This window comes from Lagopus muta, chromosome 3 (genome assembly GCF_023343835.1).
Source record: "Lagopus muta isolate bLagMut1 chromosome 3, bLagMut1 primary, whole genome shotgun sequence".
NCBI lineage: Eukaryota > Metazoa > Chordata > Aves > Galliformes > Phasianidae > Lagopus > Lagopus muta.
In genome coordinates this window covers 66,021,569-66,165,747 of record NC_064435.1, presented here as the reverse complement: position 1 = coordinate 66,165,747, position 144,179 = coordinate 66,021,569, and positions in this window count along the sequence as shown.

Genomic DNA, 144,179 nt, shown 5'->3' with positions numbered 1-144,179 from the left:
CTTCTTCTCTATATCCCAAAGACAGAGGAGGGGGGTGGAGGGAAATTAAGTTAGTGCTGTGAAATTTCTGACACCAGCACTGGCTACCTTGTGTAAAGGCTATTTTATTTATGGGTTTAATAGCTCATAACTTCCTCTAGATTGGAGGTTTAACAGTATGACAGAGAACAGTCACCATTTATAGGAGGTTTAGGACATTTTGTACTATATCATTTTTGTTTTTTCTAATTGCAGTTCATTTATTCACAGATTACATAAAATTTAAAATCTTGAAATGGCAACAAGAACTCACAGGAACATTCTTTGTCTATGAACTTCACTATTACTTCTACCACTATCAGATAAAGATCTTTGTGGAGAGGATTTCTGTCAGTATTCCCTTTCCCTTTCCATTTATCTTTCTCCCCCTTTCTTTATTATTAAGCTATTTTTATCTCAATCAACAAGTTCTTATGCTTTTATTTCTCTTCCACATTCCACTGTGGCAAGGGAGTCAGTAAACATCTGTATGGTGTTCAGCTGCTTCCCAGGTTAAACCACAATGCACCTCCCCCAAGTTGCCCACATAGGTCATAGAGTTTCCCCTTAAGAGATCTTCAAGAGCTGCCTAAAGCCTGGGCAGTCTGTTCTGGGTGGCTCTGCTGAAGCAGTGCTGGACCAGCTGACTTCAGGAGGTCCCCTTCAGCAGTAACTGTATTGTGATTCTGTGAAGGCAGTGATACTGAGAATGATCATGCATTTCAGACAGACCGAAGGACTCAATCATATTACATAACTGTGGAAACTGGGATTTTCTTCTAACTTGTATATCCTTTTATGACATCTTTATTTAAACACATATTTCATTTATTCTTACCTTGGATGTTTTGATTTGTGACTAATATTTGCTTTGAAAACATGATGAAAGTGGCTTCACTTAGAACCCAGAAAAATGGAGTAGGCTTGAAATATGAACTACTTGCTCTTTTTTTCTAAAATTCTATGTTTTAGTATTTCAACAACCACTCTGTCAGGAGACTTGTTTATAATTTGTACTTAGATATCAAGGAAAAAAAAAACAAGAATGGGAAAACCTCGTAGTGCTATTCAAAGTAAGTTTCCACTGACATACAAACAATGGATCAGATGTTTTTCATCTGGAAGGAAAAACAGTAATAACAAGATTATTTAAGAATGAGTAAAGAAAGCTATATACTTAAAATAAGTGCAAAATGATTTAGCATTAAGAAAATTTGCATATTGAGAAAAATATTTCTATCTCTTTCTGAAAATGTTTTTCTTGAAACTGGATGACTTTTCAAAAGATCTTTTTTTTACTCAGTTTGACCCCAGGCAGTTTCTTGTACGCTAACATCAGAGTTTGAAACATTGCAATCTGCACTTTGTATAAAGGCAGAGAAGAGCATAATGATATCTTCTGACCATAAAATGTGTGATTCTGCTATAAGAATTGTGCTATTACATTTAGCAGAAATTTTAGATCTCTAATGATACAATGTTACGCAGTATTCATAGAATCATAGAATGACTTACTCTAAAAGGTTCTTAAAGATCACGAAGATACAACACCCCTGCTGTGGTCAGGGTTGCCACACAACAGATCAGACTGCCCAGGGCCCCATACAGTCTGGCTTTAAACACCTCCAGGGATGGGGAATCCATAGCTTTTCTTGGCAACCTGTGCTAGTGCCTCACTGCCCTGTTCATGAAAATTTTCTAAATCTCCCCTCTTTTCATTTGAAATTTTCACTCCTTGTCCTACCAGTACCAGATCATGTAAAAAGTCTATATACCTCCTATTTATAAGCCACAATGAGGTCTCCCCAGAGCTTTCTCCTCTCCAAGTAGAACAAGCCCAACTTTCTCAACCTTTCTTCATGGGAGAGGTTCTGCAGTCCTCTGATTTCATATTAAAATTTGGGCACATTCAGCAAACTGTGTATGTTTTGGGGTCCTAAGTAAAACCAGAATGTAATCTTTGTCTTCATACTGAGTGCTTGTAAGTGGCAAGCTCTCAGAAACTAATTTGTTTTACATTTTATCCTCTTGAAATGCAGGGAACATTGGTGCTTCACAGGTTCTTGGATTTGGCCCTGAATTCAAGGTAACTTCTGTTTTGTTGTAGTCTGACTTGCAGATTGTAAGTTTTCTGATTTCCTCTCTTTAGAAAAAAGATAAAACAAAACCAGAGATAAATGCTGGGAAAAAGGTGGAAGAGATTGTCTTTCTTGGAATGATCTTCATCTCTTTAGCATATTACTGATACTCTTTCACTACACACAGATTTCATATGGGTACCAAGTCCAATGTGAATACAGTGCTAATCACAATATTATTACATTAATAGCCACAGTGTAATTAAATCCTATCCTACTTGAAATGAGTTAGTAAGGACATTGTCTTTGTTATTCTTTGTCTTGTCTTGGCTATTTACCATAAAATCTGTTGGTATTCCATAGTGAATATTTTCATCATTGCTATTTTTTTTTTTCCAGTTCCATCATCTTCTAGATGATGAAGTTTGTATTTTAATAGCAATGCTGGCAATAGATTTAAGTTACTTTTTTAGCATGAAGCATCAAACAAATTACTAACCATGTTTGGTAATACTGATACAGCTTAGACTTTGGTAGCCAAAATGATATCTGGGAGTCACCATTATTATGACTGTCAGTAAGGCTGAGAGTGTATGATATCTCTGCAGTTTTTCTTTATTTTCATAATAACAGATTTATTATTTTCTGGATATAGGCATATAGGGAAAAAATAAACCCCAAAGCCCTGTAAGTAAAAAGCTAATTTTCCTTGTAATACAATTGTGTGACACTCTTTACTATTATTGTTTTTAATAATAACCATTCACTCTGATGTTGGATAGCAAGTAAGAAAGGGCATGTTATGACGGCTGTATACTTAGCCTCTTTATTTTAAACTGCACTGGTGATAGGAAAAAAAATGAAGCCCCCCCTTGTTGCACTTTATTAACCTCAAATACAATGTGAATAATAATTTGGTGGTGCAGAATTTTATGTACCTAAGATAGCTGTGAATATTTACACTGTAAAACCACCTAGCATCTCATTAACCTCCTAAACTTCTGCTATCTTATGACAGTGAGTTCTACATGTTAATCAATATACATATATAATTATTGTAGCTGAATAAATGGTCTTCCTGTTTGTTGAAGTATACCAGATTTATTTTTGTCTTCAATAGGACAACAGAAGAAATTTCAAAGTAAGTAAGTTAAGACCTTAAGTACCCCTTTCCTCCTACTTCCTCACCCTCTGGAATCAATGTCAATTTGACTATAGAACAGTCAGAAAGTTGGTGTTACCACATCATTTGCCTTGTCTGCATATCCTTGTTTATTACTGTGTTTTATGATTTTCTCTGCTTGATCCAAACAAATGAGCTCGTCAAATGATGACTGCTGACCTTGCCTGCAACTTAAGGCTGTTAAGCAGCAAACTCTGCATCATTTCTCCACATTATGAAATACAGAACAGGAAGTGGCTTACCCCTCAGTAAGCATTGTTTTCCCTTTGGTTTCTGCTACTGAAACTCCCACATAGTATACTTGCTGCTGTGCTCCTTATAAAAAATATATATGTATCTAGTAGTGCATTTGGCCGCAAATTGCATGAGGTTTTACAGAATTGGAATATACTTAATTTCTGTACAGAGACTATTTAAACACAGCTGAAATCTCACATTGGAAACTCATTATTCTACACTGCCATAAAAATGACTTACTAAAGATTTCACAATAATTTTACTCAGGTAACATGCAGACTTCACCTGCAGCTTTGCCACACATTTTTATGCCTGAGGGAAAGTAGGAATACAATACGGTAACTAATTTGGTAGAATCTGTTTCCTTTGGAAGGTAGAGCTATTCCACATTTTAGCACCTGCATTTATAGTATTTAAGTAAATAGCTATGGGATAGAAGGACTATCAGTCTGTACATGTGAAATTGCTACTACTGGATGTAATTTCAGTTTCAGATTTTTAAAACAAGCATTTATTTTATTGGGATAATCAAAATAATGGAAGTCAGCTGGAAGCCTGAGTATGTTGCATAATGCAATTGTGTGGCAAATGAGGATCTACGAATTTCTTCCATGAAAAGAAATCCTTTAATGGTAACATTATTAGTTAAACTTTTCTTCTGACTACTACCACATTCTCATAGCATGGTACTGTCGTATACTATGTATATGATTTATCCTTTTAGTATTAAGATACAGGGTATCAATACTTTCACAGGATATTATTTACATATGTATATATCATTATTTATTATTTTGGTGAAATTGTTCAACTTTTGTTATTTTTTCATTGGTGAAAAGAATGTGCTATGCTTGAACCTGAGGTAATACTTGAATCGTATTGACTGCTATACATAGTAATAAAAGACTAAAAAGTATAATCTGCAATGTTCAATTGAAGATTAGAAAATTAATTCTTTGCACAGATTGTACTAGGAATCCAAGCTAAAATAAACTAAGTAGAAAAGACAAGTCAATTCATAAAGCAATTAAATATAATCGAAATATGCTGTTTGTCTTACTGTTTGTATGATAAGTGTGCTAAATGAAAAATGAATGCAGATTCGAAAATTTACATTTTATATGGTACCATTTCTTTCACATTAATTATAGTCTTAGTTGTAAGCCCCTAAATATATTGTTCTTTTTTATTTCATAGTATTAAAATATTCCCACTAGAGATAAAAAAATTATTCTTGATGGTAAGCAGGCACAAAATTAGATGTTTCTGCTTCAAGCAGCAACTGAAATAACTCAACAAATTCTGAGATACGAGATTGCAGTGGCAAGACCCCATATTTATTGTAGATAGTGACAAAACTGTTTTCTTTAGTCAGGCGAGGATTTCTTTCTGAATATATCTGGATAAAGAAGTTTACAAGTTATGTCAACAAAGTAAAGTAGCATAAAGGCAAGCAAGATGAGAAGAAAAAGATACTATGAACCTGGTTCTGAAGAAGTTTTAAATAAGAAGCATGCAAACTCATCTTGTTTGAAACTGCCAGTGAGAAAAGTGTCACATGCCTTTTCATGAAAACTGTGTGTCTCGCTCCAAATTATAGGAGAGAGAGGAGGTTCTTTTAATATTTGTATACCTGACAGTGAGATTAAGACACTACAGATCAAATGTTAGTCTGACCAGTTTATTACAAATCCTAGTCATTTAGGGAGATGGGGAAAAGAAGGTGGATGACAGAAAACATAGGAAATAAAAGCAAAGAGTCTGTAGGAAGCAAGAGGAAGATGGTCACCACCATGGGTCTGTACACATGCGTGGTCTGTAATTCAGTCATCGATCTTCAGTAGTGGTGGATCATTGGGCGTTGCTGTTTGGTTGATGACGGTTACTTTTCAATTGTACTACAAAGTTTTTGTAAATCCAAAGTCAGTTTCTGGCTTTGGAATCTCAGCAGAAACTCCTTTGTTCCCATCTTCTGGGCCTTGCCAGCAGATAAGAGGGAGCAAGGATGCCCACCTGCATCCTGTATTTAACAGGACACGATGGTATCATTCCCCAGTTTTCCCATACCAAGCCGGAGCTATTTTCTCGCAGGTCAGATCTTCTGCCAGTAAATACTCCTGAGCACTCTCTTCCAACGGCAAACAGCTCCAAAGAGATGCTTTCAAATGTAAAGTTGTCCACAAAGTGATGTTGATTGTCACGTGGCAACCCCCACCTCTCATCTCCTGGTCTAATAGCAAGTCTAATAGTCAGAATCTAACAGCAAGAACTGCCTCAAAAGAGAGCAAGCTTTGAGCCAAAAACAAAGAAGGGTTCAGACACTGTTCTTTAGTGGCCTTTTCTTATTTTCATGATGTTTTTATTGCTTTAGGATGCACTAACTTTCCTCTGTAAAATCTCTCTTTTGTTTTGCTTCTTTCCAATTGCAATCTCCCCCTTCATCTAGGGAGATAATGGTGTGAATTTTCTGAGAAGACTGGACATAGATAAAGTACTAAGGCCCCCAAAGTCATCAGCAGTGAGAAAAGACTACATAAGTGGGAAAAAAATGAAAACTACAAGTCTGGAAAGGCTTGTGGGTTTTCTTTTGTTTATCATTGGTTTTATATTTTATTTATTTTTTAATCAGCATATAATTACTAAATTTTACTTTGCGCAGGTAGATGGTCATTGTCAGTCTCTGCCCTATGCTAATGCAAATGAAGCATTGATGGCCTGGGGCTTGCTTTAATTCCAGAGTCAGTGACTACTCATTTTTATTAAAGAAAATCTTCACCCATAACGCTGAAAACCTCTGTTTTAAAGTGACAAACAATTTTTTTGTGTATATGCTGCTTGTCAGACTCCAAATGTCTCCTGGAGTTGGGTCAAGGTTTGCATCTATATACACAGACTGGTAACTCCATGAGTTAAACAAGATTACAGATCCTGCCAGATCATTCTAATTGCAAATCTTAATCTCTTTTGTTACTGTCCTCATTACATACTCTCCCTTTTAGTATGTAAAGATGCAAAATGACTTTTAGTAGGGAGGCTCTTCTATAAAAGATCAGGTTTATCTGCCTGCAGCATTGAGCACAAGCTCACTTTAGAGTGAAAAGTTTTATGTATATTCAGTTCCTTAACTGAATTAACTGTTCCTTAACGTTATTATTCCACAGTATATGCAAAATGTTAAAACTTAAGCACAAAATACTGTTTACCCTCCACTTGGCAGCTTGATTTTCCAGATTACCTGGAATCAAATCACAGACTAATGCCATACTGGGAGGACTTAGCCATGGCTGATTGATCTGGATTCAAACAAAGGTATGTGTCTAAATGTGCATGTCAGTGCACATCAGTACGTACGTGGGCAAATAACAAGGTAGCTAATTTTTGAGGTATGACACTGAGTCAAGCAGACACATTTACACTTTGGTCTCCAAGTTCAAACTATAATTAAAACAACGGAAAATAGTATATTTTTTCAGTGAAATTTTAATATGACTACAAACTGTCTAAAGTTGTTAAGGGGTACATCCTGTCACTTTAGCTACCCTGGATTTCAGATGTTTGCATCAGAGAGGTAGGTCATCAAGATGTACTGCCTATAGTGTGCATCACCTTTTCATAGTTGCAGTCCTCTGTATCACTACAACCATATATTTCCCTTCTGGTGTGACATAGGGCACAGCTGTGAAAACACAGCTTAAATTTCCAACAGATTTTATCTTATGCATAGTGCTGAAAATGAGAAAAAAATACCAACAAATAATATAGTTGAGTATATTCACTGATGATTCTGATTTTCTGTTCTTGTGGCTTTAATTCCACATGAACTCAATTTATTATCAATTATCTGAATTTAATATTAGTTTGTCTTAATATTCCCAAGTAATAATTTAAGAAATTGTATTATCCCATTCTCTCATCTACTACTGCGAGACATGAGTGCTGTCTCCTGTGGAGTAACAAAAAACACAGTAGAATGAATGACTTCTTAACTCCATTGGAATTCATTTTGAAAAGTCAGGCAAGCACCTCGCTTGCTATTTCTTTAGCTTTGAACATTCTATAAGAGGACACAAATGTCACGTTAAATATTCCCAACAAAATTCTTAGTTTCTACTCTAGCACTTATTTGTTAGAATAGACTGCTAATTCTCAGTTTACAAGTGAGGGTGACAAAAATGGCTTGAATTTTAAAAGATTGTCTTCTAATTTATAGATCTTCCACTCCTCCTAAACACGTTATATTTTTCTTTCATTGCACTTCTATCAGTGTTCAATTCGTAATTTCACCAAAGAAATGCTCTACAAGAGCATTTTTCTACAGTTTCCTGCAGCATGCTGAGGTTGCAGTCATCCATAGCAGATGACAGTTTCTGCATTATGCTTCATTCTCTTTCCTTGCAATCCAGTAGATCTCTTGTATCTGGGTAAGTGGAATCCTGTCAGAAGGAATATTCTGTTTGACAGTTGATGTTTGAAGCAAGTCCACTATTAGCTGAGGGAGTTCCTTTTTCTTGTATTCCTGAGCGCAACACCAGAAAATGAAATTACTTTTTTTTTCTTCTTTGCATAAGTCTTGCATACCATCCTGCTCTATAAAGGAATATACTGAAGTAAAGTAATTTGATTTTAATACTGTTCTAGACTTACTCTTTTGGAACTTGGTTTCTTTTGCATTCTTGCCACTCTGATAATTCTTACATAGCACTGTTTTAAGGAAACTACTAAAATAGCATGTCATCACAAGAATGAAGTTATTCTCTTACCTGTTCAGCACATTCTCTGTAGGTTTTTTTGTTTGTTTGTTTTGTTTTGTTTTGTTTTGTGTGTGTGTGTGTGTGAATCTTTACAAAATCTCTGAATGGAATAAAATTCTAGACATTTAATGTCAGAAAAATAAAAGCTTGCCCACAAGCCATGAGTTTACTGCACTAGATAGACGTGTGCCTTGAATTCATGAATCCTGAATGCAGCTGTCTAATGTCTCTTCACACACCAAAAAGGAAGAAGAAGAAGAAATATATTATATATATATATAATATTTATAATATATAAATAATAAATATATATATATAATATTTAAATAATATATATTTATATATTTCCTGAAGTTATGAAGTTGGAATTGAATGAGGAATGGTAATATTTGGATGCCATAAGGAGAAAATATACAGGTTTTTGTTTTCCTTCTCTTGGCAGTGTTTTCTTGTGTGATCTCAGTTGTTGAAGAGTTGCTCTCTAAGATTCAGAATTAATGGCTGTTAAAGCTCAAAAGAGAGTGGTGTTCCGAAGTACAGGAGTGTATTTCTGTATGATACGTGTAAATGAAGATTAATTATTTGTAGTCTGGATGAACAACTCTCCTTCCTGGTTTTCATGGTTGTGATGTGTCTGAGTTACCTCTCAACGCTGCTCTCTTGCGCTTTGCAACAGTTATCGAGAGATGCTTTTCTTGTTTGAGCTAATAGACTGAAAGGCCATTCAGGGCTTTAACTGTGTTCTTTTTGCCTGCCACCTTGGCAGCAGTAGCAAATGCTTTTTGGGCACATTGTATCCTGAGCTATCTTTGAGCAACCTTCCAAACAGCCGTCACTACAACCTTGATTGGAAGGCTGTGAGTTTTCACAGGTTTAGCTCCAGATCTGCCCTCCAATGCCCTCCACCTTCCTGATGATGATTATGTGGGAAATGCAAACAAGCATAGTTGAAGTGATGAAGATGATGACGTTTATGACATTTCTGAGACGGCTTTCAGAAATATACATGAGGCATATTCACAAAAAAAAAAAAAAAAAAAAAAAAAAAAAAAATCATAAAAACAGCCTTACAATTGTCAGCAAAGCAGCTCAACTAAAGCTCTCTATCAGAAGCTCTAGTAGGTGATCTTCACCTTCCTTTCTTTGTGCACAAAATATTGTGGTGTTCTCACCTGTGCTTCCCGTCTCTATGGTAACAGACAGGAGAAAAAAATAATAAAAATTAAGCATCTACATAGTAACTAGCCAGATAAAACTGAATGAAATGATGATCTCTTGTTTGCAGGTAGGAGAAGGGAAAAGATCTCTGCTAAGAGCATGGTCAAGGTTTTTGCTGACCATGCTGGTAGTAGAGATGCCTCTACATTTGTGGTTTAGGCTCTTACTGCATTTGATTGGTACATCTGTATTAACTGTGAGTTCGAATGGTTCCCAGTTAAGTCCCCAATAAACTTGGCTACATCACTTTAGCTCTCAATATACACTTTCATGACAGGTTAGGGTCAAATTCTGTCAGGCATTTTAGTCAGTGTTCGGGTTTTCTTCCAGAAATTTTCTCCAGTTTTTGTCCTATATAACTTCAGGGCTGTTTCACAAATCTAAGGATTTCAGCAATGATCTTAGTATTCACTTGTTGCTATTCTGCCTCCTGAACTCTGGCTGCTCCTCGTTATACTTTCTTTCAGAGCACACAAGGGCACTGAGACTGTCATGATGAAGGAGAGTAGTATGTGGAAAAAACGATAGTAGTAGAAAGAGTAGGATGAGCATTTAATTTGAAAGATAGCAGGAAGTTATGTATTCTTTTGTTGTTGTTGTTTTTAATTATTTTATATGGAACATTGTACTTCAGTACTGTATAAAAGCAAATAATCTTTATTATTGTTTCTGAATGAAAATATTGTTGTTTTTTTAATTTAATTTATTTTTATTTTTATTTTATTTTATTTTTTTTTACCACTTCAGGGATAGAAAGATGGGATCCTTTGGAGAGAGTTCAACTTAAAAACTGTCTGAAGAAGAAAGGGATTTGACTTTTCAGATAAATATAAGAATGAAGAAAGAAATAGGAAGCACTTTCTGGAAAAGAATGATGCAACCAGACCACTAAGTGTAGTCCCCATTTTTGCAGTCAAGGTTACCTCAGGAGTTATCAGGACTTTCTGGTGAATATAGTTGACACTGAGGTAATGTTGTTTACAGGGAGTCTGACAGGTTTCAACGATGAACTACGAAGTGCCACTGATGAAGTCAAGTGATAGGGATGCCACAATTTCCCTGTCTTTAATTTTTTTCTAATGCATCGTGATCTGTAAAATAGTATTGACGCTACAGTAGTTCCTAAAATAGATGCCATTATGCTCATTAGATGCTTTGCATCTGGATATCACAACCAGCAACTGTTCTGGGGGGAGCAGAGGATGAAAGAGAAGGGAATGTCATTTATGTCATTTTAATCTTTTCTGGGTTTTCTTGATTAGATATCTCAGACTTCATAAGCATTTACTTAATTCATATTAGTATTTAACAGTCAAATTCACTCAATGGTGAAAAATTACCCTAGAGGCAGCATAAAAATTAATGGTTTTTCTGTGACAGATTTTCTCTCTGACGAGGATTTAAACATTGAAATTCTAATTTATTTATTATGCAGAAAGATGACATTTTATCCCTCCAGCCAGAAGACACTATAATTATGCCTTTCTCTAAGCTCCTATTTTCCCTTCTGTACCTTTGTGAGAGATAAGAGTCTCTTATAAGAGTTCAGACTCCCATTCCCAAACAAGTTTGCTCTTACAGCAACATATTTGCAGTAATCAATATGAATGCAGTGACTGGTTCTTTTTAGATTATTTCTTCAAACTGAAATTTCTCTGTTTTCACAGGCTGTTACATGGATGACAGATGGCAGGTTGTTTGTTAGGAAAAGTGGAGGCAACTTTAATACACTCTGTGTACACCTCTATGCTTGCTCTATTATTAAGCTCAGATTTGTTCAGAGAAAGAGAGCAAAAGGCAAGTACTGTATCAGAAAAATATCCTGGAAAATAAGAGTTGTGGACATGTTATATATAGTTGTGATTTTGTTTGAAAAATTGTCTCTAGGAGGATTGTTATTAATATACTGTGAATAGAAACCAAGGACGAGGAAATACAATTGGAGCAAAATTCTGGCTGTTGCACTGTTTACATAGCTGTTCCCTTGTGACATAGAAGAATTGCTTGAAGACTTCTGACAATGTTGGCAGGGTCTTACAATGCAAGCAGTGTCACACATGTTCAGAAAGTGCTGTACAGACTCAGCAGTCTCCAAAGATGGCTAACTGCAGATCACGTTTTGTATTTTGCCATTAACTTACAATAGCAGTGTTATACATCAGGTGCCATGGAATTTTCACGCATGTTTTACTAGCATTTCAGGAAACAAAACTACGAGCCAAGTAAGAGCTTGGAAAAAGGATGGGCTTAAAAAATATGAATTTTGGAGGGACTTGGGTAGGCATCAGGAGAGTGAAGCACAAGCATGTATGTCCTGAGCTGTCTTCTCTGCTGTCTCCCTTGTGTACAGCCTACAGAGAGCCCTTCCAGTGTCAAAGGAGATAATGATGCTGACAGGCTGGCTGAATGAGTCTTTAAAGAGAAGAGTTAGCCCTTTTCTGTCAGAGGATTGCAGTCTCCCTCAGATTTCTCTTTCTTATGGTATTTCTTCAGTTGCAGCTGGCAGGAAGGGGACCTTTGACCAGCATATTTTGTTGTGAACCAGACAAGGATCCTCCTTCACCTGCCAGTGAAACCACAGGAGGAACAGAATAATTTCTTCTGCTAATACTCTTCCCCAAATCTACAAAGACAGACTGAGGAAGATGAGTGACATTTTAGGGGACAGTGTACAGCAGGGAAACCTATAGTACTACATCCAAGACCTTTTTCCACTGTGCCTCGATTTTCTGTTTAAAAATATAAGAAGTCATTGCCCTAGCAGCCACATTTGGGGCATAAACTTGGGGATATCATGTAGGTTCATGTGAAGGGGCTTTAAAGACCAAGCAGAAAGCACTTACAATTTATGAAGGTTTTGTTTCGTTTTGCATCAGATTGTCAAGAGAGGGTTTGCTGTTTGAGCTTTTATTGATACTAAAATAATGCACATATTTTTTCAATTAGAGAAATAGAACACATTAATGTGATTTTAAACTGTCATGCATGTCTGTGATAGGTAGGATAGTTTTTATGTTCATAGAAATGTGGAACTGCCAAAAAAGTGTAACTGGATAAAAGGAGAAATCTACACATAGCTGCAACAAATATTTACTCATTTGATTTAAAAACCTTTCTTTCTAATATTCTTTAAGAAAAGAGAAAAATATTAAAAAAACCCACATAAAAATGTAGATATATATGACTTTTTCAGCTATAACAATTTATTAAAGTCTTATTTTAAGTATATATGTTCTGTACAAAATGTTAAATACGCACATATGTAGACGAGATTTTATGGTACTCTGAGATTATGTGAGTGCGGATTTAAGCCATTTAGTGAGAGTTTTTGAAGAAACAAATTGAATAACATTTTTAGAAGCACTTCGTTGATTTAGGAGCCCAAATCCAATTTCTAAACATGGCAACATTTCATCCCAGACTGACATTAACAATAGTTGAGAGCAAAGTGCACAATTTAAAATACAGAGTAACTATTGTTGAGACATTTAAAAAATTACAAATTTTATTTCTCTTGACGAAGTCAACACAGAAGTTCTGCTGCAGTGCAAAAATCTAATGTCCAGGCATTATGTGACTTTATTTTTTTCAAATGTATAAGACTGCAATTGCAGTAGCTTGGGGGTATTACTAGGGTGAATACTTTGAAAGCAACAGCAAGGCTTCCTCAGTTATGAAGTTAATCTCTTGTGTAGGAAACATGGTCTATGATAAGAATTTTATTTATTTTTGTAAGTATTATTTGATGTGAACTCATTAGCACATGCTAATGTCCTACTGTTGACAGGACAATTCTGTAACACATTATTATATATATATATAAATATTATATAGAGAGAGAGAGAGACTTTTTTTTTTTTTTTTTTTTTTTTTTGAGTTAGCTTCAAAGTTTTTCTTGTTAGAGATATATCTAATCCTTCCATGGAAAAGCAAGAAGGATATGTCCCTGACTCTCATCTTCTGGTATTATTTTTCTGGGTATTATATTTGGAAAACCTGTATGCAGTAAGGGAGCTGGCCCAGGAAATGTCTTGTCTGTTGTATAGCATGATTCAAATTCTTTTCTGTATCAAGGCAGATAGCCATATAATTTGTTTTCGTAGAGGCCTTTTTTTTTTTTTTTTTTTTTTTTTTTTTTTCTGATGTGAATATATTACACTACTCCTATCTGAGACATCTCAGTTCAATTTGTCTGAGTTTAAAGAAATACATCTGCATAAAGATACAAATAATCTCATTCAGTCAATAACATAATTTTGCTGTTCTTGTTCTAGAATGTGCACAAGGATCTTCTTGGCGTAGTTGCTGCAAACATGTCCCTCCACCACTCAAATATACTTTGAATATTTGGCACTCAGATAACTATAATTTATTCTGCAGCAGTGTTCCCATTACAATCATCTGTATCCCTTTGCCCACTGCAAAAATCTTGTATTTATAGTCTCTTATACATTTTAGTTCGAAAGCACAGCAAAGAAAATACAGCCACCTCTGCAGTGCAATGATACATTGCTTAGCAGCTTGCAACAGCGGATACAAATAGCACACTTAAGTGAAAAATGTAAAGAAAATATATAAATATTCATACAAACAATGTTGAAGCTTTTTTTTTTTTTTTTTTTTTTTTTTTTTCTTTTTTTCTTTTTTCCTACACAGTTTTTTTTCACCCTACAATTTTTTTTGTTTGTTTTGTTTGTTTGTTTGTTTTTGGTACAGGAAGATAGCCTTGGAGAATAAGATTCTTTACCTGTGTTTGTCCCACTCTTCTTCAAAGCTGTTGAAAACATGGATAGAAACATCTGAATAAAATGTAAGCTCCATATATGTATATAATAGTACCCCTAAACTTCATTTTTGTGACTCAAATACCATTTAATCTTCCTCTTCTATTATACTGAGTTTTTAAAGCAATACTTATATTTTCAACAGAAGTACATGTAAGGAGTTAGACTAAGAATGTTGCCACAATAAATATAGTGTATCCATGGTATAACTTAGTTTACAAGCTAAGGGGAGACCAGTCAGCAGAGAGGTATACAGCAGCTGTCAGCAGTCTCTTGGTGTGGTTTAGAGGCTCAGTTACTGATGTTCAGGCATGATCTGTTTAATTCTACTGGCCTAATGTTAATGTATCAGTTAAGACTGAAGGAAAATACTGCGACTCTTAACCATGGCCTATTATTCCTTAATGCTGTTGGTGAGAGAGATTCAATCAAATAATCACTGAAAGAAAGAGAGATGTAGTCTTAGGGTCAAATCTAAAACATACCACTAAATTTCCAGCACTAGAAATGAACAGTAAGTTCATTTGTTGAATAGTGTTGAATAGCTGTGAGTCTGCTGAGTTTATTCTTCCCTTTATGTTAAAGAAAGTTTGTTACAAAGCGTTCTTGATTACAGTGGGAATACAGGCTGATTCCAAGAGAATATTTAGTGAAAGAAATTGAAGTGTGGTGTCGTGGTTCTTTGATGTGTAAGAGGCTTGACTATTCAAATTAGAGATGTCCAAAGCTTTAGGGTGTATACACAATTCTGTCTAAATTCACTGATCATTAACTCACCCTCATAAGCCACTTCAGACCTTAAAGATTAATCACCTAAGTACTCTTTTATTTATTTTTTTTCAAGAAGTGAAAAGTTTCACAGAGCATCTGATCCCACCCACCAGTAGACTTTCGGGGAGCTGACTGGTGATTTAAAAATCCTTCAGAGGCACTGGTGATTTCTAATTGTTTCTGCAGAGATGCCTCTTCACTTTTCTGCAAAGATTTGCTCCAGATCATACATTAATTAATTATATATATGCTAATAATGCATCAAATATGATTGTAAATATGATATGTAATTAAATATGATATTTAATTAAAAACTGTTGTTTGTTTCCACTTTAGAACTGCCTTACAATAGTATTTTAGGAAAAAAAAAAAAAAAACACTGTACTTCCTCTATTTCTTTAAAAAAAATAAATCATTTATGAACTTTAATTTCTGTAACATTTTATCAGCAATGCATTTTGTTCTTTTGTACTTTATTAATGTTTAATAGTAGCATTTACTAAATATTCTGCTATCCATGCCATTGCTTTTCAGCTTCCTTTTGTTTGTGTTTTAGCTAGAGACTTCTGAACTTATCAGAGAAAATGTAGAGAGTGTCTTCTTTGCTGTGCATTTAAAAACACAAATGTTTGTGGTGGCAGAACAGGAAGAGACAAAACTTTCACAGACAGCAGCAGCAGTGTTCCCTCTGTGCAGTATTTCCCCTGCTTATGAAGGAATCCCTTTCTTGGGGAGCTATTGAAAGCAGCAAATCCTGTTACCTGTCTTCAATACTCCAAATCAAACTAATGCTTTTAACAAGATGAACTTTGAATATTGGGCTTTGCTGATTCACTTAAAGCTCTGAACAATAGGATAGTCACTAATTTGACTCATTTCAGGCTCAAGAAAAAAAAAAAAAAAAAAAAAAAAGCATCTATAGTCTGAGCATCTTCAGACTCTCAGACTACATCAGTGATGGAGAGGATAGAGGGGATAACTTCTTGTGTGACTACAGAGATGTATACTCCTTGACAGTTCCAAGATGTGTCACTTTTTAGAAGAAAAATAATTAAAAAAATAATTTCAGTATTGATGCCGAGCTATCTCCAAGCAACACTAAGAAAAGGAAGTAACCTGTTTAGAAGACTGGAGCTCCTTTACTTCCAAACTTAGCACATCACTTTTAGCATTGTATTGTAGTAACATAGCTTTCTAGCTTCTGATTGGATACGTCACCAGTGTGTTCACAGTATTGACAAACAACCTATAAATGAAATGGAAGAAAGACTCTATCAATTTCATCCAGAAACTGAGTTTCTGTGAAAATTAGTTCTAGCTTAAATTTGACTTCACTTGCACATCTGTTTCTAGGGGCAAGGGGGCTGATTTAAGTACAAGGCAGCAGGAGGCTGTGCAAATGAGCCATTTTTATGTGAAGCCTAAGGAGGATCAAATTAATTTGAATTTAAAAGTTCAATTGCTACTGCTAATGTAGTTGGTGTCTGTAGGTAGGTAAGGTTAACTGCATGAGTTTCAATAGGGCCAAGTGTTGGATTTGTATTTTGATCACAACCATGGGCAGCCCTACAGACTTGGGGAGGAGTAGCTGGAAAGCTCCCTGGTGGAAAAGGATTTGGTGTACAGATGGATATGAATATGATGGATATGAATATGAGCCAGCAGCGTGCCCAGGTAGCAATGAAGGCCAATGGCATCCTGGGTTGTGTCAGAAATGGTGCATTTAGCAGGACTAGGGAAGTAATCTTGTCCCCATACTCCGCACTGGTGAGGACTCACTTCGAGTATTGTGTTCTGTTTTGGGCACCTCAGGACACTGAAGTGCTGGAGAAGGCCCAAAGAAGGGCAACAAGGCTTGCAAAGGGTTAGAGAATATGCTCTATGAGGAGGGACTGAAGAAACTGGAGCTGTTTAGTGTAGGGAAGAGGAGACTGAGGAGAGACCTTATTTCTCTTTTCCAATATATGAAAGGTGCTTCAGCAAGAGTGGGGTTGGTCTCTTCTCACTGGTGATAAGTGACAGGATGAGGGGAAATGGCCTTAAGTTGCACCAAGGGTAAATTTAGGTTGGATATCAGCAAAACCTTCTTTACAGAAAGGGTTGTTAAGCACTGGAATAGGCTCCCCAGTGAGGTGGTTGAGTCACCATCCCTGGATGTGTTTAAAAACTTTTTGGATGTGGTGCTCAGGGACATGACTTAGTGGAGGGCTGTTAGAGTTACGGTAGTATGGTTAGGTTATTGTTGGATTTAATGATCTTTAAGGTATTTTCCAACCTGAGCAATTCTATGATTTTAGGATTCTAATAACAGGGAAGTAGAGAGGTATTTTGCAAATGTATGTGTATATACATGTGCAAGTGTGTGTATACTCTTTTATTATTTTTACATAAGCCTTGACAGAGGTTGAAAAGAAGGCTGGACTGTTAAAAATAGCTATAGGGTTAATCTTGAAGTAATATACAATCACAGCCATGACTAATTCTCATGTACACATGGGCATGGAAAGGATTAGTCACAAAGTTTGTTGCAGCAATTCTTCAAAATTTCCCAGTACAGTCTCTTTTCTTGTCTGGATTACACAAAAGACTGAAAATAAATTGTTTCTCCTGAAGTCAGGGTGGTCAGTGACTACAGATAGGGGAGGAAGTCTATATTTATGTGGGAAAACTTAGCCATTGTTACCATATAAAAATCATGAAACATTTGATTAAACCCTTCCAACTGTTCTCAAAAACACAAAATTAATTAATTAGCTTAAATCTAAGTTGTGAAATGCATTGAGATTTTATGAAGAAGGAACACTGGACAATTGAACCCTTCACACTTTCTAGGCCTAACTTTTAACTAAAATAAATCAGCACAGTCCTCTTGTCAGAACTGTGCCAACTTACCTGGACTCATGGTATTTTCCCTTTGTTGTTTTCTTTTTATATCTGTATTTGGCAGATGACTTTTCTCTTCTATTGTTGTAAGCACCTCTGGTGCCACATGGTGTATTCTTATACCAGCCGTACTGAAACACCACCCAAAGTTTCACACTATATGAAAAAGTGGATCAAATTCGTATCTTGATTTACTTCAAACGATGTGTTTCTGTTACATTCAAGAGGCTATGTGGGCTCCTTCTGGTTGCTAATTGACCTTGATCATCTCATATCAGCTTTTCTTCACAACATGTCATAATGAACGAAGACATAAGTTCAGTTGAGAAAGATGGGGATATTTATTAAAAAATAGACCTTTTTTTTTTTTCCCTCTCTTTAATTCTATCATAAGAAACAGCAAGGCAAGAAATGAATGCAAAAAACAACCTAGATATTCCCCCAAGTCTGAAGGCAAGGAGACTTTATTCCTTCATATTTAGTTTTAATCTAACCTCCCCCAGTATTAGCATGAAAAAAAAAAATTACAGAAAAGCTGTCTGGGTAACTTACCAAGAAAGAAGTCTTGTTGAAAGACTCCAGCTGTATAATCGAATGCAAATACCTACTCAAAAGAAAAGAAAGAAGCTTGGTTGAAAAAGGACATTGTATTGAAGACAAGCACAAGATATAATATTATTGAAATTAGCATAGATATGCATGAATAAAGGGCTGGTTTAGTAAAGAAGTGGGATTTGTTCCCAAATCTATCCTGATACTCAATTTCAGCCTTCTTGTTGCTTAAGAAATACAAGATAGACAATAACAGAACATGTGGCATAGGATGAAATGGACAATGGCATAAAAATGTTAATGCTTTTCATCTTGTTACACACGAGTTAATCATATTTCTTCTCCACAGACTTCACTACTGATGTGGCAGTATTAAGCCAGTCATTACTGGCTTTAATGTGCTGGCATACGGGAGCTTTCTCTGATGGACTGCAAGTCCTTTTGGCACCCTACGCTATATAATGTTGTAACAAGAAATATATTTCAGAAATTGATAACATCACCTTTATCTCTTTTTCTTTCCCTGCAAGCCAAATTCTCTGTGCTACCTAACAACAGGCAGTAAGGATGCATAATAATAACCATGTTTATCTTGATGTGACAAAAGGAGAATTTGCTTTGAAAAGAGCAAGAGAGATTAAATATGTATAAATATAGGCATAAAATGACAGAAACATACCTGCACATATCTCCTCATCACTTAATCTCTTTTGTATGAAACTAATATTGTGAAAATATTTTCTGTAGGTTTCAATGAGTTAAAAAATAAAAACATAAGAATTACTTTGTTTCAAGATACTAACTGTTGAATTTAAACATGAATAACAGGATTCTAGAAGAACTTAATGTTAGGTCCAACATAGCCATTGGCATAATTAGTGCTTTCCACTTATTTGCTTATTTTCTCGCAGACTTTTTTTTTTTTTTTTACCTAGCTGTTTTTTTTTTATTTATCTGACTTGGCAGCATTTGTTCAGCCCTAGTACTTAGTGCTTTATTTTCAGAATGCCCATTCTCTTATGAAAGAAGCAGGCATTTGAAAGGCCTGCTACTGCATTTCAATACAAATCTTTGGTGGCTGGGTCAGAAGGTGAGATGAAGTGCACAGCCTTCAAAGTTGACCTGCAAGAGCAAGGTACACTGTGGAAATGCAGGAAGTCAGAACTTGGAAAATCAGACAAGATAGCCAGAGAGCTGGTGATTTTATCGTGCTGAACTTAGATCCTGATGCCTGTTAACAATAAAGAAGCTTATGAGCTACTCTGATTTCTGTTAGCCAGTGATAGTTTTTGGGGATTCTTGACAGATGAAGATCAATAAATGGTAGAACAGTGAGGATGTTCTGTGTCTGTTTATGCTGCCTGTATGGGAGCACAAAGGCATGTGCATTAAAGGTGTGATGCCTCTGTGATGCTGCCTTAACACTCTCTGTGTTGGGATTTCACACAGTAGGCTGTTGTGTTTCCTTTCTCTGTACTGCCTGTTCCTCAAAATGTGAGAATTACTGTTCCTCCAGTTTGGCTTAAGTGTTTGTCTGGCCAGTGCCTGGAAAAGTAGTACTGCGTATATGTAGCAGCCCTCTGGGTGCTTTGAGATGTTGCTGTTGCTCAGATATTTTCTGACTTAGATTGTTTTTAGCCAGTAATGAGCTACTCTTCATGAATTTATGCATGCTATTCTTGGTTTGTTTGTTTTTCATATATCTTGTTTTTAATCTTTTTATACAGTTAGCCCCCACCATATCTTATTTCAAGAAGTTCCACAGATTATTTGTGCTTTTTTTCAAGTGTATTTTCTTTGGTTTAATTAAAAAATTAAACAACAGAAAGAGAAGGAATCAACTGTAACATCAGCTTAAAAAACATTCTCTTGTGAACAAGCCACTACAAAAGTCATAGATTTCACTTCACTCTTCACTTCATAAATGTTGCATGCTATTAAATGTTATAGAGTTTATAACACATTAACAGATAGCTCACTAGTGCCATGCCACTAATTTTTAATTGAGAAAAAATTGCCTTTTTCACTCTGAACTAATTCCACTGAAAACAGTGCTGTGATTTATCTACTCATGAAACAGTGCAACACCTGAAAAATGTAGACGAACTACTGCATCTGTGCTGCAGTGCTTGTTTCCCTGTAGATATTGAAATGAATGTGGGAAGCCGGAGAAAAGATAGAACCAGACAGCTTTCAGTTTTTCCCTATTTCTTCCTTCACTGTGAGCAACATGATGGAAAGAGGGAAAGATGACAGATCTTTGCTCCCTGCAAGAGAAACTACAAACACTGTACCTGGAACTACAACTATACTGAAATAAGAAAATGTTAACATTTGAATTTTATATTGTTTTCAAAGCCTATAAGCTATACATTGTGGCAGCCCTAGGAACTGAGTCTCTGTCTCCCAGCTGCACATCTTGCACTATAGTCTGATGAAATTTCTTTATATTTTTCCCTTTGTGCCCTCAGTTTGATGGATTTAAATAATATATAAAAGTTCACATGAAGTCTGAATGGGACCACTCTTCTAGTGATACAAAAAAAATGGAATCAATTTTTCATGTTTATCTCTAGCAAATATTTTGGAGTTCACTCTCTAAATGTAGACACTCAGAGTGCAACAAGAAATCATATACTATTACCTACTCACTCCTTTTGTTTCAGTTCAGTTATTTAAAATCCACTACAGCTGTGAATGCCAGGTTTAAAGACAAGCAGCTGCCTAAGAGCTCTGCTGAGTCAGACCTTGGCAGCATTCAAGGAACAAAGCAAAATGTTTCCAAATAGTTATCCCTGATCAGACTGTATGTGGCTCTGTTAGGAATAGCAGTGGGAATCCACTCTAATTTCTGATTGTTTGGTGGCAGAACTCCTGACTGATTACAGCATTATTGCCTTGGACAGAACATGCAATCAGAAATTTTCTGATAGGTTGGAAGATAGCATTTGCTTAATTTTGTGGGCAGTTTTAGTTGTTGTTGTTATTGTTGTTTTTATTTGCTTTTTAAACAAGATTTTTATTTTATAAATTGCCTTCCTGCAAGTGGTAACTGAAGGTGTACAGTTCAAATCTGTTGCAGTTGAAAGTGATTCAGACTGATGTGGTATTTTTTAATGCAAAAATACATCAGAAAGACAGAACACAGACAAAATCCTATTTAAATACAAGTCAGGAACATCTGGAAGTGCCAAGAAAGAAGAAAAGGAATAGCATAGAAACACTGAGGACTGAGGCCACTGATTAGCTAGTTTTACTGAAGAAATAGTAAGATATGAGGCCAGTTATATAATGAGGGTTTAAGACTTATGTATGCAGAGAAGGAGCATTTTGATATGTTAGACATCTTGCTGTTCTGACAATAATAAGAGTAATTTAATAAAAAGGAAAGGGAAAGGGAAAGGGAAAGGGAAAGACAGTTTCTTCTTTGTTTTCTACTGAATTGACTGCAGTAAGGGTTTTACCTTTCAGTGTGTTTCCATAATCATGAATGTGGTGAATACTTACACATATTCCCTACAAAATTTGTGGTCATAAAATGTAGGAATTGACTATGCATGAAACCCTTTTTGCCAATGCCAGTTTCAAATCACAGACATTTTGGTAGTTTATACACACATACCTACATCTGAACACTCTATGTTTCTGGTTAAATAGTTGGTGTACAGCTACCTATGCTGTTGATTGTCAATGCAGACTTTGCACTGCAAGTATAATGTTAAAAAAAGTAAATATCAAAGCACAGCCTTGAATTAGAGAAGTTTCTGTTAAAAATGTATTTTAGAATATTGAAGTGTTTTACATCAATTCATATGTATTTCTCAAAATAAACAAATGAAACACAGGAATTGAAAAAACAAAACAAAACAGAACCACAAGAAATTATTTGTTTTACTTTAAATTTCAGTCTGTATTGATTTTCTATATTGCTTTTTATTTGGTCATGCTACCTGATAGCAAAACAGATATTTATCTGAACTAAATGAACATCTGGATTCCCTTTTTTTTTGTTTTTTTTTTTTTTGCATTTTTAAGGTGTCTAAATAGACATAACATACAATATTCAGAATATGAAGGCAGTATATGCTTTCTGTTGCTTCATAGGTGCATGAAATTCAAGGTTGCCCTTCAACTTTGCAACAGACTGATTGATTACGTTTAAAAGTTATTTAATATTAGTTGTGAGGAAATAGCAATTGGACACATTTTGGAAGTAGTTCCCTACTACATGCTAGAACTTCAATATCAACTGGAATCAGTCAGCCAAGTTGCATGCCACAACTGACATCATCAGTGCATTTTTCTCAATCCCTCTGGCAGCACAATGCATGCCACATTTTGCTTTTATGTGAGGGGAATTCCAGTATACCTGGAATCAACTGCCCCAGGGATGAAAATGCAGCCCTATCATTTATCATGGGCTGATCCAGACTGCACTGGAATGGGGGAAGCTCCTGAACGCCTGCAGTATATTGGAGACATCAGCATATGAGGCAACACAAAAGAAGAATGTTTTAAGAAAGGGAATAAAATTATTCAAGTTGTTCTAAAAGCCTTTTTTTTTTTTTTTTTTTTTGCCATAAAGCAAAGTAAGATCAAGGGATCTGTACAGGAGATCCAAGTTTTAAGAATAAAATGGGAAAATAGATGCTATCAGATCCGCATGGATCAATAAAATGGATCCAATAGATCAATAAAATAACTACTGTGTCTTCATCAACTAACAAAAGGGAAACACAAGCTTTCTGAGGTGATTTAGGATTCTGGAAAATGCATATTCTGAACACAGTTTGGAAAAACATGCTGCACACTGCAGCCAGGGAGAGTGACCCTGCTTGAAGACTCTGGTAGTAAGCCTCAGGGGGTATTTGAGCTTGATCCCTAGGGTTTTGGAGCTGAAGATGCAGAGGGTATGAGATCCTCTATATTTCAACTGAAAAAGAGATATTGGCAGCACACAAAGGGGCCTGAGCTATTTCAGAAGGGATTGGTACTGAAGCACAGTTTCTTTTGGCTGAAATTCCCTACTTTAAAAGTTTTAAGTTAAAAAAGAAATCTTAAAAGCTTTAAAATTTTTATTGTGTGCATTCTTATTCAGAGCTTGTGTTGATGTTTGACCTGTAAAACTGAGTATAATAAAGCAAAATCCTGTTCAAAGAGACATCCTTGCTTATTTAATCTGTGTCTGAGTCAGGAAATTTCAGTTTATAGTCAAGTTTGAAGTAAAACTACAAAAGGTTGCCTAAGTGTGACATTAAGATGTCTCAATAGAATTGTTAGCTGGTACTGAACTTATTAGACACTCTGGCATAGGCTCTACTACTTCATTTTCAGCAGAGCTTGAGGGTAAGTTTCATCTTAATATCCATGGTAGCAAATAAACTGCCATTTGAGAGAAACCTTAACAGAAGATCCTACTTACAATAATATCTAATTTAATTTTTACTGGATATGAGGAAGAATTTCTGCATTGAGCTGGTGATCAAACGTCAGAATAGGATGCCAAAGGAAGTGGTAAAATTCATGTCCCTGAAGACATTTAAGAGCTGTGTGGAAGTGGCTCTAAAGGGCATTGTTTAGTAATGGGAATCAGGATACTGGATTGGACTTGATAATATTAAAGATATTTTCCAACTTAGATGATTTTATGCTTAATACTTTGAATGGTTTTATCTTGATAATGTGTAATGCCTCATTGTCCTTTGCAAAAAGATACAGTTTAATTTTCAAGTTGATCCTTACATAGAGCAAAATTTGGGTCTGTGAACCCCCTTCTGGATAGATAGCAGTTCTCATACTCAGAGATCTCTAGACTGAATATGCACAAAAAGATCAGAATATCTTTTATGTATCATTACTTAAGATTTCCTGCCATTAACCCACATACTACATTATTATCTGTTGCCTAAGGGTTTGATTGTGTGAAGCCACACTTTTAATATTACTCTTTATTAATTTTTCTTTTATATATATTTTAATTTACATCAGATTTTTTTTTATTCAGGGACATAAGTTATGTACCTTAAAGTATATAGAGAATTTTTTTTTCCTAGTTATCAGAGTTTTCATTATACGCTGACTAAATAATCTTTCAAATTTCATTTTCCTTTGGATGGATAAAATTGTATTAGGCCCATGCAATATATGTTACAACACAACTAACAGAGTCAGAGAGACACTTTTGGAAATGAAGGTAGAGACTAAAATCTGATCATCCTCCTTTCACTTGTGTTTCAAGTGATATGAATTACTACCTAACTTCATACACTGTTCAGGTGTTATGGTTGCTAAGCTTTAAAACTGATTCTTGATTTTAAAAGCTTTCATTTTTATTTGGCTTCTGTAGTGTTCTAAAAAAAATTAACTTCTTTAACAGTAGAGCAAAAATATTGATATAATTAGCTGATGATCTGACACAAGCCAACATGTCACACTTCAGAAAGCATTCAACTAAAATTTTGCTGGGAAAGATACTGATAGAGAAAACCCATTTCTTTTAAGAAAATACCTAAATATGTAAAAACAGATATCCTATTTCACAGATAAAATAGAACTAAACTATTTTAAAAGAAGAAATTACCTTGAGAAAATCACAGCACTGCTTAAAACAATGCACTGTGTTTCAAAGGATTAAGGTACATAGGCCAGACTTAATCAGTGATGGTGTGACACAAGTGTATAAAAGATTAAGGAAACCTCTTCTTTTTGGTCACTTTTTGGACTGAACATTGGTAATCCTTTATTTAGCCACAATAATTTTAATGATAGATATCTCAGATTTTGTTTTCATTTCTGGCTTCTTGTGGGACAAGAAAATTGACAAATTTTCTGTAGTAAAAAGTAATAAAGTAGTACTAAAGTATTAAAAAGTAGTTATTACTTTCTTGATTGTGTGGTTAGACATTGAGAAAGGTGAAGTTTAAAATCTTGAAAACAATCAATTCGAGAAAAATGACCACTAAATTTTCATTTTAGTGTTAATTGCATTGCATGAGTTGATTATGATTTCTATTTCAAAATCAGAGCCCTATGTATAGAATCAGGTCCCAACATTGCCATTTGCAGGTGGGGAGAAAGGAGACAGCTACTTAAGGAAGCTTACTTAGCATAATTTGGAAGGTCACTGATCCAGAAGATAACAGGGTGTTTGTCTATTCCTTGACCACTTATTTACTGACCATTGGAGATGGGATATAATAACTATTAATTCTCTGCATGTTATGCACTCCCACACAAATAAACGAAGTGACATTTGACTGATGCTGAGTCCTTCTTAATATAGCAGACCTTTGAGTTTTGGGGGCAGTGTTCTTTGCAAGAGTCTCTTTGATTATCTTCCTGTCACTGTCTAAGTTGACAGAGCTGCAAATGTTATTGCTAGTCATAAAATTATCCAACCACAATGTCTGTCTACATGACCTGCAGTGGTTGTGAATACTACAAATTGATTATGTACTGTGTAAATTAGACTTACCTTCTCATTCCTTCTAACATTACTGCCCTTAATTTAATTATTGTCACATGCTATGGGTTAAAAAGAAGCTAAAATCTTCCTACCATATAGCATCAAATTCACAATGTCTTCAAGTCTCCTTTCTCTCCCACTCATTTCTGCCAAAATTGCTCATTATTTTATCTCTTTCTCAATCTATTTAATATTTTTCCTGTTTCTCCTTCAATCTTTCTTCTATTCTCTTCTTCCTGCTTATTCTCATCTCCTGGCTATCTTATTTCTCTGTTTATACTGTTTTCTCTCCAATGTGTAAACATATTGGCTAATAAAAATTAGAGCACTAGTTTCAAGTACATCCGAAATGAAATAAGTTTTGCCTGATGACTTAATAATGTTGTTCAAAATTGTTTCCACATGAGAATCAATAATACTCCTTGAAATATTATTGCTTATAAGAGTGTTTATGCCATCTGTACACTGAACCACATAAAAGAAAATAAAATCTTGTGCATGACTCATGATCAAACTGAGGAATGTCAATATGGTAGTTACTGTTGCAGTTGATGACAGGAAGGAGAAAGAGATTTTCTATAATCATACTCACTGGTTGCTTGTCCCAGTTCAGTTAGATTTCAGAATATGGTTATGTCCACATATATATGGTGAAAAGTTAGTACGTAGCCATTTCTGCAAGGTTAGGACATCAGAAGCTTTGTGACAGTGAGTTTTTATATCATCTTGTGTCTGGAAGATATAACTAAGGACATTACTGAAGATCACTGCTTAACAATACAGATGCAGGAAACTGCTTCTAAGACTTTTTGTTTTCCGGTGTACTTCTCTGCTCACTGTGCAAACAGCCTATCATACACCTTCTAAAACCCTGTACCTTCAGTACCATTTTACTCATGGTATTCTTTTCTTGGAACATTCTCTATAAAAGATAAAATAGAGATCTTCCGTGAAGAGAGTAACTGCAGTACTTCTGCAGTGTTTTCTACTCTCAGGACCAGAGTGGATCTAATATCCATTCATCACAAATATGCAAAACTTGAAGGATTGTTCGCTACTTTGATGCTTTTCATCATTTCAACATTTCAGCTGCCTGCTTACAGTCATTGCATTTCTTTTCTGCACAAAATATATTCTAACAGTGAGAAGAATAGAGTACATACTTTGCTGCATTTTCTGTGATCATAGAAAAGCTAATATTTTATTACTGCATAGTTCATCAACAAGTTTTTCCTTTGCTTTGAAATGATACACTCCTGACTCAGGAGGGAGAGTACCACCTACTGTATCTCTGAAACAATTTGTACAGCGGAGAGCACCTTAAAGAATTTCCAGTATGCACATGTGGTAGCCTCTAAAAAATATGAAATCCCAGCACAGGGTGGTTGTAAGTGGGTAGGCTGCTTAGAAAGTACAATTTTTGGATAAGTACAATAGAATGAATGAGGTGGTGAGAGAAATTTCTCACCAAGAACCCCAGCTAAAGAATCATTCTATACTGTCAGGAATAACAGAGGATTCACAGGATGTCTAAACAATGGGAAATGCTGTTTCATCCCATTTGTAAGAGTATGCTCCCTAAAGCGGAATGAAGAAGGCTAGATGTCTATACCAGACATCATCAAGCAGTTAATGATGTCTTTCTGTGTGAGATAATATGTGCTGCCCATGTTAAAGCAGTCTAGAGAACTCTGGAAATAAAGTAGTGTATAACATGAAACTCATTTCAGTCACCATAGCTGGCCATAACATTAGATATTGTTGTGTTCAGATGTATTGGCACAGCTGAACTATGCTAATTCCTTTGGGTTCACTACTGTTGATAGAGTCCTTGTTCAGTTATGTGGAGATATCTGTGATTAGAACCCAGAACAATGGAGCTGTATTAGCTGTCAATTTGTTCTGAAGTTTCGAAGTTTCAAAAACTTCCAAATAAGTAACCTTTAAAATCTTTGCAGCCACTCAGGATAATCAAAATATAGAACAATACTTCTTCAGACTTCAGTTGCTTTGGCTGTCCATTTGGGTGCTGGGCATACAGAACTCCCTGCAAGATAAGGATTGCAATTACAGAGCTAACAAGTCCCAGTGCACATCCTGTTCAAGAAAAGCTGCAAAATTTTAAGTAATAGAAGTTCAAAATCAAAGTTATTATCCCATCATTATCCACATTATAACATTCCCTTGCCAACAATAAGCCAAGACATTTTAAAAGACTATGCCGAGAGTAATATAAACAAGACACTTTTTATGATTATATAGAAGCAAAATCCACAGAAAGAAATGAAATAGTAAGAGTAATATATATTTGAATCACATTCTGTCTTTTATAATGTTTTTTTTTCAGAGTTGGTTCATGGAACAGAAGATGAGTAGTAACGAGAGTTCTTAGTAAAATTTAAATTGAACATAATTTAATTTTTCATGTAAAATTTTAGAAACTCAAATCACAAGAGAACTTCCCAGTAGTACATGAAAGTATGCAAGTTTGGGATGAGATACTTGTCTGGTCTTACTGGATGGCAGTTTGACCCTGTATATCCTTTTACAGACTGGCATTACCCACTACTAATTCACTTCTCAGAGCTCATTCAGAGATAACTGTGCTTTTGAATATATATATATGTCATATCTATATCTAAAGTAGCGTTAATAACTTAGCAAGGAATTACTGGAGGCACTATGGTATTCACTTTTTCTTTTTTAACAAAATATTTGGTAATGTCAGAGATTTTGAAGGTTTCTAACATGGGGGCTGTTCGATGAAGATTAGAATTATGAACAATGAAGATTAGAATAAGATAATAAATGACAAGGGGTTCCTTAATTTTCAGGGGACTAGTTTAGTGAGTGCTTTGGCCCTCAAGCCTGGAAGATACATGCTTAAGAGAAGGAAAAATCAATTAATAATAATAATCTCAATTATGTGCAGAGAAACAGCAAAAGAAACAGAATCTAGAGAAAACAAAGCCTAAAGAAGTAATGTTATATATGCAATTGCATCCCAGTTATTCTGTGTAGGTAGCACCATGATAAATTGTACTCATCACATGCTATCAATTGTTTCTCCTGTCTTCTGTTCATGAATTCTTAGACATGACTACTTTCCACATTTAAAAACCTCAAACAGTTTTCCAGAGCCATTCAGACGGGTAATATTTGTGGTAAAAACAAAAGTAATACTAAAAGCCTAATTTTAGTTCAGTTAAGATGTCAAGAATTGTGGATTCAGCACTATTTGGAGCCCTGAAGAAAGTACATAATGGATAACAATAATTTGTTTTGGCAAGAGTTGTAGTAAAGGGAAAGAGGTTTTTTGTTGTTGTTGTTGTTTTGTGTGTGTGTGTGTGTGTGTGCATGTGTGTATGAATTTGAAGGAAAGGAAATTAAGATTGTCTGGCCTTGCTTTAGGGAAGTTATGGAGGTTATGGCTATTTGCCCATTCTTCAGACAAGGAACTTTATGGACAAGAGAAGACTGTAAAATACTGTGTGATCTATGTCAATTTTATCTCAAAGATGTTCAGTATAGCTGTAGGAAGTCATAACTGTTGCATTCATCCAGTCAGTCTACATAACAAAACTAAATTACACTTAGTCATCATGAATTCAGGCACCTAGATTGTAGATGCAAATGATTTTGCTGAAACTACTGAGACACAATTGCAGGGTCTTTTATCAGGGAAGGCACTTCTATAATCTAGCTTGAAGGCCTGAATGGGCAGGGACAAACACTGCACACGCTGATTATTAAGCCTAATTGTTCTGTCGCCATGCTAAAGACTGCTCTGAATTCAGGCCGAGGAAATATTCTGTGTGGAATAACATTTTATGGAAACGGTAAATGTACATCTTCACCTCTCATGACTAGGACAAGTAAAATTCCTTAATTTTTCAGGTCAGGTAAAGGACCATAGAGGCATCTGGTACTAGCCCAGAATTTTGGTTTATTATTTGGATTAAAGACAGCAGTGAATTTAAAATGAAGTCAGTTTTCTGGGTCTAACTCCATGACATTCTAACTTCAAAACATGTATTTTTTATATTGAACTCTGTTTGCTTTCAAACTAGACTCTGCTGAATCAAAATAAAGAATGGGGAGCCTGGAGGAGAGTTCCCTGGCATCATCCAGTAGAAGGGAAAGCCTTGTGCTTCGGCTACACTTACAGGAAGGACTTCTCTTTCTCCGAGCAATTATAAGTGGTAGCAACAGTAATCATGACATCCCAGATATCTGGAGTGATCAAAGAAGATTAGCAAGGGTATTTTTCAGCTGCTTCAATGTTCTGTTCCACCAGGAAGTTAATTACAAAGACTGCTCTGAAAATAATGCTTCTTTATTATGTTTGCCCGTAATGTCAGAGGCAGATGTTGGTGACATGGAGGCAGTAGAGGCTAAATCTTGCTAGTATTTTTTTACATTTTGTCACCTTGCAATGGATGGCAGCACAGGGGCTATCTAACAAAATGGCATCTGACATGGTAATGCAAATTGCTCTTTATAACTTCCAGAATGGAGGTTGCAGTAAGGTGAGTTTCACACTCTTCTCCCCAGGTAACAGTGATAGGACAAGAGATAAAATCTTCAAGCTGTACCAGAGGAGTTTCAGGTTGGAAATTAGGAAAAACTTTTTCTCAGAAATAGTGGTTATGCATTAGAGCAAGTTGTCCAGAGCGGCTGTTGAGCCACTGTCCCTGGAAGTTCAGGAAGTATGTGGATGTGGAAGAGTGACATGGTTTTCAGTGGGCATGATGGTGATATGTCAACAACTGACATAGATGTTCTTAGAGATCTTCTACAACTTTAATGATTCTGTGATGCAAAAAGAAGGCGCAAGTTAAAGAGTAGTTACACACATAAGATGTATGCATTCTGAAGAAGAGTTAGGTTAGGTCAAAATAAACAAGATTCAGGATTTGAAATACACAGATCAACCTTTAATCTATATGAAATCAACTCTTGTAATATGTTTATAACTTCTAAAAGTTAATAATTCCATGTGTTTTCTACTCCTGGTAATAGTTCATTTATTTATTTATTTTTCATGTCTTAAATAAAGAAAAATTAATTTATATTTTTTTTTAAAAAAGGGAATTAAAATGAATTACAACTGAAAGTTTATTACATCTATGTAACATTATATATCTTTTCTTGGTAAATGAGTTAGTATTGTTTCAAGTGATTTTAAACCATGAACCACAAAAACACGATTCTGATATTGATGAACTTTATAACCATTCCAACACAGAAAACTGTTTTTCTGTGAACTAAAAATATTCTTTTGAAGCTGTCATATCTTCAGCCAAAGAAAAGTCTGCATTTTTTTGTTATTGTTCCCATTTAAAAATATTTTTACAGAGAATGTTGTTTTCTCATAAGAACTTTAATTCTCAAATAGGATACATAATTTATTTATGCAGAAAATTGATTTCTGAGCTTCAAGAAATTACTTAAAGCTTAAGTATCCAAGATGACTTGCTTTGATTCCAAAAAAGAAAAAAGACTAAGAAATCCTTTCTATCAAACTCTCCTTTCTTGCTGTCTTTCTCAAGTGAAAATTTACAGTCAACTATTCATTATTCTAGTCACTTAATTACCCAATTAAGTGAATTCTAGTCGCTTAATACTCCATAGTAATTAAGTAACATAATACAAGAATGAAGTATACATGTTATTTATTTGAGTTAGGATGATATCTGGACTACTTGCATTGGCTTTCCTAAATCTTATGCCAGCTGTCATTAGGAAACAAATGAAGGGAATAGGCCTAGCACTTAACATAACTTAGAAATACAAAAAAATTGTGAATTAAATTGAAATGCATGTGCAATAAAATACATATTAAGAAATTGTATTTTGTCAATGCTAGTAAGCCAACTTTCCCCCACATACATGCTCCCAAGAACAAGCTACAGAAGCCACAAACAAAATGAAATTAACCCAAGCTGTACAGCTTCCCAGGAATAATAAGTTAGCTGTTATTTTGAAATGCACAGTTTCTATAAATTGCAGGCACCACAGAATAAGAAAACCATAACATCGCAGCAGCATTAAGTTTATGCAGTTTTACAATTATAAACAAACTTAACAAGATCATTTGTTTCATTCAATGTTGTAGCAATGTAATCAGTGAATAGGAGAAAACTTACACAGACCTATTCAGAAAAAGATACAGAAAGACAATCCAGCTCTGATTGTCCAATAAAGATTTTTCAGAAAAATATAGTGAGAGTTCAAATATATTTTTATACTACCTTATGTAACACTACTATTATCCAGGGAAAGCTAAGAAAAGTGCAAAGAGATGTTTGCTTATATATTTTAAAAATAAACTTTAAAAGATTAAGTAAGAGTAAAGGCACATTTACTAAGGTAGTTAAATATTTATTTGTAGTTTGTGTATTAAATTTATGCACGAATTCTGAAGAGATGAGTAAAAAAACTTGGGAAAGCTCATTATGTTGCAGTCTTGTGGCAACAACAACAAAAAATTCATCCTCTTCTATTTGTTTTTGCATTTTCTCATAAAATGTTGGAGCCTCTGTAACCTTTGCAGGCCATTTTCAAGATAACCTATGCAGAAATGACCCTATATACTATGTTCTGCCTTCAGTATTTTTAACTCAAGATTATTGTCCTTGTCTTCCTTAATCTAAAGAAAGCTAAGTTTCAATGTAGTTCCATCTGGTATATTTTAATAAAACTTAATACAGAAATTTTACTATTTTTTCTCAGCAGCTCAATTGTATATCTCTCTGGAATGTCCTTTTTGTTGTTTCTTTCTTTCTTTTCTCCCCAGAAATGATGACAGATTAGTAGGGTAAATAATTGTCTATTAGAATGTTAGCACCAGTACTTATCACTGAAAGGTGATACACTGCTGATAGTTTCTCTGTCAAGAAGGACAAATAAACTAACTGTTCCTTACTGAAACATTATCCTTGCAGTCACACTTATGTTAGAATGCTGGACCATGGAAACTGGAAGACTACTGCAGTTTTACCAAAGAACACAGAGATTTTTCTAAAGGCCTTTCCACAGAAAGAAAATTAGGTGAAGATTTTTAACAGGCTTAAAGTGAAAACTCTCAAAGGAATACATTTCAACAGTTCTTTCCATGTTACTCAATAGAAAAATCTGAAATGAAGAGAGAAGTCTAAATTGTATATGCATTATTTTAATCATGGCTTCTTTTTTTTTTTTTTTTTTTTTTTAATAATGTACAAATAAAGCAAATGTGTCTAAACATACACATTGCTAATAATAAATTTGAATAAAACTGAATATGAGAAAAATGGATTAGCATAATTTTTCTTAGGAATTGCATTCCGAAGTTGCTTTTAGCCAAGTTCTCATGAGCATTTAATTAGGTAAACTTACACTGAATCAAATGACTTCATTTTCAGTTGAAGCTCAATATTTTCAAAAATACACAGAAATATCACCTCCACTTCTACTACTGTGCATTTGAATTGACAATTAATGGAATATGCTCATGCTCTTAGCCCACTATGAAGCTCTTTCTATTTGTGATATTACATGTAAAATATTAAATAGTTTGTGATTGAGAACTCAAGCTATCTGATTTTCATACATATGCTTCTTTTTATTACTTGAAGTTCTCATTAAAGAAAGGAATCTATTAATCAGGAAACTCTGTATCCTTACATAGACTGTTTTATCAAGATGAATTATTTTTGCACAGAAATAACGATTTCAATTTTATTTCTACTCAAGTTTCATTATTTTACTTAACACAGAAGCCTTTTACTGAACCTAAAAATGTTGATTACTCCATGATTTTCCAGTGAACTGACAAATTGGTGTTCTAGCAAGAACATGGACAATACAAACACTGAAGTGGTGTAGAGAAGAGAAATAAGGATTTTAATGCACCCAGTTTTCTGTCCCTTCTTTACTGCTATTTCTAACTGTCTAATTAAAATCAAATCTGAAAATTTCTCAAGCAGAAATTTACCAGAATTGGGTATTTAATTTCCTTATGAATCTTGTACGTTCTGTTTTCTTTTGTTTTGTTTTATTGTTAGTGTTGTTCTTCACATTTATAGCCTTTAGTGTCTGCTGAATACTAACATTATTAGGCCTGTTTCTCCCTATTTCCTGCTGTTTCTTCCTAATAGATGCAGATCATTTTGTTTGTGTGAAAAAGATAAATGACTCTGGACAAGGGCAATGGACTCTGGTCCTTAACAAATTTTGATCAGCTGCCCAGGACAGGAAATTGATTACCTGAGCAGTGTGGAAAACATTCCCAATTAATACAATGCATTATGTTTCACTAAAGCAATAGAAGCCACTGCATATTTTCTAAGCCACTTTGGAAACATCTTGTTACGTTGTTATTTTCAATTACCTCATTTTCAGTGTTTTATAAAAAGTAATATCTAGAAGTTTCTGAAAAATGTCAGGAATGAAGGTAAAGTATATGTTAATTTCTCTGACATGAAAGATAAGAGGATGTTTCATCCCTCCAGGAAACAAATAAAAATCACACGTAAGAAAATCCTGTTCATATGCAGCTTAAAAAATGGGAGTTGCTCTGGGAAATCTGGAAAAAGATTTTAAGAAAAGAAAATGAGGAAGAGTAAGAGTAAGAGTAAGAGTAAGAGTAAGAGGAAGAGGAAGAGGAAGAGGAAGGGGAAGGGGAAGGGGAAGGGGAAGGGGAAGGAAGGAAAGGGGAAAAAGAAAGAGAAAAAGAGAAAAAGGGGAAAAAGAAAAAAGAAAAAGGAAGAGAAAAAGGTGAAACATGCCCATATTTTGGTTAGCATCTTCCTGTAGCACAAAAAGCTGACACTTTTTTTAAGCAGCATTACATGACCATAGATGATTTTTACCCAAGTGGTAAAAAGTTATGTTTGTGGTTGTATCAAGTATCATGGTCATCTCCAGGTTGCCTAGTTAGCTGAAAGGCCTTGTTGATTCAAGTAGGAGTGAATCAGTCCATTGATTCAATAACATGATCTTTATTTTCGTGTTTAGTCACATAGATTATGCTTAATTTGAAATGATTACTTACAGTTCAATTTAATGTTTTCTTTTGCATTTCTTTTTTGAAGCGTATAGTTGCTAAGAATCAGCTGTGATTCATTAACATTAACTCTGAAAAACTGTTACACTTGAGATATTAAGAAAATATCTAGAGAAACAACAGGATAACAATATTAGAAGTTTAGTTATGGCATTGTCTGAAGTTTTTTATTTCAGTTTTTTCTTTTTCGCTTTTAGTAGTAAAGAATATCGGGAAAACAAGAAAGTTCTGCTCCATGGGTAAACACGGAATATTGATAGAAATATTTCAGCTGGGTATTTTTTGCAGTGAGGACCTTCTAAAACAATTAACACATGTTCTAAGGTCTTTATCACCCTATCTATACTATTGCACTTTTACACTGAAAAACAAAATTGATTCTGGACTTCATCCAGTCTAATTTTCCAGTAAGTGGCAAGCAGTAAGTGCCTTTGAGCTCCAGTGAAAAGCTTCTTATTAGGAAGCAATGCAAGTCATCACTAAGACAAACGTTGCCAATGCTCTTCATATTTTCCAAGGGTTCTGTTTTATGGACTATTTTCAGATTGTGAGTAAGAGTACGTTATTTATTCAATATTATTTTTCCTTCCTAAAAAATTAGAAGAAGCTAAAAGCTCTGCAAATATTCCTGTATTTATAACAACTAAACATCAGCTTCACTGAACAGTTCAAATTAGCACCTGCATATACAGTTTTTATCAGTGCTTATTAGTGCAGCAGCTAGCCTACTAGGTCAGTCAATTTTATTTGTTTATTTGTTTGTTTCTAAACAAAAATCACAGTGATTTGTGGTATAAAAAGCTTTACTGCCATTATTTTTTAATTAATTTATTTCTAATATGCATGAAGTGTTAAAAAACAGAACATTGGGTGAGGGGTTTAAAGATGCAGTTCTCTAATGGGAAGAATATATTCAACACTATTTATATTTACATTTGACAAAACAGTTCTGAAATTTTTTGCTCCCTGTACATATATTTTTGGAGTAACCAACGTAAGAAGAATAAGGACCTGCTAAAGCGAGTCCAGAAGAGGACCATGAGGATGATCAGAGGGCTGGAGCTCTGTTATGAAGAGAGGTTGAGACAGCTGGGATTTTTCAGCCAGGAGAAAAGAGGGCTTCAGGGAGACCTCATGGATGCCTTTCACGTTCTAAAGGGAAGCTACAACAAGGCTGAAAAAGGACTTTATATCAGTGAGTGTAGTGATAGGTTAAAGTGTAGTAGCTTTAACCTAAAAGAATGTTAGAATGTATTAGACATCAGGAGGAAATTCTTCCTTATGAGGATGGTAAGGCACTGGAACAGGTTTCCCAGAGAAGATGTGGTGGACCTGTCCCTAGAGATCTTCAAAGTTTGGATGGGGCTTTGAGCAACTTATCTAGTGGGTAGTGCAGAGGTCATGGAAGGAGAGGATTTTTGCAAATCAAATCATTTGATGATTCTATGATTCTATGTAGGCTGCTCCAAAAGTAATGCCTCCTGCTTGTTTCCATTTAGACAACTATGACAGATACAAGGAGCACAATAAAAATGTTTGAGAGAGAATAGAGAACATTTTCAGCCTCCCTTGCCCTCCCTCTCAGGTAATAGACTTACTAAAAAAAATGGAATTGGAACAAGAGATGAGAAAAGATGGATACTCAGACAAGTTCTCATACAAATAAATCAGTATTATTTAACAGAAATGCAAATGTTATCACAAATGAAGTGTGCAGTGAGGAAAAAGTTGATTTAATGTATTTACATATTCCAAGATTAATAAGACTGTTGTACAGCAACTGCACACGGGTAAATGGTTTATAAAAGTATCAGTGGTCTTTTTGAATCCAAGCTCAAGGATTTAGCCTAGAATCCAAGACAGCATTTTGTACCTGCTATTCATTCACATTGTAACAATGGTATTAGATATGCTTGGTGCTCTCAAGTTAAAAGTTTGATGACTAATTTTTGAAGGGAAACTAAGAAACTGACAGAATTTTTACCTATGTTACATTACCTGAAAATAATATGTGTTTCACTTCCTTTTATTAGGTGTGTGTCATACTTAGTGCATTTGGCAATGTTTATATGGCACTTTTGGTTGCTGAGGGGGATTATGGATAGATTTGGTGTCAAAGAATTATTATTTTAATTAGTCACTGACACCTCCACAGGTTTGTAATTTTTTTATTTAGAAAATTATGCCTAAACATGAATATTACCCTTAAAACTTTAATCTCATTAAGTAATATGCAAAAAATAATTTTGACACCTTTTAATGTTTTCAAACTAATACATCTAAACTAAAGTGAGTAAGTGCTCTAAGGTAGCCTATTTGAGTTTGTATTGTGCAAGGTAGTGCATGCACATCATCTTCTTGCTGTTGACATGCTGGAAAATAGCTTATTGCTCTCAAGCTCATTCTGCACTATCTGTCATGGTCATATACACTTGAAGACTGTTTCATGGGTTTTGCTAGATGAGCTGCTCCTATGATCACTTTTTAATCCATTTCAAACCAAAATAGCTGAGTTAGAAAAGGCTGGCTTTCAGACCATTTAAATTAACCTCGCCTGTTTTGTCCACAATGGAACAATCACTTGAAGATCTCATTGTGAAGATTGGAATGGACAGGAATTTTTAAGGAGTAAGCAGTTACAAACAACAGAGAAAATGACAAAGGTGATAGCCATTTATCAGATAATGTTGCAACTGTAAGTGGACATGTGTCTGCAGTTTATATGAATACATAAATAAATTGTTCTGTTACTATGTTTTTTGATTACTCTGTCTTTGATATTTTAGAAACTAAGAGATGCAGCAAGAAAAGACAGATTATGTAAGTAGGCTCTGAAATTTCATTAACTCAAAGGTGGGAAAGAATTGGCCTTGTATTCCAATCTGACAAAGGAGAAAACTTGCAGGAAACAGCTCCATTTAGAGCTGGATGAAAAATGATTTTATGTAAGATATTAAGAGGAAACAAAGTGCTTGCATGTAACTTAATAGAGAATTAACTATCAAAGAAAGGCCTTTCTCAGAAAACAGAAGCTTTATGGATAAAGTAAGAATCAGAACATTTCAATTGGTGGTAGATATTGTAAAGACAACTAAGACAGCCAACAACAGTAAAGTAAAAAATGGCAAACAGCAACTGTCTGGAGGACAAAGAACTAAATAAGTGCTCTTTAAGCTTCAGTGCAAATGAAGACATTGAAAACAAGGGCAAATGTGCAGTGATGAGTGGGAAGGGTGACATTGGAATGGGAGAAATCTGTGGAAGCAAAACTTTGATAATTAACATTAATAAAATGAGGGTAAACTTCATAATCACCATTTACTCTTTTGGAAGAACTAGCACATAAAATTTGCTTTATAAAAGATTTAGTGAAGTTACACGTAGAGAAGAAATGGTGCATGTTCTGTTTCTTGCTAAAACAGAGTAGTCCTGCGCTGAAGAAATTGAAATGAATCAGGAAAAGTATTGAAAGAAAACATCAGATATATTTCAGTAATCTTCCCAATGGTATCAAATACAGGCACCTCCTATGAATCGGGAAAATTTTGACTCACAGATCTTAGGAGTTTAGGGTAACAAACCATGGCAGTATGATTTTTTCATGTCCTATTAGTACATTTTTGCCAGTTCACCTCCTTTTGATGGTTGTCAGTGAGATGATGAACTAGAAGGGCTTTTCTTCAGACTCTGCACAGATATTCTTTCGCTGAGATGGAAGTTAAAGAAAAGTCCCTGTAAAAGCTACGTTGAAACATACTAACTGCATATTTTTTTCCCTGATGAGATAGTAAATTTCCTGTGATTCACCTGGATTTTGTGTCTCTACTAATATTGCAAAGCAACTGTGGAGGTTAAGGCTGAAGGCTGAAAAGGCCATGCATGAGATTGAGTTTATGCTCTTGTGTAGGAACATCTCATGCATGGATAGAAGAATTCACCAAGGATAGGTCTGGAAAGTAATTTTATTTATGTCCAGCTAAAAGCTTGGCACAAAAGTAGAAATAGGCAAGTGAAATTTGATGACAGTAAAGCAGGGAGATTTATCACTACAGAAAAAGTTTTGAATATTCTACATATAATCTGGACCCTGAGAATTGGAGACACAGTACTGGGATGAAAAGTAATAATACAGAAAGCAAGGCTGCTCTCAAAAACTAACAAGAATTTATGCTCTTGATTGGGAGTTCTTTGGATGGAAATGGTAAAGATTTGGGTTATTCATCAATCACTAGCAGCTGCAGAAAGCAACTGTAGTTTTTGGAGGCTCTCAATCAGGATAAATAATTCTACTAGAAATAGGGAAATATTAGCGTCAGCATGCAAGACATTAGTACAGCATAGCCTAGAAACAAAATGTTCAGTTCTCATCACCAATTCCCAAGAGAGATGAGCACAAAATGAAGCAGGCAAGCGAAAAAAATGTCCTGAAATATTCAGAAGAATGAAAAACCTATTTAAAATGAGGAAAAAATAATTAAAAATAAATGTTTATTGTCACAGAAAGTGAATTAGAGAGCATGTAATCTTCTCATACAAAAATTACATTGAAACAAATGGCAGAAAAGAGATCATGGAGTAAACACAAGAATAAAAGTAAACTCAGGATGAATTATTTTAAAAGGAAATAAAACTTTACCATTACTGAAGTTAAATTTTATATTTATTTTCTAACAGTACCAGAACCAAAAACCTTTGGTGGTGAAAGACTGAGCTTGGCATCTGATGAAAAAAAAAATAGGATGTGGCTATCTGCAATGTCAAGAGCCTTGAATCAGGTGCTCAATATACCCAACTGTCAGCTGTGTTTCTTTGTTTCAAGTGTGTTGTGGCTGAAAGAGATGTACACTTGAGGTGAAATTAGAATGAAATGATATTAGCTCTCTGGGAATCTCAAATCCTTTGATAGAAATTGACAAAATTTTTCTGTTAATAATGACCGTTTCTTGGCTTAAATGGCTTAAACTGAACTGTTGCTTCAAATTTTCATTATAAAACAGATAACTTCTTACTGAATATTGGGGAAAAAATGGACAGGACAATAGCGAATGGATATTCTTTGTTGACCTGTAATAATAGAATGCTAGAGAGACAGCAAATAATTTGAACTAATGGTACCTTTTTGTTCATACTTCAACATTAAAGTAGAAGGGCAGACTGTACAACTCCGTTCCCCAGTTATAAAATGAGCCAGATATGATCCTGTGAGCTCATCAAATATTTTCATCAAATGGGCAAATTCACAAAAAGCCTGCAGGGCATAAAAATGTTCATAAACCATTTGAATTATTTGCTATAAATAGGTCTTGCTCTTATAAACATGGTGCAGTAAAATATCTTTTTGCTAAGGAATACTCATGATATACTACCAGTGATTTTGGTATTTGAGTCTTCCTGTATCTCAAACTGCCAAGGCTGAGAAATTGAAGAAGGGCAGATCAAGCTGAAATGGAACATTAATGCTTGCAGTACTTTAATAAACCGTAAATCTGTTGTGTTGTTTTTATTTTTTGTAGTCTATTTTATATAAGATCTTATTATTATTTCTACTGAAGAACTAAGAAGAACAACAGTTTTGCTACCTAATGATGAGAATTTAATACAGTAATTCAACACAGCATCATTAGAGAAAAGAATTCAGAAGTATTCTGTATTGTCTCACTTCTTTGCTATTAAGGTTAGCCATAAAAATGAAACAGAAAATGTATGTATTTTTCATTTAAAAAATAATTTACAACTGGGACCAGAGCTTTACAGCAATTAATTGAACGGTCATGTCTGAAACCCTTTATCCACTGTATGGGTGCAAGCTTCCTGGTCCTGATTCACAATGGTTAGATATTTGTACATGCGGATCATTACTAGAATAGTATTATCTTCGAAGTTTTCCTTTGCCACTGGAAAGGGGATCTGGCATTTCAAAGCATTATGTTAGTCAGACATTTCAGGGTAGACACTGTCATGTTATAAAATAGGGTGAATAGCTACTTCATTTTCAAAAATTATTGATTCCTAATTTTTTGTTGAAAATATTTGGAAAAGATGATCTTAATAAGAACACAGTTCTTTGAGTCCAAGTGGCTCAGGAACATAGTTCACCATTTTTACAGCAATTTATATATCTAAATTCACTTAAAATTATAGACAAAATACATGAACACAATGGCTATTTTTATTGGGGGGGAAGGGGATTTCTTGGGGTTTCCATATAAATTAAGAGTATTAGCAGGAAAGGATTTCATTTTTTTTACAGATTCATTCTCATTAGATGTCTGTAGTTTCATAACTGAAGCATTAATGCATAAGAGATTTGAACACCAGGGAATAGAGCGTTGGTCTGTCCTTATTTATCTAAACCATCCAGACACAAGTCTTCACAACTTGTAAGGTTACTGTCATTTTTGTTTGGTTTTTTTTTTTCTTTTTTTCTTTTTTTCTTTTTTCTTTGTGTTTTTATATCTAAGCCTCCAGAAGTTTTGTTTGTTTTGTTTCAATTGCAGATGAAAATTTCATGTTTATCACGGGTGGAGATGTATAAGAAAACTCAGTGGATAATTTAAAATGTCTTTTGTCACATGAATTTAAACATCTGACATATAGAAGCCTGAGCTGCTTGAAAGTCACTAGTGTTGACATTCCAAAGACATTTTAACATATTTGAGAATGTTAGCTCCAGATCTTAAAATGTCAGTGAGGTTTGAGCCTCTGGGAAGTCTCAACTTTGCTACTGTTAGTAAGTTTGAACGAAAGCTGGCAATACAAATAGTGAAGACTCCAGATACAGAAAGGTAGGTCAGTGTCTCTTTGACCTCTCTGAAGATACAAAGAAAAGATTTGATTCTCTCTTTTTTTTTTTTTCTATTTAAATCAATGCTTTTTTTTTTTTTTTTTTTTTTTTTTTTTTTTTTTCATTGATTGCAGTGGGAGCATGATTGAGCCCAAAGGTGCTAATTAATGCTTATCAGGATAATGATTTTGATGTGGACACAAAAGCAGATTTTCTGTCCATTGCGATGTTAATAAATCTGAAAACCAAGGAGAGTGCAGTAGGAATAAAATTCAAATAATGCCACACAGTTAGAATGAGACCATCTCATCTGTGAATAGATTCTTTTCATTTTAGACTTTTTCCTGATTTATGACAGCAGCATTCTGGACTTTGTTTAACCATGCTAGCAAATAGCCATACCATACACATCTTTTCTACAGAAAGATGCAGTACCTTTTCTCCTGAGTACTGGCAAATAGCATTATGCCATATGATTTTAACATTTAATGATGATAAGTCACTTAGACTTCCTTTAGTACAGCAAGAAACTCTAATATCTGTAGTATCAAGTCACAGCTATCAATTGAAACTCCAGTTTTAACAACAGGCTATAAAGACTGTGACAAGAAAGAAACGTCTTCTATTCTGATTTTAGTGCCAATGCCTTTCAGTGCCCAGTCAGATTTTTGTTGTGCTCAAATTGCAGTCTCACTTCAGCTGTTTCATGAGACACTGATTCACTCCTCAATATTATTTAGCCTTTTTCTTGGCCAGTATCACACTGGCAAAAAATAAGTACAATTGGGAGGAGGGAACCAAAGATCGTAAGTGTTTGAACAGTTATTTTAATTTCACAAATGATTGATGATTGCTGTTATGACAATGAGTAGTACATATTGGTCTCAGACAAAACTTTTGGGCACAAATGGATCTTGTCTCGGTGCTGTGTTATATTCAAAGTATGGTAAAGCAGCATGAAGTCCATATTTCATATGGTAGCATAGTAATTTTAGGCTGTGGTAATTGTAGACTGTGAAAATTTTCTCCCTAAAATTCAACTTAGGATAATATATGAAGAGGACAAATACAGACAAACAGAGAAACAGAAAGTCATCAGTAATTGTGTGCTTGGCTTTCTCATTTGTGTGCTGAAGTATCTGTAGAAAACTTTCGAGAGGAAGCAGGACAGTCTGTATCGAACTGTCATCTCCCCAGCACCTGATCAGAGTGCAGGGGGAGCCCCACTGTAGCACTGACTTTTTATATGTTTACTGAGAGCTAAAATTCTAGCCATCTACAGCATGGGAAAACTGGGAGTTTTTGTACACGTTCATCTCTCATAGTTGTATTTTAGCAGTGGAATCTCTTGTTCTTGATGTGATATACAAAAATGCACTTAAGCCTCAGCTATGCCCGTGTAATCCCACTGACTTTAAGTACTAACTAAAAACAGAGTCTGAACCAATACAACCTTTTGAAAGACAGTTTCACTGAGAGCTCTATTTCTAAATGAATTTTTTTGTTATTAATGTGAAATAAGTGTCCACCAAATTCCTCAGAAAGCTATTTCCATTGAAGAGTAAAATAAATATTTATAATAGATTACATACAAGCAAATAAAGAAACAAACAAATTTAGAAAAACTCTATCAAGATAAACAAAATATAATGTCAGATATGTAGCAAAGAAGATAAACCCCTCTTTTAATCTTAATATTCTTAAAAACAATCTATGTTAATCAATAAGTCTTAATGTGCCATTGTGTTAACTCAATGTCTTAAATACGATATTTCTGTTACTGCTACAATTTTGTCCTCAGAAGTTTGCTTATACAAAATGTAATAGAACTAAATGTAACAAAGTTGAACCAGTGTTATTAGTTCTCCACTCATTCTAGAAATATTTAAAGCCATGACTTATTTTTACTATTACAGTGATACAGTTTGTTTCTGAAAGATTTAAATGACATAACAAATATTATTTTTATATATTATATATATATACACACGCATAGATACACACATACATACATATTCACATTTGCATTAGTAGTGGAATTATTTTGAATGTATTTTTAGTGCTAGAAGACTATTTAAAAGTACCTCAAGGATAAGAAAAGTCCATGATGTTATTCTTAATATTTACTCCTTTTGTTAACTCAGTGGCCAGTATTAAAATGCATTATGGAGCAAGTTCTAGGCAAATAAATACTACTCAGAAGACTCTGCCTCACATTACTTAAATTTTGTTCAGAATCCCTTAGCTTCCTTGAATTTTGCATAATGGCATTTGCTTTCTTAGAGGCTTTTCCTTTCATCGAAGACCAAAAGATTAACAAATGCATCTCCTTCTAGTACTACTGGAAGCTATGTATTTAAATCTTTCTTAGAATCAATGCAAAATAAGTTATCTAATTAAATACAATCTCTGTTATTAGAATACCAGCACTCCAAATATTAATTAAGTTCTCAAGTAAAACATCTAGTTTAGTACATTGCATGGAGAAGCCCATGTTGCACAGTTCCCATTCATGACAGTGGAATTATTGTCACAGTTCTGTGGAAAATGCTTTAAGTCTTGCAGCAAATATTCCTAAATTAAGGATTTTAGGGAGACAAATCCCTCTGATAAAGAGAGTCAAGATTTCATGTGTTAGGTAAGATCTGGACTTCTGGCTAAATCTGAATATTCTCACAAACACAATATACAAATCATATTAGTAATAAATGACTGTTTTTCTTTTGTGAAAAGCACAAAGTTTAAAAGTGGAGAGTATAAAGAACTGGACATATAATAGACAGAGCCTACTGCTGAAACAGGAACAAAAGGGAGCTCTGTGAGTCCTGAAAAGTAGCTCTTTCTGTCTGATTAGCAAGTAGAAAGGATATTGTTATACTTGTGTTGATGAACTGCTGCCCAGCAAGTATAAATACAACACATACAAAGTGCGCTGTGTCAACAAGCTCCCTTTTTCCCTCTTTGGCCAACTCATGAGATTAGTACAACCTGACCTGGCTATTTTGCTTGTAGGATTCTGGAACAGCAGTATAGTCGATGCCCTTTCTTCTCCTTAGCCCTGGTGCATGCTGAACGGGGAAGAACAACACACATTGTATATACTGCGTGAAAAGGAAAGCAAAACCTGGACTAGAACATTCATTTCTAATTCCTGTTGTTCACAAAAATAATGTGAATAATTAATTCAGCTGAGATAACTTTGTGATTAAATACTAGTAAGATGTCAGTAAAGACAAAACATCTAATTTGCCATACATTAAATCAATAGCCACTAGCATGCCTGAATCATCTGAATAATTAATCAAGTTAGTTTTCCTAGTGTAGAAAAGCTGTATGAGGATAAATAAATAATTAAACAAACAAATAAATAAATATAAAGCAACTTGTAAGGGTTGGAATAGTACTGGAACAGTGTAAGAAATCTTGATTTTCCTTTAATTTGCCAAGCAGATCTTTCTTTGAGAGCTCTACCTGTCTATTCCTCTTTCTTGTTTGTTTGTTTGATTAACTGATTGATTTTGGTTCTGTACCTGACATTATGATGGTAGGTGTAAATTTTGTTTATGAAGGAGAAATATCAGGGTGTCTAGAATTCTTTTTCAGAAAGTGGGGTCATTCTGATAATTTTGGTCAAATGATCTTTTAGATATGTGTATTTTTTTTCTTTTCTCTCTTAAATTGTGCTTTAAAACTTCCAAACTCATTTAAACGTAAGTAAAGCGATCTTTTGAATTTTAAATATATATTTTTAACATCGCATTAGATATTGGCTGTGTGTTTGGTACTATTCCCTGGTGTTTAATTCAACACCAGTCCACAAATCCATTTCAGGCTTATCTATTCAGTGAAGTGCTCTGCCTGTCAGTAACTGAAGGTCATCTTAAGCTAATAGATTAATAGAATCATAGAATGGCCTGGGTTGAAAAAGATGACAATGATCATCTAGTTTCAATCCCTCTGCTATGTGCAGGGTTGCCAACCACAAGACCAGGCTGCTGAGCCACATCCAGCCTGGCCTTGACTGTATCCAAAGATGGGATAACAACAACATCCCTGAGCAACCTGTTCCAGTGTGTCACCATCCTGAAAATTTTCCTCCTAATATCTAACTTAAACCTCCCCCTGTCTTAGTTTAAAACCATTCCCCCTTGTCCTATCACTATCCACCCTTGTAAACAGTCATATCCCTGTTGCATTGCCTCCTACGCTACTGACCATAACCAGGCCAGGACCAAATAACTGCACATATACACCAATATGATGGACAGAAAATGGCGTTTATTACATGTGAAACCTAGCTTATATACCCTATGTGCTTCATCTATGCCCCTAAAGCATGTGCCATACATCAATCATAGAGCTTGGGAGGTCCTGCCACATCACATCCCGAGAGGTGTCTTGCAGTCACCTACAACATATCCCCTCCTGTTGATATACTCACTTCAAGTATTGGAAGGCCACAATAAGGTCTCTGAAGAGCCTTCTCTTCTCCAAGCTAAACAAGCCCATTTCCTCAACCTTCCTTCATACGAGAGGTGCTTCAGACCTCTGATCATCTTAGTGGTCCTCCTCTGGACCTGTTCCAAGATCTCTGTGCCTTTCTTATGCTGGGTGCCCCAGGCCTGGACACAGTACTCGAGATGGGGCCTCACAAGAGCTAAGTAGAAGGGGACAATCAGGTCTCTCTCCCTTCTAGTCATTCCTCTCTTGATGCAGCCCAGAACATGACAGAGATAATTGCAGATCTGAGAACAAAAGATCATATATACCCCCCTGTCTTTACTTTTTTAATTTTCTAAGTTGCATTCATTTTGAAAGAAATTATTTATTTAGTCTCAAGTCAGTGTGAGAATATACAGCTTAATTTTTAATAAGAAAATGACAACAGATTTATTTAAATAATATTTTACATTGATTTCTGATCAGTTCTCTCGTGGATATCAGTATGGGAACTGCTGAATCACAGCCTGAACCTCTGATTTACCACCTGAGGCAAGCAATGAGTCAGTTCTAGGTGCACAGCTGAAGGCAGTTCACCTGTGCTACCAGAAGGGGCCTTGCTCCACCTCTCCTAGACCCCATTTAAGAGCTGACTATCACTGGGGAAGGATCTTTTTTGGAGATTACTCCTCTTGGAGTCTTTTCTGTAAACCCTGGACAAGGGATTTTTGAATAAGATTTTACCTAGTTGTTGGTCTTCACATGCCAAAGGGTCTACACAGTGCCCACATTACTGCTCAGTGTGACATGACTTTTTTTGTCAGGATAATGAGGAAATATTTTGTCTTTGGATTTCCCCTTCACATCTTCAAAGCAATTACAGGATATGGGGTAGGATCTGTACACAGTGTATTCCAGATCAATGCTTTCTATTGATACCATCTGTCGATAACAACTGACTTTTGATTCTGGTGTTGTTGGATACTCTTGTGATGTACTGAAGAATCAGTTTTATATAAATGATTCATTAAATTGAGTGCAATGTTGGATGGTACTTGAATAAGGACTTAACACTGACATACTGAAAATACCACTTGCCATTTGCTTTGGAAAAGGGATACAAAGTAAACATACTCTCAGTGCTTTCTAGAAAACCATCAGAGAGAAAGCGCAAGAAATAGTGGGGAGAGCTTTGACAACTCTGAGTTGTATTGCAGACTTTTGCAGAGCTCATAAAGAATACAAAATAAAGACTGCTGAACTTGCCAGTTTGGATATTCATGGTATTAAGGTGAAGGCAATTAATTTAAATATGCTATTGTGCAATCATATGGTCAACTGAGATTTTGTCTCCTAACAACAGAAAAGCCACAAATAAAACAACAGAACATCATTTGGCACTACATTTCTTGACCATATGGAAGGTGATGCAATTTCACATTTTCCAAATGCTTTGCAGATATTTAAGATTGATTTAGCTGGGGATTTGGAGATTTGAATGATTGTTTGTTTCTTTGTTAGGAACAGTGTCTTTTGGCTTCAGCCTGCATATTTGACCAGCATGGACGGAAAATAATATCAAGTTAGCAGCAACTATTCCACTGAGAGAAGATGACAAGAGTTTTAACCACCTTAATTCTTTGATTAGAATTCTGAAAGGCTTGTTTGGGAAACTGTGTATCAATTAATGAGTCTGATAGGTACAGAGACTTTTTTTTTTTAGTAGCTTAGAAGGTAGTGATTCACTTCTTAAGCATGGAAGCAAGTGAACCTGAATAATGCATGTATTGTATTTTATATTACTCTTTATCTCTTTTTTTTTTTTTTTTTTTTTTTTTTTTTTTTTTTTTTGTATTGAATCAGGAGAAAACTTAAAAAAAATCCAAACCAACATTTAATGATAAATAAATGGGTGTCTTTTTTAAAATAATTTTGACAAAGTTCAAACACATTTCTTTTCTTTACTGATACTTAGCTTCTACTAGACTATAATCCACTGAAACTAATTCCCAATCATGCCTACGTTGAAATTGCTGATCTGCTGCCTGAATTTAGCTTTATATCTCTAACACTGTGAAAGCACCTTATTTCAGTTTAGACTTTGCAGAAATAATGTGGAAGGCAATATAAATTTTCATCTTGCAAATACCTTTTTTTCTTTCAAATTAAATATTATTGAAATATTGTTGAAAGTTTGGACAGTAAAGGATACAAAGCCAACATTTGAAATGATGTAAAAAAAAATCCCAGGTCAAGGCCAGGTAATTAGACATCAGATATTTTGGAACAGAAGTTAAAGATTTTGTCCTTTCTCACATCTTTGTAATGTTTTTTTTTTCTACATATGGTAAAAATGACCAAGAATGTCACTGCACAAATAAGAAAGAAAAGGCCAGAACTGTGAGTAATTTTGTAAAAGCATTGTTCAGTATTTGCCAAGGAGAGCATGGGGTGAATGTTTCAAACTACCTGTGATTAAAGATAAGCTATGGAATTGGAATAAGAGAAAAAACTTTTTTTTTAAAAAAAAACATTTTTAACAGATTCCAAGATATTCTGTAATGGCACAGACATTTATTTAAATTTGAATTAAATTCAGACTATGGGATTGGCTACAGTTCTAAAAACTGGAACAAAGTGAAAGAAGTGAAGTGAAAAATAACAACTGCAGCTCTTCTTGCTTAGCCTTTCTGCATAAAGGTGAAATTCTTCTGTGTCCGATACGGCCTAATTCATAACAGTGAGTTGGCAAAGTAAGGAATGTGTTACTGCTCAGAACAGTAAACAACTGAATGACTGCAAGATGAGAAATTCTCAAATTCCAAGAAAGCTTTGCTTGCTGCAGTGTGGGATTAAAGAATTTTAATTACATTTATATTGGACAACAATTTGAGTCTAATCATTATTCAACAGTGTCAGTGAAGTCCAATCAGATTTATAAGGGTAAAGCTTTGAACATCATAACTTCTTCCTGCATGTTAAATTTGGAGATTAGTGACGTGAGCTATATGACATGTGCCAAATGAGGATTGACAGAAGTGCATTGGAATTAGGAAATGCAGAGCTGAAAGAGACAGTGGTAGAAGGAATTAAGAGTACATTTCCACCAGGGAAATGCCCTTCTGGTTGTCCTATAACATCACTGTGCACAGTATTTTATGTCTATATTATGAGCAGATAACTGTTTTCAGGAGAGCATGTGGTGGAGAGATAGCAGTATCCTTGAAGAGTTGGAGGGAGGAGAAAATGTGTTTCGTAACATAAATATCAACTGACTGATGCTAGAAACCAACATGAAAAAAAATTATCATTATTACTGACTTAAAGTTTCATAATGAATTTGGCTACCAAAACAATGGACAGTAGGCAGAAGTGAAGCAGTTTGAAAAGTGGTACTTGCGTTGTTAAAGCAATTCACTGGTCTTACTTTCATAAAGTCACTACTTGGGAAACTGTGGCAGTTATCAGTTAAATGCTGGAAGTAGTAGCAAAATACCTCAAAGCAAAATGAATACTGAATATTACTGGTGTTCTTTTGGATAAAAATAAAAATTGATAAAAACAAAGCTGAGGAATTCTGCATGAAGTTTAAAGAGATGAAAGATTTATTTTTGGTCCATTTGGTCCACATCAAATAGTCCTACTGAGTTCATTATGAGATAACGAATGAGCTTCTTTTATCACATACTGAAATTCTGACCTTAAAGTAGCCTTTGAAAGTAGTATTCTCCTTTTCCCATAGGCAGATAAGAAAAAAAGGAAAGGATATGCTATGCTTAATATGAAAAGACATCTTTACCATTGTAGGATATATTGTTAAGATTTCTCAGAGTCTTATATTTTTGAATTTTAATTTGTATTGATTAATGTGAAAGTATAGAGTACCTGTTGTAAATAACTATTTTAAGATGGTTATTCTTCTGGAGAGTCTAAGAAACTTCCGCAGTTTAACAGATAACATAAATAAAAATGTGGACAAGGTAGAGCCATGAAATTCTACTACAGAAGATTAACATTTATTACAAAGATGTTTTGAAACACCAAAATAAGGTCTTTCTTTGCTTACAGAGAGATCAAATAATGATTTTCTTTTTGTTTTACCTTGAATTTTGCCTTTGCTTTAACACAGACCTACTCTTCCTGCCTAGCACAAAAGACCGTTAAAGTGATGCATTTTTCAGCTCTTTTAGCAAAGCATTCTCCTTTCAGGAAATTTGAGTCAGGGTGGTTACATCACTCCTATTGGCAATATTCAGGTTTAGCAAATATTAGTATTGCTGAAAAATGTTTAGTCAAGAATTATTTCTCTGTGAGTGTCTGCTTCTGCTTATCTATTTCACCATTAAAGATCAGCTTAGGAATGAATTATTTTAATATGGGTGGAACTGTCAAAATAGTGACATTAAGAGAACCTTTACAAGTGATTTCTTCTTAAAATGCCTGCCAGTTGCCATTTTCCTAATTGCTGACCATTCAGTAATGGGAATTTACAAATTATGCAATGCTCTCATTTCTCTGCAAGTAATAATTTTGATCTCTTATCACCCTAATGAACATCTTAGCTTTTTAAACCATGAAACAGAAAGACCTAGAAAAACAGCTACTATCTAGTAAAGGTAAATGTGTACATCTCCATTTGATTTTGTATTAGAATCATGTCTGTAAGGTTGTATACATGCCTAAAATTCATTGTGTCCATTGAATTTTTTTTCTGAGATTTAACGTAGAAAACATTCTGATAGTAAAATTAACTAGCTGCTAATGAGTTTGTACAATTAGCATCTTTGTGCATGCAAATCACAGAACTGTAGGGACTGGAAGGGAACTCAAGAGATCATTTAGTCCAATCCCTCTGCTAAAGAGGGTTGCTGCAGTAAGTTGCACAGGAAAGCGTGCAGATGTATTCTGAATATTTCCAAAGAAGAAAACATTCATAATCTCTCTGGGCAGTATGTTCCTCACTTGGGAGATGCTCCCAGGGGTCTAATAATCCTTGTGATCCTCTGCTGGACTCTCTCCAGTAATTCCCCACCTTGAGCTGAGGAGCCCAGAACAGAATCCAGATGTGGCCTCTCCAGGGCTGAGGAGGATCACCTTCCTTGACCTACTGGCCTCTCTCTTTCTAATGCATGAATGTACTCCAGGGTTCCATTGGCCTTCTTGACTGCAAGGGTACACTGTTGGCTCATGGCCAACGTGCTGTACACCAGGACCCCCAGGTCCTTTTTTTCAGAGCTCCTTTCCGCAGAGCTCCTTTCAGCAGGTCAGCCCCTAACGTGCATTTCCAACCTGTATCCTGCAGGCCACATGAGGTCAAGCACAGCTCATAATGTGGCCACTTCCTGTCCCCCATCATTGTGTTGGCTCTTCTCCACTGAGTTATCTGGACAAGCCCCTGGTGCAAAGCTGTCATTCAGCACCAACTGAACATGGGTGCATTATCAACTCTGTCTGGGCTGAAACTAGTGAATAAGGTGCAGTGTTAACTCAAGTTATGGCAAATTTATGGGTTTTGATACATTGCCTAAACACAATTCTGTGAACAGAAAAAAAAAAAGAAAAAAAAAATCATGCAGCTGCACTTTCAGTTTTGATAAAGGGATTTGAAAATAGGTTTCAAGATGGCAAAAAAAATCAATTTTTGGTTTATTTGCAACTCCATTTTCAGTTGACAGAAATACTTTACCTGAAATTTTCAAGTGGAATGTAGAGTTAAAATCCAAAATTTGATCAGGTCTCCGTACCAGACTTGCATATGCCCTCTCTTACCGGAGAGAAATATCCCTCACTGCACAACCACACCTTATTCATGTCATCACTTTTGATAGTAGATCTGTGTCTCGCTCCAATTTATAGGAGGGAGAGGAGGTTCTTTTATTATCTATATACCCGGCGTGAGATTAAGAAGCAACGGTTCAAATGTTGGTCCAACCAGTTTATTACAAATCTTAATTAGGGGAAATGGGGAAGGGGAGAACGGACACTATTATGAATTAGGGTAATGGGGGAAGGGAAGGAGGGCAATAGAAAAAGATAGAAAAGAAGAAGCAAGGAGTCTTTATAGGCAGCAAGAGGGAGATAGTCACCACCATGGATCCAGCGAGGTTCGTAGTTCAGTCTTTGATCCTCAGTAGCGGTGGGTCGTCAGGCAGAGTTGTCCTGTTGCCAATGACGACAACGACCATGGTGATGATGGCCCTTTTTCAATGCTTCAAAGTGGTTGAGTCAGCTCTTTTTGGAGTGACAGCTCAAATCCAAAGTGGTCGAATCAGCTCTCCTTTGAGTGACAGCTCAAACCCAAGGTGGTTGAGTCAGTTCTCCTTGCGGTGGCAGCTTCTGGCTCTGGGATCTCAGCAGGAACCTCCTTTGTTCTTATCTTTCTGGCCTTGCCAGCAGATAAGAGGAAGCAGGGAGGCACCAACTTGCATCTTGCCTTCGCAAGATACAATGGTATCATCCCCCAACCTTCCATACTTAGCTGGAGCGGTTTGGCCGCAAGCCAGATCTTCCGCCAGTGAACACTGTTGAGCACTGTCTTCCGCTCTTCTACAGAGCAAGCAGCTCTGGGGGAAGGGGCTTGCAAATGTTCCCAAAGCGATATCGATTGTCACACAGTTAGCACCCATCAGTTGCCTCCTTGACAAGTCACTCAGAGTCTTATCACAAGAAAAACCTCAGGAAGCAAGCTTTGAGCCAAAAAAAAAACTAAGAAGGATTCTCACAATCTGTAAACAACTGTTTTCAAGAATGATGCATGGGAGTAAAATTTCATCAAAAATCTCTGATGAACACCTTAAGAACTCACTATGAGTTGCAACTAATGCTGTTGAACCGGCCTGATGTGTTAGCTACTAAAAAACAAGGCCACATATCAAAGTAGTTTTATGTTTCTGTTGCATTCTTTTTATAGGTTAAAAAAAAGTTCTGTTACTTATATCAATTTATTATACTACTACTCATGCTACATATTTATGAGGGCTGATCTGAAAATAATGTCTCCTATTTTATGATATTGGTCCATGATGTCAGAAGGTGGATGTTGGTGGTATGGCAGCAGAGGGGGATATCTGTCAAAATGGTGCCTGACATTAAACATATGGAGCTAAAGTGTGTCATTGAATTTCTCCATGTGGAAAAGTTTGTACACGCTGATATTCATTGATGCTTGCTGAACATTTATGGAGACCAAATTATTGATGTGAGAACAGTGATGAGTGATGAGGTGATGACTAGTGGTTTCAGCGCTGGCTGCAGCAACAGTGGATCACCTTCACTGGTGCAGATTTTACAAACATGGCATTCAGGAGTTTGTTTATAGCTGGTGAAAATACATAGCTAATGGTAGTGTCTGTGATAAAAAATAATGTTCTGTAGCTGAGAATTTGCTCTATCAAATAGGATTAATTTTCTCTTTGTTGTTGTTTTCGTGGAGATAAATAGGAGCCATTACTTTCGGAGCAACCTTGTAGATGTGGCAGTAGACAATTTCTTTTCACACAGCGTGTTCTGGACAAGCCAAAATGTAAGACACCTGTGCCCTATCCTGTACTGATGCATGCTGGTGTAGGAATGTGCATTTGCGGATCACTTATTTCTACAGCAAAAAGAGCTTAAATCTATGCCTAAATCTAAATTTATATTGTATACCATCAAATAATTTGAATCGAAACTGCTAAGTAACTCGGAATTTGATCCATAATATTAAGCAACTTTTGAAGTTATTTTTATTAAATAATGAAGTGTAATTTAAAGTCAAGGCATGTCCATATTTCCTGACTCATGGGAGATATTTCAATGGAAAAATCTTAGTGGAGCTATTGCAGAAGGTTCAGTTTTATCATCAAAAGCATGATGGTGTCATATTAGAGTTTTTAATTTGTAAAGTACTAATACTGTTCTGACTGGTAAAGCTCTAAGCTGTACAAACATTCAGTTTGCAGTGAAGCAGCTCAGTTCTGTTTGCAAAAAGTAAGTGTAGAGGAAGCACTAAATGTAGAAAATAATTGATTGCAGCACTTAGAGGTATTCCTGCATCTAGAGTAGAGTATAGGAATTCTATAGATTTTATTAAAAAGGACACAGGATAAAAATATCAGTAGATATCTATCTTCTTATCAAAGGCCTCAGATTTCTTTAAATCTCTATTATTTTATTTTAGAAATAAGGAGCAATAAGTCTAAAGCATTTTTATTAGAAAAAAAAATCAAAGATACTACTAGTAAACATTTACATTTAAACTCCAGATGGTAAGAAATACTTTTTTTTTTCTTCTTTTCTTTTTTTTTTTTTTAAACGAGATCCCTTTCTTTAATCTCTGGAAGGCATTTCCAGATTTTTTCCACATACAGTTTTCATTTAAAAAATGGTCAAATCCTACAGCATGTCCCATTGGACTGTCCTCATCTGAACTGCAGATGGGTATAACAATAGACTGAGGTGGCAAAAGAGTGTTCTCTCCCCACAAGGCATCCTGTTTCAAGCATGAGAGCGCTGACTGCACAGAGCAACATGCTCGTGCAATATAGCCTGTGCAGTATCCCACTTATTCCTTCATGCTTGTCAGAGTTTTCTAGTGCAGATGTATAATGACTGCAGTTTATAGTATGAGTTTGGTTTTTTTTTGTCTTTCATGACTTTAGTTACAAAGCTGGGATACAGGGGTATAAGATTTTTCAATAAATCTTCCAATAGGGATTACCATTATCGCGACTGTGACAATCCATTACAAGATTTAGTTACGTTTTAGTATTTTTAAATTGCTATCTCATTTGGACAAGAAAGTTCTAAATCAATGGGCTTCTTATTTCACTGCAGCTTATTAGGAGAAGTTTCTTTTATCATGTGATAAAAATATTCAGTATGTATTTTAAATAGCTATCTCAGTATACGTCAGGCTAAAGTAATACCATAAGTATTTTGTTTTAATTAGATTTTATTCTTCTTTCACAGCATGCTGAGAACATTCATCTTCCTTTTTCCTTCAAATTCTACACACTTTTCACCTCTTGGGATGTTCAAATAGATCTCAGTGCCATTGCTTACCAACAGTAGCACCGAACTAGATTTGCACAGTAAGTGCATATCCTATTTGTTCTCTAAGGGATTGAGGTTGTTCAGTCTGGAGAAGAAAAAGCTCTGGGGAGACATCATTACAGCCCTTCAGTACTTGAAGTTGGCTAATAAAAAAGATGGAGAACAACTTTTTACTTGGGTAGATAGGAATAGGAAAAGGGGAAAAGGAGGAACAACTTTAAACTAAAAGAGCAGAGATTTAGGTTAGATATCAGGAGGATATTCTTTACTCAGAGGGTGGTGAGGCAATGGCACAGGCTGCCCAGAGAAGCTGTGGGTGCCCCACCCCTGGAGGCTCTCAAGGCCAGGTTGAACGGGGCCATAGGCAGCTGAGCTGGTGGGTGGCAGCCCTACAGGGCAGAGAGGTTGGAACTAGATGATCTTTGAGTAGGTTTTAAAAAATCATTCCCTTTCCAAGCCATACTGTGGTTCTTTTCTATGATTCTCAGTCTTACCAAGGATGGTGAATGGTATGAATCTCAGAAACAATTATCATGCTCATAATGTAATTAAAAAAAAAAGAGGCTTCAAAATGTCTGAAATGCTCAATGGAACATTCAGAAGCACCCTTTTAGAAGTTAGACAGTGCTAATATTTGTGAATATTTGTGAACTCTAGATAAAATAATACATATTCATGTTCCGAAGTAATACATTAAAGATTTAATGCTATATGCCTATTTGTATGCAAAATAAATAAATAGATAAATAATAAAAATAGATAAATAAATAGCTTTTTCTTTGGTGTTACATTCACTTTTCCAAAATATCTTTGAGTCCTAAGAGTCCTAAGGATGAGTATTCAAGTACAACTTAAGAAGAATTTGGGAAGGTTAGGAAAAGGTCCAGCTTCCTGAAGGTCTCCACTACTTGGATAGTGATGCATGTGATGGTTGCTTTTTTCTTCTCTCTTCTTTTCCACGTATTGCATATTGTTGATGTTGCTCTTCTTGAGAACATGACCTTAGTCATAGGTTTCCTTGGCTTCATTTTAATACTTTCTCTTAACATGATCTGCTTACATGCTTTTTCTCACAGTTATCTCTAAAAACATATTTTTACCTGAACATTACAAAATTGTACTCCTGCAGTGACTTTTGACTGACAGTTGTGATTTGTGTTTATAGTAAGGGACCTTAAATATCACCATATTTTTGTACTCTTTCATGTCATTTTTTATTGAAGATTCATTCAATGTAAACTAAATACTTGTTATAAATTAAAGCTAAATTGAAATAAATTTGGACATTAGTTATCTTTATTGAAAGACTAATTGCTATCACAGCTGAATGAGAAAAGCCTAGACAGAAATCATGCACTGTTAGACACAAAACTTATAATCTTTAACATAACATAGCAAAATTATATTTTACTGTTCACCTACTTCAGCTGTTTCTGGACTTTGTCATATCCTCTAAGGATTGCAGAAGAGTTTCAGCTTACTTTTTTTGTGTTGGGGGCGAACCACATTAGAAAATAAGGAATCTTCAGCAATATATCTTGGTGATAACAGATGTTGCATTATTTTTAGGGCATTTAGGGCACACGTTCCATTAGTACAGATGTTAGCAAAATCAGAGGATCTCAGCATATCATTCTCAATTTCTGTAGCTGAAAACTGTAAGCCCATACCCATAGATGAATGTTTGCATGTGTGATCCTTCTGAGATGTCTAAGATCTCAGAAGTTGGTGCAGTCAAGACTTTGATTTGTTAGAGAGAATTGCATGGTAATGGAAGGAGAATGTTGTTCTCATTCACGTGGGTGGTAGGTAGTGGATGGAGTACACCGACTTTTTGCTTGATCTGAACCAAAATTTACAGGTTTAGTATATGCATCTGCTCTCCTATAAAAAAAAAAGTTAAGGGACTTGGGCTTGAACAGCTTGAAGAAGGCTCCAGATGTACCTCATTATGGCCATTCTGTTCTTGAGGGGAGCTTATAAGGAGGAGGGGGACCTGTCTATTTTATCTATTAATCATAGATAAAATCTACAAGATTTTCTCCAAACTATGTGACAGCATAAACAATAATTCATAATTCTGGATTTGAAAGAAGTCAACATCACCAGAAAAGTTTTAGTTTAATTTATTGTGAGGAAAAGACAACATAAAGCATTTAAAAAAATGAAAATATTTACTGACTGTATGGATTAAGATGTAAATAGTAAAAGTTACCAGTATCAAGTTACCAGTTACAAGTTACCAGTAAAAGTTACCAGTATTACTTTGCAAATGATGATGCCAACTTTTGTTTTTAATAATTTTTTATTGTTTATCATTTCTTATTTGTCATCTTCATCTTCTGTAAAGCTTTTGACACAGTCCTTCACCACATCCTTCTCTCTAAATTGGAGAGGTATGGATTTGAAGGATGGACTGTTCAGTGGATTAAAAATTGGTTGGCTAGATGTTGTCAAAGGGTTGTGATCAATGGGTTCTGTGTCAGGGTGAAGGCCGGTCACAAGCAGTGTACGTTTGGGACTGGTGCTCTTCAACATCTTGAACAACCCTGTAGAGAAGGACTTGAGGGTCCTAGTAGACGAGAAGTTGGACATGAGCCAGCAGTGTGAACTTGCAACCCAGAAGGCCAACAATGTTCTGGGCTGCATTAAAAGAGGAATGACTAGAAGGGAGGGGGACTTGATTGTCCACTTTTACTCAGCTCTTGTGAGGCCCCATCTTGAGTACAGTGACCAGGCCAGCACAAGAAGGGGCATAGAGCTCTTGGAACAGGTCCAGAGGAGGACCACTAAGATGATCAGAGGTTTGGAGCACCTCTCCTATGAAGGAAGGTTGAGGAAATGGGCTTGTTTAGCTTGGAGAAGAGAAGGCTCTTCAGAGACCTTATTGTGGCCTTCCAATACTTGAAGCGAGTATATCAACAGGAGGGGATATGACTGTTTACAAGGGTGGATAGTGATAGGACAAGGGGGAATGGTTTTAAACTAAGACAGGGGGAGGTTTAGGTTAGATATTAGGAGGAAATTTTTCACATGCAGGATGGTGACACACTGGAACAGGTTGCCCAAGGATGTTGTGGATGCCATAAGTTGTGTGCCATGGAAATCAATATGCCTTCTCCTCTCCAAAGAAAACAGGAATTTTTTTTTTCTGATAGTATGTCCTAGTTTATACCTTTTTTTTTTTTTTTTTTTTTTAATACACATGAAGTTAGAGCCCCTATTGTACTTGAATTTTATATTTTGCATCCTGACCTTTCGGAAAGGAGATAGTTTTTGAATCAATGGACTGTGTAATATCAAAGCTCAGGTATGATCTCCATTGCAAATCTTTCAATGGACTTTGAAATCCAGGGTGACTAACTTTTGCTGTACTGCAATTTCAAATGAGTTTTGATTTTGGAAAAGAAATAAGATATTCATTAATGACCGTATTAACTGTATTACTTACAGAATACAAAAAAAACCCAAACCAAAACAAAATCTAAATATGGCTTTTACAGAATAGATTCTGTTTATATAACAGAATACGACAGATATTCTCAGACTCATAGAATCACAGAATAGCTTAGGGCAGAGGGGACCTTAAAGATTGTTTAGTTCCAATTCTCTCCCATGGGGAAAGTTAGTTGTTTTGGTCAATGTAGTATAATCAAGTTTGCTTTTGTTTCATTGGGTTAAAAAATGAATTGTAGAAATAATTCCTTTGCTTCAAAACTATAAATTTATTAGATTTTAAGAAATTTTAAGAAATATGCTATTTCATCTACATAAAAATATAAGAGTAAATGACTCTCATGTTTTGTCCAGAAAAGAAAAGCAAACAAAGCTGTATCTTAGAACTTAATATATATTTCTACCTTACACAGTACATAAGCAGATATACAGTGGTTTAAATTGCCACAACCATGTTTTCCTTCAGAATGTTTCCTGTAACTCCAGTGATATCCAGGAGTCATTTCCTCCATGCACTGTCATTTTCCCTCAAGTGGGAGTCATCTCAGGCCAACTGCTTCCAAGTGACAAAAATTAGTTTTAAAAATTCTCCCTGAAAGGTGTATTAGATTTTAGATATTCCAGTAAAGGTAGCTGATTTATGTTTATTTTCCTGTGGCTCTAGTTTCACTGGTATAATAGTGACAGAGAAACTTTAAAAAATGAAGAGAAGTTAGTACCTGACCTAGGGAAAAAAAAAAAAAGACTACTAACGTTAGGTAAACAGAACATGTCTCACAGGGCTGTTGATCACACTTTGGCCTGATTAAATAAATATGGTGCTTCCTTTCGCATTCTGAAATTCTCCTGTTGTTCCTGTGAAAGAGTGCTGCACTCCAAATGTACTGCTGGGGAATGTGTGGCTGATATCATCACATCAGCAGGGATCGATGAAAGAAAGAATATTCAAATAGTGAAATATCTACCTGGGGCTATATCCTAGTTGAATATTACATCAATATAAATTTATTTCACTCAAATATTACATTATTTGAGTCATGAGAGACTAATGAAAGCTAATGTCAATTAGTTAAATCCTTGTTATGTTTCATCTAGCAGACTTTGAACCACTCTGTATAAGAAATATGCAATGGTACATTTCCTAATTAATAAAATAATACTCTGTAAGGAGGAAGGGAAGGAAAATGCCTTTAAAAATATCCTGTAATTCTTCATAATTCAAAAATATATATCATTTTCTTATTAATTTCTAATTGTGAAGCTAGTATCTTGTGAACGTATATTCAGCATTTAGCATTCGATTTCCCTTTTTTAAAAAATACATAAGATTTTAGTCATGGAGATAACCAGATGCAAATATATATTTTAAGATATTCTCTTCTGAATTCTCAAAGGAGATCTCCTTCAACAATCTTCCTAATGACAATCTCCTTGTCTTCTGAAATTTGGAGATTCCAGTCCTACACTTGGCTTTTCTAGATCCTTCCTGAATTTGAACTTGGCTGAACTGCATTTGATCTGTGTATCTTGATTTCCTAAGTTATAATACCTTTCTCAGAAGAGGACCTGTAAATGATAGAAGCTGTGATAAAAAATATAACATCCCTTTAAAACTTAATATTATAAAAACTGCCTTCATTCCAAGATTATCTGACAGGCAGTCTGTATATGCTGGAATTATGGTTCCTCACTTAACTTTTTTATTGCCTCTACTGCTTCTATGCATCCTGTTCTCTGCAGAGATGTGATATGATGAAGGTATGTAGGGTTTTCCCTATATGCCTTTTTTACAAAAACAGATTATTGCATAAAAGTTTGGGCATAATTCCAGATTTTTATGTGATAAGAGTAAAGGATTATCAACTTGTTCTGTCCTTAAGATAGTTAACTGCAAATAAATATGCTTTGATATTACGCATTTGATTATACCAAAATTTAAGGGCTTCTCAAGGATGAAACGAGACCCTGAAAACAGCTCAAACTCTGAGGATAGCTGTTTGGCATCTATGGGACAGGAGAGTGACAAACTGAAAACAACAAAGGAGAGTAGCAGGGTGCTTACCTCAGCTCCCTGCTGATAAATAGTTGAAGGTATTGTACCACTGCTGAAATACTTTTAATGGTGGATATTTTTTAACTTTTTTTTTAGTTGAGAGCTCATCTGTCCTACTGAGTTTCATTTCTTTTGTGACATTGAGCCTCTTTAAAACTGTAAATAATGAAAGCACAATTTTCTTTGTGCTCTGAAAGTTCTCTTCTTCACAAAATATTAGAAGTTCAAGAGCATAAATAAGCTTTTCTATATAATATAAGCAGAAATACCTTTCTATTGCATTTGTTTACATTTTTGACAGCAGGGAGTAAATTTTCTGTGTGTGGCTTCAGATTTTACAATAGATTCAATCCTCATTAACTTTAAAAAGTGTTCTATAGATTATAATTCCTGAACTGCCTGAAAGCTAACTCTTGGGTGTAATCGATAGATGTCTACTCTTTCATAATTTTAACAAAGTATCAAGTGTCTGTATTATTAGCAATGAAATAGCATTTATTAAAAATATATATATCATCAGCATTGATGAGTGTGGCTATGGGTAGGTGAATGAGTGAATGATTTCTTGAGAACAGTCAGAATATTGCTAGTAATTGCAGAATGCCACGAAGTTGCTGGCATTACCGTATGGAAAAATATTTTTGAATTAATATAGCAAAATGAAAAATAGTTACTGTTCATAATCTCTTAAAGTATTTCTTCTACTTGTCTTTCTTCTACTACCTACTTGTCATCAGCAAACTTGCTGAGAGACACCAAGCTGAGTGGTGCAGTTGACACAGTTGATGGAAGGGATGCCATTCAGGGGAACCTCAACAAACCTGAATGGTGGGCCCAGGTGAACCTAATGAAGTTCAACAAAACAAAGTGCAAGGTTTTGCACTTGGGCCAGAGGAATCCCAGGCATCTGTACAGAGAGTAGCCCTAAAGAGAAGGACCTGGGGTTCCTGATGGATGAAAAACTTAACATGAGTCAGCAGTGTGCCCTTGCAGCTCGGAAGGCAAATGGTATACTGGGCTCCATCAGAAGAGGGATAGCCAGCAGGGACAGGTAGGTGATTATCCCCCTCTACTCTGCTCTTGTGAGGTCTCATCTGGAGTAGTGTGTCCATGTCTGAAGTCCCCAGTACAAGAAAGTCAGAGAGCTTTTGTAGAGGGTCCAGAGGAGGGCCACAGAATGATCAGGGGACTGGAGCACCTCCCCTATGAAAACAGGCTGAGGGAGATGGGCTTGTTGAGCTTGGAGAAAAGAAGGCTGCGGGGTGACCTCACTGCAGCTTTTCAGTACCTAAAGAGTGCCTATAAACAGGAGAGGAGTCAACTCTTTGGAAGGGTAGATAACTGCAGGACAAGGGGAAAAGTTTTTAGGTGAAGCAGGGAAGGTTTATGTTGGATGTCAGAGGGAAGTTTTTTACTATGAGAGTGGTGAGGTGCTGGAGCAGGCTGCCCAGAGAGGCTGTGGATGTCCTTTCCCTGGAGTTATTCAAGGCCAGGTTGTATGCGGCCCTAGGCAGTATTATATGGGGAGGTTGGCGGCCCTGCCTGTGCAGGGGGTTTGGAGATTCATGATCCTTGAGGTCTCTTCCAACCCTGGCCATTCTATGTGATTCTGTGATTAATGTATATTGATATGAGAATGCCAGCACATGGCAATGTTTCCTGCTAAGAACTAGAATCAATCCAAAATAAAAAAGCAGGAAGTTTTTTGGTAGAAGTACTACTCTTGAATATCAGAAATGAGGGTGCTGTTCCCATTTTTACTGGTGTTCTGAAATTGGGAATGTCATCCATTACTACACTTAGAAGTGTTTTGTTGTGCTTCATTATCTTTCCTCTCTAGGCTGACTCCTACACACCTTTCCCATGTCCATTTTTCTACACTGTAGAACTGACCATGCAAAGAAGTTAAAGAATAGTTACTAGGAATTTGTGCACTGGAAATAGCATTATTAATAAGATTAACAGTATGATTACATTGAACATGCAAGAAATGAGCTTGCAATAATACAAGAAGGTAGTAGTTCGTGTCCATTCAGTAATATAATTTATTGATGTTGAGATGCATCATTACGTAAAGAAGCAACCTGGCTTACTCTAGGTGTCTTGAAAATCTATCTTCCCTGTGTGTATTCATTTTTAACAATGAAATTATATATATATTAAAAATAAATGTATTTGGTAGTGACAACTCAAGCTCTGTTACTATAGAAATATAAATTTAAGTACTGATAGAGGGCTGATCCTGCTTCTACCAAAATCGAAGGCAAAATTTAGATTTTCTGGATGGAATTGCATACTTTTTAAAAGTTTTCTGGTATCACAGAAGGGGCTGAAATGTATCTCAAATATAAATAAGCTATAGCATTTCCATGTTTTGCATCCAGCTGTGTACTGGGAAACGGTTTTATAAACTAATTTCCAGAAGGGATCTATACTGCATTTTAAGGGACTTACAAAATCCCTACAGAGAAATGATTCTAAAAGTGTAAGGGGGAAACTTTGCATAGTTTATAGTGATAGAAAGGAGTTTTGACACCCAAAATATGCTATAGAATTTCAATTCTAATTATTTGTACCTGCAGTTTAAAAGAGGTGCAGTACTGCCAAACAAACAAAGCTCAGCAGGACACAATTATCGAGGAAAATGCAAGAAGTTAAGCCTGCTTTAATTATGCCACTCTTAACATCATTTTGCTAGGTTGCATACACAGAATATAAGTCCATTTCAGAAGGTATATGGAATAAAATTCCTGGGAATGATAGAATGTTTTTTTAGAATGTATGTTTGAAAGATTTGCTTACAAAATTGAATGTACATCAATTTAGACTAAACTAAATGTGTAGGATTCTGATTTAATACCTCTGTATGAATACAGAAGGCACTGCAGTGTTTGGACATTTCTCTTTGTTCCCAGTTGGCTGTGTTGAAATTGCAAAGCTATTACTGCAAATATTCTCAGTATCAGATATCTGAGAAAAGGCTCAACAGTTATATTTCCATAGATTTAAAGTATGAGTCAAAGTAAGGGAATTAGAGCATTACATGATGATTAAAGATGGAAGAAGGTACAATATCAGATATTGCAGTATGGCAGCCTGCCTTTATTTTATTATTTAAAAGGTGGGGGAAGAAAAAAAGGAAAAAAACAGATTAGGGTGGCTTGTAAACCATTAACTCTTTATGAAGAAGTAACATCAAGTCAGAATTGTGAAAATAAACCTCTAGAACAGACTGATTTTTGTTGTCATGGCACAGAATAGTTGCCAGGAAATATTCTGCAAAGACAAAATTGCAAAGATATAAAACATCTTCACAGAACAGTGCTCTATTGCAATAGCAAAGATATGAAGGGCACATAGCACATTCATCCTCTGAGTTTCGAATTATTTTCTACTGCTGCAGAACATAATGGGACTTAAAAGTGGACAGGGTTAAATGACTAAAGCTGAACTATGACACTGCCACCTAGCTTTGTGACTAACACTCAGATCTTTCCTGTGAATGTCTAAAAGGCTGGGCTTTCATGTAACCTACCCATCAGAATGTGAATGTAATTGCCCCCAACCTCATATAGGCAATGAAATGTTACACACTACTGAAATAAGGTCAGAGTTGCAATGGTCTGAATATCTTGTCTGGTAGCATACCTTTTCTTTCCATGTCTTGGGAAGGGAACCTAAAACTTCACTGCTCTTGAACTTGGTTCCTGAAAGAAGTGATAACTGTAAATAATTTGTCTTGAAATGAACCAACTGTTCAACCAAGTGCAGAGAGGAGACCTCAGTCTGCAGAAGCATAGGAAGGACGAAAAAAAAAGCCTTTTCACTGTTAGCTACCACTGATCCTGCAAAAATACCTTTTTTCTAAAAGCAGAACAAGTTAGAGCACACAGCAATCTCATGCTTCATATAACAGCTTCCCTTCCCACCTTCAGGCAAATTTGGTGTTAATTATGGTTTTTCTAGAAGTCTTTATCAGCTGGTAGATATTATGCTGCTGATAATAATGAACATCTTACATCACTCCAAATTTCTTCTGGTGACTGCAATACCTCTGAAGTCACAAGGGGCACCTTGTGAAAATAATCTTTCTCTTCATCACTGTAGAAATATGCCTAAATTTATATATAAGCCACTCAGTATGTTATTCATCTTAATGCACATTCCAAGTGCCTCTAAACTGCTGTAATGTTTATGGGTATAAGAAACTTTCATAGATAATTATCAATTTACAGTAATATGTACCATTTTTAGAAGAAAATGAGAGAGGAAAAAAGTATTTATCATCAGTTATATCACTGATGATAAAACATATTTTGCCTTTTTGTGACTATTACATTAAATTCAAAGTGACAGAGCATCAGTCCTGATGACAAAAGTTTCCTTCAAGAAGCACACACCCTATGGTTTCTGGCTGGATCTGATGCAATATCCCTTTTGGTCTTTCTCAGTGCATATTTCGTGTTGTATCATCTGTATCCATTAGTTCCTTTTAGGTACAAGCCTGAAGATCTGGAATGTGCTCGGAATTACTAAAATGGTATATTTTGGGATCATTATGGCAAGATATTTCTGGACTTCAAATCAATAGTCATGTAAAATAAAGCAAATTTAATGTACTCAATTTATTTACAACATTATTTTATAAAATATAACTAGCAGGAGTACGTAAAAGATCAGAGAAAAAAGATTAATATGAAAAATAAAATCATCATGGCATTTAGTGTTCATTCAGATCAATAGCAGCTTTTTGGACTACACTTTCTTATTAGCTATTGCCTTTTAACCCAAAGAACCGAGGTGACATATACTTTCAGAAAACATCTACTGAATATCCATAATCATGCAGTTCCCTACATTCCCTGCAATAAAGCAGAACAAACATTACTTAGCATTAGGCATAAAATTTAAAAGCTTATTCTTAAGCCCTAAGGAAAAATGCTCACTCTCCACATTTTTGATCTGCTGAATTTCTGGTCAGCTGCATTTCTTTTTAAAAAGATTGGCCTTTTCCCATTGATGTTGATTTTAAAATTTCTATAAATTCAGTAGAAACAAAGTCAAACTGATTTGAGCATATTTAATCTGAGGCTTCTACAAGTTAAGTTATTGAGAAGAAAATATTAGTGAATTTTGGAGAATTGCAACTTGAAATAAAAGTTTTATTTCAGTTTCAAGTAATTTCAAAGTTCCTTTAAAACAAAAAAAAGTGATTTGTTTTTGTTTTTAATTTTGAAAGAGAATACTTAATTTTAAAAGTGTAAGCAACACTGCAAGGGTCTTTTAAGAACTTAAAGCACATGGTGAATCAAGACTTTTTCAGTAGAGTGTACTTTATCTAAAAAATTATCTAAAAAAACTTACATGTGGCCAGCATGTTGAGGGAGGAAGTCCTGCCCTTCTGCTCTGTACTGGTGAGACCTCACCTGGAGATGTGGAGCCCTCAATACAAGAGCAACATGGATCTGGTGGAGTGCATCCAGAGGAGGGCCACAAAAATGAACCAAGAGATAGAATATCTCTCTTACAAGGACAGACTGAGAGAGTTTGGGCTATTCAACCTGGAGGAAGGAAAGCTCTAGGGAAATTTGATAACAGCTTTGGTGGAACTGAGAGTGAAAGGACTACATGATGCTCTAGCAGAGCACTACATTACCTCTCACGCCACTGTTTCTAACGCAAAGAGACATAAGCCAGGAATAATATGAAAGTATTTTAGCTCAAGTGGCAGCAGCCTCTGCTTTTCACTTTGAAAATTAAAAGAGGTCTGGGACATGTAAGTTTGCTTTGAAATAAAAATAAAAATAAAAATAAAAATAAAAATAAAAATAAAAATAAAAATAAAAATAAAAATCTACATAGGATCCTAGTGAAAACAGAAACATTTTTCTCTCCAGGAAAAATATGGGAGAAATAAGGTTTCCAATTCGTTCTAGGATAGATCTTGTTGTTAATCAATATGGGAGATAATATACATTCACCTACTGAAATTTTCAGCCATTCTTTTTCTTGTAAAAAAAAAAAAAAAAAAGAGTAAAACATAGCAATTACATTTAACTCACAGCATTAATTTGCTAAATGAAAGGTAAGTTTGCAGAGCCAGCTGCTCAGAGTAAGAAAAAGCTGTAATGAAGATTACCAGTGCTCTTTTTGTACATCTGCAATGGAATTAATTACATAATCACACAACATATATACATTATTTTTTTTTTTTTCACAAAACTGCTGCCTTATTCAATGTACAGCTTAAATAGAGCTCACTGAATGGATAGCTTCAATATTTCAAATATGGGAAACTTTCAGTATTCTAGTGATTGATTTCAAATACTTAAAAATGGGTTTGGTTTGCATACAAATTGATCCCAAATTAGGCAATGGTCATGTCCATGTTGAAAACACTCCAGTTAAATGACATATATAGAAAGCTTAATTGGTACTTTGTAGTATCTCAGCAGATGTCTGCATTCAAATGGAATTACTGTAAAAGAATTTGCTAGAATGATGTAGGTACTGTATCTGAATGAATCATTTGCATTTTCTAAAATAAAGTTATATGCAGTGGGGGGTGCTGGTTATATCAGAAAGTCATAAACATGCCTTTATTCTTGTATCTTTTTTTCATTTTTTACATTAAAATGCATCCAGGATGGGACTGATTCCCTGTACGTTATAGCAGCTTCATGCTGATGCAAGTCTCTTAATTTCAGTCATTACCACCTAACTTACTATTATAGTGACAAAATCTAGTCTATACACATATATATCACAGTTAATGCCTCAGTATTTCTTTTTATGGAAAGAATAAAAGCATATGAGAGTTTCCTAAGGCTAAGAATTTGACTTCTAAATTAAAAGTAGGAAAGTAGAGAACAGCTGAAACAAAAGGTTTAGCATTGCCATGAAAAAAAGTAAAACACCAGAAAAGTAAAATTTCACTTCTAGATTGTAACCAGACTGTGAATTCTACTTCATTTTCCCTCTCTTTCAATCTCAGTATATCTGAGTTTATCTTTCCTGTACGCCCTTGCAATGCATTCTGTCTTTGCAACCATATTCTCCTCCTGTACTAAGGCCCCTGTGAGACTAGGAAGGACATTACACAGAAAAATAAATGCAGTTTGGGTATCAGTAAGTGAAATAAGACTCTTCCAGTGCTTTTGTCTTTTTTGCAATTTGATCTAAGTGCTGTGATTTAAGTTACTGTGGTTAAGATTAATGAGTAAATTATTTTCTCGCTATAAACCACTGCTTTCCTCCACTTAATTACTAGATGTTAAAAAATAAGAACAAGTAGTTATTCTTCTGTGTACTCATCTGTGCCCTTTAGCTAATTACAGGCAAATTCAAAATGATTTTGAATCATTTGATTCGAAATGAATCTGAATTGAAATGAATTTGAAAAACATAGATTTTTCTGTGATGTTGCAGAATCCTTAAAAACAACAAATTCTTATCTGAATCTGAAATAGAGCCTGCTATGATGTCATATTCTGACAGTCATTTTAGCTAAAAGCACCTATTCAAACAGGTACTTATTTAAGCAGGTAGAATCTACAACGTTTTACAGAATCTCTTACTCCCTGATTTTTTCAGTGTGTGGCTGAGAACATGGGAAAAAGTTCAGAATGATGTAATAGACTTCGTAATTTAGACTACCTTAATATTATATGGGCAAGCTTATAACTTGCTAGTACTTATAGGGGTAAAAATGCTACATAGAAGAATTTTTATGTTCCAAACTTTCTCTACGTGTCATTTTACTAGTGTTTTCATCATGGACATGACTATTGCCAATTTGGGATCAATTTGAATGCAAACCAAACCAACTTTTAATTATTTGGAGTCAGTCACTAGATGATGAAAGACTTAGAGGGAAAGATGTATAAGAAAAAGTTGAAGTCCCTTGGAGACAAGGAGACTGAAGAGAGGCCTTATAACGGTCTACAGCTCCTCACAAGGGAAGTGGAGAGGAAGTGCTGATCTCTCCCCTCTGGTAACAGTGATAGAATCCAAGGTAGAATCCAAGGTGACATGCAGCTGCAACAGGAGAGGGTCAGATTTGATATCAGAGAAAGGTTCTTCACTGAAAAGGTGTTTAGGCACTGCAACAGGCTCTCTAGGGCAATGATCATGGTCCCAAGCTGCTAAAGTTCAAAAAAGTCATATGGTCTGACTTTTGGGTGATCATGTGTGGAGTCAGGAGTTGGGCTCAATGATCCTCATGGGTCTCTTTCAAACTGGATTATTCTATAATAATTTATATAATTTATATAATGTATATAATTTTTGTATATATCCAATAATTGTTTGATACTACCTGTTAAAATTTATGCAAAGTTTAGCCTATTTTAAGTGGCATTTTTCCTAATAACATACTGAAGAATCTGTTCCCAGTCATGTTCTTCCCTTTGGTTCTTGAACTGTATTTTTATTCAATTATTGTCATTTGTATTCTGGTAGGATATATTGTCTCTCATTCAGACTAGGACTCCCCTTAAACTTAGGGCACAGAGAGAGAGGTGGTCTCTGATAACATTTATGGTTTATTAACTGGATAAACGAAGAGAATGGGAACTTGACATAGTTGATAGTAAGAATCATTAAGTATGGCAGCACTGGAGATGTTTACTTTTTACAGATCTTTACTGTAAAATGATGTTTTTACACTGAACTCTAGTGTCAGACTTTTTGAAATGTGGAGCTGTTTGAGTTAATAAAACAGAAAATAAACACATTACTTTAATATGTTTTTCCTCTCAGTCTTTTTTGTTGTTGTATTGGTCAGAAAAATATCCTTTACGATTTAAATAGTTTAAATAGTTATGATTTAAATATTTCTTTCTGCTTCTTCAAGTAAAAATTTCAAATTTGTTGTGGTCTTGCAAAATATATGGAAATGTGCCAGATCACTCCTCTAGCTGGTCACAAACCTGAAATTTGAAATTCCAGATAAAAGCAAATAGTTAAGAAACAATTTCACCATTTTCTTAGCAGAACTGCAAAGACGTGCAGGCAGAAAGGCTCCATTATTTTTGTTTAGAATTAACCCATTTTTCTATCACTACACAGAGCTTTTTCCTCCTTTGTGTTTAACTAAATGTTCTCTTTTCCTTGTATTATTTTTCCTCCCTCTAAAAGAATGCTGTAATCATCACTTTGTAAACTAACATGCCTTTTAGCAAAACTGTGGCTGATGTAAACTTACTGAAGTTTTAAATACTGACACCATTTAACTGGCATTCTCAGACCAGGCGTAAGATACACAGACCTATTTTCCATTTTGCTTAATTATTATTTCATCTAAAACTATAAAATATACTTCTGTCAATCTACATATATAAAGTGGAAAGATACTAAAAAATTAATACTTTCCATTCCTATTGTTACTTGTAAAAACAAAATCTTTCACTGACTGTCTTCTGTTGCAAAATGGATTATCATAAATCAGGCATTATGCTTTGCTTGGAAAATGTGTCATCTGTTTTGCTTTAACCTCATTGTGGAGAAATTGTTACAATCCTCTCCCAAATGAAGTTTTTCCTTAACCCATTTGACTGATTAAGATTAAATGGCAGGGCAAGAGCATCTTAAATAAAGAAGAACAGATATTTCTATACCTATTCCTATCATATACAAAGGAGTTCAACATCAGATTGATACAGAAAGGAAAGTGATATGCATACTGCTTTCAAAGGATTGTGGGAAGGCATTAAAGCATAGCCAAAAAACTCCTAAACAATTTCCATCCTGGCTAGAATTTGATCCTTGTGAGATTGTCTTAAAATACTAAGAGCTGATAAAAGAGGTGAATCCAGAAATCTTTTGCCAATATATTCAGTACTGTTAAGAACACTGCCCTTGACCCTGCAATATGATAATTCTGTTTAATATTGCAACATCTTTACCATAGGAGAGCAAGGAGAACAGAGTTTTACCATGAGATAATAAAAAAAATTGTAATAAGAACATGCTTTTAGTTTGTAAAATCGATTTGAATTGAAAATTCCCAGAATTACAAAAAAGGCAAAATACTTTTTTCCCATCCAGATGCACCACCAAAAAAACTATGCATGAATTTATTAAGTTGCAAGTTACCTTCTACTTACTGTGTACATTTACATTCTTATACAATACAATTCTATGTGAACACATTTCTCTCAGCTTACTAAAATTAAACTGTCTGGTTTGAACAAAAATTATTACTTACTTTATAAGTCACCTCATTCTGTCTACCTGAACTAGAGAGAGGTCAAGATAAACAATCTAACAAAGAAAGTGACATTTACCCTATAGCTAAACTTTTTAAATGAGTTCATAAAAGCATGAATGATGGCACATTTGGGAAGCAGAATGTGTTTCCATTTCCTGCTGTCTTGCTATTCCTGTCTTAGGAAACCAAAAATTTCCTGTTTTGTTCTGGAGGTCAACCCATAGATTTCCAAGTAATGACAAAACAGTGTTTGCTGTGTAGATGAGTACAATCATCTGCATTGGTTTTGCTTACTTTTCTTTTTTTTTTTTTTTTTTTTTTTTTATGACAGTTATAAACTGAGGTAATTATAGTACACTATTCAGACATAAAACATGGTTTCATTTTGAATCCTAATTAGTATTTGGACTGCAAGATTCCCTTATGTGTAGGCACTGAGTGACTCATTCAAAACTGAATAGATTTTCAAATAAAGCTAGAAATTCATTTTATGAGACAGTCTTAATAGAAAATCAGTTTGAAAAATAGTTTATGCCATAGAAATGATTTTACTCATCCAAAAAATTAATTCATTCCTCAGTGCTTTCAAATGTCAGTAAAGGTTGCATTTAGTTTAAAGAGTTGTTAAATAACTCACAGATTTTTTAGAAATCGAATTCTGCATTTCATCATTGATTTTTCCTGAAGAATTTAATATAATTTTGCGCTTTTGGGCTTTAATGGAAAGAATTATTATACTTGCCTTCTATTTGCTCTGTTGTAGGACCCCAGTCCTTGTGACATCAGAACCAGTGACTATATGAACAGTTCTTCTGTAAAGCCTTATGACAGAAGAGGATGACTAATCAGCAGAAATGGATTATCTCCTTAGCAACAGCAGTTCAAATTTCATGGAAATATCCAGGGAGCCAGTGATAGAGAAAGAGAAAAAAAAAATGAAGTTATCTCTGAATTAATGACATCTTAGCAGGTACCAAGGAGTACAGATCAACTCCAGTATTCTTGGGTAGGAAGCCCAGAGAGTAGGATACATGCAGATCTTCTCAGAAACACAAATGCAGAGGTTTTGTCTTCTGCCTTCCAGAGCAGCATCCCACAGCACATCAGACTGTGCTCTCTCCTTACATTCAGAACACTCAAAAAGTTGAGTGCAGATTGCCTAATAATTAAAGCAGTTGAATAGTTACATGGAATACTCACTCCTGGTACAAACATATTTCCTCTAGAAGAACAAAACTTTCTACAGCAGGGATTTGTCTTTGTGGGCTTGCTAAATTTGTCTGCAAGACACAAGGGCATTTATAGGTTATGTTCTTATTTAAGGATGACGTACATTTCTTTATTATCCCTGATATCATGCATGTAGGTATGTGTAGATTCATGTGCATTTCTTGTTCAAAGAAAAATCTGGAATGCTCTGTACACTGCTTAAAGAATACAGAGAGCTTAGTCATATCTCCTCATACAGTACTGGAAACATTCAAATGCTACAATGAAAATGCACGCAATGAAAGAATCAGAATGGGAAATAAAGAGGTCTCAATGACAAGTTCACTTGCTGTGTATGACCCTAAAACACAATGTACTCTGATGCATGTGGGAAAAGAATAACAAATTCTATTGGCACTTAGGTGGGAGAAGGCTGCGTCATGCCAAGTGTTATACAGCCGGCATTTTTTTTTTCTTTTTATAGAGAAAGAATAGACAACAATAGCTCTGGCTTGTGTGTCTTAATAGATGGCAGTTCACAGGATTCCTGCAAAGGGGTTAAGTGCTGTTGTTTGGCATACAGTTTCAAAGACAGAAATGATCAACTATGAATGGTAGATTTTTCTGAGTTAAAGAGAAAGAGCAGTCAGCTGAGAAGAGAAAAGCAATGGTAAATAAATCAGAGAAGCAACTGAGATACAACCTTCCTTTTAGTTGACATTTATTTTGTTTCGTTTTTGTATTTTTTTATCTTTATAGCTCTATGACAGTTTTCAAATGAAGGTATTATTCAACTACTGTACACATATAGATGTATTTGCCGCTGAGGTTTTGAAGAATTTCTAGAGGCATGTTATTAAAAAAAATATGTTGAACATTGTTCATGGAAAATATCTGATAGTAAGGTCAAGTGTGCCACAAAGGAGGCCACATTCTCTGATTAAGCTCTTGCTAAAACATGAAGCAACCTGACCAAGACAAGTATATTATATTTAAGGATTTAGTCATATTTTCTGTAGCAATAGTGTGCTTTTATTTCTGCCAAAGAATAGAAATGAATTTTAATGCTTATCAGGCACTTAGGCTATCTTACACGAGAACACATTTGGCAACTCCTCTTGCAGCTGTTGCAAACAAGTCCAGCCAATCATCAGTACTTGTGTGCTTCATTCATCCTTCTGTAAGAGAAATGGAGAAGCAATAGACTCAGAACATTTGGGGATTCAGTTTTAACAAAGTAGATGATTATCTTTGCAGATACAAGTCTTTTAGTTTGTTGTTGCAGGGTTTTTATAATAATTTCACCAGTGGAACTGGATTGAGATTACTGCCTTCACAACTATAGAAGCAAAGTAAAACTGTTTTCCAGTGTTCTAGCAAACTCTGAGGTTCACCAACATGTTTTAAAATGGGAAAAGCTTGTGCACAGCCTACCTTGAGTTTTACAAACAAATCTGTCAAAATCATACCTCTAGTTTTTGTCCTACACCACCTGGTGGCATGTTAACTTAAAGTACCACAGCAGGTAACAGCAGTATACCCTGCCTTTTTTTTTTTTCCCACCATTATGCTAGCAGTCTAAAATACTGTAATACTAGTTAAGAACATTAGTAATGATTAAAGAAATGATGAATGTAGATTACTCGAGTATATGTCTGTTTGTTTTTAAAGGGGGTTCAATTTACTCTGCATTTTGTAAAATATATTCATCAGTATCACCTTGATTTTCAGCATTGATTTACACAGATTTACTTCTTGAATTCTTTTTCTTGCCAGCTGCATCTATATAAAGTATATACAGAAACCTTTCATTCTGACAGACAACTTCTGAGGTGTTCTTTAGCTGCCAATATTGATGACACAAATTTCATTTTTGCTTACTTATTGATCTTTACCACTCTGTAGAAGTGACATGTGAATATGTGAGAATGAAGTCAATGATTTGATTCAAATTAGTAGCAATTAATTCATCACTGCATGGTATGCTTCATCACCTGCATGGTACTTTTGAGTGCACTATATCCTAATAATTCTTCTTTGCAATTATTCAGGTAGATGCATTCAGATGCTTAAATATTTCCAAAAGTAAGCTATAATTTATTGTTAAAACAAATTTAGCATAAACTGAAATCTTAAGGAGATTCTTCAAAAATATCAGTATGAAAATAATAATCTATTGTCATTTTTGGCACTCTGAGGTATCTTTCCCCAAAATCTCCCTTTTTACTGCCATTTAGGAGGAAAGGAAGAAGTTTATGTTGTTTTGTTTTCTGATAAATTGGGCCAAAGTCCACATACATGCTCATCAGGTTCTGGATATCTGATCAGACAACTCTAGGAAACAATACATACATCCTATAATGTGTGCAAAATGTTAAGATTTATTTTTCTAGTGTACAGCACTGGTTATGGCTTGGTCATTTGAATGTTCATTTTGAATTTTCTTCCTTGGTAGAAATCCTAGTCAGGTCTTCAAAACAAGTTGGAACAGAATATTTTGCAGCATATCTTCAATGATTTATGGTAGCCTTTAGTTCATTTTCCTTTTTAGTCATAGAGGCTTTGTCTTCTATGGTAGCTGCAAGTATCATATATCATAGTTCAAACATTTCACCAATGAGAACAGTTATAGTCGGTTGGGAGGGATGTTTTAGCAAGGCATCAGCATTTGCAACTACACTGGAGTAACAGAGCTGCAGCATACACCACTGATTACTTATTAGAGTGAAGATGATGTCCCATAGAATATGATAACTATAAGATTAATGTAAATCATTCAGTCTCACTTTCTTTGTATTTCTGAGTGTTTTTCTATTGAAAGCAATTTTTTTTCCATTTTTATAATTTATCATTTTTATCACTGAAAGACTGCATCCAACAACGATTATTTAGATCACAAAATTAAACATAAAGATAAGGAAGCATTGTAATATGCACGATGTATTTGATATAGTAAAAAAAAGAAACATGAGTGAATATTGAGCTGCAGAAGAAAAGCTATGAAACAAATAGTAGTGTGTAAACAATAAAACAAGAATAAATTTTGCCTTTTTCCCTTCAAGTCTCTTGTACTAATGGTACTTATTTGACCTAGACAAAAGACACCTGACACTTCTGAATAATCCAAAGAATGCCAGTTTACACTGTGCTCAGATTACAACATGCTAACTGATCTGCTCGGTCTCAACTTCAAGCTTTGGCTAAGGTCTACACTTCTTTGTCAGCTTTGTGAGTGCCACACAAATATTCTCATCCTGAGTCACCAACTTGCAGCCTTCAATGAACTCTCTGCACTTGCACTGCTATGATACCACACTAGTGGAAACTTATCACTGTCTTACTTGTTTGCAGTTATACATCAAAGATAGGAGATGGATAAATACATCCAAATAAACCTCTAAGATACTTTCTCCATGCTATTCTAGTGTTGCATTTGATCATCATTGTGTTTCCACTTTTTTGCAGAGCAGATATCTGACAAATGCAATGAATAATGTAAAGGTGCAATTCTGAAAGTCTGCCGAAGCCTTGACACACTTACTGACAGTTATTTTTTCATGTAAACTTGGATAAAATTTTAATCCCTCAATATCCCTTTCCTACTTTCTGTCACACTATCTCTTCATGCTGAAGCTTTACTTCAGACAGCTTCTGTCACTGGAGGAGAGAAGGACCATTTCTCTAAGCGATTATTATATTTCTCTAAATGCATTATCATACATCTGATAAGGTTATCATTTCCTCTGAACTGGAAACCTGCAAAGCTGACTTTGCAGCTATTATAACCTAACATAACTGTTAAAATCAACTCAGTTACATATTGAGTTACACTGGTTGAGAATTTAATTCGTGTGTGAAGTATGTTAATTGCTCTTCTAATATTCCCATATTCATTTCTTTAATGATTCCTCATAATGACTAACCTTCTCTTCTCTTTCTGACTTTCAGCAATTCCTGTTTTTTTTCTCTTCTCCTGTGTAGAAAGTCTTGTTGGCTTGGATCTCCAAATTCACCCTTAAACTGTCAAAGTCAGGGCTTAGAAACGTGCACACTTTGTAAAGTTCTAGGCATAAATCATTCATATTTGCATCCCCTATCTTTAGGGTTGTAGTCTAGCTCTTCCCTTTTTTAATTCTGACTTAAGAAAAATTAAAATACTTTCTATAAGAGGAAGGGAAGCAAAGACTTTGTTGTTAAAATAAGTGGATTTATATTCTTGCCAGAAGATCTTAAAGAGTGTCTTTCTGAGATGGGAGCAGAGGTATCCCTTTTACTTATTTATTTATTTTTTCCTAACTTCGTGACTTCCAGGACAGAATTGGAAACTGAAGGAAGAATTCTGACTGAAGTCACCAGGGACAATACTGCTCAAAAACACAGGCTAAGAAAAGCTGTCTGCATTAGTAATGGATTAAAGATCTTTAAAATCAGAATTATATTTAACATGGAAGTAAAATTTCTGAGGGGGAGAGTGAATCTCACTGAAAAGGAGATTTGTCAATGTAGCAGAAGCCATTTTCTACCTTTTTCCTTCTGACTAAAATTAAGGTGTCCTAAAGTGTGAAAAGCTTTCCTTGCATCACTTGCTAATAAAATGTCAAATCCTTTTTCTGTCCCCAGCCTGGGTCTCACCCCAGAGAGGGAATCCCTTGACAGCGAAGAAACTCCCATATGTGGAGAACTAAGGAAGAAACAGTAAAATCTCTCAGCACTCCCTGATGACATCAGCAGCCGCTAGAAACCATGCTAGAGTAATTCCAACTTCCCATTTCACGTCTGCATTCTCTGAGTGGCATGGACCACAAAACCCCTGGCAGAGGGAAGGAGGCTTATAGTGAGGACTACGGACAGAGCAGGCAATGAGATAAGTGTGAAGAAAGTGCTAGAATGAAATAGTTTTTTAAAATGAGTTTAGATGCGAAACAGAAACTGGGATAAGAAAAGAGCTTAATTTGAGGCTAGGAATGAGTCCAGTACAAACAACAATTTGAAATTCCTATGTGTAGGTTCACCATCCTCTGCATCTGTGAATGTTATTTTTTTCTTCTTCTTTAGACAGGAAGTACTTCCCATACATTTCCTTATGCATTAATGTATTTCACTTTTGTTTGTTTGTTTGTTTTCCTTGGGCAGCTTGTTTTGGTTTCTTTTGGTGTGGCTCTTTCACTGCAGCAGCAGTGCTTTCAGGGGTTTCTAGATACTCTATGAACTAAGCTTCTTGCTATTCCAGGCAGAATAAGGGACTTTTCTCACATCTAGTTACCATCTCTTTGGACATCGCTCAGCTGTCTTTTCTAGTAATGAAGTACCATTGCAATTCATTAAAATGCTTCTGTAAAGTACATTTCTTTTCATCCAGGAAAGCTAACAGCTGTATAAAATGAAAAAGTTCTGAAAATCCTTCTCAGGGAATGCCTGCCTACAAAGCATTTATACCACCTTTCCTACAGTATTATTACTAGGAGACAGGACAGACAGGACACAGGACTTTCTGCTTTCTGATGGGATCTTTTACTTTTTTTTTTTCTCTTTAATTTTGCACTCCCCCACCCCCCCAGAACAGGGACAAGATTAAATTTCCAAAAACATTAAATTTAATGCTACCTTTTTGCCATTCAGATGAACAAAAATTAAGGCAACATAAAAGGTGTTTGATAATCTTCCTTTAAGACATTAAGGATAGTAACTGTTTTATGATAAACATATACAGTATGTAACAAAATAGAGTTAATGGAGACCTCCAGGTGATACTGTACTGAAAACAGACATTTATTTAGCAAATGAATTTAGTCTTTTTGGTGGAATATAGATGTTTCCTGTGCATATAAGGGGAACATAATGAGAATATTGATCCATTGTGCCGTATATGTTACACAATGCTATAGTATTACAGAAATGTGTCTGGGGATTCCTGGTGCATTTCTAGTGCAGAAATAAATTCCTTCCTCAGCAGTGCCTCTCTCCTACAATGTTGACAATGAGGCATCATTTAGACAATAATATAGATTCCCAAATACCTATATTGCCTAACCTCCAGTGTACATGCATTGTGCACAGCGGTGTGATAGATATTATAAAGGAAGCAAATGGAAGCCTCTTCTTTCAATTTCTTTTAGTGTGGCTCTATTGAGTAAACTAACAGATGTTGTTTAGTTTATATATAGATAAGAGAGGGAATTAACAGCCTGGAAATACTGCGATGTTGAAAAATCTTATGGTAGTTTCAGCTGGGACAGATTTGATTTTACTCATAGTATCTGATATGATGTTTTGTTTTGGCTTTAAGAGAAAAACAGTGTTGAGAAAATACCAATGCTTTATTTTTTACTGAGCAGTGCTGTAGAAAGCCAAGGATGTTTCAGCTGCTTTTTCTGTCCTGTCAGCAAGGGCAGCTGATGGGGCACTCTTGCTCCAATTTATAGGAGGGAGATTCTTTGATATATGTATACCCAACATGAGATTAAGAAACAACAATTCAAATGTTGGTCCTACCAGTTACAAATCCTAGTCATTCAGGGAGATGGGAAAGGGAAGATGGGTGATAGAAAAGTTAGGAAAGAGAAACAAGGAGTCTTTTTAGGAAGCAAGAGGGAGACAGTCACCACCATGGGTCCAGCTTGATTCATAGTTCAGTCTTCGATCTTCAGTAGTGGTGGGTTATCAGACATTGTTATTCCACTGACGATGACAACTTTTCAATGGTATACTTATCTATAAGTCCAAAGTGCTTGAGTCAGCTCTCCTTTGAGTGGCAGCTTCTGGATTTGGGATCTCAGCAGAAACTCTTTTGTTCCCATCTTCCGGGCCTTGTGAGCAGATTAGAGGGAGCAGGGATGCCCACCTGCATCCTGTACTTCACAGGACACGATGGTATCATTCCCCATTTTTCCCATACCAAGCCAGAACTATTTGGTCACAGGCCAGATTTTCTGCCAGTAAACACTCCTGAGCACTCTCTTCAGTAGGAAAACAGCTCCAAAGAAATGCTTTCAAATGTAAAATTGTCCACACAGTGATGATGATTGTCACACAGAAACCCCACCCCTCGTCTCCTGAATAAGTCAGAGTCTTATAGCAAGAAATGCCTTAGGAAGCAAGCTTTGAGCCAGAAAATAAAGAAGGATTCTCATGGGTACAAGGATCTGAGAGGGAACAGAACCATAACAACTGACCTAAACTAGATAAACAGGTATCCCATAACATATGACATCTTGAGAAAACTATAAAACTGGGAGTCAGTGACAATGGCTCCTTGTGGACTGGCTAGGCATCAGTGGATGGGTGGTGAGCAATTGTGTTGTGAATCACTTGCTTTGTAAATATATGTGTGTATATATATATATATATATGTAAAGATGAATAAATATGTGTGTGCATTACTATTATTTTTCCTTTTCTTTTGTGTCTCAATAGTTTCTTCTCAATCCGCAAATTCTATTTTTTTCCTAATACTCCCCCAACACACCTCACTGGGAATGTGTAGAATGTGTAGTGAGTGAATGGCTATGTAGTGCTTGGCTGCTTTCTGGGTTAAACCACAACCAAGATAAAGATAAAAGCACAGTTCCAATTAAATTCACAAATAATAAAAACATGACAGGTAACACACAAAGTAATCTATACCTACATAATCCTGTAGGTCAGCATATCTGGAGGAGAAAGATGTAGGTGTCAATGGTTTTATTTATTTTATTCTGTGCATGCTTCAGTAGATTTTTCCCTCAGACCATGTCTAGTGTTTGCATGGACTGAATGCCTATTTACAGCTGGAGTGTATTTAGTTTGCTTCTAAATAACAAATTCCAACTTAGCCACACACAAAATGAACCCCATTCCTATGCTCTGAGACCTGACCACAATGAAAAAAATCAAAACATGATATGGAGACAAGATGGATATTCTCTTAGATTGACTGAGTCCTTCTCCACTGCTTGCTTGTTTCATCTTCCTTGACCTTTTAGGCTCAGCCTATAGATTCTGAAGGATCCTACTAGTTTTATGGAATCTGGATAGATATTCTGGGCACAAGACCACTGCAGTTCTCATGAAAAACCTTGAGGGTGATTTGGAAAGGAACAGGTGGTTAAGACACAGATAGAGAGAATGCAGGAGTAAGACAGAGAGAAATTCAGGATTCTTATAAATCAAGGCCAAAAAAAGAGATCTCCAATTGCATTTGGATCTCCAATTCTAGATCTGAAAGCAGAAGCAACCAAGTGTTGTAAAACATCTGTCACAGACGTCCTTCACATTTCTGCCAGTATCAGGCTTCCTGAGCAGAGTATGTTGTGTTGCTGAGGCTGGCAAGGCCCTGCAACAAGTTAGAATGGGCCATATATCCACTAGAATATCATGTCAGAAAAGTAGGGATGTGGACTGTAGGATATTTAAAGAGATCAGATCTGCTTCAGCTGAAGCACAGGGGAAGCACAGGTAATAAGAGCTAGAGACAAGCTAAGGCAGTACAGATGCAATTGTCTCAAGCTGCTTATGGGGCAAAACTGGATTTGAATTTGGCATCGATGCTGAGGAAGCAATATGGAATTGGCCTATAGTGCTCTAGGGAGTTTCTGCAGTTGAACTGAAAGGGAATAGTGGGCGAGATTTGAGCAGATTTTTCTGCTTTATACCCTCTCTAAAGAATGCTCCATCATCCCTGCCAGAGCTGGTTTATCCCTCTGTTTCATAGGAATAAATGAGCAAAGCAATTGCTGCTGATTGCAGCAATTGGCAGGTAAATTGTAAATACTTCCTAGGGAAGAAAATCCCCAGTCCTTATAGGTTGTCTTCACTTGCATTTTAAAGTACCTTAGTGCTACAATAGTTTCAGAATCAAACTGTAAGCAGCTTCAGAGAACATATCTGGTTTACTCTTGTTCATCAAGTGAAATATGCATTATAAATGTGTAAAAAAAATGAACAGATTATACCTTTGTCTCAGATTCAGATTTTATTTAATGAGTCAAGGAAAGATAGTTTACAGTTAATAGCACAGAAGTTGATTACAATTTCTGCAAGATTTTGGTTTTACTAAAGAATTAGAGTTTAATTTGAAATACATTGTCAATAACATCTTTCCAATAACTTTACTTTCTCTTTTTCAGACTGATTCTCCTGATTGACATCCAGGAACAGACAAAGTTTTCATGTGTTTTGAATCTAAAATTAAATTTACATGCTAATGTGCTCATTAGGCTGATTCTCCAGTGCACTGGAAAGAAATATGAAGCCTGGTCTATTGTTTGCAATTTCATTTAAATTAGGTTTTATTTCTTCTTTATTTTCTGGGGATCTGTATGCTACTTCCTTATGTAACAGATACAATGGAAACTGACCCAAAAGAAATGCATATGAATATATTCTTCCTTGACGAAGGAAGGTAAACAGCTGATAGAATTGTTTGATCTTGAAATGAGAATTTTGAGTATTCTGGTAATGTCCTCCTCGATAGCAACTGAAATTCTGTTTTCAGTGTTCTCCATATTTTTAACAAAATTGTACCCATTATAATGCTACTGTATCAATTTACAAATAGAAATAATGAGCTCACCATACTTACTGTAGTTTACAGCTCCACCTCTCTGCCTGATCTTGGTCTGAAAGACGAAGGACTCCCTTTTCTTTTTCTAAGGAGGCTCTTAATGCTGAAAATGGATTGTCTAGCAGCATCAAGACATTACAGTTATATTTAGCACATTATCTGAACTTTACCCGTCATTCTCCAAACATGTTAAATGATACAGTAACATCTAGGACACAGTGACTAGGAAAGCTTCTCAAAGCTTCCCTTCTTACTTGTTTTCAGTGTCCTTTGGGTTATGACAGATCTATTATCTTTTGAGTTAGTAGAAAAATGCATTTGGAAAACATGACTTTCAGATCACTGAATGTTTGTAATTTTCTTGAATTTACTTGCTTGAAAGCAAATTTCATTCAAGGCATTTTGAAGCTTAATGTCAGTATAATAAAAGGATTTAGGAAAAGTCAGGTAGTTGTACAAATGCAAGATTGACAGGGATTTTCATTCCTTTCTCCGAAATGGTCTCCTGTTCAGGCTAAAATTTTGGATTTTTTTAAATACTAAAACTCAGTTGTAAGATTTTAATAATGAGAAGTTCAGTATAATAGTCCTTTGCAACCAAAATTACTGCTTTGCACAGTTTCCTTATTTTCTAAATGATTAGCAGTGGTATCCTTCTATATTACTAATGCATGGACATATTAAGAGAAAAACTAAGACTATTGTGATATTTTACCTAGACTGAAAGTGTTACAATGATGTGGGGAATGCAAATGAAGCCAATTTGTTAACATAATTCACAATAAAATAGAGTGACAACGTAAGTGCAGTATTTCCTAAAAGAAAAATACTGTAGAGTCAAAATATCAGTGTAATTTTGTTTTTTTCTTTTGCCCTCAGAAAAAACACCCTCTACTTTCATTTCTAGGGTACCAGAAACTGCTGGATCTACATCAGTATCTGAATACACAGGTCATCCCTTTCCTTTCCTTTCCTTTCCTTTCCTTTCCTTTCCTTTCCTTTCCTTTCCTTTCCTTTCCTTTCCTTTCCTTTCCTTTCCTTTCCTTTCCTTTCCTTTCCTTTCCTTTCCTTTCCTTTCCTTTCCTTTCCTTTCCTTTCCTTTCCTTTCCTTTCCTTTCCTTTCCTTTCCTTTCCTTTCCTTTCCTTTCCTTTCCTTTCCTTTCCTTTCCTTTCCTTGTCTTTTCATCTTTTCTTGTCTTTTCATCTTTTCTTGTCTTTTCATCTTTTCTTGTCTTTTCATCTTTTCTTGTCTTTTCATCTTCTCTTCTCTTCTCTTCTCTTCTCTTCTCTTCTCTTCTCTTCTCTTCTCTTCTCTTCTCTTCTCTTCTCTTCTCTTCTCTTCTCTTCTCTTCTCTTCTCTTCTCTTCTCTTCTCTTCTCTTCTCTTTCCCTTCCCTCTTCTCCCCATCCTTCCCCTCCCCATCCCTCCCCTCCCCTCCCCTCCCCTCCCTTCCCCTTCCCTGAACTTCCTCTTCTCCAGACTGAATAATGCCATTTCTCTCAGCTATTCCTCATAAGACTTGTGCTCGAGACCCCTCATCATCTTTGTTGCCCTTCTCTGTACACACTCTAGGGCCTTACTATCTTTCTTGTAGTGAGGGACCCAAAAGTGACCATAGTACTTAATGTGTGGCATCCTCATGAGTGCTGAGTACAGTGGGAGATCACTTTTTCATTTTTTGCTTTCCAAAAGTAAGACATAAAATAAATGTTTAGGAACTAGTATTTTGCCATGTAATTGTGTTTATTTATAGCAATTTTATTTGTATGGTTCTTGTTTTAAATGAGCTAAAGAAAACAAGATACTCTTCTAGACCTATGGATTTTCTCTGATAAAATAGAAAAAAAACACCAGTGTCAAAATACTGGATCCTTCAGGAATAATCAAGAAAATTAATGAGGCAATCAAGTAGATGAGAAACACTTCCATTGTTATTGGCCTTCATCTGTATATTGTTTAAAGGAAATAAACCTCAATTACTTAGCAATGAAAAGATAAAGCTATCTTTTTCTGTCAAAATCTGTTAAGTCTTAGGAAAAAAAGTGTTCATCACATTTAGAGTTCATCCCAACAGATCTGATGAACTATGTAGCATATCAGACATACACCCAGATGATATTCAGTGAAGTGTAAAGGGGCAAATCTATTCAGATGAACCAAGGATAAAGTCTTGGCCTTTATTTCTGCCATAAAACCCACAAAATGAGAAAGTGAGAATGTGATTCATATAGGATGTTTCAATCATTTCTGTGTTATAAAGGTCTTGCTACAATCATTTAGCAGGTCTTAAATCTATATGGTAAGAATCTCTGTATCTGATCTCTTTCACCTCTATGAAATCCAACTGAAGTAGGTAAGTTACAAAAATGTAACTATGCGAAGAATAATAAACAAATTATTTATCTATACAGTCACTTTCTTCAGCCTGTGAAGACAAATTTCCTACATTTTTGCTGGCTAGAATAGTCAATGGAGAACAACACTGCCATGCAAAAATTTCTTACAGCAATGGCATGTAGGACCTCCACATTCTGCAGCTGTGTTTTGCACTCATGCTCTTTCATCGTGGACAGAAAAGGCATGAGGAAATTCTAACAATATGAAGGTCCGAAAGGATGGCTTAAAAGATTTACTCCTACTTATAAGTCCTGCTGGACTCTGCACTAATGAAGATCACAAGAAAACAGATACTTAGAATGACCCTAACTCTTGCAGGATCTGCCTTCTTTCTAACTCAACCTTCTGTAGCGTACCAATATTTATTAGCTGTGTAGCTAATAAAGGCAAAATAACTCAATACTGTGAACTTTTCTAAAGGTTATGTTGGGATTCATTAAACAGAGGGTAATGTCTTTTACTCATTATATCTCCATGATTTGCTAGCTCCATCTACTTCAAATGGTATTGAGAAGTCTAACAATACATATAAGCCAGAGCTAATACTGTTTTGGCATTAAAATTGCTGCACAAAGAATGATCATGATATTTGATGTGTAATTTAGCTTTGGTTATTCTTCTACAAGGATTTCTTTAGCCTCCAGAGGTTCATAATGCTTCAGGAAATGCATCTTTTCATTTTATTAAGAAAATATACTGATGAATGCTCTGATGGAATAATATGTGCCTTGTGTCTTGTTAGCCTCAGGATGCCTTGAAAAAATATCTATCTCAACGGGCACATTCCTAGGAGGTAAAAAATAATTAACAACTGAATATATAAATCAACTGATAAACACACTACTGTAAGGAACAGCTTTATTTCTTATGTTGTTTTGTTATTGTTGTAGTTCTTGTTTGTCTGCGTGCATGTATGATTTTTATAAGTACTTGGAACTATAGCTTCGGGTATGATATACATGAAAACTCTCTCTTATATAGGTTTTTAATGGAGCTATGTGCCCAATTCAGCTCCTACTCTATGCCTTTAAGAATTGCTTTGGCAATCTTACCTACAAAGATTATTTAATAAATGTAATGCTATTCAAATAGTAATCTTTCAGGTCTATACAACCACCTCACAGTCATAGCTGATATCTTTCTCTGACTTCCTTTGTAGCCTTATTCAATTTTTCCAACTCAGTTCTCCTGATCACAGATGGATGTGAACTTAATCTGCCTACACTGGATGGACACAAACTCAGTCTGAGATGAAGAAACACATTTATAAATCTCAGGTGCCAGACAGAGGAGATGGACATCAGTCAGCTTGTGGTGTGGATGCCAACTCACTTCTGTATGCAAAATGGCAGTTGGTCCCAAATTTATAGAACATTTCTATTTATACAATTCTTCAAAGTCTTAGTTTTCCATTTTAAAGTTTGCTACTTCTCTTTTGCATTTCAGTCATCCCTGTGTATATGTCTACATCATACTGAAAATACACTAACAGAAGCCTGGAAAAGATCTTAACAGAGAGACCTAGACAGACTTGTGCAGTGGGCCCAGGTGAACTCATGAAGTTTAAAAATGCCAAGTGCAATGTACTACACCTGGGTCATGGCAACCTCCACTATCAGGACAAGATGGGAGATGAAAGGATAGAGCACAGCCCTGCCCAAAAAGACTTGGAGGTAGTGGTGGGATGGACATGAGCCTGTACTCAGCTCTGTTCCCCCTGTACTCAGATCTGGTTAGGCTGCACCTCGAGTACTGTGTCCAGTTTTGGGCCCCTCACTGCAAGAAAGACATTGAGGTCCTGGAAAGTGTTCAAAGAAGGGCAACAAAGCTGGTGAGGGGTCTGGAGCACAGGCCTTATGAGGAGGGCCTGAAGGAGCTGGGATTGTTCAGTCTGGAGAAGAGGAGGCTCAGGGGAGACCTTATTGCTCTCTATAACTACCTGAAGGGAGGTTGTAGTGAGCTGGGGGTTGGCCTCTTCTCTTGTGTAACTAGTGATAGAACTAGAGGGAATGGCTTCAAGCTGCACCAAGGGAGATTCAGGCTGGACATTAGGAAATACTATTTCTCTGAAAAAGTGATCAAGCAGTGGAATGGGCTGCCCAGGGAGGTGGTGGATTCAGCAACCCTGGAGGTGTTCAAGGAACATGTGGACATTGTGTTGAGGGACATGGTTTAGTGAGAACTATTGGTGATAGGTGGATGGTTGGACTGGATGATCTTGTAGGTCTTTTCCAACCTTGGTGTTTCTATGATTCCATGATTCTGTGATTCTCTTAGCTGGCAATGTACCCTCTCAGACTGGAAAGCCAACTGTACCCTGGGCTGTATCAAAAAAAGTGTGACCAGCAGGAAGAGAGAGGTAATCCTGCCCCTCTACTCTGCTCTTGTGAGAACTCACCTGGAGTACTATATCCAGACGTGGAGTCCTCAATAAAGGAGCAACGTGCACCTGTTGGAGTGAGTCCAGAAGAGGGCCACAAAAATAATCTATGGGATAGAACACCTCTCTTACAAGTACAGGCTGAGAGAACTGGGGCTGTTCAGGGTTGACCTGACAGCAACTCCCTTTAACTAAAGGTGACCTACAAGAAGGAAGAGGACAGATTCTTTAGCAGGGTCGGTTGTGATAGCACAAGGATAAATTATTTTAAACTAAAGGAAGGGAGATTAAAATTGGATATAATGAAGAATTTTTTTATGATAAAGGTGGTGAGACACATGAAAAGATTGACCAGAGAGGGGGTGGATTCCCTGTCCATGGAGATATTCAAGATGATTCTGGATATAGCTCTGAGCAAACTGATCTAGCTGTAGATGTCTCTGCTTATTGCAGAGGACTTGGACTAAAAGATCTTATGGGTCCCTTTCAAAATAAATAAATAAATAAATCTATGATTCTATGATTCTAAATAATTCTGTAGAATCTGTTATAATTAGTGTGTAATTGTTATAGAGTGAACATTTTCAAAGAATATCCATTATCTTGCAGTTTACTTGAAAAATTTTGGTGCGGATATAGGAATATTTATGACAAAAAATAAAGGGTAGCTCTGAAACTAATATTTCCTATTTTTTCATGTTGGCCCACAATATCAGAGGCAGATGTTGGTGATACCAATATCCTATGGCACTTTGTTGCCATGTGACACATGGCAGCAGAGGGGAAGTGACATCTGACATGGAACATGCCAACAAAGAAAAGATGTGTAATTGAATTTCTACATATGGAAAAAATTGTACGTGTTAATATTCACTGATGCTTATTGAACAGTTATGGAGACCAAAGAATGGATATGAGCACAGTGAAGCAGAAGGTAATGTATTTCAGCAGTGATGTTACCTGCATGAAAGACAAGTCATGTTCTGCATGGCCATGCCAACCTCAATGTGCCCAGCATATGGGCTCTTGTTTGTTGCTGGTGAAAACGAATAGCTAATGGTGGTGACTATGTTGAAAAGCAGTGTACTGCAGCTGAGAATTTGTTCTGTCAAGTAGTATAAATGCACGGGGACACGTGCATTTATCTGACCTGATCCTGCCAGTAGCATATGTTGTCTCAAATAGTGTTATTTTGTTCTTTGTATCTGTTATATTTTCCATAGAAACTAATAGGAGGTATTGCTTTTGGAGTATTTATGGATTATGGAATCTGGTGATGGAGAATTTTTGTGCTTGATCAGGAAAAGAAATTGAAGGCTGTGATAGTTGAAGAAGAGGATAGGAAAAAAAAGATAATAAAGTCTGACAGGTATGTTTTCTGTTCGTCTTTGATTGAATAAAGTGTATATTTCATTGAAATGTCTCACTCTCTGACTGACACTGGCAGCCTTGGGTTAAAGGCCACATGGAAAAGGAAGGATCCATATTGATGGGAAATATTTTTCAGGAGAGCAGGGAAGTGCAGGATGAAGAAAAGCCAAGGGGCAAGTAATGGCAAAGTAGTTACAAAGATTAAGGGTAAAGCTACTTTGAGAGTTGATGTGAAAAAACTTCTCCACAGTTTAAAGCATTCAGCTGAAGAAAGCTACCCATCTCTTGGTTAGAAAAAGCAAAAGGGCAGAACAGAAAGATGGCAATGAAAATATCACAGAATGTGTATATCTGATTACTATTATCAAGTCAGCTTAGCCACAGTCTCTTTTAAAACATTTTGACTACCTAAGTCTTCCTGTACATGATAAAATTAGTTTAATTACATTCATTACACGTCAAGAAATCTCATAGGGACTGTCACTTCACTGTGCAGAGAAAAATACCATGGTCAAATAAATGCTTGACACATAAGAGAAGTCACACTTGATCTCTCTGTTCTTTTCAGAGAAGGCAGGATCAAGTCTTGTGATTTAGCAATGAACATGTTAAATACACTTTTTTTTCCAGAAATTAGAGATACATATATATATATATATAAATGTATAATATGTTAAATTAATATTTTTCATTGCTGAGCTACATGGATAATAAACCATATCTTCACAGTAATAATAATTTCAAAAGACTTTAATATATTTCTTGTGCCTACTCATATAAAAGACAATCCGAGATCCTCAAATGAGGAAATGAATGCTATCTACCGTTCATCCAGAGAATTACTATTATTCAGGAAAGAATTTGTGTTTAGTAAATACATATTTACAGGATAATAGATGTATCCAGTAAATAATACATCATATGTTAATATAATTAACTTCCATCATTCATTTGTAAATAGCTAAATATATATTTAACAAACAAATTTATGAAAAGGGCTTAATCACCCATGGGGAAAAGAAAGATTAAAATTGAAACAATAAGATATGTAATATTTTGTTGTCAAAACAAAAACAAACAAAATCCAACTTATAATCTTATTAAAGGAACTGTCACTTATGTGTGCATATAAAGAATGAAAAAATCCTTAGGCTTACAGTGCTACAGAGAGTGAGGATATCAATGAAAGTATAAAAAATTTGTAAGGATCAAACTTACTATCTAAGGTAAATGCAAAGCATGGCTACCTGCTGTTTTGTTCCAATTATTGGAGGAAATGGTTTGACATATATATACCCAGAGAGAGACTAAGGCAGCAAACAAGGCTAAATACTGTCCAATAGATTTATTATAAACTCTGCAGCTAAGGAATGTGGGGAAGATGGGGAAGTTAGCGATAGTAAAGAGAGAAATCCTAGTGAATTGTTTATAGAGATAGTCACCGCTAGGGTTCCAGTGGAGTCTCATTGGTTCATAGGGGGGCAGAAAGCCAATCAATGACATCTTGTTGACCTTCATGGCTGCAGTTTGGTGGAGGTGGTACCTGTTCTACATTGGAACTCTTTGGGTTTTCATCCTCTTTATATCATTCTTTTGATTGTCAGGGGCAGCAGTTAGTCGTCAGGGGCACTTCTGTTTGGTTCACCAGGATTTGCTTCAGTTGTCAGGGGCATTTATGTTTTGTTTATCACGGACAACATCATGTCCATAGTGCATGTCTCTAATGCTTCGTAACTGGGAGTTGATCACACGATTGTCACATGGTGGGCTGCTAGATGAGTGCATTGACTGCATGGTGGTCCTATCCTTTTAGACAACACAATGAATGCACAAAAGGAGCAACAGACAAAAATGATTTCTCCTGGTGGCCCAGACGCGTGTGTCTCTTCTATTGCTGTGATCATGGCAACCATTGCTGAGAAAGTTTCGCTTCAGGTGGATGTCACTAAAGAAGCTTTGAGCCAAAAAATTGTTCCAGATTCTCACACCTGCCTTTACCTCCTTTTTGCCACAAGTGATCCAAGCAATTATATGCATACTGCATATATATTCTACATATATATACCATATATAGAAAGATACAGTTTAACAGAATAAATATTAATTACATTATTAATGGTCCATCCTTAGGTCATTAAGTTAATTTTTAATGTAAATCATTAATTGATATAAAGAAAGTCAGTCAATATACTTTCTGGTAAAGTAACAAGTAGAATGTTATATTTTTTTTTCTTTCTGAGGGGCCAAGAAGGAAATCAGCTTACAAGAAACAATGGAATTGTGTAGTATAGCAGAAATATCTAGATATTCCAAAAATATCACTTATTTTGGTGACATTATTTCAAAAACACACTAAGCCACTCTACAAAATGCAGAATTCTCTTTAAATATGATTTCAGGATTTCAGGTTAAAGCATTGTGGAATGCAAATTCTTTTAAAGAGTAAAATTAAGACCAGGGAAATAGAAAATCATTTAAAACACAGTCATTTTGTTATAGCATTAAATATTACTTCTAGGATTGCAAAAAAAAAAAAAAAAAAAAAAAAAAAGTGTATTTCTTTAATCAACAATATGCTTTGGATTATTTATTCTCCTGTCTACAGGTTACTGAATTTGCTTTATAGAAAAAAAATGTGACGTGAGTGAACCTGTCGTTTTGGTGAACAGAGCTGGAAATGAAAAGTGTCGTGCCAGTTAATACAGTTACTTGAAAAGGCAAAAAAACACAGCTTCCTGTGGAAGAAGAAGGAGCAGATGGAAGCCTGTTGTAACAGAGTGGGAGGGAAATAGCTCCACATGAACATATAAATTGTTTCAGCCTTCCAAGGCTTAATGGCAGGTAAGGCAGACAACTGAGACATCTGAGGGACATCATTTGTGGGCATGGTGGTGATGGGGTGCTGGTTGAATCAGATAATCTTAGAGGTCTTCTCCATTCTTAATGATTTAATGATTCTGTGACTCTGGAGAGCTGAAGTGATGGCACGTGGATGGGGTCACTGGCAAGCATGAAGCCTACAGTCAGCGATGTTCACACATGAATACTATTGCATGTTTCTGTGGTTGAAGTCATATTCATATCACTTCATCTCCATGCACTCCACATGATGTTAAACGTGGCAACAAGGAAGTTGTTACTGACCAGTTCTGTCTCACAGGTGCATAGGGCTCCTAGGCTGCAAGAACAGCTTGCATTGATGTGTGTTTCAGACATGCCTTGGCCCTCCAGTATCTTTGTCAATGGAGACAGAGTTTATGCTAACAAATTTGGGGAAACCAGAGTGGTTTAAGCAGTCAATTCAGTTAAACTGGGCAGAATTACACATGCCACAGACCCTTGTTTCATTATACATTCATATCTTTGGCTAGAGCACTTTGGATATTGAGAAATATAAAAAAAACACATAAGATAAAAAAGTTGTTAGTAATTTTCTTCTCTTATATTAAATTGTAAACTCCCTACAACAAAAATTAGATTTTTTGTGTTTAATGGCATGATGCCTGATTTATTTTATTCTTAAGGGTGGGGAGGTACAGTTCTTCATTTAAAAAATTGACAGTTCTTCCAAAAGCTCAGCAGCAATCTCCCGAAGATTTTTCTCTATTTCAGCTTAGTTGAAATGTCTGTCAAATTATTAACTATTCTGTGTCACCAAAGATGTTTTTTTAAAATCTCTTCAGCTTTAGAAAAAACAACTTTCAATATTTTATTTGTATCTCAAACCCCTCACTACCTTTCCTTCGAACAAAACATACTCAATTTTCCATTATAGCCTGTTGCCAAAAAAAAAAGTTCTGCAAACACTTTTTGTAATTGACCATAAAAATATTTGCTGGCTACAATCACTCCTAAGAGACCACCTCAATATCACAGGAAGGTCTGCAGCAGTTAGAAATGAAGTGGGAAGTGCTGCATGTTACTTGTAACTTTATCAAAAAAAGGCAAAAAAATTCCAACAATCAACCAACCAACCAGACAAAAAGCCCTCGTTCTTTTGTAAATGAATCATTTGCTTGTTATTTTTGCAGCTCATCTTATTTCAGCCATTTTAGAAGCTGTATAATTTTTTATTGGATGAATTTTAGAGACTTTTGATGGTACTTTACGTATCCTCTACAGCAATTTATTCATGGAAGAAATAGTCCTTGGAAGCTCCTTTGTAATATGATTGAAATATACTTCCTCTAACACATTTTGCCTTGTAAGTGAAGGAAATTTTTGATACAGTTGTGTGTTTATGTCGATGTATTTTGCTTGATTTTTATGTTTGGAATATAATTTATTTTATGCTTTGTTGCTTAGCTTTTCCAAGAGATTAAATAAGCATATAATAGAAATTGTAGATTTGCTTCAATTATTACATCCTAAAAGAAACTAGCCAGCTATTAATGGTGGGCACAACTAATTAGACCACCTGTGATGAAAAATGTTACGATGAAAGGATACGGTTATTGGCAATTGTGTTGTGCCCACTTTGTTATTGAGCAAAATGAAGTTTTTCTTAAAATAAAGATAACATTACCAAGACGTCTTAATGGGCACGTATTTTAAGATACATCTAAAATTATTTCTTTCTGTCTATGGGCTATGTGATCTGAAAATTCTGGAGTTTGGCTTTGATTTCTTATGATTAATTTGCAATCACTGTTGGAAAGTACTAAGGACACATAGCCTGTTGCAGTATTAGAAACAGGTTTTAGTGAGTTTCAATCCCATTTTTCATCTGTTCTTTTCATTAAATATTAATAAATGTGAATACAAATTATGGTTTCAGATCAGCAGAAACTGGATGCTTCCCAGTGCAGCTGAAGAGATCATGACCAGAAACTCTCTGTCCACTGGCTTCAGTATACAAGTCTGAGGAAGGTGTGCTCTTGGAATCTGGTTCTGGCAGGGTGAAAGGTGTAATGTTTAGTACCCGGTAGAGGAAAAATCACTGAGGTCATAACTGCAATATTCTGCTTAGAAACATCATGAAACAATGCTGGGTTCCACATTAATAAAGTTATAGGGTTTCTTGGTCACTGCCTGAGGGAAATAAAATAGTTTATATTTTTCCTGTTTTATACAAACCCTGAGAATGTCAGCACGTCACAAACTACTGATCTCACTAGAGAGAAAAAGAGAGACGTGTCACTGTGGAAGAAGCACTGCATATTTGGCCTCGGTCTCCACAGTTTTTTGTGTGTGAAGGTGCAGTATGCTGCAAGAAAGAATGGTACAGCAGCTGGCCAAAAGGATCTGGAAGAGTGAGCAGAGATTGATGGCAGTGCTCTGTTCAGCAATGTATATGCTCGTCTTTCATAGAGCTGTACAAATATACCAGCTAAAATACTCATTTGATTCTCATTTCGAATGTGAAATACCTCTCTGTAGCCACATTTTACCCCATATATAGCATCAAAAGCCCTATAGATTCTCCAGGTAAAACAAACAAACAAACAAATATTTTTGAGCAGAGTTGAGGCATGTCTCCCCATAGGGGCTTTTTTAATAGATATATTTTTTTTCACTTTATAAATGTCCGTGTAGGGTTTACTCATGAATGATTCTGCTCTAGGGAGCACTCTTCACAGCAGCTCATCCCAGAACTTCCTTTTTCAGTCAATCTGATGGGAAGGTCTATGGGCATGTCCAAATGACTCCTCTGTCAGACTCAGATGATGACAGGAGCAGCTTGGGTTTGATACTAGGTGCTGAATAGCTTGATCACAAGTACATCATTGAATCCACATAATTTACAGTTCAAAAACTCATTAGGAACGTATATGGAGGAAAAATATATCACAGCATAAAGCAGTGTTCTAAACATGGCATTCATAATGGAACTCTGAAGTCATTGGAAGTAAAAACAAAATCAACAACCAAATGAACAAGAAACACACCACCGCAACAACACTAATTGCTATTCAGAACAGTGCAGTAACTACGAATCCAATACAATTTGACTTTCAATATACTCTCTTGATGTGAGAATAAGGGACATAGAACTTTAAATTCCTGAGCATCTCCTGAGAAGTGCTGAGAACTCAGTATTTATTGCCATCTCTTAAAATATCTACTGATACACAAATCTGTAGAATCGATTTCTAACAATGCAATATAATATAGCACAAGATGGTTTCTGTATTGTGCAGCCCTTTAAAGATGACATTTCCATGTTTCTTACTCCCATGAGTTCTGTCTCATTTTGTTCTGCACAAAATTATTTAATAGTGCAAAGACCTATTTTTCTCTGTGAGACAAAGGTAAATGGAATAACCATATTGTTAAAAACAATGAACACAATTAATTAACTTCATTGCTAAGCATTTGACTTTTGATCTCCTATACAACATATTTTGTCAAAAGAGAAGTGAAAATTTTATAAATACAATTTCTCTCTGAGTAATGACAAAACTGATCTTTGATGTAAGGGAAAACACATTATTATTAAGCTTATGCCTAGATGAAAGACTTTGTTTTTCATGCTATGCAGATTATAATTTCCTTTTTTTTTTCTTTTTTAGTTTTGCTTTCTGGTTTGTAAATCCTGTTTAATATTTCCTATAGTATTCTAGAAATCTGATTATTGCTGATTTTCATCTTCTTTGAAATTCTTTTTTTGTATTTGCTTTGCTTTTGTTGCAATAAATCCTCACGGATGCCCTGATTTGGGAGGATTGGCTGACACGCCTGAAGGCTGTGCTGCCATTCAGCAAGACCTGGATAGGCTGGAGAGCTGGGCAGAAAGAAACCGGATGAGGTTTAACAAAAGCAAGTGTAGAGTCTTGCATCTGGGGAGGAATAATTGCATGTACCAGTACAGGTTGGGGGATGACCTGCTGGAGGGGAGCTCTGCGGAAAGGGACCTGGGTGTCCTGGTGGACGACAGGTTGGCCATGAGCCAGCAGTGTGCCCTTGTGGCCAAAAAGGCCAATGGCTTACTGGGGTGCATTAAAAAGAGCGTGGCCAGCAGGTCAAAGGAGGTGATCCTCCCCCTCTATTCTGCCCTGGTAAGACCTCATCTGGAGTACTGCGTCCAGTTCTGGGCTCCCCAGTACAAAAAAGACAGGGATCTCTTGGAAAGAGTCCAGCGGAGGGCCACGAAGATGGTGAAGGGCCTGGAGCATCTCCCCTATGAGGAAAGGCTGAGTGAACTGGGTCTGTTCAGCCTTGAGAAAAGGAGACTGAGAGGGGACCTGATCCAGGTCTATAAATATCTAAGGTGTGGGGGGCAGAATGGCGAGGCCGGACTCTTTTCAGTGGTGAGTGGAGACAGGACAAGGGGAAATGGCCAGAAACTGGAGCATAGGAAGTTCCGCACAAACGTGCGCAAGAACTTCTTTACAGTGAGGTGACAGAGCACTGGAACAGGCTGCCCAGGGAGGTGGTGGAGTCTCCTTCTCTGGAGACGTTCAAGACCTGCCTGGATGCCTACCTGTGCTACCTGCTGTAGGGAACCTGCTTTGGCAGGGGGGTTGGACTCGATGATCTCTGGAGGTCCCTTCCAACCCCTACAATTCTGTGATTCTGTGATTCTGTGATTCTGTGATTCTGTGATTCCTTCCTTTTCTATGGCCACAGAAATATCCTAAAGATCTAAAATACATTTTATAATCGCAATACAGCAAAGACTGTTTTTGTTTTTCTGTTTATTTTGTATAAAAACTCTTTAGGCACTGTCATTCTCGTCCTTCTTTTGGTGGTTGTCAACACAGGTAAGGAACTCCAGCCACAGCATTCACTCATCAGAACTCAAGGTCCTTTGTGTCCCCTATGGTCTCTCCAAACAGAGAAACCAGTGCAGCTCCCGAGTGCCACGGAGTTAACTTGATCAATCTGTGCCTGTGACAGGGGGATATTAGGCCCCTGCCCCCCACCCCCAGCCTCACAAAATGGGAAGGAAAAGGGAAAAGGGACAGGGAGATGGGAGCTGGGCTCAAGGAAGGAAAAAATAACCAGCAGCAATGATCTATGGAGGAAAACTTATTTTACTAACTATGATACTGGAATGCTAGATGACACAATATAATACAATCTAATTTGAAATTGCGACTAATAAATCAAATAAAATAGGAGATAGAGAGAGCTTCTGATACTGAGTCAAACCTGAACATCTTGGTACGGCTAGGAAAGCACACACCAACACCTACTGCAAGGCAGTAAGCGACCGCCCAACCAGGAGGGCCAGATTCCATGACTTACGTGATGTACAGGGACAGGTATCCAGAATAGGAGCACTAACACTTGAACTCCCAGTGCACTACATGATGTTATGATGTGGAATACCGAAAACCAAAAATCACAAAACCATGACACCAAGATGTCTGCAAAGGGAATCTCTACCCAGGAGGGCACAAGCTCTCTGTCAGTGTCTGACAGCAGCAGTGAGTACATCTGTGGAGGCATACCCAGGGAGAATTGCCACTCAGCCTGGGAGGAAGTGGGAAGGTTGAGGGTCATCAGGTAACTGGAGAAGATAGATTGGTGGAAGCATGCTTAGCAATCCCTGGAACAAGCATGTCAGTCATGACACAAGAAATGAAGAATCCCCTATCCTTTTACCACCAGTAGAAGCAGAGAACCCAAGAGGCATAGAAGAATGGAAGAAGGTTTTTGTTCCAGATTGCATGTGAATCTCATCCTCATACAACATGTATGAGGATCTGGAACTTGATAGACAGGCAAAACGAGGTGGGGATGAAGGTCCATTCAGGTTGGAGGGTTCACCTAGGGCTAGTCAGCCTACACCTGATATCATGAACACCTCCATCAATATAAAAAGTGTTTTTTTCTGAGGGAACAAAGGGCCTGATATGCCATCTAGATCCTACCCACAGTTAAGTCTGCTGCCTTGATTAGGCCCGGGTTCATTACTAGAAAAAATTACTAGAAAAAATTCATTAGTAGAAAACTCTATTATCTGTTATTGATTTTTCATGTCTGCAGTGATGAAGAAGCAAAGAAAAGTCAAAGGGCAATCAAAAGAAACTTCAGGGTCTTGGCACAACTCTTAAAAGGATTAGGGGCAGAGGTATTGTTTTCCTCTGTCCTCCTAGTATCAGGGAACCATACTGAAAGGAACAGGCAGATGCAGCTGATCCAGATGTGACTACAAGGCTCCAAAGCATTCATAGAATTTCAAGTTTCTTGATCACAGGATGGTCTACAAAACACTGGGCTGGCTGGTATCTAATGGAATGCACATTTCTCTTAAGGAGAAAGGAAATTTTAGTGAAGAATTTAACAGGGTTGATTTTAAAGCTTTAAACTAGAGTAGGATGCAAGAAGACGTAAAACCAGGATCACCAGTGGCAAGCTACGAGACAGCATACCTGAATTTGAGCGACTGAGTGCTAGTGTGATCTTCCAGTCTCTTCCAAAAGGTCTTGTGTACAACAGAGCACATTTGAAACATTCCTACACTGATGCATGCAGTGTGAAAACAAGCAAGAAGAGCTTCAAGGCTTAGCTCAGTCCCAGTGCTACAATGCACAAAAAAAAAGATTACAGCCAGGTGAATAGTTTGAGTGATTCCAGATTTTAAAATTATTTATCTGAATTACTCACTGAAGATTTGATGACTAGAGGCCTATTCCTTTTAATTTAGTTTCTGTCAATAACAGTTATGGGTTTGTCTGCTGAAGAATATTTCATGAATTCTTCTCTGTAAAAGAACAGATGTTAAACCCAAAACGTCTTTCAGTGAGGAAGAATAGTTTGGCTGTTTTTTTCATAGCCTTCAGCACACTTTGCAACTCTTACTTTATTTCTACTTCTTTTTTCTAAGTTTATATCCCTCAGCCACTATAATTCAAATAGAAGTAGTAAGACTGGGAGAGAAAAGGGAATAAGAATATAAAAGAATGAACAGCAAAGAGATGCAACAGTTAAAGAGATTCAGAAAAATGTCAGAACATCTGTAGTTTCAGAAACTGTGGGGCTGGATATTAACTTGCCAAAATTGGCACCTAGGGGGAAATGTAGTAGGCGACTGCGGGACCCCCCCACGGGATGTGACGCGGCAGGACCTCCCTAGCTCTATGATTGATGTGTGGCACATGTTTTAGGGGTGTAGACGAGGCACATAGGGTATATAAGCTAAAGTTCACGTGTAATAAACGCCATTTTGCTGCTCATCTTATTGGTGTATACATGCAGTTATTTGGTCCTGACCTGGTTAGGGTTAGTAGCATAGGAGGCAATGCAACATATGGAATAGTGTGCTAATTAGTATTTTTTTTTTAATTCCTAACAGACTTCTCAATTAGCAAATATACAAAATTGAAAAAAAATATTTTTAATAAAGTGTTTTGGTTTATTTTTTCAGACAAAACTCTGAGGAGTTACTATCTTTCTGGGCAAGACAAGAGATTCAATTGTAAGATCATCCTCACTGAAACAATTTACTCATGGCAAAGTTCAAGCAGTATTTTTATCCTTATATTCATATCAGCAGGTTCAAAGAACCGCTCTTCCTCAAGCTAATGTAGATTAGCAAAAGATTAGAGAAAAATATGTTGTCTACACCTTGTAAAATGCCTTGTTTCTTTCCCTTAACAATGTACTGAACTCAAATTAAAGATAATTTCTTTGGCATAGATGAACTACATTAATTTTTCCACTGAAAATATGTACCCTTTGGCATTCAGTATGTCTCAGGGCTTGCTTGCTGTCTCCAAGTTAGAGCATTCACCCAAGTAAGCATTTCTATTTGTAGATGGTGGCTTACAGACCATAAGAACTGCGATTAAATGCTAAGTGAGAATTTTATGTACACTTTAATGTTCTTTTTCCTGGAAGACAGAAGTTGGGAATGTATTTCGTTCTGAGTACCTACTTACACTTGTTAGCGTAGCATGTTATGTTGTAGGGACAACATATCTTTGTAGGAATGGATATTTCTTCCACTTAAATTGTAGATCTATGCTATTGAAGGTTAAATAGTAAACAGGAAAATGAGGCCTGAGCTTCACAAACCAGACATGTGACCCTCGGGAGCACTCGAAGTTGGCAAGCATAGCACAAGAGCAAATTAAGGGGTCAGATCCTTGAAAACAGTAAATTAGGAAAGAACACAATACAACTGCAAACACACCTTGGAATATAGTGGAGATTGCTCCAGTCCACCCTCTGCATGAAAATTAGATGCAAAAAGTACCATTCATCACACTGAATGATGGTGTCTGGATTTCATATTTCTGCATTTTATGTCAACAAGATCTCTTTGGAGAACTGAGACCCAGTCAGTGGTATCTAAAGAACAATTTGTCTTATCCTAATATACAGATATACATTATTCAAATAAACATCTTCATAGAGGAAATGCCTCAGAAAAAAATAATAATAAAAAGCTGTATTCTGACTAACATGGCTAGTTCTTCACAACGCAAATCCAAATCTAGATTCTCTTTAAATTGCTTCTCAACAGTTCAGATAGATTGAAGGTGAGATAAACACAATTACACCTTATATACCAACCTCCAGCTCTGAGATTCTTAAATCTTCTTCTTGAATCCCAGGGCTTCTTTGAATTGTTATGAATAACAATAGATTTCTGTGATCAGCAACATTTCCAAAGAAGAGAAAGAATATTCTGCACTGCTAGTTTTTGAGTCTCTCTCTCAACTCTGGTACACAGTAAAAGCCAGAGCCTAGGCCGGTGTCAGAGCAGGAGACACAGCTATGCAATAAACATTTTCTAGATTTAAAGAGACATCTTGCTGAAATACTTTATGCCTAATTTCCACCACTAGAGTGACAGAAGGAGTTGTATCTAAAGTATTAGAACAGTGTAATGTCAACTTCTTATCATATTCTTGTCCCTATGGGAAAAGTGATAAATGTACTCCACTGTGCTTTGTTCATCTCATGATACTCGCCTTGTAGAAGTATTAAACACAATCTTGGTGTTATTGAAGGAAGATTCACAGCTAATCCTTCAAGAGTTATTATAAAATGTGTAATCAAATTTTAAAATACAGGCTTTGGAATTATAACATGACACAACCTCTCATTTATTAAAGATATCTATTAAGGCAATGTTTTTGTATCTTTATCAGAAGGCAATGTCATGCTACTTAGTATTCCTTTTTTTTTTTTTTTGCTTTGTTTTTATTAATATTATCATCTACTCATTTCACAGTTGTACTGTTTGTATCTAAGACAACAGCTTTATTTAAAATGTCATATCCCTAGTGATTACTTTTAAGTATTTTATGTTACCTTGAGGTTATAAAAGAATTCTTCTCTTAAGTAATGCATAATTACATATTACTCAAAATGATTGATGGTTTGTTGAGTGCAGCATCATGAAATAATACCCTGAATATTACAGCAAAGGAAGTCCCACTAAGTTTCAAGGTTTCAGGAGCTGTCACTCAGATCAGTCATTTTGTATTTTAATCATAAGGGTCTTGATTTGAAAAATAATAAAAGAAAACACAAGCTTCACTTAAAGAGTGGAGACAACTTGAACGCCATTATTGTGGGGGAGAGGCACTAAAATATAACAAGGGAAAATCATCTCAAGACTATTTAATTTTCTTCTTCTTGCTTTCTTCTTCTTGTACACTTTGATGTGGTCTCTAATTAAGTGCTGTTATATAAAATTAGTGTCCAAATGAGAAGGAAATCTGTGTATGCAACAAACCCTTGAGTTGACACTTTTCATGGTTTTCTGCAAAGGGGAGAACTCTGAATATGTAACAACTGCAAATGTGTGGCTGCACCTTTTCACCTCAGGGGTATATGAAAAAATCTTCATGTAGAACAGGAGTTTTATTCTAGACATAATCACTTTTTATCTTTTTAACTTTTCTTTATGGCTCCTATGTTTTCAACAGTGAGCACGATAGTATACAGAGGAAATAGCAAACATATCTCTGATCAGACTAGGTGACTAATATCCCTTTTAATCATTTTTGTGCAAAACTCATCTCAAATTCTCAAGCTTTGAGAAAGAAAGGACTTACTTCAGTAAATTCCTCTATTTTACTGTTTCTGCAGCTGACAATCTATTTCAGACTAAATTTTGTGGTTGAAAAACTCTCTGTGCATGGATACTCAAAATGGTAAATTTTAGGTTCAGTTGAACAAGATAAAAAAGAATATCTAAACTGCAAAACAAAACAAAACAAAACAAAACAACAACAACAACAAAACATAACACAGGTCTTGTCCAATAACATTCCCAGGTATTATTGAAAGGCTGGTGAAGATCTTCTGAGATACCGCGATGAGAATCATTTTGAAAGCTTACACTTGTAGATCATAGAGGTTAGAGAGGAATGATTTCTATTACTGCTATATGAAGGAAAACAGAGAGAGATTGGCATATTGGAATTTGGCCAAAATGGCAGACAAAAATAGGTGGCATTTCAAATCAACTGCAAAAAATGACATGTAAAATGAACACTCCTTGCACAGACTAGGAGCAAGCACAATAGTTTATTCAACTAAAGCTAAGCTAGAAGAGTCCATCAGAACTAACAGATCTGTGATCTCTTATTTGCATGCAGAAATAGTATAGTTTAATGATACTCATTCAGAACTGCCACAGAACTGTCAGAAATGAAAAACTAAATCAACTCCCTTGAGAAACATAAGGAATTAACATCCACATCTGCTAATATGGAGACAATACTATAATATATTTTAAAAAATCATGTATAAACTGAAATATATTTCTAGAAACAAGAGCTAGACAAAAATTTCCAATGAAATGCTTTTGACTTTTCTGGACATTAAAGTTCAATTTCACCATCAGAATGTGATAGTTTTGATGATCTTGGTCCAGGACCAAGTTAGAAAAGAAATTTTGCCAAGTTTTTGTCAATGACTAAAGAAATCACTTCTAATTCACAACTCAACAAAGTTTTCCAGACAAAGAAAATGTCTTGGCTGCAGTACAGGAATCTTAAATAAATAAAAAAATAAATGAAATAAAATAAATTCATGCATTTGAACCATTTGAAAAGGAGAAAAAATCCCTTTCTCCATTTCATTCCCTATTTTTCACTTGACAACTGTATTATACAGTGGTTGAATTTTTTTAAAGCAATGCGTTACTTATAATCAACTAAACTAGCCAAGTAGTTTACAGTGATTTCTATCTCTCCTAGTCTTTAACTAATGGGAAAGATGCCAGTGTGACAGGAACATTTTTCTCTGAAGAAGTGGAGAGAGGATTCTGCCTTGCTGCTGGAAATCTTGCTGATATGATAATGTCATTTATTTTTCTCTCAATTCACTCTAGACTGGGGAAGGATCATTGCAGAACGGAAGCAGACACGAAAACTTTAAGTTGTTCAAAATCTTTTTACAATAGATAGAAAACCTAACTCTAGTGTGGCTGCTTTGATTTGTCAGATAGCTTTAAGTTAGATGCATTTCTGCATTACTGTACAGTTACGGTGAAACATAGCTGATCTGAGAGGGCAGAATTTCTTTGGGCATTTTAGAATAATAATTTTATATGTTTTGATTAGTACACATTTTCTTCATTTTGCTGCTGTTGCCGTAAATAATGCTGTTTTTAAATAGCAAGTGAATCTATTCACTTCCAATCATAACCGTCATAACTTTGAGCCACATTGCAGCTTTGCACTACTTTGCAGTATTATCCTCTCTGTTGTGCAATATACTCTATTATTCTGATGTTTACAAAGCCATAGAGGAGCTGTGGGGAGCAATCACTGTGACAGTACAACACACCAGCCACTCTACCACATTGCTGGAAGATGCAGAGGAGAAAAATCTGACACACGCACTTTCAGACCAGTGACAGCTTTCCTGTGGCTTGTGGCTGCTGTGGGTGTTCAGCAGCTGAGTTGTAACACTGGACAGTGTTGTCATTTTGTAATTAAAGTGCACAAATATCAATTACAGAATTTCTGTTTGGCAATGCGCAATGTCTTCTAGGGAGATAATAGGCGTGGTCATTTGCACAAATGTACTTATTGCCAGACTTACTGTCAATATTTTCAAAATTTAGGTGAAAATATTATTGCAGATACTTAATGATTTTCCTATCAGGAATGAAAGGTTTGATTTTATAATAAGGATTAAACTTGCTTGAAGAAATGCCAGCAGTCTTCACAGCAAAAATCTGATTTTGCACTCTGAAAGAATACAAAAGAAAACTTTAGAAAGTAATATAATAGTGCTGATTTAATGCCTTTATTTATACAAAGGCAGTGCACTGAGGTCTCCAGAAAAGTGTAAATCTTTCAGACAAGGATAAGTTTTATCATGATAGAAAATGGATGAATAAGCAAAGTTAAAACTCATTTCATTATAGCCTTGCTCCTAATTATTTCAAAGTCCCTTCCATCAGCTTTGAATCTACCTACATAAATGTTTTCAAATATTGTTTTAAAACCAGTTTTAAATCTCCTATCACCTGATTTATTGAGGACTTCATAAGACACATTGATCTAGAGGCCCAGAATTTTCTGAGGTTTCTCCAACATTTGGAGCCAGATGAAAAAATTCATTTGTATGTTTTATTCCTTTCTTAGTTCAAGAAGTCCTCCACCTCTATCAGAAAAATAAATAAATAAATAATTTTAATAAAAATTCTGACCATTTTTTTAGCATATGTGAAACTCTTATATGTATTTCTTCTTTCCTCCTATGAATGCTGACACAAGAATGAGTGAGATGTCATTGTTTTTCTGTTGTTTCACTGAAAATTCTTTTCACAGGTCCCATTCCCAGAAGTCTTGCTGGATACTATTACAAATATTAGTATTCATAGCATCTTTTAATTTTGCCATTTATCTAATCTCATCATTTGTAGTTTAGTTCCTGATCACATGCTCTTTTAATCAACAAACATAAGGAACAGTCAACAGAAACGTGAATGTGATAAAGTACACAAATCAACAACTGGATTTTTTTCACAGTAAACCGTGCTGCAAGCCCACAAGACATTTACTAGCAAAACATCCTGCTGGTTTCCCTTTATTCCTTACTCTGTGATAAGCAGTAGGAAAAAAAAAAAAAAAAAAAAAAAAAAAGAAAACCCAAGAACTTGGAAGGTAAGTAGATGTGAATGTCAGGACTCTAAGGCTGATGTTTCTACAAAAGTGGCACAACAAATACCATAATACTTCAATATCATGGGAGGTAACAGTGTCCATGAGTGCATTTATATCTGAATCTAAGTGCAATTAATTGAATTTTTTCTTTTCTCTTTTTAATTCAAACTACTCTAAATCAAGGTTGGATATAATATTAATTAAGCATGCATTAATTTATTCAGTTAATTATATTGTAATTACTTTTGAATGAAAACTTTGGGGAAAAATGTTATTCCTATTCTTTAAGACTTTTTATGTCATCCTTTTACAGCACCTGAGCCCAATTCTAACCAGTGGAATGAAATTAAATTTGGTAGCATGCTAACAATCAGTTTTTGAATCATATGAAACATAAGAAAATATTTTAATTCTTGTTTACAGCAGTATGTGTGAAGGATATTTTCACTTTTTCAGCAGCCTGTCACCCAAAATAAAATCTATCAGCATAGCAAATCAAGAAATGAATATAAAAAGGATGAAGGACAGCCATCTTTCAGGAATATTTATTTTTATAGATAATATTGGTGGCATTTCTTTATGAAATTGATGCATTTTTCATAAACAAAGAAGAAACTTTGATATGAAGTTACCAGATGAATATAACTATTACTGAAATTATAGAATTACGCATCTCATTGTTAGGTCAGAAATGTTTCACACTCAAATGCATCATAAGCTGCCATAGTGTATTATGAAGAAAAACAAAATATTGACTGTCAAAGTGAAAATGTATGTGTTTTTTTCCCCCTCATTTACAATAATTTTCATATAAGAGTTTGACAAATGTGAGACTGAAATATACCCTTTCCCTTGGAGTTATTCTTGAGCAGTAAAATTATGAGTGGCTGGAGAAAAATTACAAAACTGGGTTACAGTCATGCAAAGGATGCATAAAACAATTCATAGTCATTCGAAATTTAGGAATTCTGTAGTACTTTGTGAAAAGATAGTACATAGAAATAATAAGGAAAGCATAGAGTTTTAGCTCACATGTTTGAAGGAGTCGAATGTCAGGCTACAGGAAGACAACGCAAGAAAGAACTGCTCGAGCTATTACTGGCAGTACAAACCAGCCTACTCTAGGGAACCTGCTTTAGCAGAAGAGTTGGACTGTTATTGCCAGCGATCCCTCCCAAATTCTATGATTCTGTGATTCTGGGAAATTGTCAAAAGTAAAAACACATCATAATGAGAAAAATTGTAGATTTAAACGACTGACTTCTGGATAAATCAGGTCTTTATAAGTATAACCAGAACCTTCAAGCCTGCTCTTGGCCCTCAACATTGCATGCAAGACTTCCTGCAAAGACAAAGTTGTTTTGCTATGTGGCTCGGAATGAGGTGCTACCTTTCCAGGCTCCAGAGACAGCTAGTTGAAGTTGTTTTGTATGTAGGTTAAAAGCAGAAGTGAAGATACACAGGTGGAAGGCACAAGGAGTTATGAGCATGCAGGAAGAGAAAGAAGGTAAAAATGGCTGTACTAAAACAGACCAAAAATCTATTTAGGCCAGTGTCTCCAGCAAGGACTGACATCATGTCTAAGGAACAGCAGAATAGAACAAGTTTACAGCAATTCTGTTCCATTATATTGTCACAGCCTCCAAGGGCTCATAGCTCAGGGATTTCCTAACCCAAAGGTGATATCTTGGCATTTAAGAAAATGAAAGCAGTTAATCCGGCAGAGATATTTGAGCTCTGAATATTTGCCTAGGGAATTACAAAATAATTGTAATTAAGATAAAAATTTAGCATTTATTTTCTGTAGGCAATGTTCTGAACAACTGCAGCACTACCAGTTTAGAACTAATTCATGTGTCTTTACATTCAACTCACAAGAATGACTTCAGGCAAGATATATTTTAAATATATGACAACTACATATATATGAAGGTCACTCTGAAAGTACTGCCTTTTATTTATCTCTTATTTATCTTTATCTCTATGGAAACTACAACAAAGAACACAGTAATTAATATGGTAGAAAAAATCTCAGTTACCAAGCATTGTGTTTCGACAATGTCAACAGTATTAGCTATGTATTTTTGCAACACGGAACAAAAACCTATTGAAACTCTGTTGCTATTACATTGCCATTTCTACCTTCTTATACCAAGGACTAGCAGAAATGCACCAAATTTCACTTGTTAAATATATTTTTCTATGCTTTTTTTCTGATTTAACTTTAATGATATTTTTACATATATCCTTTTCTGGTGAAAGAGTTAGAGGTCTGTTTTGGTAAAATCAGTAAGTGTTTATTCTCTAAAATGGTGTAGCATGGGTTAGTTTAAAAATAATAAATTTTAAAAACAAAAAAATGATATCAGAAATGAATAGATACTTTAAAATAATAAAGTATAAAATAGATACTTTAAAATAATAAAGTAGAGAAAGATGTAAGTGTACTTTCCTTGTTTTTCTTTACTATTACATACCGCAAATTACAGAAATAAAACTTTATTAACCAAATTATTCATCAGGACAAGGCTTTCATTCCCTTCAGTAATGTGCCCAGAAGAAAAATCAAACAAACAAAAGCCCTGCCAATATTCCCCGTGGCTTTGCCAGCTTCAGTTTCTAACCACCATGGTGTTCCCAAAGTAATAGCTATAGACTCTGGATTTCCTATGACCTCTTCCAAGAATCTCCAGTGCTATGCGTAAATACATAAACACAATGAGGTTTTCTACATTAATTAAAAAAAAAAAAACAAAAACAAAAACAAGTTTAAATAAATAAGCAAGAAAAGAAAATATAACTGCTTCTTTAATTTTATTCAAAAATTATGTAAGGAAAAGTCTACAGCCACACTGTACTCATTAGCCAAAGTAATCCTTTTAACCCATGAAGAGCTGACATCATACTTGAAAAAAATCATCCTCATCCATCTTAACTGCAAAGCTGAGATTACCTTCATATAGCTTTGCAGACCCTTCAGTGTCTAGCTGTTTTAAAAATCTTGAATTCTTGTGAAGACCATCAGAGAAATATTTCCATACAGGACTCTTGTAACCATACAACTAAAGTCTGAAGGATTCTAAGAAGCTGTAATTTACATGAGAAAGAATGCAAGGTGTAAATTAATTATAGTACAAAACCATGAACTTCCACCTTCTAATTTTCAGTGTTTAGTTTCTCCTGGATGGATTCCAAGCTTTTTCTAAGAAATAGAGAATCTTACTTTGAAGTGACATTTGTGGTAGCAAAATAACATTTTTCCTACCAGTGACTTTACTTTTTTTATAGCCAATTCACATTTATTCCACTTCAAAATCTACTCCAGGGCTCCACGGATAATGGTATGGGTGTTTTGATGCAGTCTACATGGTCCAGTCCTTCTCTCACTGATAAAACTGTTGATATGAGATTATTCTATTGTCTTGTTTATGGATGATAACTACCTTTCAAAAATATGGAACTACAATAACACAACACAAACAGATGCATCAAACCTACACAGACAAACTCCATATAGATAAATTCTAGTTCATTTGGAAAGGAAAATCTACATACACAGACATGGATAAAAGTTCTAGAAATTTCATGGCTCAAGCAGTGATCATATCAAGTATAGGAAAATTGCTTCAGTGGATCGGATTATCATTCTGCATAAAAATCTATACTTATTTTTCTTTTATTTTTCCTCAGAAGCAATGAAGTTTCTGTTTCAGGCAGAAAAATATCTTAAAATGTGAATGGAAACAGGCAGCAGATAATTCTGTGCAAGTGTATCTGAACTAAAGTACTATGTCCAGGTCTAGTCAGGGGACTGGAGCACCTACCCTATGAAAACAAGCTGAGGGAGCTGGGCTAGTTCAGCCTGGAGAAAAGAAGGCTGCGGGGTGACCTCATTGCAGCTTTTCAGTACCTAAAGGGTGCCTACAAACAGGAGAGGAACCAACTCTTTGAAATGATAGATAACAGCAGGAAAGGGGAAATTGTTTTAAGTTGAAGCAGGGAAGATTTAGGTTAGATGTCAGAGGGAAATTCTTTACTATGACAGTGGTAAAGTGCTGGAATAGGCTGCCCAGAGAGGTTGTAGATGCCCCATCCCTGGAGGTGTTCAAGGCCAGGTTGTATGAGGGCCTGGGCAGCCTGGTCTAGTATTAAATGGGGAGGTTGGTGGCCCTGCCTGTGGCAGGGGGTTTGGAGATTCATGATCCTTGAGGTCCCTTCCAACCCTGGCCATTCTGTGATCCTGTGATTCACTATTTTTAGTAATTTTGTACATGAATATCAGCTTACAAAGAAAATCAGAAGCATGCCCAAGAGCACTGGAAATGTATACCTGTTTCCTTAGAAGTAGACATATATTCCAAAGGATTTTTCCACTGACCATTTTTTCCAGTGCAATCCTGGCTGTAGTTTTACTTTGATATTAACCAGAGTAAGGAGTGATACTGTTTTCAATGGCTATGAGCTCTTCCCAGTTTTTGATACTAATCTGTATAATAGTGATGAACATAATCAAAGGTTCATTGTTGATCAGTCGATTTGTTTGGGCTTGAATTTTCTGCTTCAGAATATTTAGTCAGAGCATTATGCTCAGTGTGTATTAGATGAACACTTTTATTCGTACTTAGTGATTGAGCCTTCTATTTGGTTCACAACTGCTAACCTGTTATCTAGGCTTAGGGGAAAATAAGGCTGCTCACTGTAGCATTTTTGGCCCATTGTCATAATAGCTTAGACACTCTAGTAAGAAATTCTTGTGCTCTTGTAAAAACAGGTTTTCCTTAAAGGTTAAATGCCTCTTCTCCTGGCACATTTTCTGTAAGAAGAATTTTACGGTGACTTGAAGAGTCTAATTCAGACTTCCAACAAGGAAAGCTTATGCAGGTGTCTTGGGAGAAAATTCTCTAAAAATATGCCTGCAGAAATGTTGTGCTAAGTGTTGAAATTTTGTTATATTACATAGAGTAGGTGGGGGCACATACTTTTGTTTGCTTCTCTTCTAGATTCTGACTCACATTCACCTACATAAAGTGTATTTTTCTTTGGGAAACACTGTATTTCATTTTTATCCTTCTAATACTTTTTAAGCATTTAGTAGTAAATGACCTGGACCCAACTACCCGATCTCTTGTGAAAGTTCATCAGTCTCTTCCTTCGCAATGTTAAATCACTTGTAAAGTTAAATAAATAAATAAATAAATAAAAAGAGATAAACTATGGTGAATTCATGAACTAAAGTAACTAAGAAAGTAATTCAGCTGGCAAAGGAGTGTGATGTATATTTATTATAAAATGTTTTTGTCAGAATATCTTAAATATATTTTCTTACATATAGAAGTCACAATTTAATGATATTTTGTCTATTTAAATGGCTTGATTTATTAATTATTTAATGCAGATATTATTTACCTTGAGATAACTGTGCAGTTATAAGCATCTCTGACATATATTGCAAAATGCATGGCTTACCAGGTTTCTTTGCTGGTAGTTTGAATTGTCTACAGTCAGGTATGTCTGGAACCTGTAAAACACAATGGGGCTGCTCTTGCAGCTCCCACAGTCACACTGGGAGAAATATTTACCTTCTGATATATCATTTTCTGGATTTGTTGCCATTCCTACTAGAAACTGCATAACCTCGGGCATTTTGGCCCACTGTATTTGCATCTCTTACCTGCTGCTTTGTAAGTGTACAATTAAGCTATGTATAGCCTTTGTTTTGTAAATGTGCAGTCATCTGGCAAAAGTAGGGGGGAAATCTGAAACCATTCTTTTTCATCTTCAATTTTTCCATTAGGATGTACTCGGAAAGGAAATTACATTGGTGTTGTGCCGATGATTTATTGCAGGAAGAAACTCAATTTACACAGAGAAAAATGCTATTTTAATTTTATGTATAAAACGGTATATATTCAGTAATGGTGAATTCATATCTTTTGCTTGTACATGTTACAGTTAAGATGACAGTTTGGTTTGCTTTCTAATAAAAAAGACATAAAAGCTTATTTTCACTTTTAATGTGTTATTCTAACATTTCTTCTGTACAATAGAAAGGAAGTTTCTAATCAATTTGAGTTATCACTTTAAAGAAATCCGTTTCCACATTTTAAAATCTTCAGTGGTGTCTAAGAATACCACTCATTTTTAATGTACTTTAAAATATGCTGGGGCACAGTAGTATATTTATTGCAATAATCCAATATGTTTATTATGTATTAATAAAATATTCTTCTAAAATTGTAAACTTGTACATCACTATTTGTTACCTGCAATCAATTCTTTGGACCTGGCAGGTTAGGAGCTCATGTTATTCATGTTAATATATATTTTACATTACTATGTTGCTTCAAATTTCAATTTTTGGTAAAAAAAAAAAAGTTAAATTAAATAAACAATACATCAATTGACATGTATTGTGTCTATGCCATGTCAACACCAGTTTATTTAACCTCTGAGCTGTATTTTTTGTTGGATAGGAAAAACAAGTTTTCTTGCTAGAAATTGCAATTTAGCATGTATAGGATGTATAAATGATAAAATGATATAAACATGACCAGAGGAAAAAAAGGATATAATCTGAATAGTTTTCCTAGAGTATATTTTAATTCTGGCTCCAGAGGGTTAAATCTATCCTCCCTTTAAAGGAAAGATACAGGTATTTGTAAAGTTAGTGGGACTTTGCCAATTCACATTTTCAGAAATGAAAGAAATTGGAATTACATCTAATGATTTCTGGAAGAACAGAATGTAATTATTCTTTCACTCTAAAGACTTTGCAAGGGCTCAAATCAATACAGTCTAAACCAATTTATTTATTTATTTATTTTTCTGATAAGCTAATCTGTCTGTTACCAAATTGCTCACATCTAGAATTGTAATGAAAGTAAACATAATTAAAAGGACAAAATTCCGGTAGTGCAAGTTTAAAATTTTCAATAACATATTACATGACAAGATCATAACATAACATAATATAGCATAATCACATGACAAGACCATCCTAATCTAAGTGAACAGCCATTCTTAAAGATTCTCACATCAAATTGAAAAATCTGACTGGAATTTTTTATACTTAGTAATTTGGCAAATTCAAAATGTATTAGAGCTGATTTATATCTCTTTTTGCCTGCCAAAAATATCTTCAAAAATTTTATGGTTTTTATTTATTTATTTATTTATTTCCATGAGTATAACATATCAAAATAAAAAAAAAATATATGTATCTAGTTGCTTTGGAGGTGTTTCTTCAGTTACTGCTTCTCCTAGAATGTAAAATGAAAAAGTAAAGCACAACTCTAACATTTCTTTTACTTACATTCATTTTTTCTTTTTCAGACTTGTCTGGATCTGTCAGTTGAAAACCAAAATCTTAGCAATCAAACCCACATTTTTATTTTGTTTGAACTTTTTTTTTTTCTCCTGTTTCTTCCTAATTTTCTCTTTATGTCACTGTCTTATACAGAAGTGAGTGAAAAACCTTATGAATGGACAGGAATAAATTTATAATGAAGATAGATGCATTGCTACTGCTGTGTAGAAGGGCATTAAACTTTCTAACATGGGCTGAAACCACTGTGTTATATGCAGCCAAATGAGGTTTGCAGTGATGGACAGGAGAAAGTTAGTAAAAGAGGAACTAGTTAAGAACAGAGAAAATAACATTCAAATACAAGAATCTGAGTTCTGAATGAAGTAGCATAGTCTTAGAATATTGTCTTTCATTTTGGACCCCAGTACATGATTTAGTTTATATCAATCACCCAGATGTGGTATTCTTCTGATGGTCTGTAATATTACACAAATTATCTTGGTGTTCTGAGTAACTGCTGTGATTGACTAATGCACAAAGAAGTTCAGCTACAGTATTACTTAATCAGTAAATACAATTTTCATTTAGAAAATGTATTTTACTAAGTTACTTTGTTAGCACACAAGTCTGCACTGATATATCAAGTATTTGTTTATCTAGTGAAAAACATTTAAACATTCGAACAGCTCAGGCTTTACAGTGCATTCAGAAATCAATGTGGTAGAAGATCTGCTTTCAAGTGGCACTGAATCATGATTGCTTCTAGTTTAAATGGATTGTGGGAAGTTGGAAGAATTACTTTGACAGTAGTTTTCCTTGATGAATGATTCTTGCTTCCTGTACAAACCAAAGTAAAAGTAACAGAAAATTTTCAAGGAGAGATGCTCTCTGACATAACTACATCATCAGCAAAACTTTAACAGCAAGAAGTCTGAAGAAGATGAGAAAAACATCATTATGAACCAAAAATGAAAATCAGTGGCAAGAAAGGAGAAAATCAATGGCAAGAATATTTGAACCTAATATGAATAATTATGGAAGTAGCAGCTAATAAACTTCTGCATTATGCTGTTGTTCAGCATCAGCTGCTGTTGAAGAAGAATGCAGCATATACTCTGCTGAACTCTCAAGGAACCTGCTTGAGATCAACTGTCTTCCCTAAATTTATCTGTTTTTCAGTAACACAAATAATAAATTTCCAGGGTCACTAAAGACAGCAGTGTATTTTACTGTATTTCAAAAAGAATTTAATCATACATGTTCTCACATTTTTTGCTGCATAGTGTTTCGCTTAAGAAAAAAATTGAAAGAACTTTCTGTATACATAGATAGTTGTTACAGAATGCTTTGTGATACTAGCATTTTTTCAAAGAAATGATAAAAGCAAAGAAAATGCTAATACTCAACTTGAGGAACACATTTTTTATTTTTTTCAACAATAGCTTTTTTTTTTTTGTTCCCATGAGTATTCACATTTTACACTTTTCTCTCTCTGAAGTACTTGTGAAAGCTTGAAAATGACCCCAGTATGTTGTTCCAGAATCTTATATGGAGATGCAGTGGTTTAATTCAGCAGGCAGCTTAGCACCACACAGCTGTTCAGTTCCTTCATCCTCTCAGTGAGCTCTGTGAGGAAAAAATCACAAGGAAAAATAATAAAGTAGAATTTTTCTGTTGAGAAAATTATGTACTAAGAAAAGGGGGGAAAAGTGTTAATTAATAATAATAATAATAATAATATACACATATATGTGTAAATTGCTCTGAAAATAATACCTTCTATTTATTTTCATGGAAGTAACTACAACTACAAGGAGCACAATAATACTATTTGATAGAAAAAATTCTGAGCTAAGAAACATTGCTTTTCGACATAGTCAATACCATTAGCTATGCCTTTTCATCAGCAATGAGCAAGAACCTGCATAGTGCACCTGTGAAAATCTACACCAGTAGAGCTGACAGACTGTCTCTGTTACCACTGCTAAAGCCCACCACCCACCATCTGACTGTGCTCACATTCAGTGTTAGATCTCCATAAATCTTCAGTAAGCATCAGTGAATGGATGCAATTTTTTTTCTGCATGGAGGAATTCAGTGATTCACCTTTTCTTCATCTGCACCTCCATATCAGATACCATTTTGAAAGACTGCCCCACTGCTGCCATCTGTTGCACACCAACAAAATGTAATGGAGTAGGAAAGTTCAGCCTCTACTGGCATGCCACCAAAATCTACTTTTTACATTGTGGACCAACACAGTAATATAGGAGGAATTACTTTTGTAACATCCTTGGTATACTTGTATGTGTCATACATTTATTTATAAAACAAGAGATGCAAAGCAAATTTGCTCACTACTTGATATCTGATGCTTATCCAGTTCCCAAACTATGTTCACTCCCTTGGTCCACTAGCTACAGTTTTATTACTTTCAGATGACATCTTGCAGTATAGAATATTTCTTTGTCTAGTTTAGATGAGTTGTCCTTCTTCTGCCCCCTCCCAGATCCTTGTGAACTCCCAGGCCTCTAACTGGCAGGATAGCATGAGGAACTGAAATGCCCTTGGCTCCGTGCAGCACTGCTAAGCAACAACTAAAACATAGGTATGCTATCAATTTTCTCCTAGAGCAAAAACATAGCATAATAACAGACACTATGAAGAAAATCAACTCTATCCCATCTGAAATCAGAACAATATATACTCCTTATTCCATGCCATCTATATTATGCTCAGATCCCATACATTCCCATACATCGCAATTAATAATTATCAGTTGTCCTACTTATTAGTATACAAACACACATATCATTTCCATAGTTTATGGGCCGTCCTTCTAAATTGTCCATGCAGTTAATTTGGTCTGTGACTTTGGGCTTCTGTCCATCAGAATAGTCCTTCAGGGCATGTGCTTCCCCGAGAGGTACATACCGAATTGATGCATTCTTTTGTATTATCCACCAAGTGCACACATGTCCTTGAACAAAAGCAATCCCCTGAATAGGCTTGCCTATACCTGAGGCAGCATGTTTTTCATGTGCACTTCAGGGATTTTTTCTCCTATGCTACATGAGACATTTGATTACACAGGACCAGCTTGATTGGCAGTCTGTAGTGTTGACTAACCAGATGGCCTTTACTAAACGTGTATCCCAGTATTTGAATGTCCCAGCACCTATTGATCTCAGTTTAGTCTTCAACAGTCCAGTGCATCACTTGATTTTCCCGAGGTTGTTGTATGATAGGGTCTGTGGTATACTTACTCAATGCCACGCTTTTCAGCCCAACTGTTTCTGAGAAGGTTTTGGAAATGGATCCTGTTATCTGACTCAGTTCTTTCAAATCAGCTCTTTCTAGAATCCCATGCCATCACAAGATTTACTTTTCAAGGCCCAAGGTAGTATTTTGTGTGGTGGCATGTGTCACAGGAAGAGTTTCCAGTCACCTGCTGGTTATACCATCCAGTGACATAAACAATCTGCCAGGCCTTCCTACATACCAAAGATGTCTATCCATCTGGCTTATTTAATTGTAGTACGTTTCACATTCATGGAAAACCCTTGCAGTAATGTCCACGGTCAAGTCTACCTTTCGATCCCAAGACTGGATCTTTTCCCTGATGGCCTGAGGTATCATGGCCTCATCAAGCTAGAAATAATTCACCCTTACATTGCCAGTCCAGACCAATCTGTTTCCTTTAATCCCAGCAGCTTAATCTACCTGCTGGTTGTTTTGATGTTTTTCAGTGGTAAGAATCTTGGGTGCATGAGCATCTATGTCATGAACTTTTATAACTATATTCTCTACCTGAGCAGCAATAACTTTCTATGTTGCAGTGGCCCAGATGGGTCTGCCTCCATACTGCAGTCATTTCACTTTCACTGCTGTAACTACAATTATAGGACTTTTGCCACCATTCATGAGTCAGTATGGAGATAAGAGCGCTGACCACTTATCTAACACAGAAATATCTAAAGCCAACTGGATGGCTTCCACTTCTTCAAAGTGGCACAATTCCTCCTTTGATGGTTTGTGCAACTTGATATGTTGGACTCCATATGTCAGACTTCCACTTCTGATATTTTGCCACAATTAGACAGGATCCATCACTGGAATAGACATATTGCTTCTCATTCTCTGGTAGTTTCTTATATAGTTGATTGTCTGTGTCATCCCAGACAATATGGACAACATTAACCTGCTATCCCTGCTGAAACCAGGACATCAAACCACAAAGTAACACAATATTGCATGATATAAACATACATTGCCTACTGCAGATTATTCAGGAATGATGTTTTATTGTCTCCATAAACAGAAGGTTAAAGAAAGATATGAATGACATTGGAATAGTTAAGGATTTCCAGGAGTGTTTAACTCTGCTTTTCCACCAGGAAGGTTCCTTACATTATAAATTATTATTGTCATTAAGTTACTGTACATCACCATGTTAAAACTAGGGCTATGTTTCCGCCTAGAACTCAGTCTGCAAGCTTTCACCCTTCTTTTTGCATCTCAGTAAACTCTAGAATTTTTGTTTTAAGTTCTTCGTAAAAATCAAGAGATTCTGAGCTGTGTTTTAACTCAGAAAGGTAATAAATTTATCTTGTTGTTTACAGAAGAAAAGTTCATTTAAAACATGAAGAAAAGGATCTCTATGTAGAGACTGAGTCTGATTTTTCCATAACCTGTTTCCTCACTAGAAGCTAGATTATCAAATGCATGGCTCTCATTACTGTACTTTAACATCTCATCTGATCACTTCTATCTTCTCAAGATCTCCTGGGAGGAACCATCACATGTATTGTAGAGGTGTATGGTAAGGTAGATCAGTGCTTCCTATGTGGTTAATGGCATAGGAGTCATATAATAAGCCATCAATCATCATAGACTGCTGAATCTTTATTTATTAGGTTTTTTTGTGAATGACTGTCCTTTGAAAACTGCTGATGTGAACACAGGGAACAATTTCAAATCTTTGGGAAGATTCTGCACGCAGCTGTAATTTTTATCGCTTTCCTCATTTTCACTTATTTTTGCAATCTTCTTCTAAAATCTGTAATTTATTGAACAGGCTCCCAGTATCATCTACTTTTCTCTATTAAATTTCAATTTCCACATTGTTCCTTCCCTAGCTACGTTCATTTTTTCTTTTGGCCTATTTGTATTTGGAAGTCTGTAGCTCCTTAGGGCAACAATGTATTTCTGTTGTGACAGTAATTCCTACTTTGCTGGAAGATGCTTGATAAGAAAACTCTGCCTTTGCTGTGAGTTGGAACTACATGAATCAACTTTATTTATAAGGCAAATAGCCATGCTAATATGGAGTTGGACTTATAAAACTAAGTCCCGCTTAGAAATTAATTACCTGTTACTGTACAACCATTGCGTTTTTTTTCATATGGGTTTTGCTGTCCAATTGAGCTTAATTATCAATCACTGCCTTTGGTGTAGTTCACAGCAGTTTGCAATTCATCTGTTAGACTGCTACCCTTCATCTTTAGTGTACTGATACCTACAGGAGATGACATACAATGGGAGTTAAAATGTATGGGTGGTTTGTTCAGTAGCTTAAGAACTATGCATGGTCTTTCTCATAGTCACTATTCAGCACAGTATTTATCTAGTAAAGTCTTTTCCTTATATTTTCAAATATACAAAGTAATCTTCAGATTAATTTAAGAGTTCTGGAGCTGATCTTGGCTGTGAGACTTATCTCATGGACACTTGTCATGAGAGCTCTGAGCTGATCTCTTTATCCAGCATTATTGTTTCGTAAGGAAAAAAAAATGAGATGCTTCTATAGCATAGTTTAATAAAGTAGCCATCTAAAATTGGATGGTTGAACCTAGACTTTTTTTTTCTATTTATTAAAACACAAATTATAAGCTGCTGGCTCAAAGGTAAGTCTATTTTCTAGCTACCTAAAGTGAAGTCAGCCAAACTTTCTCTAGCAGGGAGGGATAGCTAGGTATCATATAGGTATATATATGACAAGGTACTATTTGCCATATATAGGTACTATTATCAGGCAAACAAGATGTTAGCTCACAAGTCTAGGCTTTATTTTTTCTCCATTTCTTTCACTTTATTTTTTTCTTTTCCCTTTCTCTAGGTTTCATGCTCTAGAGTTACAAATTGTCTTATTCAGCTTATTTAATGAGCTTTAAATAACTTATTTATTTCCCTTTTTTTTTTCTTTTTTTTTTCTTTTTTTTTCCATTACAATAATTATAAGCCTACATAGAAATTTTGAAAGTGGTCTGTTACAATTGAATGGCTTGGATATGTGATGACTCTTATAGCTTAATACTATTTAATTAAATTCAGAGTTTTTTGTACTTTCAATGGTTTTTCTCTAACAAAATGCAAAGTCTTCAACTCTGTTTAATCTTGCTTCAGACCTATTGCTATTGTACTTGCGGTTCATATCATTCTAATCCTGTTTGGCATTTTTGTCACCAATCCTTTTCTTTAAAGTCAACCCACACTGTTTTTAACTTAGTTTCCTCTAAGATATAGTGCATAGGTCATAATCCTAACTCTACACAATATACTCAGAGATGTTTCGTTATTCCTTCTGCTGCATTTTAGGTCTCTTAAATGCCATTGTCATTCACATTTCTCCTGGAGTTTTCTGGAATTAATTTTTCATTCTCCACTTCTTTCCTGAGACATGTACTACAAAAAACATGTTTAGGGTTCACTGGGATTTTTTTTTTTCACTTTTACAGCAACAACAATGTGTTAGGTAGTTTTCATTGATGCAGTCTAACAAATTCTGCCATTAAAATGTCTTTCTACTCTTCAGTTTTCTTCTCTGCCATTAAAAAGCGGTAAATTTAGAACCAATAAAAGCAAATGCTCCTTTATGCAGCATATAATCAACCTGTGAAATTCCCCCTCACAGGAGGCCATCAAGCCAAATACTCTGGATGAATATTAAAAAGAAGTGGGTTAATTTTATGAACACTAGCAGCATTTGCTGCTATGCATGCCAAAATAAATAATAAAGGTAAACTAAGTATCACGCTTCAGGGCATAAGTTGATTATCTGCAGGTATCAGGATGAATTCCTACTCTCCACACAAAGATTTGTGCAATTAATGTGGTTTTTATTTTTATGAAGATATAAGGTAGTTACAAGCTGTGCATTCTCTCTTTCTGCCTGTTCTTTCTTCTCTCTCTCTCTCTCTTTCTTTTTTTTTTTTTTTTTTTTTTTTTTTTTTTTTTTTTTTTAATTTGTGATTTGGTTTCATCTCCTTTAAACAATCTCATGCAGCTTTCTTCCATTGTCACAATATTGCAGCAAAAGGTTTGATCACAGAGGGCGGCCCCTACTCACTCGGAGATTTCATGTGGGAAAGAATCTGTCTTATACTCTTTTGTCTACAAAGAAGCTTAATACTGCAGAGGGAGGAGTTCTCTATTTATGAACTGTCATGTTGTCTTTCTTCAGATCTGCCTCTAAGTCTCAACTACATCTCAGTGTCAGTTGACAGTGTTCCAGTACATGTACGCTGCAATCAGTGCTATTAAATGTTAAGATTTCCTATCTTCGTTAATCTCACAGTTATCTTTCTTTTTCTGCTAGTTTCTTCACCACCTTTTTACCTAAATTGTAAATTTTTTTTAAACTAACATTGTCTTATCGATACATTCTGATGCAATATATAACAGATCAGAGCCCTCATTATTCTAAAATAATATCTTCTTTATAACAAAAGATGGAAACCACTGTCATGACTGCTGTAGTGTGGATCCTTTACTTAATCAGTCTTTCTCTTGGAAAATTGCTGCTTTTAAAAAATTGCTTCCCTATCTGGCAATCTCCTTCTGCATATTCACATCATTTGCAAGATTTTCTATTCTTAGATTACAGTTTCAGTTCTTTCCAAGTACTGTTCTATCTAAACTACCTCGAATATTCTAAGCAAAGGTTTTCCTTATCTTTGAATCATAAGTATATAATAATCTTGAATAAGTTCAATATAGGCAAAATTAGTTTTGAGAAGTTGAAAAATGTGCTGTTTGGCCATCAAAGCAACCTTTTTTTTTTATCTTATTTATAACTATAAATTATCTTAAATTTTTACAGATTTTACAGATGGTTACAGTGATGGGAAAGGGAAGAACTTACATCAAAATTAGATAAGTATCCAGTTTCCTTTAGATAATCTTATAGCAGGGTTCAAGTCAATTTTGACAGTCATTTAAGCTGGATGATTCATTCCAATGTAACTCTTAGGAAAATTCTCCCTAGATTTTCAAAAGGAAGATTGATGAGCCCTAGAGAATAGAGACTGTATCAGAAAGAATATCATCTAGTCCAGCTGACAGGAAGTTGCAATTTTTATAATTTGTTAAACAATAACTTTGCATAGAAAGCCACTTGCTATTAACTAATGATAAAGTAGTAATTAATATAATAAGCTTGTGCTTATTTGTGCTGACAAAAGGGTTGTTGGTGGTGTGCCATCTAGATTATAGCTTCTATATGTGTGTGAGTCTATTTAAAATATATATATATATATATATATTCTGCAGTGTTAGAATTTAAATAGTTGATCAGTGGTATTTAGTGTTAGAAGCACATTCCAAGGAACTAACTGCTTTGCAGACATGTGTTTCAGTATGCATTTAACATTTCAGCTGAGATCTGAGAGAAAATGATCATGCATTATCTAACAAACTACGTGATAGAAATACAATAATTAATACATCATGTGACTTGTAAAACACAAATGAAGATGAACGAGAGGGAGGAACTTGCTAACCTTTAAATGCAGCTAACATTTATATAAAAAATGTCTGCAATATTTCTCATGAGTCATTCCTTTCACTCAGCCTTAGAATATATAATAACCTTTGTTGTTCTGCATCTGATGTCATTAGCTCAATTATTAATGTCATCTACTTTTATACATAAGATTCAGACTGTTTTCAGAAATGACATGCAAATTTACACAAGTTTGTGAGTTTGCTATAATCAACAGAACATGGGCCAAGCGTGACATGCAAATTCTTGCAGACAGAAGCTACAGCTTCTGCCAGTTTAGGAATAATAGACAGGGTTTCTATAGAACAGAAGGGAACTTGGAGAAAGACATAGAAGGTGACAACACAGGAGACATGGGGTGTATTGAATTCCTGATTTGGAGCTTGCTATTGCTTTTGGAAGATAAAGTGTTTGGCAGAACTAATTTTATTTATTATTAAGAAAGAAGTCTATACAGGAGTATAGATATGTATACATATTTACAGCAAGTATGTTCATAAAATAAAATAATTATAAATGCTACATTTTAAAATACAGAATTCAGACACTGACAATACCAGTCATTACTGCACTGAAGTTGCTTGACTAGTTCAAAGTGGAGATTCACAATTCCTGCTTTTGTTTTTATTTGCCACTTTTTCTTCAAAAAATAATGTAAAAAAAAATTGCCATCAAACTGAGTTTGTTTCATTGTTGCTTTAATTTAGCTGAAACTAGAAACACAACACTGAAATAATAAACAGAGAATTATAGAATCGTAGGATCATAAAATCATTTGAGTTGGAATGGACTCTTTAATGTCATATAGTCCAACTGCTCTGCAATGAACAAGGACATCTACAGAAGATCAAGGTGCTCAGAGCTCTGTCCAGACTGACCTTGAATGTCTCCAGGAATGAGGCTTTCACCACCTCTCTGGGTAACCTTTTCCTGTGCCTCACCACCCTTCCTATAAAACACATTTTCCTTACATGCAATCTAAATCTCCTCTCTTTTAGTTTTGAAACCATCTCCCCATGTCCTATCATAACAGTTGCTGATCAGATGCTGCAGCTCTCTCAGCCTGTCCTTGTAAGAGATCTCTTCATCATTTTTGTGGCCTTCCTCTGGATGCTCTCCAACACTTCCTAGTCTCTCATGTACTGAGAACTTCACATCTGGATGCAGTACTCCACATGAGTTCTCACCAGCACAGAGGATCAATTCCCTTGATTTCCTGACCATACTTGTTTTGATGCAGTCCAGGACACAGTTGGCTTTCTGGGCTACAAGGGCACATCCATCAGAGTAATGGAAACAAGTGAGCTCCTCTAGATTTCAATGATTAAAATATTGTTTCTAACAATTAGATGATTACATCCTTGAATTCATTTTCTCTTGATGACCGATTTCAGCATGGTGATTATAGAAGTGGAGTATCCCTAAATTGAAATAACCTGTCTTTTAACAGTAATCAATTTTTACAACACATATGAAAGGGCACACCCCCCTCCCCAAAAATAAAAATTATACACCTCATTCTCTCCTAGAATACCCTAATAATATTCATAATATATTATTGACTGCATTTAGCAGCCAGGGATAGTTTTTCAGTGGAAAAATACATATTTGCTTATGGCCTTACCTTTAGATGTTCTTTAAAAATAATCTAGGAGAAGATTTACATATCATTACACCAAAAAGTCCTCTTTCCATAGGAAAAATAATTCCATAGGTAAAATCAGTGACACTACACAAACTGATAAAAAGCAGCATCAGAATCAAGGTGCTGTAATTCAACAAAAAAACTGATTCAATACTGTGCTTGTATTACAATTTTCCACTCTTCACAATCACCAAACCAACTTACAGTAAACACTTTATGCACACAAGGTAGTGTGTTACTAAATGTCTGTTTTCATATTTTATTTATTGAAGCACATGAAATGTCATAACACAGAGATCTCTGTCATCCCAAATGAAGTCAACTAAGACCAGTAAAAGGAGAGAATTATGAAAGTCCCTGCAAAACTGTTGAAGGTGTCAGTAGTGACAAGGATCTGATTGTCCATTTCCCTCTGTTTAATTTGTATGCTTAAGGAAAACTATTTAGTGAGAGGCTGAAGAGCATTTGGTAGATCAATACTCCATTGATGTTGATAGTTGTCAGCATTTTCTTTAGCTGATGATTTATAGGGTGCCAGAAGCTTTTATAGAATTCTTAACTCTTTGTCATGTCTCAATTTGCTCTATGTAGAAACACTTATTGTTAATTGAACTGTATTTTTAACAAAATGAAGGGCATATCATATTAGATATTTTATATATATGCTTAAACAAGGTTCTAGTACTACTACACAGTACTAAGTTGATGTTTCTATCTCTAAAATCTTGTAAACTTAATTAAAAAATTCTAAGATACATAAATTCTTAGCATGTACAAAACCAAGTATCATTTGAATTCATTTATATATTTTAACCCATATTTTTGAATAAAATAAAAACAATTGAACTTGTTGTTTCTTTGTAGTTAAATGACTGATGCTGATGAAATTAAATCTGAGTTCTTACAGAGATTTTTCTCAGACTTGTTCAGTCTGAAATAAGAAAGTTGTTTTCTTCTGTGATAAAAAAAAAAATATTTATTGCAACTTTTTACAGAGAGAAGTGAAACTTTCAATGTATGTATATAGTGATAAAAAATTGTAAAATACCTGGCTGGAATTAACAGTAATTAACTCATATACAGCTTTTTTTTTTTTTTTTTTCCAAAGCTTAACAAAAGAAGCTTGCTTTTTTTTTTAAATGTTTTGTGAATCTGACATTTATGAAAATATGAAAGATTGAACCTCCCACAGCTGACACAAAATTGAGAGAAGTGTCTGATACAGCAGACATTTCTTTTACTTTACAAGGTTTTAAAAAATGTCAAGACAAAAAAAAAAAAAAAAAAAAAAAAGTTTAATATTTTATTCATAGCTTAGTATAATTCATTCCCAGGTAAAATCAATACTGCGTTATTATTAAGAATTACATTATCCTCCCCAGTGAGAAACAAAATACAACATAAGGAAGAAACTGATGAATTAGAAAATAAGATAATCCCCAATTCTAAAACAGCACTAAGAACAATAGAAATAATTCTTATTCATGTTCCTTTACTTGCAAGCTTGTTCTGTTATTGTTTTGTTTTGTTTGCTTGTTTGTTTTTTTAACATTTCTGTGTTTTCTTTGTTTCAGCAAGAGATTAAATTGATAATGATCTCAGAGCTTCATTTGAAAATGATAGTATTTGCATCTGTATGACACATTTGGTGAGATATCTGAAATAAACACACTCCAGTCAAGAGAGAGTCAACCAATGTAAAAGGGAATCAATACATTTGCTACTGGAAAATAAACATGCAGTTTTTATATAAGTGATACCTCAAAGTGTAGGATTATCAAGATGGTCTAGAAAAATGATTCAGAATGATAAAGAAGCTTTTGTGAACATTCCCACTCAATGTTTTGTGAGCCTGCCTACTCAACAAAGATTGACACAAAAATGAAGAAGAATGATAAAAAGCATTCTGAACAGCATAAGGAAAAAATGGGAAAGTAAAAGAGAAAGAAATGCCTTTACACAATACTTATCTTGAAATATGCATGGAGTAAAAAGTTTTGGTCAATGAAATTGGAAACTCCAGATGTGATCTTTACACTGCTTTGATTGTTCTTGGAAAAATTGAGGAGTTAGGTAGCAGTAGAAATTCTTATTAAGATAGGTTGAGGTCACTAAAGGATTGGTATAAAGTCAGAAAAAATTATCAACACAAAACACATCTACCACTCTGAATGGTGAATTCAGGAAAAATATACAGTAAACTCCAAAAATATATAAATATATCTGTTCTTTTTTGAAGTAGAAGGTATTATGATTATGATTATGATTGTGATGATGATGATGATTATTATTATTATTACTATTATTATTAAAGACATCCCATCTAGTGGATAACAAATAAATATGTAGCAAAGGATGCTGTCTTTTTAATGACAAACACAACCCAGATGCAGCTCTCAGGGTAATATTCATTCTCTTCCCTGATTGATCAAGACCTTATGCATGATAAAACTTTGATTTCTGTTTCCTCAAAACATCCAGTCCCTCCAAAGTACTGCACATCCCTGGCAAAGCTTTGTTCTCAAAAGCCAGCTATAGAAAACTTTCTGAATATAAAAAGTGAAGAAGAAAAGTTGTAATCAATTCTAATCCCTATTCACCATTACCTTATGAAATGAGGTTCCTAAAGAATCTTTACATAAGTAATATTTCTGCATTTACTTCAGTGTCCTGAGAGGGAAAAAAAAAATCATGGTTATTGCTATCATGATATCTATTTTCATATCCACTCAAAATCTTCGTATTTAAAGAAACAGGAAAGTTTTGGCTATCCGGAGTTTTTAGTCCAAACCTTCATATTTGTACCACCAAAGAATTGTGTGATGCCTGAAGAGCAAAAATGATTCTTCTTTTCCATTAGTCTAGCAAGAAAATTTGTGGTCCACCATGCTAGTTTCTGGCTCAGCTCCAGTGTGGTCAATTCTGAAGTTCTTATTAAGTTTGTTCAATGATTTTGACACTGCAAAATAAAGTCTTAATCACTGTTTGTGCTCTTCTGTAAATTCCCTTCTGATCAGTTCTGTAGAATATATGTACACGGAGTGTACAAAAATCAAAAGTAAAGATGGAACAAAATAGATTCTTAATGACAGGTCAACCCTATGACTGCAACACGTATTCCAACTCTGAAAGAAACTTAGTTTTTTGCTTGCTTTTTTGTTTTTGTTAATGTGTAGAGTTTTTTCTTTAGTTGTTTGTTTTGTTTTGGTTAGATTTTTTTAGGGGAAGAGGGCAGATGACAGGCTGGTCCTTAAAAAAATGGTGACCCTTCTCGATTTCTATGTTTGCTCTTGGGTTTTGTCTGCAGTTGGGTTGCTTAATTGCCATTTAACAAGAGCTTGCATTTCAGCTAATGAGAGTTAAGTTGTTGTGTTTTGTTTTGTTCTGTTTGTTTTTTTTTTTTTTTTTTTTTTTTTTTTTGTTATTGTTGTTGTTGTTGACAATTATTCAATCTTGGAAGTGATTATAGAATTAAATACATTCAAGGAAGATAAATCCAGTAAGCGTCAGTAAATATCTAGAAGCCAGTGTTCCCAAAGTCCTGAAGCATAAACTGTGAGAGGCTAAGAGAATAATATTACTACATATTTGCTCTACACCTTAGCAACTTTGCCAGTAAGTGCTCTTGACCACTGTCAGAGGAGAGTTTACAGAGGTAGAAAAGATTTAATGGTTATCCAGGGACATTCTTTCATAGTAACTACATGTAGTTCTTCTGTGTTTGATCCTGGCTTCCTCTATTTATTTATATTACCACATGAAAACAACAGCAGTTCTAGCAAAGGAGAGATTCCATCTTGCCTAGGGAGGGCTGGGCATGTCCTCATTAGCATCTTCAAGGAGCACAGACAATGAATGAGCTCTTTATTTTGTAGCTCTAATGGGAAAAGAATTCGGATCTTGTGATAAGGATGAACAAAGTTTGTGATGTTTTCCTTGAATTCACTATGAGTAGGATTACATCCTTAATGAACATTCATTTGAAAAGAAAATTAGTTCAGATTTTAAAGTTTTTTGTTTCTTTCTTTTAATAAGAAATCATTGTTTAACATTAGAGGAAATTATCTATCTGAAGTAATGAACACTTGTACTGAAAACAAACCTGAAAGGAATCTGTGAGAAAAACGAGTTTCATAGGTCCTTGTTTCAACTGCACAATTGCAGGTCATGAACCTATGTGTGAAATACAGACAAATAATGCAGATGTGCAAAGAAATGTCATCACGGAAGTATCAAAATCAGGCACAGAAACACAGAGAATTTGGCTTTGAGAAAATATTTAATTAGAAACATAATTTCATACTCAAAACTCAAAATTTTGATTTAATATTATTTATTATTTCTATTGTGACTATGTGACCTCAGTCACATTTCAGAAACTCTACATGAAGAAATGTTGAGGGAGTTGGGACTGTTCAGCTTAGAAAAGAGAAGGCTTCGACACTGTGACACTTCACTGTGACAGTACTCAAAGAGAGCTTACAAGCGACATTTTACTTGACCTGACAGTGATAGGACAGGAGAGAACGGCTTTAAACTAGAAGAGGGGAGATTTAGTTTAGATGCTAGGAGGAAATATTTTCTCAGAGTGCAGGAACATTTTGTCCAGGGAAGCCGTGGGTGCCCCATCCCTGGAAGTGTCCAGGACCGGGTTGGATGGGGTTCCAAGTAGCCCACTCTAGTGAGTGGCTATTCTGCCCACAGCAGGTCTAGATGAAACTTTATTTGTTTGAGCACTCTAAGACTGTCATAATTTCATCTTAATAAATGTAAAATGATAGTTGTCAGTTGCAAGATACGTTCTTTAGTCAGCTATTACATTTTATCAGAGCATGCAAAACTCGAAACAAGAGCAACAGTGAATGTAATTACTGTGTGTCCTTGAACCAGAAAAAGTGATTGGAATATTAGTGGAACTGACTCTGAAAAAGGCATCTGAAATGAAGTGGAGTAAGTTCTCTGTGGCTTGACCCCCTGCCCTCCATCAGAAAGAAAGGTTTGGCTGATAGTGCTGGTGCATTACTGTGGAGATCAGTACAACTGACTGTCACTCTGTACTCCTCCACAACTTTAAATCCTGCATTTTCAGGTCAGTGCTGCAGATGTAATCTGCAATCTGTAAACAAACATATTTAGGTACCTGGGGTCCCAGAGTCTTGGTACACCTAAATCAGTAGGATTCAGAGGAGTGCACTGGAAGAGTACAACTTTCAGTGCTAAAACACAGCTGGGGCACTTTCTCTGTCATGTCTAATCGGCTGAGGTTTGTTGTATGATCTGGCAGATGCCTCTTAAGTGTTTGTGGACCATCACTGTTTGCACTTTTTCTGTTTGCTCTTTTTCTGTTATCTTTTTTTCTGTTCTTTGTTGATGGTGTAGTTCTATTTATTTATTTATTTATTTATTTTGTTTTCAGAACAAAACAGAAACCTAGTCTTAGCATATTGGCTATATCTTTGCTTTATCCATACAAATTTTACAAGCAGCCCTGCATATTGAGAGTATTGCTTGGCAAAGTTCACCATTTGCTGAAGTTAACTCTGTACTGAGAAGCTTTGCAAAACAAAATCAGAGTGGATTGCATTTGTTTGGCTTGCTGAACTTACAGTCAGTTAACTCACTGTTGTAAGTGTATGTTTTAATTTGAAGACACATGGCTATACAGATTTATCTTTTTCAGTGCTTTCATGGTGGATAACCCCAGTACACATCTAAGACCCACACAGCCACTCATTTACTCTCCCCAGATAGGGGTAAGGAAGAGAATCAGAAAGGTAAAAGAGAGAATTCATAGATTGAGATAAAGTCAGTTTACTAGGTAAAGCAGAACCAGTTTGCACAAATAAAGCAAAACAAGGAGTCCTTTCACTACTTCCCATTGGCAGACAGATGTTTGGCCACCTTCAGGAAAGCAGAGCTCATCACATATAACAGATTTTGAGGGAGACAACCGATATTCCTCTGAACCTCCCTCCCTCTTCCTCTTTCTTTACCCTACCTTTTGTTGCTGAGCATGCCATCATAGGGCATGGGGTATCCCTTTGGACAGTTTAGGTCAGCAATCCTGGATGCGTGTCCCCCAGCTGCTTGTGCACTCCCAGCCCCCTCATTAGCAAGATAACGTGAGAAGCTGAAAAATCTTCTGTGTGAAAGTGCTGCTCTGCAACCGCTAAAATGTCAATTTGGTATCAGCACTCTTTTAATGGAAAACCCAAAACAGTATCATATATGTTATCCTCATCAAAATCAGTATAGTCTTATGTTGAGCATTATAGGCCAGTCATCTTTCCTGGAAGTTACGTAAGGACAAGCTTTGGTTTTAATTGTGTACTTTGGGGCAGTCAGGAATTTAATTTAAGAACTGCATTGTCAGAAAAAATGTTGGTGGTGGGAATCATTATGAACAGCTTATACAATACTCTTTGACACTACTTCTCACACAATCCCTGTAAGCTATGTACAAACACTTTGTCGAAGTTAACGGGGTTAAATTATTATAAAAGTAGTGTAAATAAGGGAAATATCACACCTATCAGATTTGGGTACTGACTTGTTTCATCAGGTTTTAAGAGATTATTAGCCTGCTATTAGACTCTGCTCTTTCATATATTAAATGCTATCATAGACATATCCATATTTCCGAGAAGCCATCATATCTATGACTATGCATGCAACTTAATGCAGCCCTATGAATACATTATGTTTTTTACTTTCTCACTTTAAACATATTTCACTTCTATATTTCTCTATTCATAGTGTCATTAACTGTTGGGTTCTTTCTGCTTTGAGCTGACAAGTCATTGTAAATTAGTTATTCCTGTTGTGTACAGGAGGCTTCTTGCACACTGTGCAGAATAATATGGTACTTGAAAATCACCAGGAATCCTAAATATTTCTAAAAAATACTTAAAATTCTATAAGAGGGATTTCTTCAAATTTCTGCAAGGAGATTCTATGAATCCTGAAAAACGAAATTAATCTACAAGTGAAAAATTGTTCTATTATTTCTTAGAATGCCTAATGTATCTGCTTACTGTATAAGTTTTTTTGTTTGTTTGTTTGTTTGTTTTTGTTTTGTTTTGTTTTTACTTTGAGTCCTGTGAAAACCATAGGGTTATCATGATTTGTATTTTCTCAGCACAAATGAGAGGCTTTTTTTTTCTCTCAGGGTGATTACTCCAGCTCAAGCTGAGATAGATCTGAAGAGAATGATTACAAATGTATCAGGGAAAAAAAGGGGCATATCCTGCAACACAGTGTTCCTTGTGGATATACATATTTTTTTCATTTAGTCTTTATACATGACACCAATTCATTATTCTATTATTGTAGGATTGCTGAACTCAAAATGCATGTAAGTTTCAGGAAAACATCCAGCTATTTGTGTAGTCTTCTAATTATTTTCTGATATCATAGGAAGAAAACTAAGCAATTATGGGTATGGAGAAAATGCACATGTCTTCATTATTCTTTATTTTAAGCTGTTTGTTTTTGTGAGTCTAGGAGTTTTTCAGGGCTTGAAATAAAGAGAAGGAAGCAATCAAGCATTCTGTTTGATGATGATTCATTTATTCAAAAGCCCATGATAAAAAAATGTATGGTTGACAGGAACTCTGAAATTTGCAAAGGTGACTTGTGGCACAAAATAAAAAGAAGCCTAGAATAATGCTACAGCCTCTTCATGTCATATTACCATTGCAAATATATCCAGGCAGAATCACATTTTCTGTTTATGCCATAATCTCGATTTTGATGTATACAATGAAGTCCACTCAGAGTCTTATGTTTTGAGTAAAATCCTAGTACACAGAGAAATGCTACAGCTAATAGCTACAGGAACAAAAAATTACTGCAGTAGTAGCAGCAATACTGTTATTTCAAAAATAAATTAATTTTAGCTCTTTCCTAACCTTCAGGTGCTCCAGGCATTGGTTGAATACAGTATTCTCAGAGTTAAGATTTCTGATTTCTCTGCTGTCTTATATTTGTATATTTGTACATATTCATAAAATCAAAGAATCGCAGAATAGTTGAATCTGGAAGGGACCTCTGGAGGTCATCTGTGCCAATGCCCCTTTTAAAGTAAGGTCACCAAGAGCAGGTTGCCCAGGACCATGTCCAAACATCTTTTGAAACCTCCACGGAAGGAGGTATTATATTCTACAGTCAAACTCTTTGCAAGATATTTTTTTCAACATGTCAGAGTCAAAGCTGGATCATGCAACACATTAGAGATGTTGAGCTCAATCATCTGTGTGTGTCTTGTTCTCAGAAGTCAAACTGTTCTCAGAACACATACAGAACTTACGTGAGACAACAAACCAAAATAAGGTATTCTTTCCCAATGAGTATTAGCATACCTATCCCATTTAAATTCAGTCAGAATCTATTATTAAATTTTCCCAAACAAACACACACAAACAAAAAATCTCTTCCTATGCTAAAGGTGTAACTGGTAAAGATAACTGGTCTTTATGCTGTTGATAATCCTCCTGTAAACAGTAAACAGAAATTGCAATATTTCTCAGACTGTAGAAAGTATAGAGTCAAAAATTTTAAAGAATGCAAATTCAGCTATAAAAACTAGAAGTTTTTCTATCAGCAGTAGATTACAGAGAGTTGTTCTGCCATTAGAACTGAAAAGGATATGAATCTAGGTAAGGCTTGATTATATTATCTATTAACATCAAAAAGAATTCCTGGAATAATGTCTGGAGTATAATAAAAACATGATGATCAAAGTATTCATCCTAAGGTAAAGCAACAAATATGGAAAAATATCACAAGAGATTAAGGTTTTGCTATGCCATAACCATCTGGAAATAACCTACAGTAGGGTATTTTGGAACACAAAGTTGTAGTTACCTATGTCATCTTTAAACAGGGATCAGTTTAACAGCTTTCTGTATATATCCAATGTTAATTGCTGATGCAATTATTCTGAATACCAATTGGTATTGTCCCTTTCTGTTTTCACAGGACAATTTACAAACAACTGTCTTTCAAAACCAAATTTTCCCTACATAAAGTGTGTGCTGCTTTGACAACTGACTGAAAAAGCTACCTTGGAGCTTTATTTTTTTTTTTTTCCTGGAGAAAAGACACATAAGCTAAACAAAAGCTCCAAGTAGAAGTCTTCTAGCCATTAGAGAAAATTATTTTCTCTATTTCATTTTCTCCTATCTGATGAACTATCTTATCTTACTAAATTTGCCATTAGAAAGCTCACATTTTTGTGCCTTCAAGAAATCTTAGGTTTTTAGTTTGCAGGGATGAATTTTTAACTGATTGTTTCTCCCATTTTTCATGAAAAAGATTCGGTGATTTCCAATATTTCAGTTTGAGCTTGAAGGTAGACTACTACCATGAAGATTACATATTTCTTTCACGAGAGTCTATCTATTAAGTTATACTGTTTAATTAGAGGTGTACTCTTCTTTAAATGCATTTTTGTTACATAGGGATATAGGAAAGAATGCTAATAATGACTGGTCAGTTTTCCCATTTCCAAATTTACAAGTATGTATTTATCCATTTTTCAGATGTCACCTGTTCCACATAAAAAGTTTTTTTTCCACGTAGCAGAATTCCATCAAAAAATTGAGAAAATAATCCAATTTTTCATCTAAATTATGATTCAAATACAGTGTGAAAAAACTGTTGCCAAACCTATCACCAGCAGTGTCTCACTCCAATTTAGAAGAGGGAGAGGAGGTTCTTTGATATATGTATACCCGGCGTGAGATTAAGAAACAAGTTTCAAATGTTGATCTGACCAGTTTATTACAAATCCTAATCAGGGAGATGGGGAATGAGAGGACAGACACTATTACTCAGCTCTGGTGATGCTGCATCTGGAGTACTGTGTTCAATTTTGGGATCCTCTGCAAGAAAGACTTTGAGGTCCTGGAGTGGGTTTAAAGAAGGGCAACAAGGCTGGTGAAGGGTCTGGAGCACAGGCCTTATGAGGAGGGCCTGAAGGAGCTGGGATTGTTCAGTCTGGGGAAGAAGAGGCTCAGGGGAGACCTTATTGCTCTCTATAATGGCAGATTGTAATGAGCTGGGGGTCAGCCTCCTCTCTCGTGTAACTGGTGATAGGACTAGAGGGAATAGCTTCAAGCTGCACCAGGGGAGATTGAGGCTGGATGTTAGGAAATACTATTTTTCTGAAAGAGTGATCAGGCAGTGGAATGGGCTGCCCAGGGAGGTGGTTGATTCATCTGTCCTGGAGGCGTTCAAGGAATGTTTGGATTTTGTGTTGAGGGTCATGGTTTAGTGAGAACTATTGGTGATAGGTGAATGGTTGGACTGGATGATCTTGTAGGTCTTTTCCAAACTTGGTGTTTATGTGATTCCTTGATTCTGTGAATTAAGATGATGGGGAAGGGAAGAAGGGCAATAGAAAAGATATAAAATAAAAAGAAGCAAGTAGTCTTATTAGGAAGCAAGAGGAAGATAGTCACCAACATGGGTCCAGCGTGGTTCGTAGTTCAGTCATTGATCTTCAGTAGAAGTGGGTCGTTGGGCATTGTTCCATTGACAACAGTGGTGACCATGGTGGCAATGGCAAATTGATTTCCAATGGCAATGACTTATTTATTAGTCGAAAGTGGTTGAGTCAGCTCTTTTTGGAGTGACAGCTTCTGGCTTTTGCATCTCAGAAGAAACTCCTTTTGTTCCTTTTGTTTTGTTTAGATAAGAGGGAGTATGGAGGCACCAACTTGTGCCTTGTCTTCACAGAATACAAAGGTATCATCCCCCAGACTTCCATGGCAAACAGGAGTTAATTGGTCACAGGACATATCTCCCACCAGTAAACACCCTGAGCACTCCCTTCCGAAGGCAAACAGCACCAAAGAAATGCATTCAGATGTAAAATTTTCCAGACAGTGATGTTGACTGCCACGGCAGCACCCATCTCTCATCTCCTAGAGTCTTATCACAAGAAATAGCTCAGGAGGCAAGTTTTGAGACAGAAAACAAAGGAGGATTTATACAACCAGACCAAGGGTGGGCCATGTCTAGCCTTGATAGTTCCATTTCATCTCTTATTTTACTTGCAGAGAAAGGTGTACTTAAGAGATGAAGAAATTGAAAGTAAATCTTTGTAACTCTCAATAGAGAGAAACTAATTGACAGGGGATAGCCAAGCCATCTAGGGAACAGTCAGATACTGGAAAGAGGTAGAATATCAATAGATAAAGAGATAACTTATAAAAAATTAAAATAATTCTATAGTTTTGACAAAATTAACTTTCAATTAAAAAAGGGCTGAATAATCATGAAAGTGCTTAGTAGTAGGGATTTTGTATGATCTGGTATATTTATCTTAGAATTGGCATGTTGGAGTTTTTAGAAGTAATGTACAAGCTCAATTAAAAGTCACATGATCCATTGGGAAAAAAAAAAGCTATAAACACTTTCAAAATTTACCGAGTGGTTGAAAAAGAGAACTAATATTTTATTTAACAAATCTGATTTTTTAATCCTTTTTTCTAATGAAAATGTTTTGAAGACTCTCAGCTTCAGAGGTGGAAGTTTTAAACTGTGTTTGCTTTCATGACTATTGGTTTATCTGGTACCCAAATATGTGTTTTCTGGAATAACAATTATGCTTCTAGTAGTAAATATACTTCATCCAGCTAGTTATGACAGCTCACACACTGTAAGACTTTATTTTTTGTGAGGATAGTGATTCTTAGAATGTCTTTTTATTCCGGAAATGTTTGACTTTGAAAAATGACAAGTGGCTTTTATCTCTTATCTAAAATGCAGTGATGTCTGTGCTGGAAAATAACCACTAAGTTCCATGAACAGGACAAGATTGTGTTGAGATCATAGCCCCTGAAGACCAGCAAATACTGTAAGTTTGTACAAAACATTAAAAGCTGTCCATTCTTCTCTTTTTGCACAACAAGAAGTTCATGGAATTATAAGTCCTTAACTAATGCAAGCACTCATTCTCATTTTTTTATCCCATACTGATAGTTACTGTCTAGCAAGATCATGCTACTGTCCAGGTGAGATGTGTGAAAATGAAGATGCAGATTCAGACATGTTTTGCAAAATCAGGAGGCAGATGGTGGTTTACTCTGGTTAAACATTCACTTTCAAGAAAAACTACTGTACCTGTTACCCCAACGTTGGTTTTGTTGTTGTTGCTGTTTTTTGTTGCTGTTTGTTTGTTTTTTGAGTGGGCTGTTTTCTAGCTCTTCTACAGATGCTTTTCCTCCTTGTTGAAATATTTAAATTTCTATTGAGCTAAAGAGAAAGGACAAGAGTAACTTGATTGTTTGGTAACTAGAGTAGCATCTTCGTGGGCAGCCCACCTGGAAAACTGGACCTTGTCATTTCAGTCCCTACTTTACTGGATATTCACAAGACAGTGGGTAAAATTCTGAAATTTCAAACATTGGAATTTACAATCCACGTAAAAATTTGAATTTCATCGGCCCAAACAATTTTCTATTAATCACAATCCTGTTTTCCTTCTGTAATATTTAAATAAAGACAATTATAAAGGGACAAGAGCTGCTTCAGAAATTTAGCAGAATATAGACAATGATATACTTACCGATACCCTAAAGTGCAAGTACAAAACTTCCAAGATGTTATAAAAATCAAAGCTCAGGCAGAACAGCATAATCCAAAATAGGGACTCACACTTCTGATAACAGTAATCTCTACAATCTTGATATTTAATTTTTAATGAAATGATCTGCTTACCTTTCATTTGTAAACTGCTTTTATGATCAGTCCTATGTGTTCTGATTAATAGATTTTGATGGAGGGTTTTGTCATATAATACTTAGAAAACCACAGATCTCTTTTTCTGCCTACCAGCTACTCATTACTACACTTTTCGTAAAGGTTACCAACCTTACCACCCCAGTAGCTGAATTACAGTAACCATATGACAAGTCCACTTCAGCAAAAAGGCAGTGAGCTTGTGAAAACTGGAGTTAATTATCATTTACTATGTCTTAGGTGATTGAGACCCAAACTGCTACCAAATATTTGTTGATTCTGTAAAGTACTTATTCAACTTCTTCATTGAGTGGTAGCATATTTCAGTGCCTACGTCTTAGTTCTTGTTGAAAAGACTTTAGCCCTTGTTACAGAGAAAAGTTTGCCTTTCTCTGCTAAACTAATTATTAGCAATACCTTAAATAACTTCAAAACTAAGTAAATATTCTCATGTAACTTCACTGTATTGTGCCAATATATAAGAATCAACTAGAAAACTGTTATCTAATACCACCTCCCACCATATTGGCGATTATACTGTGTGTGATGACACATAGTCCTGAAGAAATTATGGGCATACTGCAGGTGGTGGGATGAGACTTTGCTGTGTAAACATTGAAATTTCACACTGCTGTAAACCATTCCAGAATGGGGAAACAATCCCCACCCACACTCATTAACAGAGGATCAAAATGAGATCTAGCTCCACCTCTGGCGTGCTTTATTGAGCCTTGATTTTGTAGTCCCATCTGTTTTTCAGAATTGCAAGTTCATCTAGCACCCTATCATATTAGACATTTTTAAACTTCAAGAGAAGTTAGCTGGAGTTCTTAACGAGTTGTTCTTGTCATTTATCATCAATTTCTTTGTTACTACTGACAGTAAGCCCAACTGTGGCCAATACTCATTTGCACTTCCAGTTGAAAGAGAAAGTTCCCCCGCAAAAAACCCTCATTAAGCTAAGACACAAATTATGTTCATCTGACATATACCAACTGAGGACTCACTCATGTCTCAACAAAAATGGAGAAAGGAATTACTTTTTTGTCCTGAAATGGCATCTCAAGCAAGTTGTATTAGAAGTTGCATTAGAATGGATAAATTTAGGATTCTCTGACAACCAAAAATAAATAAATAAATAAATAAATAAATAAATAAATAAATAAATAAATAAGTAAATAAATAAAACAGTGGTTTGGAGTAAGTGCTTTACAGCAGTGAAATGCCTAGTTAGACAGTTGTTAAGTCATTAACACTCCTTGAGATTTTTCCTGTACACACTCAATAGGACCCTTCAAAATCCTTGTCCTTCATGGCTAATTCATTGCTCACTGAAAAATATGCCTTGGGAGCTGGATAGATTTGAGGAAGTAACCACAAGCTTAGTTTAAGACTACCCTGGCTATACAGGTGATTTTCTCCTTCGTGAGACTCCATCTGGAGTATTATCCTCAGGCCTGGGCATCCCAGCCCAAGAAAGACTGCTGGAGCGAGTCCAGAAGACTGTCATGAAGATAATAGAGGGCTGAAGCAGAAAGGTGAGGGAGTTGGACTTGTTCACCCTGGAGAAAAAAAGGCTCCAGAGAGACCCCACTTGTCCGTCTAATACTTAAAGGGGGCTTAAAACAGGGGGAGAAGGCTTTACTCAATCTGATAGTGACAGGACAAGGGAGATTAGTTTTCACTTAAAGGAGGATGATTTAGGTTAGATGATAGTGGGAAAATTTCCTCTCAGAGGATAGTCAGGAACTGGAACATGTTGCCCTGAGAACTGTTGGATGTCTGTGCCTGGAGTTATTCAAAACCAGACTGGATGGGCCCTGAGTAACCTTATCTAATAGGTGGCAAATCTGTTTACAGTAGGGGAGCTGTCACTAGATGATCTGTCTCTTGCAACTCACACTGTTCTATGAAATATGTGATTCCATGAAAGCTTTGCTATTGAAACTCTGGGTTTGATCACCATCCTACTTTATTCCATGACCTTTGTGAACTTATCACTCGCTGGTGCTCTTTACTCCTTCCTCTAGTCAGAAGAAAATGTTTTTATTGGTAGCTCTAATATTTACAGTGTGAAAAGGGAGTAAGATTGCACATATTCTTTTTTTTTTTTTTTTTTAAGAAAATGTGGATGAGGCTGAGGATAGGAGACGGAGGGATATTGTATAGAAGGAAATCTCACATTAGCCAGTCAAAGTAGTACTTTCATTATTATTGGTACCTCGTCTTGGCTGTTACAGATAAATTCTTCTTGACTTTATCTCTTGAATCTGTGGGGTCATTGAAAAACTTTCTGTGACTGAAAAGAACCATCTTTGCTGCTATGAATAGTAGTTAATGAAAAAGTATGTAGAAGAGTTGAGGAGTATTACATTCATGATTAACCATTGTTTCTCAGTCAGGATTCCATCTGTACTAAATGTAGTCATCACAATTGAAGGAGAGCATTCAGGTTAGAATCAGATGATATCTGATTGAACAGAACGATGTGCTTCACATTTTCCTTGGTATCCTTGTATTGCATAGAACAAAACCTGGAAGGTACAGAAGAAAAAGAAACGACTCAAAATGCAGCAATCAGGCTCACTTTCAAATGCCTAATGCAGATGATATTGAGATGAATACCCACAAGAAAACTTGAATAACATAGTTCTGGCATTTAGATATTTACTGATTCCAAACTATCATTGTGAAAACTGCAATTTAGAGAGTATAGAAGATTAATTCAGTATTCCCTGAAATACAAAAGAACAGAAGCATGGTGTCGTTTGACTGGTTTATTCTTTTTCTTTCCTCAAGAGAGGCTGCATTTTATTCTCTTGAGAAGACTTGTATTTTCCAGAGAAGCAGACTGAGAGGCAAACCAGACATTGCCAATGCAGCATCACCTTGCAGCTGGTAAGAAATTTGATGAGCTTATGCCCAGTGACACATCTTTTAAAATACAGATAATGTAAATGGAGAATCTATACAGTTGCCAATAGTTTTGGAAAGCTTATTTGTCATCATCCTGAAGTTAAGAAACAAAGCTGCTAAAGTTTTCTCATTACTAGATGGCATTTTGCAGCAGATAATGTGAGCTTGTAGGGCTAAGATTAGAAGCTTTTAATGCTTTACATGTTGGAATGGTGGAAGCTTTAAAACTATTCTAGTTCCAGCACTAGATTGGAATGGAATTAAAAATCAACAGCATACAGTGGTTTATTTCAAAATATTTAGGATTTTGCAATGAATGTACTACATTTGCTTACAATTCTCACAGCCTACAACAGAGAAAATCATACACTGCATACATTTTATACGAATCAGAGCCTGCTGCAAGATATTTTGTGAAAAGTGTAAAGAAGCAATGGGAAATTGTTTCCAATATCCTGACCTTTCCTTGCTCCATGTTGTGACAAGCTGACCTGAAGACCTCTAATATTCTTTTTAAAAAAAAGGATATCAAATTTAGAATTACTTGCTGTGTCACTCATTCATGATGGTTAAATTATGTAAAAATCAAATACTGTTTGTCCTTGAGATATGACAGCTCCTTCAGCTGAAGGTATCTTTATGGCTGCTCTAAAGTATATCTGAAAATATATTTGATCTGAATTACTTTAGAATCATGGGTCACAAAGAGCACTTCAATGCCTTCTTCACTTAGCTGCATCAGCTAACTAGTGACAGCCAAGTTTTCTGTGAGGAGAACTGATACTTCATCTAAAAGTCAGGAGGATGCTCATATTAGGGGTCTAATATGAACAACATACCCAAACTATAATCAAATGTAGGAAAAACCTTCATGATTTTCAAAGGTATCTGAACCAAAGTGTTACTTTCTCAGAATTTCACTCACAAGGTTACAAAAAACTTCTCACAAAATCCTATAACATATTTTCCTTCTGAAATTCAGACTTCATGTCTAGGATTTATGTTAGAAAATGATGTTCCTTTGTCTGCATATGAAGAAATTATTGAATATTTTACATCAACATATATTTGGATTCTGTCAGTTTTGTATATTTTGTTTTGTTTTTTTTTTTTCTTTGTTTTGTTTTTGTTTTTTCCCAATGTAAAATCTGTAAAATTGTGAAATGGAACCTATTAAACAATGCACTGACTGTTTTTACATTTCTCCTTGTAAAATGTCGGTCATGGTCCTTGAGTGCAAAAGATATGCATGTGAGTATGCTAGCTATTTTTTGAAATAAATAAACAATCACTACTAGGCCTATGTATTCCATGGGGCACTTTTCTGCCCTTGGATCTTATGATGATCTGATGATGTTCTCTTTTCATTTGCAACTTAAGTAACTTGTAAGCAAAAACTTATTTAATTCTTCATTCAAACACAGCAAAGCATAAAGATATGACCATCTTTTTTGTATTAATTGTTCTATGAACATTTGCAATCACGTTTTAAAATGAAAATGAATAGGTGAGTGGTCATTCACTCCAGCCAAATTGGCCTTTTGTTCTTCCTATGTAATCCATACTCAAGGATGCTTTGTGCTCTTTGAAGAGCTGAGTAGCTTCCAAGTGTAGATAAAAGGAAACTGACACTCATTTTCTGCTAGATGTCTGCTATATCTTCTTGCATCTTAAATTACTAATCTTCTTCTATTTTTTAGTTTTTACTTTTTTTCCTCTACCAGGTGCTTTATCCTGCTGTGTATGCCCAATTATTTGTTCTCCTTGTATTTCCTCATAACTGCTTTTTCCTACTTTGCCCAAACCTTCTGAAGTTAGGGATTTATCCCCTTTCATTTTTTTTTCTTTCAGTCAATATTGTAATGATGATGAAGATGAACATTAATAAGATGCTGACAATTACATATTTTTTCAAAGAAGGAATATTTTAAAAAATGAGGAAAAGCAAATAGAAATCCTGGAAGACTTCCACTTTCAAAAGATGACCATTATTATTTCTTACTGTTATTTTAGGTAAGGAATATGTTACACAAATGAAGAATAGTGTATTACCAATACATTTTACATCAGAAGGTGTCACTTCTGAGTGGGAAATGGAATTGCTGTCACTTTCCTCCTGGAAATGTTAATGTTTGATATTTGCTTTCCAACAAGTGTATATCTCTTTGTTGACAGCCAAATGGAAGACCACCCTCTGTACTAAGTCAATCCAAAAGTAATATCTCCTAATTATTTCCATGGAAACTATATAGATAAAACATAATAACTCTATTTGATAGAGAAAATTCTCAACAATAAAACACAATTTTTCAGTATAGTCATCGCCATTAGCCAATTTTCACAAAAGAGCAGATTGAGGTGTTCTTCATTTTATGATGTGACAAATGTGCTTAGCCATTCAGAATGTGTCTCGTCTTTTATATCACCACTGTAACTGCTGAAATTCACCACCCACCACCTCACTGTGCTCACATCTGCTGTTTGTTCTCTATAAATGTTCAACAAGTGTCAGTGAATATCAGTGGCTGCAAGTTTTTCCACAGGGATGAGTACAATGATATACCTTCTCTTTCTATGCACTTCTATGCCAGACACCATTCTGTCAGACTGCTCCTTTGCTGCTGTCTGCTGCACAACAACAACTTGTAATGGAATGTAACCAGGAAAGTTCAGCCACTACTGACATACCACCAAAATCTCTCTCTGATTTTGTGGACCAACATAATAAAATAGGGGGCATTACTTTTGGAGCACTACTTGTGTTCATTTGTAGAGATGGAGCAAGGTGATAAGGCAGGAGATTAATCAGTGCTTCGGTGGAGAAGAAGTATTTGGAGCATAACAGAACACTGAATTAAGATGCTCCAAAAAATTTCCCTGGGCTATATCACTTTACAAAGTGAAAAAGCACGGCTTTATTTAGACAGAGTGCATAGATTTCTTTGTCAACACAACAACAGAGAGAAAGCAAAGAACACAGTTCTGGAGCAATAAGTAGTAGCTTTTAAGAGGCAAGGAAGTCACACGATAGCTCCTATACCAAACAGCTGCAATAATAATGAGAATCCTAATCCTTTACCACAGTCTACTCAAAAGAGCTTCCAACATGTCTTGTATGTCAGAATTTATGGACACATTCTTTATTGTATTTAGGAAGAAGAAATATTGGAATCCTAGACCATGAGACCATAAAGCTTATTAAAGGTCTCCTCTATATCTCTTAAGCTTCTTTCAAAGTTTTGACTTTGTGTGGAAAACAAATCAATACGAAAGAATCAGTTAGGACTGAGGACAGAAAGTATATTCTTAGAGCATTGAAAAGTATGCTATATAGTTTGTGTAAATTTTTGTATGAGTGCAAATATAACTGAATGACTATTTCGGATCACATTTAGGGACTAATTCTAATGTCAAATCAATAATTTGCAGTGTGACAAATCACAGAATCATAGAATGGCTTGGGTTGGAAGGGACCTCAAAAATTATCAAGCTCCATCTAATCTTGACTATTTTGCTGTTGTCATTACAAAACACAATTGCAGGAGTATTATTTGCCTATCTAAAATTCCCCAAATTCTGAAATTTCCTTTAAAAATCTGTTTAGTAGTTACTTACATGGGAATAAAACAGTCACCTAACTTTCCATAAAATGAAACTGATTGGAAAACCAGATCTAGATGAAAGAAGTCATTAAAAATAAATGGCTACTTGTTGAAGGCTGTCTCTATTCTCCTGTATTTTTTTCTATTTGAAAACAGACTGTAGAAAGAATCCATAGTTTTTTTAGTTCATGTAAGTTTGACAATATATCAGAAAGTGATTCATCATGTAAATCAAAGAAAAGATGAAATTTTGGAGAACTACAGGAGGTGTAGCCTACCTAGAAAGCAGTGATCCTGAATCAATACTGGAACAGAAGAAGAATCTAGAACTAAAATTTCCATGAGATATTGCAAATAATACTATAGCTTAATGATCTACTGTTAATCTCTGATCTGTTAATTTCTCATGGAATGGGAAGGAAGAAAGTAGTATGCTCTTCTCCCTAGATTTAGAGAAAATAAAAACACAGAAGCAATTAGCTAGCAAGATTAAAATGCCATTAAAATTAATGTACTAGTAGTGTATGATTCATCAGAGCTAAGAAGGAAAAAATAGTTTCCGTAATGTAACAGCTGATCTGTTGCTAATCTCACTTGTTGATATACCTCCTGTCACTTCAGAAGTTAACAAGTATGAAAAGTTGATGAAAATAAGAGGGGAAAGAAACAAATGACACATAATATGACAAGTCAGCATGGCACTCTAAAGCCACAAGAGATATGATGAACAAAGGTAAAAAGAAAGGATTAACCCAGTACAAAAATTGTCTAACAAACTACACGATCAAAAATTGTGAATTTGGTTACAAAAAGAGTACTTTTCTGGAGTTGATCTCCAGAACAGCAATGATAACAAAAAATCAAAGTTGAGATTCAGATTCAGGCAATCTGCTTATTACACGTTAGAAATTATGGAAAGTGCAAAGTGCATAAATACAGCATACTTCTTCTGCCATTGCAGCTTCCTTTGTAACATGAACTAAGTGCCTAAAAAATGAAACGAAATAAGTAAAATAAAAATAAAGAAAAATAAAGTAAAATTTACCATGCTGATTTCATGTGCAACAGAAATGATATCTACAAATCAGCTAGTTCAACTCGTTCAATGACCAGTCTGTTTCCTCCATGAACACCCAAAGGAATCTTAATTCTTATGCAATTATCTCATCAATGGAGACCAATTAAATACTGAATAAATTTTGACCTAATTTTGACCTACTCACAGAAAAAAAAAATTGCTATGAAACATAGACCTGTTAACAGGATAAGAATGTAGCTGAGGTTTATGGACAAGTTATTTTCCTAACCACTACTCTTGCAGTATGACACAAAAGCACTGAACAGCGAATGTCTTCAAGGTGAAATCACCAGAGTCCTATGTGAGTCTTCAGAATTTTTTTTCATGTTCTTCTCTTCCACAAAGTGGCAACAGATTTGTTCATCCTGTGATGCTATACAATTGCTTGGAAGACATTAAGAACAGAAGGTCTCAATAGAAAATATATTGTTCATGACCCACAACAGCACAGAAGGAAAAGTAGGGTGTCTAGGGATAAAGAATACATTCCATTAAGAAACCTAAGTGATTTAGAAGACTTAGTTCCATTTATTTTCAACAGTGAATTAAGTTTGTGAGCTCAAATCCTCAGAAGAACATAGGGCTTAGTTTAGGATAAATTAAACTCAGTTATGCAACTGTACTGCACTAGTGCCATATTTAGTCAATTAAAATTAGCTTACATATCTGTGTTTGCTAGAGTACCCCAAGATTATTGACTTAAAAGTCATACTCATTTCTGAAAATGACATTTGTACTTTTAGGTGGCTGAAACACTTTGGAAACATGTATGATACAATCCAGCTTTGCAAAGCACAAAGTCCCTTAAGCAAACACTGCCATCAGAGGTAATGGAAATCAGCAGATGAAAACAGCAAAAAGCAAGTGTGAGAGTTAACAGAATGAAGAGCGGCAGATTTTTTGATTGATTGGTTACTTGTTTTTCTTATATAGCAAATATTTAAATGTTTAATTTTTAGTAAAAAAAAAAAAAAAAGATTTATTCCTATGCATATCTATAATTATAACAAGTATATGTGATGTTTATATATATTTTTAATATATTTGTATATTATTTATAGCCCTGAGCAGAAAGGACATGTCATACAAAACCGAATAGTAAACTAGGCATAAATTCAACAGAATCACAGAATCATTAGAGTTTGAAAAGACCTCTAGGATCATCAAATGCAACTGTCCACCCATCACCCCCATGCTCACTAACCATGTCCGTCAGTCTATATTTTACTTGAATGCTTCCAGGACAGTGATTCAACCACTTTTCTGGGCATTCATAACCAATGCATTAATAATCTTTCAGAGAGAAAAAACTGTTCCTAATATTCAATCTGAACCTCCCCTGGCACAATTTAAGGCCATTCTCTCTCACCTCACCACACCCTGCTTTCTAGGAGTTGTAGAGAGTGATGAGATCTCCCCTGAGCTTTCTCTTCTTCCAACTAATGCACCTTTCCCAGGAATCTCTGCTTAGAATAACTAATAGAATAAGTAAATGCCATATCAGTAGTATTGTTCTTTCAAAATGTTCCCAGTTATTCAACTTAATTAATTGTAACTTCATTACATGTTATGACACATTTTGTCTTTATAAAAGCAAGACTCAAAATAAGATAATATTCTCAACAAACGTCTCGCCTTACAGCATAACTATGTATTGCTCAGCCTTATACATTGGATTCACCAAACTTATTGGACCAGAGGAATATGGCTGTTTATACAGCTGTAAGCTTATGAGAAAATGCAAAACCATAAGATAGGTACATTGTGTTTGTCATGCTCTGAATATGTAAGAATTTTCACAGCAAGAATACCTTTTGTGTGTTTCATTGTTACCCCATAGCAATCATTTGTAAGAATTGTGTTAAGAATTTTTCCTTTAAATTTATGGTAAGTACTAAATTGTCCTATATCCTGAAGAAACTACATTTGATATATTGGAAGCATCACTTCAATTATATGAACTTTCAGTAATGGAAAAGTAAAAAACCTTGCAAGAAAGAAAGCTTTGATGTCCTGAAATATATTAGCATGCGTTAGCAAAACACAAGGCAATTTGTGAGAAATATTATGACCTATTTTGTTTTACCTCCTGCCCAACAAACTTTTTTTTCAGCTATTCCATAGTACGTACTGTGCATCCATAGTTCTTTTTTCTGGACTACTTGAGTACTGTGTAGAGTAATTCTTTTCTGGAAATAACGTCTTAGCATCT